Source organism: Rhinatrema bivittatum, chromosome 5 (genome assembly GCF_901001135.1).
Source record: "Rhinatrema bivittatum chromosome 5, aRhiBiv1.1, whole genome shotgun sequence".
In the NCBI taxonomy this organism is placed as follows: Eukaryota; Metazoa; Chordata; class Amphibia; order Gymnophiona; family Rhinatrematidae; genus Rhinatrema; species Rhinatrema bivittatum.
In genome coordinates, this window is record NC_042619.1 from 55139664 (window position 1) to 55283842 (window position 144179).

Consider the following 144179-nt stretch of genomic DNA (forward strand, 5'->3'; position numbering starts at 1 on the left):
TGTGAGAACACTTAGTCCAATGAGGCCTAGCTTCTGAATATATCCTAAAACAAGTTTGTCAGACTTAGGCCAAGCAATCCCATTACATCACCTCAAATGATGGGGGATCTTTGTAGTGTACTGCCCACTATTGGGCACAGATGAAGCTCTGAGTGATTTCTTAGCAGTAATATCGGAAGCAAAACTGGAGCACCCTAGGACACTAATCTTGTGCGACTCAACAGTCTTCTAGATGAACTGGACTCGGTCTCCGCATGTGACTTTCTTTTCTCACTAGAAATTCTAAGCGTAGTCCAATTAGTCAACCAGCCATTGCATGTTACAAACAACATACTTGACCTGGTACTTGCATCACATCATCTGCTAAAGACAGACAGACCACCCTGTTCTCCTGTTCAGACCATCATATGATGCTGCTTGATTTACAGTCTCTCCCATTCTGAAAAGTCAGGAATGCAATAACAAAGCTGGTTGGACTAACTACTCATTTAATCTCAGAAGCCTTTTCACACACTCTTTGGAAAATGAACATCTCATCCTCCACCTTAGCTACCTTAGTGGTTGACACTTGGAACATGGATTTTACAAAAGCTTTTATATATACTATTGCCCCAGTGAAAATCACCTACATTAAAAACACCAAGTCTGCTCCCTGGTTTATGCCAGAATTGAAAGATTTAAAGTAAACTGATAGAAGACTAGAATGTAAATGTCTGATAGAACGATTGCAGATGAGAATACATATAACACAAGGCCACCACTGAAGCCAAAGGCCTACTTCTCAAAAATAATTGACCAAACTAACCCCCCCCCCCCCCAAAATAAAAACAACAAAAACCCTTACCCAGAGATCTATAGCAAAGAAAACCCCTCACAGTCACAACAGACTATAACCTCCCAAACTCTCACTTCTTTTCACCCATTGCTCCTCCCAGATAATCAACCAAGACAAATCCAAACTACTCTATCATCTTCATTCCATCATCGATAATTCATTTGCAAAGGACCATCTACCAAATGGCTTTAAAAAAAAAAAAAAGTAGTTATGAGACTTACTTTGAAGAAATCAAACCTGGACTCTAACAAATTAAACTATCGCCGAGTCTCTAACTTTCCATTCTTAGGCAAGATTATTGAGAAGGCCATGCTATTACAGTTATCTTACCTTTAACAGACCACAGACAGCCTAGACTCATTACAATCTAGCTTCAGACCCCACCACAGCACAGAAACTGCGTTAGTAAGCCTAGTTGATAAATTAGAAATCTGGCTCATGGCTAAGCAGCCATACTGGGCTCCCGCACAAACTAAACCGGTGTCTGCAACTTATACAAAATGCTGCAGTGCAAATGATATTAAATGTAATTACATTTGAAAGAATCACATGAATCCTAAAAAAAAAACATGGGAGGTAATTTTCAATGTAAATATAACAAACTATCATAGTAATTTTCAAAAGCCCACTTATTTATTTATTTATTTATTAACTTTTATTTACCGACATTCGTGAAACACATCATGCCGGTTTACATAGAACTCAATTGGGAGATACAGTATAACAATATATGCGTAAAGCACATTTACATGTGCAAAACCCAGTTTTAAGCATGTAAATCCTTTTGAAAATTACCCCATTACATTAGTTCCCAACGCTCTACCATGTCAATTTTAAAGTCCTAGTCTTCAAGACCCTCGCGGGCACCACCCTATAAATCAGTAGCTCTCTCACTCCATACACATTTTCCTGTCCACTATGCTCACTATCTCAAGCTTAGGTGTACCACCTCCCAAGGAATTACAACTTGCCAGCACTACAAAGAACTTTTGCAGGATCTGTCCCAGTCCACTGAAACTCCCTACCTCCCAACATCAGGCTTACTCCAGACCTAACTTTCAGGAAGTGACCCTAAACTGACCAAATACCACCTAACATATAACTGGCTGCCCTTCAACATACGCTACTCACAGTACTTTTAGCTCATGTTTATATTTCTGGTATAATCATTTAAAATAATGAAACCCTCTGCATTTAGCACTACTGACGTCACTTCTTCATTGTATCTATTTATGGCCTTTTTCTTCTATAGTTCAACCCCAATCTGTTTTAACAATAAATTTGCTATACTGTGCATTCCTATACTGTACTTGGCTGTTTCGATTCTATTTTCTGCACTTTGTATTCTGTTGCCCACTCCTATTTTATTGTATTTTTATAATTGCTGTAGACACAAACCTGTTGTAATACGCTTTGAACTCTATAGCTGGAAAAGTATGATATAAATAATGATTATGAAGAATAAAATTAGGGAAGAACATCTTTAATATGCAATTTTTTGTACTTTTTTTTTTTTAACTTGAAATTAAATCTGGCTGTTAAAATATAAAACTGATATCTCACACTTATCACCAAAACTAAAATTAACAATCTGTTTAATACTATCAAATCTTTTATTTGAATGTAGCTACAACAAAAGTGTTACAATGAAGAAAAGAAATATAGGGGCAATAAAGAGTGTGATTTAGAGCTTGTTCCCTTCCTTTTTAGTTTAAAAATCAAATGTACTTTTCTCCAATTCAGATAAAACAGTTTTCACCTTTGAGTGAGATACCAAACAGATGCACCTCATCACCCTAGGGAATTCCTCTCCCATCCTCATGATGAAAGCTATTCCTTTTGTGTAAGGCAGGATATGATTGAAAGGTTTGTACTGTGTGACAGTGTGCTTCAATAATTTCAAGTCCAGGGTATAAATGTGAATAAGTTCCGTTTTCTCTTTATTCTGTAATATCTGCTACTTTACAAAGAGTAGTGGATGCCTGGAACAGGTCTTGGTAGAGAAGGCGGTAAGTAAAGGAGTGACCAAATTCAAGCAGATAGAGTAGAAGTACAGCTAAGGGAAGGAGATGACCAGAGATCGAAGAGGGCCCGTGCTGTCAAATTAAGCAGAGGCAGCTGGACAAGTCACAACCAATTTACCAATAACCACTATGTTTTTCAAGCAGCTAACAGACTGAAGGGTCTGCTCAAAATGAAATGATATGTCTGTGCTTTGGTATAAACATATAGACCAGAAAAATATCCTTGGCGTTGCACATAAGCCACTTTCACCCAAAAGTTATCACTTATGAAAGGCTCACAAATGCAGCTTCTTCTTCCTGAATGCTCTAAATGAGGGCAGTCTTGAAGTTACGGATGCCACAAGCCTCTGCTGATTCTGAGATTCAGAACTAAACTTAAGCTCTCCAAAAACTGTTTCCCATATATCCTTAGTAACTTTCTTTACAATATTTTGAGGTGTTCTGAAGGAAAACAAAAGAATGCCATATGGGCAGGTCATGTCCATCTATCTGTCACCTAATATTGGCACAAAAAACAGTGGATGGATTTTGAAGACATTTGAGATGCCGGAGAGGTAGACTCCAAGAGGAACAGGAAACTGTACTTTCAAGCAGGAGGCCTGGACAACCGAAGAAGTACAGAGGGTGGAGGGATAATTGCTGGAGCTAAAGAACATCTTTGAAAATTCTGTGTAGTCTACAAGTGCAACTTTCCAGTCTTGATTCTTTTTAAGGGCAAACTTTTTCGGCCTTCTCGGATAATTAGCTTTATTCAAAGCATATATTTTATTATCTTCCTTCTCTAATGGAAAGATTATGGGCTTACAGAGTTAATGTTTCTATTTGACAGTGTTTATATAACTTTAACCTCCTAATGTCAACAATATCTAGTAGTCAACACAAGCTGCATATTATTGAATTAACAGGATAAGGCAATGCACTGTAACACAGTAAATATCAAAGTCAAGTCAAATTACAATTTCTAATAAATCTAACTTTTACATATAGGAATCTCAGGCAAGCATCAGGTAAAATTGCTGACAGAGGCGGTGGAAGCAACAAGCTTAGGACTGAATTTTAAAAGCATTGCTTGTGCTAAAGGGCCTATACATGTGCATCTGTGGGCCACGCGTAAGCCACGCAGATTTTAAAAGCCACTAATTATGTGTATATGCACATGCACCAGCTAAAAAAAGAGGGGGCAGAACAGGGGTGGGACATGGGCGTTCTGGGGCGAGACCAACAGTTCCGTGCATAAATCCATATTTTAAAACCGAAGGGCCGCAGGGTATGGCGGCTTAGTAGCCGATTACACTTTCTGCTGCTCCCGATAAGGAGTTAAGTCTGCAGAAATTGCCTTTAGGCCCAACATGACAAGATGAAGAACCAGAGGGGTCCGGATGACCTTGATATTGACTGGGCCAACTAATTAGAAAACTGGGAATGTCCTTCACGTATGTTTGAAAATCTACTTACCTACACGCGAGCACGTTTTAAAATCTGCTTACCTATGCATGTTAAAGCCAAAGTCCCAAGGAAGATACGTGAAGTAGGTCTGCTTGAGAAACCGCATACGAGGAGCACACTTACGCGTGGTAGGTATATTTTAAATCATACACAAGCAAGTGCGTGCATAATTTAAAATTCCAGCATATGGGCGCCTGCGTGCTCGTTTTAAAATTAACCTGCTTAGCCTTCAGTGTCAACTGGTCCTGCATAAAGTACGCGTGCAGTTTTGCACAAAAAGTGGAAACAACAATGGCATTTTACTGCAGGACCAACTAATTACATAGAGTCATCTTCTACCCGTATTTTCCATGTGCACATGGTCAAGGGACTTTATTTTGTGCTAAGCAGATGATGCCTTTTTAAAATTACACAAAACCTATGCATACATACATGTGTATGTCTATTTACAGCACTAAAGCTTATTTTGATATAACTGCTTACTGATTGTTCTTTTCAAAATGTAGTGCAAGAAGGTGTGTGCTATATTTGTTTCAGTTCAATGGGAAATTATCCCACATAAAAAGGTGTCTCCTATGAAAACAGTTACCTCAAACACACAGAAATACAATTCAACATTTTATAATTTATAGGCTGAAGAATGTTACATTCCCTACACGGCTGTGTTTGAAACAGCTATGTCTGGTTCCAGTCAGCCACAAGTATGACTGCTGGTGTAACATTCTAGGGAGAAATACAGTAAATCTTGGAAAGTGTCTAATTTGCTTAACTCGTAGTGCTGCTAACAAAAGAAGACAGAAAAATATTTCGGTGAACATTCTGCTGTTAAGTTCGAGGGTGTTCAAAAGGAAACATTGTCTCTGCAATCTGGTCCCTGAGGGCATTTTGAGGGCGTAGTGTTTACACAATGGTCTGCACTGGCGCCACAGGCTGAGGAGAGCCAGCTCTCTCTGACGAGGCAGAAACAGAGCGGTTCGAAATTTCCCGCTGCAGCTCTTCCACCTTTTTCTGAAGCTCGGCCCGCTTTGCCAGAAGTTCTTTGTAACGACTGTGGACAGGCTCCTAAACAATCAAAAGAAGTTTATTACAAGCTGTTGAAATGTTCTGGCTGAGAAATATATATACAGGCATGATCTTCTTTGAAATTCTACTAACATTTCACCATCTTTATTACAAGTGCCAGAGGGAAGACTAACCTCAAGTGAGAAATACAGTCGCACCAAATTAATGCAACTAAAAGTTACAGAGTTTGCATCAGCGTGGCAGAAATCCTTCTGAAACTTAGTCATGTGGCAGCTACTGATAAAAACTATTGGCCGAATCAGTTATGGTCATCACTTCCCATCCGCTTATTAAAATATGCTGCAAAACTGGATAGAAAGTCAGAATGTGGTGAAATTAAACAAAATGTTTTAGGTATTTTTTTTTTTTAATTATAAGACAGGTGCTCTACTCTGACTTATCTAAAAGCTCCATCTGCTAAAATTCTTGTATATATTTTTGGAGTGTAATTCACCTACAAATAGCATTAAAAAACTAATAAAATGTAGTAAAATCCAATGTACTCTGAAATTGTTAAGTTAAGGTTCAGACACATATATACATACATAAAGGCCAAGAGAAACTATGAACTGCTCTACCACCCTGTTCACTGTCGCATTACACACTTGCATAGGAGGCTCTATAGCTTCGAAACTGCCCATTTCGCATCTCCGCACCATTGGGATTACCCCTTCCTTGGACCTGTCCACTGTTTGGATTACATTTAGCCATTTGCTTTCCTTCAAACTATTTGGAGCTGATCCCAAATTCCTAGTTTGCTGTAGTAGTTGAGGAATTTCCCTGTGTTGGGGATGGCAAACCAAACTGCACAGCCTCTCTCATTATTGTGGATTTTAAATACAGGTTACACATAAGGAAACTGTTCATCTTCTAGAAATTTAAGCTGCATTATGCCAATTACACATTAATCAAACAGTACTATGACCTTGGTACAACATTTACCTGAGGTTTCATTCTGGGATTCCATCTTATGTAATAGCCCACCCACAACTCTAGGTGGCGCATGCTGGCCACAGGATACAAAATGTGGTTGGAATAGCTCACATACAAGGGATTCGTAAAGTCTTCAAGTTGACTGTTTATGTAAGACCATATGGAGACTGTTTCTTTTAAAAGGTTCTGTAAAAGATAAAAGAAAAAAAGAAAAGTAAACCAGTCTATTTTAATAATATTGCAGATGGAGCTATGGAGACGACACCTTCACGTGGGCAGAACTGCTACATGGAAGGCTGAATGCCCAGCTATGAAGAGAAAGGAGCAGTCATGTCGTCTGCAGGCTATAGACAACATTTTCCCCAATTTCAGATGGCTGAATAAGGCACTAAAGAACATTTTGGAGATATTCTATATATTATTTATTTTGCTTTTTTTATATTCTGCTTTTTGGCACTTCAAAGCAGATTACATTCAGGTACTGTGGATAGTTTAACAGTATCTAGCTAAGCTACTGAATTTCCAGAACGGCTTTGTGACTTGTACCAGTAGCAATACATTTGCAAACATTTATCACATAAATCATAGTAAATCTTCTAACAGCTTAGCAATTTTCAAAAGGTGATGGATAGGATCTATGAAAAATAAAACCATATCTATGATGTTCCTCATGACTAAACTGTGAATCTTTATCTAAGCAATAAAATATGTGGGAGTTTGACCTCGCTCCAAAATATACAACATTATGCCTGAGGTAATGCTACTATTACATGACCATTCTTAACAGTTTTGTGAAGGCATAAAGCACTTATTTTGTAGTCTTTGCTACCCAGGAAACACAATAAGCAATCAATAAGCAGGGAAGATTTAAAAATGCTTGATGAATCACTGTATGCAGCTTCACTTAGCTAAACATAGAATAAGTTTGCGTCTCATAAACGGTGCTGTCTGAAGATAGCAGGATGAATTAACCATTAAATATGGGTGCCGTTAATCAGCAGCACCAAAGGAACTCATCTCTCCAAACTAGTAAAGCTTTGAGTTCTACTGAAGAGATGTGGGAATTCCCACACGGGCATTGCCTCGCAAGTCTCTTCATAAGAAGATAAGAAATTGCCATGCTGGGTCAGACCAAGGGTCCATCAAGCCCAGCATCCCGCCTCCAACAGAGGCCAAACCAGGCCACAAGAACCTGGCAATTACCCAAACACCAAGAAAATCCCATGCTACTAATGTAATTAATAGCAGTGGCTATTCCCTAAGTAAACTTGATTAATAGCAGTTAATGGACTTCTCCTCCAAGAACTTATCCAAGCCTTTTTTGAACCCAGCTACACTAACTGAGTTAGTCTGTATTAGATCTGATCTAGCTATGCCAACAATTCTCCATGGCTAATTCATTCTTCTATCTATGGAAAACACTGTTTAAGGTAAGCAAACTTGCTTTTTCCATCAATAAGCAGGTGAATCAGCCATTACGTCGGGAGTTCCACGCTGATGATTACAGCAGAGGGTTTACTTAGTAAGCAACCCATTCCTCAATTGTGGAGAGTGGACTACAGCAAGACCAGATTTTGCAAAACTGCTTGTTCAAACTTGTTGTCAGTCTTTCAGAGGTTATCAAGACAGTAGCGTGACGTAAAGATATAAGTGGAAAACCAAGTTGCAGCTTTGCAGATATCTCCAATATGTACTTCTTGAAGATGAGCAATGGAAGTAGCTGTGGCTCTCACCTGATACCACGGATTGTGTGGAGACCATACATGTGGTTAAAATAATTTGCCGAGTTGATCTGCCAGCATGTTGGAGATGCCCAAAAAGATAGATGGCCTGTGGAGCAGCTCAATTTCTTTCTGCCCATTTCCAGATCTTCAGGGCTTCCTGGCAGAGAGGCCATGATCCCTTTTTCCTCCTTCTTTATGGACGTAAAACATTGTGTAACGTTCCGGCTGATCAGGGATGAACTGCGACTGGCCGTACTTGCCCCCGGCTTTGTGGCATTAATGGACCGCCAATGTGACAGAAACGCCACCCTGCTGAGAATACCCCAGGCCATTTAGATGAGCGCACGCTGCGGCACCTCTTAACGGGTAACACAGTGAAGAGTTAATTATTTCAGAGCAGTATGGGAATGGCCTAGTGTGCAATGGTTTATTACATATGAGTTCCTGTGTTTGTTCTTAACGTGTATATTGTTTAAACTGTATACTTTTTGGGGTAGATTTTACAAAAGTATGCAGGACTTTATAAGATACGCGCGTAGCCGCGAGTATCTTATAAAATCTGGGGTCGGGGGGTGCACATTTGTGCACCTTGCGCGCGCTGCCCGTTCCCTCCGAGGCCGCTCCGAAATCGGAGCGACCTCGGAGGGAACTTTCCATTCACCCCCCCGCACCTTCCCCTCCCTAACCCACCCCCCCGGCCCTATCTAAACCCCCTCCCTACCTTTATCTTAAAAGTTACTACTGCCTCCGGGCAGCAGTAACTTACACACGCCAGCGCGGCAGGCCCCAACACAGGCCGCCGTGTCTGGGCACTCGGCCACGCCCCTGAAACGCCCCCGAGCCAGAAACACACCCCCGGACACGCCCCGAAAACGCCACGTCACTCCCGACACGCCCCCCCAGGCAAGCCGCCGAGCCTATGCAAAATAGGCTCGGCGCGCGCAGGGGTTTTTTAAAAGGGTTACGCGCGTACCTTATGCGCGCAACCCTTTTAAAATCCGGCCCTTTATGTGTAGCAATTGTGGATGTTTTAATTGGAAACCGCCTATAAATGCTGATAGGCGATTAAAATGTTTTTAAAATAAATAAAAGCCCGCGATGGGAAACCCAGAGGCTGGCACTCAGTGATGACATCATGTGGTTGGGTATTTAAACCCCAGCCGTGCAATGAGTCGATGCCTCAGCAACAGGTCCTCCTGTCCTGCAGTGCATATTGCTTTCGCTGTCTTGTGCTTGCCTGGTTGTTGTTCTTGCCCTGTCTTGCTGTCTTTTTGCCTTGCCTGTATGTGCCTTGCCCTGTCTTTCCTTGTTGTCCCTGCCTTGTCTATGTGTCTCTGCTAGAATCCTGGTTTGACTCTGGCCTTGGACCCTGACCGCACTTTTGGACTGCCGCCTGCCTTGACTTCAGCTTGGACCCAGACACTGCCCGATCCGTGCCTGGACCTCGACGCTGCCTGATCTCAGTCTGCCCAACCGTGGCGTGGTCCTTGTCACTGCTTGCTCACTGCCTACCCGGACCTCGGCCCGCTACTCGACTTTGTCGGACCGCTCCTTACAGGATCCTCATCTAAGTCCTGCCAGCCCCTGGAACCCAAGGGCTCAACCGGTGGGTTATAGGGCTGATATAGGTGAAGCCCTAGTCCTAATCATTGTAAGAGAGAGTCCAACTGTTGGGCTCACCTGCTAGGCTGAGACAACCACACCACAGCCTATGGGATCACATCCATGACACACTACAACCTGATTTTCTGTTAGAATCAAGATGTTCTTTTCTTGAAGAATATACATGAGAACATAAGGCTTACCAGACTGGGGCAGACCAAGGATCCATCAAGCCCAGTATCCTGTTTCCAACAGTGGCCAAGCCAGGTCACAAGTACCCAACAGGATCCCAATGGTCAGATAGATTCCAAGCTGCTTATCCCAAGAATAAGCAGTGGATTTCTGCAACTCTTCCTTAATAATTATTAATGGACTTTTCCTCCAGGAATTTGTCCAAACCTTTTTTAAATGCAGCTATATTAATAGCTTTCACCACATCTTCTGGCAATGAATTCCAGAGCTTAATTATGTGTTGAGTAAAAAAAAATATTTTCTCTTATTAGTTTTAAATGTATTACCCAGTAACTTCATTGTGTCGTCGTCCCCCCCCCCCCCCGGTCTTTGTAATTTTTGAAAGAGTAAACAACTGATTAATGTTTACTTGTTCCATTCATTATTTTATACACCTCTGTCATATCTCCCCTCAGCTGGATCTTCTCCAAGCTGAAGAGTCCTAAACTCTTTAGCCTTTCTTCATAGGGAAATTGTTCCATCCTTGTATCATCTTGATCAACCTTCTCTGTATCTTTTCTAATTCTGCTATATCTTTCTTGAGATGTGGGCACCAGAACTGAACACAATACTCAAGATGAAGTTGCAACATGGAGCGATTCAGAGGCATTATGAGATCTGTTTTATTCTCCATTACTTTACTAATAATTCCTAGCATTCTATTTGCTTTCTTGGCTGCACACTGAACAGAAGATTTCAATATATTTTCAACAATGACACCTAGATCATTTTCCTTGAGTGGTGACTCCTAATGTGGAACCTTGCATTTTGTAGTTATAATTTGGGTTTCTTTTCCTTAGGTTCATCACTTTGCACTTGTCTATATTAAATTTCATTTGCCATGGAGCACAGTATTCCATCTCATATTCTGTACCAGCGCTGAGATATTAAAAACTCACAGAGTTAGTACTTTCTCTATGCTGACCTCACGATGCACGAGATCAGCATCAGTGAAGTGCTAGCCTCACGAGTTTTAATACATTAGCGCCGACATAGAGGACAATCAATGGAGCAGATTGACTTCAACTAGCACGTGGTAGCAGTGGCAGCGAAGTGAGAGAGGTTCAATGGCTGCCAATAGAAGAGAGAGAGGGTAGCCTACCTTGGGAGTATGAGAATGATGGGAGCCTGCCTGTTTATGTGTATGTGTATGTGTGAGGGAGGGAGCCAGTGGGAGTGAGTGTGTATGAGGGAACTGGTGAGAGTAAGAGCCTGTGTGTGCACGATGGGGTGGGGGAAAGAGAGGGTCTGAGAGCCTGTGTGTGTAAATAAGAGAGAATGTGGGGTGTGGGTATATATGAGCACGTGTGTGTGTGTGACAGCGTATAAGAGAGAATGAGCATGCGAGTGGGTGTGAGAGAGGATAAAGTTTGTTTGTCCCCCTAGCCCCCTACTCCTCAACAATCTCAGGGCGACTGGAAATCAAGAATTCCCAGTTATGAACAGCTGGGGATTTTTTAAAATCTTTATTTAGTGTTATTTGATTGTGTGCTGTTTTGAAATATTTTATTGGTGCTCGAGAATTTAAAAAAAAAAAAAAAAGTATGACTTTAAATATTGGATGTTATTCTATTCATCAGCAGTTTTAAAATATTTTTATTAGTATGGTTTTATTATTCTAATTTATATTTCTTGATTTTATGGTTTGATGGTTTCATTTTCTCTTATTAGAATTTTTTTCCTTCCTCTAAGTTTCTCCTGAACCTTTTAAAACTCGGTTGTCCTACTCATGCCTCGCCTATGATCCACCCACACATCACCACATCCCCCCCAGGGCGCTTCCAAATTTAGTGTATATGGGCTCCAAAATCGTAAATCCTGGCCTGGAAGCACTGTTGAGAGCCTTGTACAACAAGCTCACTAAAGCTCTGTGAACCAAATTAAGATCCCACTGAGGAACCAAGGCCCTAAAAGGAGGTCAAAGATGTTATACCCCTTGAAGGAAAACAAGAAAAATCTGGATGAAAAACAACCCCCCCCCTGAACCGTACTTCTATAAGCAGAGGGTAGCAGCCACTTAAAACTTCAGAGAATTTTGAGATCAAACTTTAATGCAACCCTCTCTTGAAAAAAAAGCCAAAATATTGGAAGAATCTGATCATCACAGCAAGATGGACTATTTCCTACAGCACTTTTCAAATAGTCACTAGACTCAAACAGAAGCAAGTGAAATGGCATTCTTTCAGGCCTTTAATAGGATAAATGTTACAAAGAGGAAAAATCCCTTACTATGCAATTGTGACCTTTCAAGAACCAGGCCATAAGGTCACATGGAACTTGAACCTCCATGAGAATTGGACCTTGATCCTGTAGGAATCAACCTGTAGTCTCATGATCTGAATGCTAAGGACGTCTTGACCAATCTGAAGCCATCAGGGTGGCTTGTGAAAACTGTTTCATTATATTTCTCAAGGTCCTCCCCTCTCAGAAGCCAGGGAGGAAACACATACAACAGCTCTCCCTCCAACTACAACCTGAAAAACTGTCATCCTAAGGGACATTACCACCAAAGACATGAGAGAACTGTATTTATTTTTTAACTAATAAGCACAAGAGAGTCATTCTCCTCCTCTGATGCCATCTGTCCTTCCTCTAAGGACCGACAACTGTCTACATCTGCCTTCTTGTTTAGGACAGGAAAACAAGGGCATTCTCCTACAGAGTTCCTGCTTCAAACACCATGATGGATAATTAGGCTCTTACTGCTACTTAGCATCTGGCAGCTGAAATGATGAGGGCAGAGCCCTGATCCATGGCAGCCTTCAGGGCCCCTTCCCCCTTCACCAGGTCTCTATAAACACAGATGGCCTGTTGTAAAAAAGCCAAAGAAAAAAACCAAAACATTCTGGGGAGAAATCCCCTAGAGAGAAAGGGCAGGGGCCTGGCATAACTGCAGCACAGGTGTCCCCCACACAGAGAATACTAAGGGTTCCCCTCCCTACCAAGTCACAAGGCCTCAGCACCAGAGGAGAAATGAGTGGAAATGACCTGTGGGATACTTATAAAATGGCTGCCATTCACACTTCCGAGGAAGAAATAAAAACTGACTCCAGAGATGGACTCAACTGCTGCTGCGCCTGGATCCGAGAGCTTGACCACAAGCACGGCTAAACTTATGCTGTCAGAATCAGGGAGCTTACTTAGTAGACCCCCCTCCGAAGAATCACTTCTGCTGATGCAAATGGGCCAGAAGGAGCCGGCACTGCAGCAGAAGCGCCAGCTCATACAAATTCCGACGCTGACCGGGCTCCATTACAAAGTGATCAGAAGCTGCACAGAAATACTGCAGGCTCGCGGGCGAGCAGGAGAGTGCCAGCTGGTACGCGCGCTCCAACACGGCTCAAAGACCCCCTCTGAAGACTCCCCATCCTTCAGTTGCTTGCTTCAGGAGAAGTGGTTGATGAGTTCACTTTTTTCTACTTTTCCTTTGGGTTTTTTTTTATTTTTAAAGCTATAATACGCCAGAGATAGAAAGGAAACACAATTTCAAACAGAAGCTCCTCTTCAGTCAAAAACAAGTTCCCGCCCTCTAAGCTCTTCCAAACCTCCTCTGGGGCTGGGAGACTTTCACAGGGCTCGCTTATAGCCGGGAAGTTCCAGAAACTTGGTCTGCAGTTCACTGTTAAAAGTAGGAAGGGCTCAGAGGATGTCTCAAAAGGAAATAGTACAAGATAAGAGACTAGAAAATATTGAAAACTCCCTGAGGAGTTTAAATATGAGAGTAACGAATTTTCCATTAATTGATCATATTGCACCGTTGGATCTATTTAAAGAATACCTGAATAAGATCTTAAAGATCCCACAGCTCCTCTGATAACCAGAGCATGTTTCCCACCTCAGAGAAATAGAGAACAGCAAGAATTACGGCAACAACAGCAAGTAAATGTGTCAGCGTTACTAGAGTTAAATAGCGATGAAGAAATTACTAAAAGAGGAACACTATTAGTAACATTTGCGTTACAGACAGAGAAAAATAATATTATGAGGCTGTTCTTTCGCAACAGACATGAACTGTTTCGAGGTCAAAAGAGATGGATGTTTCCCGATATCACAAGGCCCACCCAGGAGAGGAGAAAGACATTTTTGGAATTGAGAGAGGAAGCCATGTTAAAGTGCTCAAAGTTTACTTTAAAATACCCCTGCAAGTGTGTTATTAAGTTTCAAAGTTTTACCTATATTTTCTTTGAGCCATCACAGCTCCGTTTTTTCTGTATAGTTCTCATCCCGAACCAACCCTTACAGTTCAGAATGGTAATGAGTAGGGGTTTCATACGGTCGCTATATATACCTAATATTATTGATTTATGAATACATTCGCTTTATAGTTCTTTTTGTATCACACCTGCACTTTAATTTCTTTTTGTAAAAACATTAGTTGTAAAATTGCTAATAATGTTTAATGCCTCGTAATACCACTAATCTTTTGTCACAATGCGTGAATTGTGTAAATTAAAATTCAATTAAAAAAAAAAAAAAAAAAGTAGGAAGGGCTAACAAATGCAAAAAACTGCCTATAAATTCTCCACCAGGCTAGGCAAAGGCCTAAGCCTGGGCATTAAGATCTTGCTGCACCAGACCAGTATGTCTGCTGGAGACAGAATCCTGGCTTATTGACGGAGCTGCACTATGGTGACTCCTAATTATAATATTACAGGAAAAAGGGGTGTCCTCTGCCTCTATCTGCTAGTAAGGGGAGAAAACCCACATATCTGGACTGGTGTAGCAGGGAAAGGAAGTTACAAGTATTTGGCAATAAGGATTATTAAACCTTTCTAATTAAAATCATCAGTAGTACTCAAGTGAGCTTACCTCTTTCACTCTCTGCTGCTCACTGTTATAAAGGAATGTGCCAAACAAGCAGCTGTAAAGGTGATCTAATATTGTAATCAGAAAATATTCATTGAACTCAAAGGCCGTAGGAAACTAAAAATGAAGAACACAAAAATGAAAGGTTAGGACTTGATAGCAGCAGTGCAGTCAGCGCTACAGACCTTTACTCCTTGGGGAATTCTGCACGAAAAGTTTACAAGTTCTGTGCAAAAAGTGTTTAACATTCTGTGAACATTTTCAAACTTTGTTTAGATAAAACAATATAATTACTAACTTTTAGTATCAGTTAATTTATAGTGTAATACAGTAAAGAATTATTACTCAAAATTGCAGAATTTGAAATTTTTTGTGCAGATATTTCCCATTACAAGGCCTGGCCCTTCCAGATTGCTCTCCCCTCTCCCAGGCTCAGTGACCCTCTCCAGTTGTCTTCCCCTTTTGGCTTGAACCTCTTCCCCATGCTTGCTCTCTCTGCCCCCTCTGATCAATCCCTGAGTTCACTTGCTACCTCCCCACCAGGCTCAACAACCCTCCCTTAATCTGTCTCCCTCCCTGCCCCAGGAGGCTTGAATCCCTAACTAGCTCACTCTCTTTCCTCCCTCCCAAGTTCTACCTTACCACCCTAGCAAGACCCTCTGTCTCTCTGTTTGCCCCTGCACCCATTAGTAAGACATCCAGTTTCTCTCAGTCTGCCCCACCCCAAGCTTGACTCCTGAGAGGGGGCAGAGAAAGAGCTCCCCCCTCCATCCAGTAAGACAACCCTATCTTTCTGTCTGCCAGCCTCTCTTTAACAAAACCCCTACCTTCCCCCAAATCTTGCTTTCAACCTTGTTCGTTTAGGCTCCACTGGACCCCCACTGCTCCCTCCTCTGTTTGGAGCATGCAGGCCAAGGCAGGTGTTGCATGGGCCAAACCGACTCTCCCAACTCTTTCAGTCTGCATAGGCCAGTCCGCTGCTGCTAATCCTCTCTCATTTCCAGCTGACTCTGGTGCTATTCTTTCCTCCATTCTTGGCCCATGCCCGCCTCCACTGATACTGCTCCTTTCTGGTCCCCAAGCCTAATTCTGTAGGGAAAATGCAGAATTCTGCATAGAAGGGGAATTCTGAGCAACTGGGCAACACAGAATTTCTCCAGGAGTAACAAAACAACAGAGTATTTTGTTTACATAAGTTTTAATGGCCTTTGTCTAGTCTAGGGGTGAGCACTTCCGTTCCTCCAGAGCCACAAACCTTTCAGGTTTTCAGGACACCCCTAATGAATATGCATGAAATAGATTTGCATAAATTGAGGCAGTGTGCATGCAGATTTCTCATAAACATATTCATTAGGGACATCATGAAAATCCAACCAGTTTGCGGCCCTCAAGGACCAGAGTTGTCCACCCCTGATCTAGATTATAGTTTGCATGTCCTGGCTAATTGTCACTTCAAAGTTATATTACCATTTTTGTAAGAACAAATACTCCTGCCAAAATCTCAACTGCTTTTATAGTTTAAAAAAAAACAAACCCCCCCAAAAAAAACGCTTTTGCAGGAACCAGAGTCTTGATTCTTCCAACTACTGTGCTTATGGATAACATCTGCCATCTGATTTCCCATTTAACTGGACACAGCCTTCATGAGTAGACTCTTCAGGAGTGTTAATCCTGGAAACTCACCTGCCTTGTCATTTGCCAGACAGAGTCAACAAACTGCAGGAAAACGGGGGATCTGTCTGCATCTGCATGGTTCCTATCTCCATGACCAATTCTCTGAGACAGCAAAGAAAATTTAACCATGTTTAAGATTCTTAATATAAACTTTTATTTATTTAGACATTTTATATACCATCGTTCCATGTATAGATCACAATGGTTTACAAAAGTAACATTCATAGCTATAAATTAACAATAAGGAAGGGTACCAGAGGTAGTGTTCATAAACAGTCTACCAAATGTAATGTTCCATTATATTTGACTAAAGATCTGGGACAGGCAAGGAATACAGACAATGAGATAAAATAATATAAAAGATTTCGCTTTTTCATGGGTACGTTGTATTGATTCTTAGATTCTCTCCCTCGTTAAATCTATTCCTCATGATTCAATTAGTGTCTCTTGTCCTTCTTGTTATTGTAGGTCTCACCAACGTAACATCTGAAGTAGAAAGTCCCATAGCTTTGGACCGTTATGGAAAAGGCGCGATCTCTTACTTGCGTCAGATGTGTGCTCCGTATTGTAGGAACAGTCAATAGTCCTTTATTTTGAGATCTCAGTGTTTGCTGAGGTGTGTATGGTTGTAATGTCACGCCTATCATACCGGTGTTACTGGAATGGATGATTTCGAATTTTTAGCATTAACACTTTAAAAAAAATTCAGGCTTGGACTGGTAGCCAATGTAGTGAAATCAGCGAGGGTGTAATGTGATCAAATTTCCTAGTTCCTAACAAGCGTCTTGCTGTAATGGGTTTAAGAGACAAGCAGATAGACTGAGTAATAAGGAGTTACAGTAGTCTATGTTTGAGAAAATTAGAGTTTGCAAAACAGTACGGAAATCCTCAAACGTTAATAAAGGTTTCAATTGATGTAATATATGCAACTTGGCGTAATCTGTGTTAACTTACTGATGTGCTTTTTCATAGTAAGGTTCTCATCTAGCTGGATACCCAGATCTTGCACTTGATATGAAGGAATAATTTGGAAATTACCCAGGTCTAGAGCCGCTGGTTTAACTATTGAAGAGTTTCTACTTAACCAAATGATTCCAGTCTTTTTAGGGTTTAATGTTAGTTTAAGTTGCGATAGTTCCTGTTGTATTGCTTTCATATAGGTTGAAAGTGTTGATACTGTATTTTCAACTATTTTGGAGAATGGGATGTAAAACCGTGTCATCAGCATACAAGAAGAAGGTAATTCCTAATTCTGCCAGTAATTTACGCAATGGGAGCATGTAGATATTGAATAATGTTGCTGAGAGGACACCTGTATCAATTTAGAAAGTATCAGATATGTTATTGCCCAATTTGATTTGAAATGTTTTATTAGATAGAAAGGAGGAGAACCAATCAAGAACACAACCATCAATTCCAATGTTACTCAACTGATGGCACAGCAGGGTATGATCCACAGGGTCAAAGGTGGCTGTTAAATTCGATTAACACTGGAAAATAAGATTCATCAGCATCAAACCCTTGTAAAACAGTGTCCATTATAGTGAGAGAAGTAATCTCAGTTGACCGATGTTTCCTAAATCTGAATAGATTTGGGAAGAGAATATCTTGGCCTTCCAAATGATTTTCTAGTTGGGATAACACTTCTTTTTCAAGTACTTTTGAGAGAAAAGGCAGTTTGGATATTGGACGATAGCTGTCCTAATCGTCGATTCTACCATTTTTATTTTTTTAGAATCAGCTTTATCACAGCTTGTTTTAACCCATGCGGAACAATTACTTCTACGAGAGAATGATTTAAGGATGTGATTGTCAGAGTGATAACACAGTGTATTTGTTTCAAGGAACTGGCTGGGATTGGGTTGTGTGGGTGAATAGCAGGATTTATTTTAGCAATGATTTGATTGATTTCAAGATTAGTTATTCTGTAAAACATTGACCACTTAACCAGGCTATGTGAATCTTCAGGTGCTTTTGTGGGAGAACAGATAGGAAATTGAGTTTTTAGCCTCATGATTTTGTCTACGAAGAATGTTGTATATTCATTGCCAGCAGCCTTTGAGAAGTTGTAGTTTCTCAAGATGGAAGAGGACATATCCTTAATTAAATGTTTAACAACATTAAAAAGAAATTTAGAATAATATATTACCACGTGAATCTTTTTAGCAAAACAATCTTTTTTTGCTTTATTGGTTAGTGTGCAGTATTTTGTTAGGAGAGATTTATATTTTCCTAGGGATTCTGGAGATGGGCATTTCCGCCATTGTTTCTCTAATTTTCTGAGGTTGTTTAGTGTGTCTTAAAATCATCATTGTACCAGGGCTTCTTATTTTTAGAGGTATTTCTTTCTTTGTTAATAGTTTTTCTGGACAAGACAGATTTTTAGTTGTCATTGACAATCTGATCCCAGGAATCAAATGCCGAGGAGGAATTGGTTTGTTTTATTTCAAAGAGCTTATTTTCTATCAATTCCCCTAGTACCTAGGTGTCTTATCTTTTTCCTAAAGGTAAAACTATAATTATTGCCTATAATTTTAAGAGTTGAGTTGAGAAAGGTTATATCCGCCTTTATTAGTTGGTGATCAGACCAAGGCAATATAGTGTGAGAAGTATTCATTAGACCAGTGGTTCTCAACCTTTTTTCTGTCGGGACACACCTGACAGGTGGTTCTCACATGCGTGACACACTGAACATGTGACCATCACCAGGCTAAATGTAAACAAACACTCTGCATTCCACAGGAACCCCCTCGATCCCCAACAGTGGGTGCACAGCAGAACTAAGACATTCCCCGTTCAATTTACCATACAAAAAATGATATTTCTGGTGACATCTCAATAACAGCAACATAAACACTCTCTCCTACCAGGTGCAATAGCCCTCCTTATGAACGAGCAGTAATTTACCACCAATGCATGTTCTATTGAGAAAACACAACAAATAATATTGCTACAAATGCCCACATGCTACTTCACCTCGGTCACACACATAGAATCAACCTTCACCAAGTACAGAAAGACCACAAATTACAAATATGGAAACAGAAACTGGAATGGAAACCCAAAAACGCCACTCTGCATTCTGTGCAAAACAAAAATATAGCACCTATCAGACTTCCAGGATCTGCAATAATGTACACAAACTAATGTGCACAAAGTTACACCTGCATTATGGAACTCAAACAGTAACAACCCTACCTATGAAAAGGCAGCACTGCAAAAATTACACCAGGCCCTAAACACCAATACACCTCCTATTAGGGAAACAGAACAAGCCAAGCTGCTATAGATCCTACCAAGAAACCACAAGCTCGTAGAACACCCTTAGCTGGGTCACACATGCAGAACACAGACAGACCCTCACCAAATACAGAATAAAGTGACCATAAAGCTAATGTTTTTGTTTTTGCGTTGTTTTACTGCATACAGAGTTTGGCTTCTTGCTGTTTCCAGTTCAGTTTTTGTCTCCACATTTCTATTTATTTTATATTTCTCGGGAAATGTATAATCTAAAACCAGAATATAATAAATGTTTCAAAACAACTGATAAATGGAACATCCAATCATTTGGAGAATTTTTAATATTTTTGAAAATTTGTAATACCAATAAAATATTTCTAACAGCAGACACATCAGATAATACCTAATAATTAAAATGGCAGTCAATCAAGAAAGATAAACTTAAAAATCCACCTTTACTTACCCTCTCCAGTAAATCTCCTACTTCTTTCCCTTGCAGGCCAACAGCACATACCAGAAGCAGCAAGGGCTGCTGAAGCTCTGTGCTCATCCTCTTCTTCCTTAGGGCTCATGACTAGTCTATCTCACACCCACCAGTCACATGCCTGACCAATCTCCCTTTCTCTCACACACACACACCAGTCACGTCCCTGACCAATCTCTCTCACATCCACACACACCCACCAGTCACCTGCCTGACCAATCTCCCTTTCTCTCACACACACACACACCAGTCACGTCCCTGACCAATCTCTCTCACATCCACACACACCCACCAGTCACCTGCCTGACCAATCTCCCTTTCTCTCTCACACACACACACACCCCAGTCATGTCCCTGACCAATCTCTCTCTCACACACACCAGTCACCTGCCTGACCATTCTCTCACATACACACACACACCAGACACGTCCCTGACCAATCTCTCTCACACACACACACCAGTCACGTCCCTGACCAATCTCTCTCACATCCACACACACCCACCAGTCACCTGCCTGACCAATCTCCCTTTCTCTCTCACACACACACACACCCCAGTCATGTCCCTGACCAATCTCTCTCTCACACACACCAGTCACCTGCCTGACCATTCTCTCACATACACACACACACCAGGCACGTCCCTGACCAATCTCTCTCACACACACACACCAGTCACGTCCCTGACCAGTCTCTCTCTCACACACACACACCAGTCACGTCCCTGACCAGTCTCTCTCACACACACACAGTCACGTCCCTGACCAATCTCTCTCTCACACACACACACACCAGTCACGTCCCTGACCAATCTCCCTCTCACACACACATACCAGTCATGTCCCTGACCAATCTCTCTCTCACACACACACACCAGTCACCTGCCTGACCATTCTCTCTCACACACACACACACCAGTCATGTCCCTGACCAGTCTATCTCTCACACACACGTCACATCCCTGACCAGTCTCTCTCACACACACACACACACCAGTCACGTCCCTGACCAGTCTCTCTCTCACACACACACCAGTCACGTCCCTGACCAATCTCTCTCACACACACACACACACCAGTCACGTCCCTGACCAATCTCTCTCACACACACACACACACACCAGTCACGTCCCTGACCAATCTCTTTCTCTCTCTCACACACAGTCACGTCCCTGACCAATATCTCTCTCACACATACACACACACACACACCAGTCACGTCCCTGACCAATCTCTCTCTCACACACACACAAGTCACGTCCCTGACCAATCTCTTTCTCTCTCACACACACACCAGTCACGTCCCTGACCAGTCTCTTTCTCTCTCTCTCACACACACACACACCAGTCACGTCCCTGACCAGTCTCTTTCTCTCTCTCTCACACACACACACCAGTCACGTCCCTGACCAATCTCTTTCTCTCTCTCACACACACACACACACACACCAGTCACGTCCCTGACCAATCTCTCTCTCACACACACAAGTCACGTCCCTGACCAATCTCTTTCTCTCTCACACACACCAGTCACGTCCCTGACCAGTCTCTTTCTCTCTCTCACACACACACACACCAGTCACGTCCCTGACCAGTCTCTTTCTCTCTCTCTCACACACACCAGTCACGTCCCTGACCAATCTCTTTCTCTCTCTCACACACACACACACACCAGTCACGTCCCTGACCAATCTCTTTCTCTCTCACACACACACACACACCAGTCACGTCCCTGACCAATCTCTCTCTCTCTCACAAACACACACCAGTTACGTCCCTGACCAATCTCTTTCTCTCTCACACACACGTCACGTCCCTGACCAATCTCTCTCTCACACATACACACACACACACCAGTCACGTCCCTGACCAATCTCTTTCTCACACATACACACACACAGTCACGCCCCTGACCAATCTCTCTCTCACACACACCAGTCACGTCCCTGACCAATCTCTCTCTCTCTCTCACACACACACACCAGTCACATCCGTGACCAATCTCTCTCTCTCACACACACACAGACCAGTCACGTCCTGACCAATCTCTCTCTCTCTCTCACACACACGTCACATCCCTGACAATCTCTCTCACACATACACACACACAGTCACGCCCCTGACCAATCTCTCTCTCACACACACACAATCACGCCCCTGACCAATCTCTCTCTCACACACTGCACACACAGTCACATCCCTGACCAATCTCTTTCTTTCTCTCTCACACACACACACACACACACGTCACGTCCCTGACCAATCTCTTTCTCTCTCTCTCACACACACCATTCACATCCCTGACCAATCTCTCTCTCTCACACACACACACACGTCACATCCCTGACCAATCTCTCTCACACACACCAGTCACGTCCCTGACCAATCTCTTTCTCTCTCTCTCTCACACACACACCAGTCACGTCCCTGACCAGTCTCTTTCTCTCTCTCTCACACACACACACACACACCAGTCACGTCCCTGACCAATCTCTCTCTCTCTCTCTCTCACACACACACACACACCAGTCACATCCCTGACCAGTCTCTTTCTCTCTCTCTCTCACACACACCAGTCACGTCCCTGACCAATCTCTCTCTCTCACACACACCAGTCACGTCTCTGACCAATCTCTCTCTCACACATACACACACACAGTCACGCCCCTGACCAATCTCTCTCTCACACATACACACACACACCAGTCACGTCCCTGACCAATCTCTCTCTCACACATACACACCAGTCACGTCCCTGACCAATCTCTCTCTCACACATACACACACACAGTCACATCCCTGACCAATCTCTCTCTCACACATACACCAGTCACGTACCTGACCAATCTCTCTCACACACACACACACCAGTCACGTCCCTGACCAATCTCTCTCACACACACACCAGTCACGTCCCTGACCAATCTCTCTCTCTCTCACACACACACACACACCCCAGTCACGTCCCTGACCAAATCTCTCTCACACACACACACCAGTCACGTCCCTGACCAAATCTCTCTCACACACACACCAGTCACGTCCCTGACCAAATCTCTCTCACACATACACCAGTCACGTCCCTGACCAAATCTCTGTCATACATACACCAGTCACGGCCCTGGCCAATCTCTCTCACACATACACCAGTCACGTCCTTGACCAATCTATTTCTCACACACCACTAGTGACTTTCCTGAGCAGTCTCTTGCTTTCACATATTTCTCTTAATTACACATATATTCTCTCATTCACTTACACACATGCTGACTCACACTCTGTCTCACTCACCCCACCCACAGCACACATAGCAGCTACAGCACAAGATAGCTGGTATGCTGCTATTAAAAGCAGAGTCCTGACAGGCTGCAAGCTGCAGCAGGAGCGACCTCCCCAGCCCCACAGCGCTAAGAAGGCAGCACTCAGCTGTTTGCTTGTGCTGCGATCGATCACGGCACAGTGCAATCAGCTGAGATTGTAATTTTATTCTTTTCTCCCCACCCCAGCCTTTTTTTTTTTTTTTTGCAGTTTGATTATTATAATTTTATATTTTCTTGCAGGTGTTTTGCTGGTGAGAGAATGGGAGGTTGGAGTCGGGGGGGGGGGGGGGGGGGGCCAGCGGCGCCATGCTCCTTCTGCAGCAGCAGCATGCAGGCATGGCCTTTTCTTCTTCCCTCGTGCCCAGTAGACATCACTTCCTCTGCCGGGCCACAGGGGCGGGAAAAAGAAAAGGTCATTTTCCTGTTGCCGGCTTCCAAAAAACACTGCTGCCTTTCCCCTCGGGACTTGAATGTGCTGATAGCCCGGGCAGGAACGGCAGCAGTGTTCGGCTCACTAAGGTGAAAAGGGTGGGGGAAAGCAGCAGGTGCGCGACACAGCTGCTGATGCTTCGCGACACACTAGTGTGCCGCAACACACCGGTTGAGAACTGCTGGATTAGACAATTAAGGGTATTGGCAAATATTAGGTCTAGAATATGACCAGCTTGATGAGTAGCTTTTGAAACAAATTGGGACCATCCTGAGGCTTTGTCTCTAAAAACATTTCACAGGCTAAGGTTCTCGGTGTTTTATCTACATGGAGGTTAAAGTCGCCTACAATTAAGATAGAATCGGGTGATGGAAATACCTTAACGAATAATTCAATCAGTGGAGAGCAGTCTTTTTGTAATACATCTGGGGACAAAAGACAGTCCTATGTTTAGTTGAGGAGATTTTAGATTTTAACCTGAAGGGAAGGTTAATCTCTACTTTGTAAGGTACTAGCTTAAGTTCTTTTTTTCACTAATTATTAATAAGCCACCATCTTTTCGTTTAGGTCTAGGAAAATGAAATAAATCATAATTAGGATGGGGAATTTGATTTAAGAGTACATTATCTTTGTAATTCAGCCATGTTTCAGAGATGCAAAATATAGTGGAATTGAAGTCCTCTAGCAGGTCATTAACCAGATGAATTTTTTTTTTCTTTTTTACAAAGACTGAACATTTAGTAGAAGGAGAGTGAACATTAAGCAGGAAGATATAGCGGAAGAGTTATGAATAACCATATTCTCTTCATTGGGATGAGGGTGAGGGATTGAAGGCTTTGCAGCAGAGGTAAAAGTGTTTAGCACTTTTAAGAAAATAAAAGTTTTTAAATATAAAAGTCCTGAACGCATTTAAAAACCATCACTGCCTTGGGTACAGTTAACAAAATATTAATTGTAAGTCTTGTTTTGCAACTGCAAAGCATAAAACACATAGATTAGAGATGTACATCTTTAAAAGGTTTGCCAGGCTGGTCAATGGCAGTGCTGTGGACTGCTATGCAGAGGACCTGAATTTGATTCATGGGTCCTGGGGACAGCTGGGGCTGGGGATGATGTGGAGCAAGGAGGGTGTTCTATTTATTGTGCAATATTGACATCCAGTGGCCAGATTTAAAGCCCATGATTGTATGATCCTGGAAGGAGCCCTGGTACATAGACCCCACTGATTCTCTCTCCTATTGCTGCCTGAAGATCTCTGACAGCAGACGACTTGCCCGCATGGCTCTGAGTAATTTTCCTGGTTTTCTTCCCTTCCTCCTCAATGCTCCCTGGCCAAAGACTGTCACTGTGAAGACTGGGTTAGGTGAGTTGAGAGGGAATATAAAATAGAAGAAATTCCCAGGTAGCTGCCAGATCAGAGTTCAAGTTCCAACTGAACTGAAAGACCAAATAAGCATGAGAGAACTTCCAGCCCACCCATCCCCCACCCAAAAAAAAATACTGCGGTAGAGAAAAAAAAAAAAAAAAGCCTGTGAAAAATCCAAAATCTGTTGAAGCTGCATTTGATGCAAAATCATAAGTAGAACTGTGAAAAGTCCACAGTGGATTTGAAGAAGCCTACCATAAAATTTCCTCAGATCTGCAGTTCTTTTTCAGATTCTGTCAAATAATATTTGAATTTCCTAGAAATTTGGAGGAAAAACATTTCTGTAGGAACAGGATCCTCTTAACATTTACCTTTCTTCAATTCTTAAAAAAAAAAAAAAAAAAAAAAAGAGGGAGGTTGGATTAGCACCAGTTTGAAACTTGTGAGAAGCAGCACCAGCCATCAAAGGCTTCAGTCCTGGATACTGTCCATTTATGCATCTTTCATATACTTTCATAATTCAAAAATCTTATGAAAAATATCTAAAGTGGAAAGAGATTGTTTTTCTTAAGATGATAAAATCATAAATGTATATGAAAGATGCATGAATAGTCAGTAGCCAGGACTGAAGCATAGAAGAGTGACTCAACTGCTTGCATGTTTCAAATTTGTGCTAATTCAATCTCTTTTTGTCTCTGTTACCATGTGTCCAAAAAATGCACAGGTGTTTTTTTGTCCTGGCTTAGAAATTCATGATAAGAGTAATCCTATCATCCTGACACAGAAAGTAATTTAATACCGTAAACTATTTTCAAAACTTTTCTCCCATTCTTCATCCCTTTGAATGATCTACTGCCAGGAGAAGTGGCTTTAAATAAAACAAATAAATAAATAAAAATACCTGTGATGCACCTTTACTGAAAAATACGTCTATGTGATGTATCTTATAAATGATTTGAAAACAGCAGCTTAGGCTCAAGTGAGAGAACATGGTGACTTTTTTTTAAGAGGTTCTTTTGTAGATCTAGCCTCAATGTCTAGAAGAAGGGAATGAACCAATTTTGTCTACAGTAGAGGAGCTTTTTATTTTGAGATTCTCAAAACACCATCTTTTAGAGCAATACCTAATTCTAAGTAGATCTTCATACTCGGTGCTCAGGTTGGCCATTCATGAGTTCATCCAACTACTTTTAAAAACACTCACTGTGCACAGGACAACTTCTTTCAGAAGTATATTCCAGTTTTATTATACTACATATGACTCTTTAATGTAATTATGTTATACAAATATGTCTCTTCCCGGTCGTCTTTTTACTAAGAAATTAATTCATTAATCTCTCTTCATAGGACCACTTCTCCAAGATTTTAATTATGTTAGTCGCCTCGCTATATATTTTTTCTAGTTCTTCCAAATTTAGTACTTAGACCTTCTTGCATTATCGTGTTCAGCCTCTACACCATACTGTAAATATTGCCTACCAATGGTAAGCCATGTTCAAGTATAACATACCAGTGCTCATCAAGCCTTAGTGGCTGATCTCTAGCCTTGAATGCCCCGGCCAAGTTTGTTTCCACTATAATTCCAAAGCAGTTTTGCTGGGTGGCAACAAAAAGCAAGGCTTCAATTCCATTAGTATTCTGCCTGTCCATTCTTGTGGCCAAATTGCCCCACCATGCATGTCTGCCAACATTGAATCTCATCTGTCTTCCAACTGTCCATTCCACCAGACAATCCAGATCAGTTTATAAGAGATCTGGATCCTTGAACTGCTCAGTGTCATCATCAACAAAAAATGGTTATATTGCCATTCCCTTTTCCAGACCATTTAAGCAAAAGTTAAATAGGAACAAATAAGGCTGGTTTGCTCTAGGACAGGGGTGGGCAAGTCCGGTCCTCGAGGGCTGCAAACCAGTCGGTTTTTCAGGATACCCCTAATGAATATGCATGAAATAGATTTGCATACAACTGAGGCAGTGTGTATGCAGGTCTTTCTCATGCATATTCATTAAGGATATCCTGAAAACCTGACTGGTTTGCAGCCCTCGAGGACCGGAATTGCCCACCCCTGCTCTAGGAGGTATGCTGATCATTGTTAATTCTGTGCAACCTTCAAAACCCTTGAAACAGAAATAGCTCCCGAGAAATGATCTAACCATCAGAATCCCCATCCCCCGCCAAATAAAGGGGCATTAAATGAGTTTACTTCTTTTAAATACCAGCTGAAACACTGTGCATTTTTAAAATGATTCTGCTAGTTTTCAGTAGTAAAGCAGTCGATAAGTGAAATTTAGAATGCTTTGGACATTGGACTATCAAACTAAAACAAATTATTGAATAATTGCCAACATCAGTTCATTTTTCTGCAGACTGAGGTTTCACTAATCCAACAGGTGGTTTCTTCTTTACAGGACTCCAGTTTAATGAGAGTTTCCTGATTTCCAACAACATAAAGGTGCATATCAGAAACATAAGGTCCCACTCAAACACTTACAAGCAGTGCATGTGCACAGGATGCATTTATACAAAGTGAAGAGCAGAATCTGTCAGCATGACTGTTTTCCCTTTTTTTTTTTTTTCATGTGACAAAGTCTCCTGTACACAGCTGGTACATTCTGGCCTCGAGTGGGAATCAGGCCTAGCAATTTGGACTGAGAGAGACTTTTGTCTATCCAGTCGTCATCTGAGACTGAATATTGCAGAAATCCACTGTTAATTCTGTTTATATGTTATCATTTTCTCTTACATTGTTAGCAGCTTATATTTTGAGAAAGAAACTTGAGAATTGACCTTTCACGGAAACATTGTGCAGTCTGAACAATTCAAAATACTGTGTACTCACAAGCTGAAACCTATGTCCAAAACTAAGCCATTCCTTTTCAACAAGCACTTGAAATCCTCTGATGGTCCGATAGAAGCCGTCCAGCATTAGCATGGCCAGTGAGGTGAGCTGAGAAGTGCGGTCCCAGCCGTCACTACAATGCACGACAACAGATGTCTTTCCCGACTCTACCTTGTCTGCAATCCTGAGAGCTCCAGCGAGGATCAGCTGCACAAGGAAAGAAAACAAAGCAGCACTTCTGCTATCAAAAAGATGCACGACATGTTTGTAATTGGTAAAGAGGAAACTTCCCCAATGCAGTCAGACACAATTATGCAGACACTTACATTTTGATCATGAAAACAAATTTACTTCATAGAATGAGGGTAGTTTTCAGTAGTGTGCATCTCAGCACATACACAAGCTTAAGAAGATGTGCCTACAGTTACACTTGTATTTTATAAATTGCAGAGGAAGCCACACAATTTGAAAAAAAAAAAAAAAAAGTGTATCTCCGTTGCAAAAGTATGCACAAATGTTTCAATATGCATTTTTTAAAAATGCAGGGATACACCTATTTTATAGAAGTTTGTAACTGCAACATGTACATGTAATAACCTTCAGTTTATGCATAGAGGCAGGTATTTTATAAAATGAAGCTATTATTACTGCACTGTGAAATTTCACTAATCAGACTTGTAAAACTATCAAGGCTGCTGACATGCCAAACTATGCTGAAATGATAGGGGCGGATTTTCAGAGCCCTGCTCGCGTAAATCCGCCCAAAACCGGGCGGATTTACGCGAGCAGGGCCCTGCGCGCCGGGAAGCCTATTTTACATAGGCCTACCGGCGCGCGCAGAGCCCCGGGACTCGCGTAAGTCCCGGGGTTTTCGGAGGGGGCGTGTTGGGGGGCGGGCCCGAACCGCGCGGCGTTTTCGGGGCGTGTCGGGAGCGTTCCGGGGGCGTGGCTATGGGCCTGGGCGGCCCGGGGGCGTGGCCGCGCCCTCCGGACCCGCCCCCAGGTCGCGTCCCGGCGCGCAGGAGGCCCGCTGACGCGTGGGGATTTACGCCTCCCTCTGGGAGGCGTAAATCCCCCGACAAAGGTAAGGGGGGGTTTAGACAGGGCCGGGCGGGTGGGTTAGGTAGGGGAAGGGAGGGGAAGGTGAGGGGAGGGCAAAGGAAAGTTCCCTCCGAGGACGCTCCGATTTCGGAGCGGCCTTGGAGGGAACGGGGGTAGACTGCGCGGCTCTGCGCGCGCCGGCTATACGAAATCGATAGCCTTGCGCGCGCCGATCCAGGATTTTAGCGGATACGCGCGGCTCCGCGCGTATCTACTAAAATCCAGCGTACTTTTGTTTGCGCCTGGAGCGCAAACAAAAGTAGGCTATTCGCGCTCGTTTTAAAATCCGCCCCATAGAATGTAGGACAGAAATTAAAAAGTATGTGAAAATTCAGCCTTGTTTCGTTTTTATTTTATTTAAGATTTTTATATAACGGCATTCATGATACAATCACATCATGCTGGTTTACATATAAACAGGGGTGCACAATAAACAACTAAGTAACCTGGTAGTGTAGAAGGAGGCAGTTACAAATAACAAGGAGGATAGAACTGGGAGAAGAGAAATAAAGGAGAGGATAACATTAGATAGAGTTATTTACAAGGAGAAGAGGTTGACCTGGCTGGGGGGGGCTCATAACAAGTTATTGTGTTAATGTCACCCAATTAGAAAAATGTTATGCAAACAAACTAGTTCTTTGGTGTGTAAATTGGAGAGGATAATCTATTTAGTCTATTGTGTAAACAATGCTCTCAGAGACTGCTTCTGAATTGCCTTGCACTCACCTGGATTATTCCAATATTTAATCTAAATAAATAAAGATCTTTCATAAGCTGCTGGTTTTAAGCATTTATTTTTGTAACCTACAATGCTGGCATTACCAGAGCTGGTAAGAAAATGCATTACCAGCCAAAGGAACACAGATGTGCTGTTGCCACCTATAATGTATGCATGTTATCAAGCACAGTAAAACTACTTTTAACAAAGTATTCACTGTGCTAACAGGTAACAACCAGCATATTTAATGCACTTTAGTAAATAGGTCTCACTGATACACACAACTCTTTCCAGTCCCAATCACCTACCTCCCTCAGCCCTAGCATTCTGGCAGGAAAGGAAAGGAAAAGGAAAAAAAACCAACATACTGGGTCAGACCAAGGGTCCATCAAGCCCAGCATCCTGTTTCCAACAGTGGCCAATCCAGGCCATAAGAACCTGGCAAGTACCCAAAAACTAAGTCTATTCCATGTTACCGCTGCTAGTAATAGCAGTGGCTATTTTCTAAGTCAACTTAATTAATAGCAGGTAATGGACTTCTCTTCCAAGAACGTATCCAATCCTTTTTTAAACACAGCTATACTAACTGCACTAACCACATCCTCTGGCAACAAATTCCAGAGTTTAATTGTGCGTTGAGTAAAAAAGAACTTTCTCCGATTAGTTTTAAATGTGCCCCATGCTAACTTCATGGAGTGCCCCCTAGTCTTTCTACTATCCAAAAGAGTAAATAACCGATTCACATCTACCCGTTCTAGACCTCTCATGATTTTAAACACCTCTATCATATCCCCCCCTCAGCTGTCTCTACTCCAAGCTGAAAAGTCCTAACCTCTTTAGTCTTTTCCTCATAGGGAGCTGTTCCATTCCCTTTATCATTTTGGTTGCCCTTCTCTGTACCTTCTCCATCGCAATTATATCTTTTTTGAGATGCGACGTCCAGAATTGAACACAGTATTCAAGGTGCAGTCTCACCATGGAGCGATACAGAGGCATTATGACATTTTCCGTTTTATTCACCATTCCCTTTCTAATAATTCCCAACATTTTGTTTGCTTTTTTGACTGCCGCAGCACACTGAACCGACGATTACCTTACTTTCCTAATTAAAACTACAGTTATTTCTACCAATTTAACCTTTCAAATTTGGAATCACATAAAACAGCAGGGTTCAAACCTGTAAAATTAAATCTAGAATGTTTTTCTGTAGTAAATTCTAGTTGGTTATATATTCAGTTCCCCAAAATTGCCACTGCTATGGTTCAAAATGTAAAATAAAAATAAAAACAAAAAGTTGGGATTACTGGGTCTGAAGCATCTTAAAGCTATGATGGCCACGTCTAGTCCTCAAAGGCTGCAAATCAGTCTAGTTTTCAGGATAGCCACAATGAATATGAATGAGACATATGTGCATACAAAGTGGCAGCAACTATGAAATACTCCAGCAGCAGCCAGTTTTGGTGGAGAAACAGAACATAAATTGCTTAAGCAAAGATCCAGGGTAAACAGATACTTCACTGTGATTCTCTGACAGTAAGTAAGTTCTGCAGCAGTTGTCACAACTAGTAAATGGAGGACCTTGATTACAGTAAAACACATCCTAAGGTATACCTTGATATGTTCTAGCCAATGAGTCGATTCCAAATTGGACAACCAATGTGTTTCTTGAATGTTTGGGTATACAATCTCCTTTAGTTTCCTCAGAGATTCTCTCATAACGTGAATGTTGTGGATGTCCAGGAAAACTAATTCTGCATTCTGATAAGCATCTTCACTTTCATAACCTCCTCCTTTAGCCTTGAAAAAACAGAAAAACACACACATATAGGGGTTAATTTTCATCCTGTGTAAACTCTGTGTACACACATTTTCACTTTGAAAATTACCCTGGCAAAACTAAACACACACAATTCCACCTCTTTGTTGAGCGTAGTTTTGCCGAGAAAACGTACACATGATGAGGTCCATATTCAAGAAGCCGTTTAGTGGACAAGATATCCGGCTAAAGTTAGCTGGATAACTTGTCTGGATATTCACAGGCTGATACAGTAAAGCGCGGCCGCAGTTACCCTGTTTCTAACCCGCTGTGTAGTCACAATTTCGCCGCGTAAGTCTAACCCGCGATTCACTATCTGTTTTTATCGATCCTTACCACTTCTTTAACTCGACGCGTATCCCTTTCCGCCCGCGGCATGTTTATGTATGTAAACGATCCGATTAGCTATTCCCTCCCATACAGTAAAGTGCGCCCCGACTATCGCCTTTTTAACCTGCTATCTTGCCGCGTCTTTAACCTACTAATTTACCGCCTACCCTGACCCTTGCGTTAGTGTGGTTCACTGGTTGCTTAGCATATTCAATTTAAAGCTTTAACCTTGTATTTAAGGCTCAGCATGATCCCATACATTCCATTGCACTGTCTGTATTCACAAGAATGTAATTATCTGATTCTACCACCAAAAGCCGCCCAGTCCCAAACCAACCCACAGAAAAAAAATGCTTCTCGCACTTAGCCGCCCAGTCCCAAACCAAACCAACCCAATCCAATCCCAAGCAGAGAGAGACAAAATTTCACAGTCCCAAACTTTCCCCCAGCCCCCGCTCACCTGCCCTGGCCGCGGCCACGCAAGCCCCCAGCAGCAGCAGTAGAAGTAGAAGGGCGGTGAGAGAGAGCAGCTTCAGCAGCCCCGCCAGCGAAGGCGCATATGCACACGCCATGACCTCCGACGTCCAGCCGGTCACGGCGTATGCGCATGCGCCTTTGCTGCCTTGAGCGCCACTCTCTCTCGACGCCCTTCTACTGTTGCTGCTGGGGGCTTGCGTGGCCGCGGCCAGGGCAGGTGAGCGGGGGCTGGGGGAAAGTTTGGGACTGTGAAATTTCATCTCTCTCTGCTGGGGCTTGGATTGGGTTGGTTTGGGACTGGGCGGCTAAGTGCAAGAAGCATTTTTTTTCTGTGGATTGGGTTGGTTTGGGACTGGGCGGCTAAATTTCGTCTCTCTCTGCTGGGGCTTGGATTGGGTTGGTTTGGGACTGTAGGAGAGCCATCCACTTCTTGGTACCTGTCATTTCAAACGTCATTTGAAATGTCATTTGAAATGACAGGTACCAGCACACCCAGGATACTGTATAGGCGCTGTATAGCGCCTATACAGTAAAATGGATTGCGCTTCATGGACACGGGTTGGACGCGGCTTGCATTTGCATGCCATTTAAATACAGTATCGAGCGGGAGGTGATCCGAACTGTGCGTGCGGCAAACGCGGGTGCGCCGGGCACTAACGCACCTCTTTCTACCGCCCCTTACTGTATCGGCCCGACAGTGAGTTGAAAGTCCCACTGAATATCCCTGATTAAAGATATCCTGCTAACTTTAACCGGATAACTTTAAACATAACCAAATGTTCTTTTGAATATCGACGGTTTTAAAGTTATCTGGCTACGTTTACAAGACTTAAGGAAAAAAAAATAGTTTGTGGGCCTGCTGGGCCAAACACATTCCCCTCTCCCACCCAAGGATTAAATCCTTGGCAGATCCTGCAGTCCCCTCCCCCTCACCGAAGAAAGTAAAATATGTCAGCACCAGTCCAGCCTCTGTCCTTCCTCCCCCACTCTCTGTGAAAATTTGAAAAGATTTTTAAGTACCAGGCCCCCCCACCCCAATACTTACCCTCTCATCCTCCAGGTACCTTTCATTCAATTTTGTCTTCACCCCAGATTTCGATCGAGGCCTCACACTTCTGCTGTCACTAAACAGCTATGGTGAAAGGAAATTCTTCCATTGTTGATGCTTAGCTATGGCAGAAACAGCGGGCTCAGATCACGGCAGGATGCTACTATGATCTGGGCTGAAGACAAACCAGAATGGAAGATACCTGGAGGGTAGGAATGCAAGAGCCGGGGTGCAGAAAGACATGGGGGGCCCTGGAAAGGAAAATTGATTCTTACCTATTAATTTGCATTCCTGTAGTACCACAGATCAGTCCAGACTCCTGGGTTATGCCTCCCTGCCAGCAGATGGAGACAGAGAAAGTTTTACTGACACTGCTACTTAATCATGTGTGCCACCTGCAGTTCCTCAGTATTAATCTGTACCCAAACAAAAACTTTCAAAAACTTGAAAATCTACCTCAACAATACTGTATCCAATGCTATTAAAAACAGAATGAGGGAACGACTTTCCCTCTCAATAGAATGGGCGGGTTCTGGACTGATCTGTGGTACCACAGGAACGAAATTAGCAGGTAAGAACCAATTTTCCTTTCCCTGTACATACCCAGATCAGTCCAGATTCCTGGGATGTACCAAAGCTTCCTCCTTAGGGTAGGACCTGAAGAGTCCCGCTCACAGAACACTTCCGCCAAAGGATGGGGAACCGGTACCTCCCACATCCAGACGATACTCCCTTGCAAAAGTATGCAGCGACATCCAAGTCACTGCTCTTCAAATCTCCTGTGGAGAAACTAGCTGAGCCTCCACCCACGAGGCCGTCTGAGAACGTGTAGAACGAGCACGCAAGCCTTCAGGACTGGACAACCACTAGTAATGCAAGTAGATCCAATAGCCTCCTTAAGCCACCATGCAATAGTAGTCTTAGATGCTTCCAAACCTCTATTTGAACCGCTCCACAGAACAAAGAGGTGATCCAACTTCCTGAAGTCATTAGTTACCTTGAGATACCTCAACAATGAATTACAGAGCTCTCATCAATAATATAGTAAAAGACGGATTCTTCAAATTACAAGTCTTAAAAAGACTTAGACCACTCCTCCATTTTCAGGATTTCCGATTGGTTCTACAAGCAATCATACTCACGAAAATAGATTACTGCAACTCTCTTCTAATAGGCCTCCCCGCAAACGCATTAAAACCATTACAAATGTTGCAAAACGCCTCGGCAAGGATCCTAACCAAGACAAAAAAAAGAGACCACATCTCACCCATCTTAAAAAGCCTACACTGGCTTCCCGTCAATTTCAGAATACTCTTCAAAGTGCTTTCATCAATACACAAAGCAATACACAACCTGGCCCCACTGAAGCTCAAAATCCCTCTCCAACTCCACACCTCTACTAGACCAGTGAGACAAGCCTACAGAAACAATCTCCAGATACCACCAATGAAATCAACGTTAAGCAAAAGAGCATTCTCCACAGCTGGTCCCAAACTCTGGAATATGCTCCCGCCGGAACTCAAATCAGTGCAATGCCACATTATTTTCAAAAAAAGACTTAAGACTTGGCTCTTCCACCAAGCTTTTCCATAACATCAGTCTGCTGAATTATCTCTGCCAAGGTCCCCTTTAGGTCATTTCCAATCGAATTATAAAGAGAACTATTTATAAAGAGATCTATTTAAGATCCTCAGTTATTTTCAATAACCTACAAGAGAACTACACAAGAACCAGACAAGTACAACTCTAAAAAATTCTTTTAACCCTCTATGAATACCCTAAGAACAACACAAAGAATTCTCTTAAGAATTATGCAATTCAACTTCAACTCCTTGGCAGTCCAAAACTCTGCCTACTTAGGCAATGTATATTATATCTCTTTGTTATTAACCCCATATATTTATTTCCAAGTTATTTATACCTGTTCTTTGTAAGACATTTTCTTGTCACTGTTATTGTTCAAAATGTAAACCGAATTGATCAGTAATTCTGTTACTGGAAAGTCGGTATAAAAAAGTTCTAAATAAAAAAAAAACAAAAAACAATGCTCTCCTTACATCTAAAATCTCCTCGCGTGAGGAGTGGACGTGTCCACCTTGGGAAAAACTGGATGCTCCACTCTCTGATTCACATGAAACAGCGATACCACTTTTGGTAAAAAAAGAAGGTACCATCCTCAATGACACGCCCAAGTTCGAAATATGAAGGAATGGATCACAGCAAGACAAAGCCTGCAACTCAGATAATCTCCTAGCCAAACATATGGCCACCAGAAAGAAAACCTTAAGAGTCAAATCCTTAAACATCGCCCATTTAAATGGTTCAAAGGGGGGCCCACACAAACCTCTGAGGACAAGATTAAGATTCCAGGATGGACAAAATCCTTGCGCCGGTGGACGTAAATCCTTCATATCTCTAAGAAATTGAATCACATCTGGATGAGTAGAAATAGTAGAGCCTTCTATTCTGCCACGAAGACAACCCAGAGCTGCCACCTGGGCTTTAAATGAGCTCATTGACAACCCTTTGGCCAGACCTTCTTGAAGAAAAGCCAAAATATCAGGAACTAAAGACTTAAGAGGCCGAACCCCATTAGCTGAACATCAGGACTCAAAAACCTTCCATACCGTATGAAAGATTAATAGACTTCCTCCTGGCCTGCAACAACGTAGCAATGACATCCTAAGGATAACCCTTACATCTCAATTTCTGCCTCTCAAAAGCCAAGCCGCTAGACAAAAGTGAGCAGCCTGGTTTGAAAATATGGGTCCCTGATTAAAAAGGCTCGCTAGGTTATCGAAGCAAATCGGGCCATCCATGGCCAGGTTGATCAGATCCACGAACCACGGATGTCGTGGCCATTCTGGAGCCACCAAGACCACTTTGCCCTGATGCTTTTCTATTCAATGCAACACCTTGCCCACAAGCTGCCAGGGAGGAAAGAGAAAGTAGAACCTTCCAAAGCCAAGGCAGTACTAGCGTATCAACGACCTCTGCCCCGTACTCTCTTCTCTGACTGAAAAATCGAAATGCCTTGGCATTCAGATGAGTCGCCATTAAGTCCATGTGGGGGGAGCCCCAATTCTCATGAACGAACTGCATTGCGAACTCCACTTGCCCAGATCTAACAGTGTGCGACCCAAGTAATCTGCTTGAACGCTTTCGACCCCAGCGATGTGGGACGCCGCTATTTGCTCCAGGTGTTGTTCCACCCAAAGAATCAACTCTTGAGATTTCTGGGCCACTGCTCGACTCTTGGTTCCACCCTGCCAATTGATAGCCACCATTGTCATATTGTCCGAGAGAACCCTCACTGAACAACCTCTCACTAACGGCAGAAATTTCTGTAAGGCTAAGTGGACCACTCTGGCCTCTAACCAACTGATAGACCAAGCAGACTCCCTCACGGACCAGCAACCCTGAGCTGACTGTTGCTGACAAACTGCTCCCCAACCAGAGAGATTGGCATCATTAGTAAGCACTACTCAATCCGGAACTTTGAAGTCTATCCCCCGAAGGAGATTGGGGCCTAGAAGCCACCAGGATAGACTCTCCCAAGCAACTCCCTCGAGGGGCAAAGGAAGATGAAACTCCTCCAAGACCAGGTTCCACTGTGCCAAAAGAGCCCTCTGCAAAGGTCTTGTATGAGCAAATGCCCTCGGCACCAAATCCAGGGTTGAAACCATAGAACCCAGAACCTGCAAATAGTCCCAGACCTTGGGCATCGTCAACCCTAACAAGTGCCAAATCTGCCTTTGCAGCTTCCAAACACACTCGTCTGAAAGGAACACCTTGCCTGACAAGAGTGTCGAATTGAGCTCCCAGATACTCCAGTGACTGTGATGGTTGCAAATGAATCTTCCCCAAATTCACCATCCAGCCAAGCGACTTGAGAATACCGATAAACCTCTGAACTGACTGGTGACAAAGAACCTCCGACTTTTCCCTGATAAACCAGTTGTCCAGATAAGGAAGCACCAGAATCCCTTCCTAACGCAAAGCTGCTGCCACCACCACCACCATCATCACATTTTGGTGAAAGTGCATGGTGCCATGGCCAACCCAAAAGAAAGGGTCTGAAACTAAAAATGTTGTCCCAGAATCATGATGCGCAGAAAATGAATGGGAATGTGTAGGTATGCTTCTGTTAAATCCAGAGACGCCAGAAACTCTCCCTTGCAAACTGCCACAATCACTGACCTTAGGGTTTCCATCTGGAAACGCGCAACGTTGAGTGCCGCGTTTACCTTTTTTAAATTGAGAATCAGCCAGAAAGTGCCTTCTTTCTTTGGGACTATGAAGTAAATGGAATATCTTCCCATGCGAACCTCCTTGCGGGGAACCAAAATCACTTCCCCCAGCCGCAGACGATCCAGTGTCTCCTGAACCACTACCTATTTGTCTAAGGAATTGCAAAGGGAAACTAGAAGCAAGTCGTGAACAGGACGAGCAAATTCTAAAGCATAGCCGTTCTTTACCACACTGAGAACTCCCTGGTCCTGAATAATCCTGGCTAACACCTCATAAAACCGCGACAGGCGACCTCCTATAATAGGAACGACGGAGTGGACCAGCCTCGCATCATTGCAAGGACTTAACTCTGGATGCACCACCCCCTGGAATGGTCTGCGGGCACCGCGAAAGGAATGGTCTGCGGGCACCACGAAAGGACTGACCCCAGGACTGTCACCGAAGAGAAAACTGACTGTGGACCTGGTGCAGCTCTTGCCGGACAAGTCCTATCGATCCAAAAATGGGAATGCACCTGAAAAAATCTCTTGCTCTTAGGCTTATTCTCCGGTAACCTGAGAACCTTATTGTTCCACAGAGACTGCATCAACTGCTTGAGGTCCTCACAAAACAAGAGCCGATCCTTACAAGGTAGTGAGCCTAACTGCGACTTGGAGGAAACGTCCACTGACCAATTACACAGCCATAGCAACCTCCTGACGGAAACTGCTGATCCCATATTCCAAGACAATATATGAACCAATTCATACAGAGCATCCGCACCATAAGCGACTGCTGCCTCAACACGTTTGGCCCTGTATGTCTCCTCGCCCGACTTCGGCAGGTTTTCCTGCATCTGTTGCCCCCAGTGCAGACATGCACGCTACATAAAGCTAGTACAAATAACAGCATGCAAACCAAGAGCTGAGATATCAAAAATCCTTTTGAGGTGCACTTCCAATTTACGATTCTGTACATCTTTCAACGCCGTGGAACCTACCACCAAGATAGTCATTCTTTTTGTAACTGCCAAAACTGCAGCATCGACTTTAGGCAGGGCAAAAAGCTCCAATGTCTGTTTAGGCAAGGGATAAAGCTTTACCATGGCCCTTCCCACCTTTAAACCAGACTCGGGAGTTCCCCACTCTATTTCCACCATCTTCCTAATGGACTTGTGAAATGGGAAGGCCATCGGGGTCCCCGAATCGCGTCCAGGACCAGATCTGCCACCTCCAAATCAGAGTCCTCCTGGGGCATTTTAACCCCAAGTACTTGAAAAGCCTGAGAAAGTAAGGCATCTAGCTCCTCCTCCCTAAAAAGATGGACTACCTTCAGGTCATCGCCCCAGAAAACAATACGGAAGCCGATCCATTGCAGCAGGAATGTGACCAAAACAAAATTAGATCGGTTTCAAGAAATGCTTTAATTATAAACTGTAAAAACCAATGCCCGACTTGGGTCGAGTTTCACCCATACAATGTGGGCTGCTTCATGGGCTATGTATATAAAAGAACAACGTGAAATAGAAGATGATCATTTAAATAATGTTAAAAACAGAAAATCCTCCACAGTAATTAATGGTGCAGCTATAGACATCAGCTTGAGCACAAAGGCTCAGTGCACAGCTTGGGAACTGATTGGAGTTTCAGCAGACCGGAAATCTACTATATTTGTCCACGCTGAAGTCTTATTTAGCTTTACAGTACTGAAGAGCACGAATGCACAAGTCGGCGTTTCAGCCCTTTCTTAGCCCAATCACCACAATGGTCCCCGATTGTATGATCCATGGTAGAAACTACCTAATGAGCTTATTTATTTATAAACATTTGATATTTCTCTTTTTGCCAAGGTCTAACAGAGGATTACAAACAAATTAAGGATTAACAATTAGACTAGTGGTGATACCAGTTAGTCTTTATGTTGCCACGTACTTTAAAATCTGCCACAGTACTTATGTATTCGAATATATATCTCAGAGAATTATAATTTAAATTCCTTCACAGAGCATATATTTCTCTGATGGTGGCCTATAAGGCATGAATTGCACTTTCTGAATATTGTCCAAAATGTTTAAAAGAGAAGGGATCCTTCACCCATGTATTTTGGACTTGTCCAATTATTAAAATATTTTGAACAAAGGATTTTAAATTATTTGGGGAACATTTTGGGCTGTAGGATCCCTCTGGATCTGGAATTAGATTTATTTGGCCTGGGCCTTTCCAATAATGTGCAGAAAGGAGAGAGACTTTTGGTACTGAAGGCCCCGGTATAGGGGAAGTGTTCTATTTTGCTACATTGGAGAGAGAAGGATCCACCATCATTTTGGCAATGGAGAAATGCCTTGCATAATATGATGTTCATGGAATCTATATCTGCACATGCGTCCTTTACCTATAAAAAGAAGTTCCTGACTGTCTGGGATAAATATATTCAGAGTCTTTCTAGTAGAGCTAGGAGCTTAGTTTTGAAACAGTCTATAAACAACATAATTTATGTCCAACAGTCACGTGGTACAGTAGCTCTGACCTGAAAATTCTGGGGGGGGGGGGGGGAGATGAGTGGATAGGACTTCCCATGTTGGAGAGCTTGATGTCAAATTTGCCTGGTTGGGCCACAGTAAGCCATCCAGGTTGAGTTGTGAAGATATCATTATTGTGCATAACGACAGCCACTGGGGTGGGGGTGGGGGGTGGGGGAGGGATTAACTAAGAAAAAATTGAAAACAAAACTATTTGAATGGTAACCTGACAAACATACAGCTGCCATGAAATCTATTGAATGTCTCATTCTTTTTTTCAAATAGGCAGATAGTTACTGACAAGATGATCTTTTGCTTTGTGTTGTTTGTACTCAGATCTTCAATAAACACATACTTAAACATAAAATCTTCCACAGAATCAACATTCTTGAAAGAGTCAACACCTGTTAAGTCAATCTTTTGAAGGAAAGCTGAAGGATGTCTGCCTGCCTTCAGTTTTAGTGCTCTCTCTACTCCTGCCACAGACCCTCCCTTCACAAACAGCCTGCAGGGAACCTTCCTCTGTTTTTCCCCTTCAATCCTCCCTCCTGCACTGAAGTGAAGGGGGAAGGGGAGATGAAGGTGGACTGGACAAAGAAAGCAGTCAGAATGTTTGATCCCTCAAAGATCTCTTAAATCTTTGTCAAAGCAAAGAAGATTGTGATACAATTCCTGGGGGGAGTGATGCCCCTTTAGAAGAATGTCATCTTTATACAAAGGTTCTTGTATCTGCATATGTGGCAAATCATACACCATTTATATAAAGACTTGGATGCATTTTGGAAGTTTGCAACTGCTGGTATCCCGCAGCTGGCAGAGAGGGCATTAATTTCAATTCATAGAAGCCTTGATGACCAACACTACTGCTGTCAAGTTTCAACTTGTGCTAATTCAACCCCACGCCATTTTTTAAGATCGCGCTGGCCGTCCATTGCTCCTACCATGTGACAGGGGCCGACCAATGGCACCGGTAGCCCCTGTTACATAGTAAGGGCAAAGGGGCCACCGGCGCCATTTTGAATACTGGCAACTGATGGCCAAAGAGCAGGAGATCGCTCCCGGGACCCCCGCTGGACCACCAGGGACTTTTGGCAAGTCTTGGGGGGATCAGGAGGGTGGGGGGTTGTAGTTAATTAAATTTGAAGGGTTGGGGGGTTTTTTTTTTCCACGAAAGAGCACAATACGTTTTCTGATCCGGGGAGTGGACCGAAATGGCCCTCCCCAGACCCGAAAATGAAACGGGGACAAAAAAAAAAATAATTTGTATGCACACTCCTAATTTGATCCATAAGGCGCACAGATGCCCAGGAACGGAGCCGGTTTAGCACACCATTTTTTTTTTTTTTTTTAATTTCCCCCCTCTGAACCCTAGGTGCGTCTTATGGTCAGGTGCGTCTTATGGACTAAAAAATAAGGTAGTTTAAATATTTAAAAGCAAACAATATGAATTGTTTTCAATTTAAAAAATGCCTATTTTGCATAGTCAGAGGTGAGAAACTTTATGCAAAATATGCAAATTTGCCACAGAATTTGCCAGCTCTTGCCACAGAATCTTGAAAACTGCAAGAAACCGGGGGCTCTGCACAGGTCACAGACTGGATCCCTTCAGATCCTGATACCAGTGCACCCTAGGAGGTGACAAACAGGTGTTGCCATGGCATTTCAGCTTGTGCTCTACCCCATCTGCAGCGATTCCACTGGACTAGCTTATAATTGATTTCTTACCAATTTCATTATTCTTATTTAGTATTTAACTCTTGTCTTTTCATTGGTAGCTCAAGGTGCGTTACATTCAGGTGAAGTAAGGGAGGGTTGCCTTTTGAGCCTCAAATGTTTGTATTTGCTTTCCATTTGTATTCATTTGCTTTATTTATTCTAGGTCTCTCTCAGTCATCAGTGATGTATTCTGAACAGTTTAATATGCATTGCTAGTTACCTAAAGGATTTTCTTACATGTATGTTAAAAATAATTAAAGATATCATCAACATTAGTAGAATAGGAAATTGCTTATATTGCTGCTTTTTTTTAAATATAAATTTGAAGACATTAGAATCTGGCACACCATGACTGCAACGGTTGACCTTTGCAGTTTTTTTTTTTAGTGTGAACTGAGCTCCTAGCAGTGCAAATTTTCATATTTTTGCTGCTGCACCACATAGAAAGATGAAAACTAAAAAGGTTGCAAAAAGAATCCAATCACTGCCAAAGCTCAGGAGTTACCAATTTAATTTCCCCCACAACCTAAATGTGTGGGCACTTATTCTCAGGGAAAACACAAAATCGTACATCTTTTCTTGAATTACCTGTTTTACTCCCTCCCCCCCCCCCCATTACTATAGCAAAGGCATAGAAACAAATTCCAGCTCATCTTGCTGAGCCGGTTTAAGGGCTGTAGCTGAGACTCTGCCCTTTGTTTGTACAGCTTTGCTCTTATGAACAAGATCGGTCACTTTCGATTTCACTGAGCCTGACTGCATCCCTTTAATAATATGCTGCTTTTAAAACAGCAGTCGCTGCGAATAGGTCATCTCACCTTATTGGCTACGGCATTAACGCTAGGCCTTGCATCCATAATGAAGATTTTGTGGGACTGCGCGTTAGCGTCCATGACAGACTGAAGATACTTTTCATCATCTTTGCTCCTCTTCCCACTTACTCCAACCATGGGCTGACTACAGCGGGTGATGGTGGCTTGACTTTCAGGATGAAGCCAGGACAAAACCTTTATTTAAAAGCAAGCAAAGAAATAAGTGCAAGCAAAAAGGACAGCGAGCATGAGCATACACCAAGAGAAAGAAACGGATCTGAAAACTGGTACCTGCAGTTTTGTAACAGCAGAATCCTCAACAATTCGACACTATTAGCTCTCAGGTTCTTCAGTGCCTGCTGTTGAACTTTGGAATGGTCTTGACGTATTTACCATAAATTTGCATCTATTGAAAGTCTGCTGTGCTTCAAAAGATATCTAGATGAAGAGACTCTAAAAAAAAAAAAACCTGATCTACTCTAAGTACTAATACATCTGTATCGGTCTTGGTGATGACCACATCCAAAGAGAGAACCACCTGATGCACCTACCTCAGTGGTTCCCAAACACATTCTCTTTTCAAGACTCACTCAAAGCTTATGACAAAATGACAGGTTCCACCACAAAAATCAGATTAGACCTAAATGGGTATGCAAATTATTCGCAGCCTGCTATACCTTTTATGGGACCAATACAAGAATTATCCAAAACAGACGTTCTACATGGTCCCTTCTTCAGAGGTCACCTATTGGAAAAGAAGCTTTGTGATTTCAAAACCTCGAGTACATCTTCAAATAACTCTTAATACCGGTCCAAATAAAGATACACAACCTGCAAAGAATTCAGTTTTTACCAGTAGGGCATATATGAACTCTGCATTACTAAACTAACATGTAAATGATTTAACGCACGGACAGTGAAACTGCTTGACATGAGAAACAGTTTATACTATGTCCACATAGCATTCTAGGAATACAGGCACGACAAAGATCTGACGGACAACTCTACACAGTTCCCATTATTACACCACAAAGATCCAAGCGTGAAAAGCTATAAAGAATTCCTAACCTATTCCTCTCTCGCTATAGTTCAGTTTATGTTAACAAGTATAATTAACATTACATTTTGATTTGCCCTAATTAAATTATTTATTAACTAGCTGAGTCATGCAAAGTTCTCTCAGGTACCCTATATATAGTTTGTTGGTCCATTTAGTGAAAAGTAGAAATCTTTGGCACTGACAAAATATATTCAGATGCTGCTGGATTAGGATTTATGGAGTTGCTCATTTTACTACAAAAACAATTGCAGAATAGCCTGCACTCCACAAAGAACCCATATCCACATGATTATGAACTTTTCTGATGATGCCAGCTCTGTTTCTGGGGGCCACTAAGGAAACTCAGAAGGCTGTTGTCAGAACTGAATATCATTCAGTGACGGGAACCCCCCTCCCTCCAAAAAAAGAAAAAAAAGAAGGGTGACTAAAAGAAAAATTAGCAGGGTGCAAAGATTAACTTCCTAGTACGTCCTGTCCAACTGAGAATTTAGCAGAGCTATTCCAGTCCCACTTATTCTCCGAAACAGAGGAAAAATAAGAAATCAAACTATTTTGCATTCAGGAAGAGGATTAAATTACTAGAACAAGTAGGCTAGTAATATACTTCACACTGTCCGGTTGGGTTTCACTTTAGAAAGCATGTCGTAAAAGCAAACTTTCAGTTTGATTTCGATTTGCATTCAAATAAAATGGTGTCGTAATGTGGGCTTTGAAGAGATAAATCCTCTTCAAAAAGATGTTCAGGGGCAGGTGTGACAGTACGACCCAGGAATTGGAATGCAGATGTTGCACCTACGATCATTAGTTCCGATCTAGCTCAAACTTATGAGGACTATATATTACCAATACTACAGCTATGCAGTGGCCTAGGTGAAATGAGCGAGTGAGCTCAATCCAGGTTCCAGTAAAGAGTGTTTCCATCATGAACAAACTAATTGACATTCTCAGCAGATGGACCAAAATGGGTTGGGTGTCGGAAACCTCCTCTCATTCTCAGAGATGATCCATTCAGAATAGGGCTGAGGCACATTAGCAGAGCAGTGCGACAGGACTTGCACTGTAACTGCCCAGGCTTTTCTGTGGACGTAGATTTTAAAATCGTTGCTTGTGCAAAAACAGCCCTATCCACGTGTATGTAAGCCCATGCGCAAGCAACGCAAACGTTAAGAAGCTGCGAAGCATGCGTGTATATATTTATTTATTTGAATGTTTTATATATATTGTCATTCCATGTGAGAATCACTAGATCACAACGGTGAACAGGTTTAACACTCACAAAGGATGAGGTACAAAAGCAGGCATACATACAGGTAAATAAATAATCAAGGCAAACAATCCAAAGACAGACATATCTGTGTGCACATCAAGAATAAGGGGGCGGAAAAGGGGTGGGGCCTGGACACTCCTGGGCGGAGCCAAGAGTTACGCATGTAACTGAATTTTAGAAAAGCGGACCATGGCACGCGATAGTTGAGTTATCTGCGTAACTTTATTTGGACCATGTAACTGCCAGTCCTGATGAGTAGCAAGTCTGGAGATCAAGTTTTAAGGATTTAAACTTGCTCCATCCACATCAGAGAGAAAGTCAAACAAGGAAGAAAAACTATTCTCTCCACACACAGAGGGGGAACCGCAGGTGCAATCCTCATCTGCTGAGTCAGAGGAAATACTGAGGGGACGCAGAGAGTGCACCTACTTATAAGTGGGTGTCCTTTCTGTTTTTGCTCTGACTTCATCTGCTGGAAGGGGGACATAACCCAGGGTCTGGATTGATCCGGGTACGTACAGGGAATAAAGATTTTCAAGACTGCTGAACTACCATATATACTGGGGGGGAGGAGAGAAAGAGAAAGTGCCCTGTAGGAGAGACAGTATGACACTATACATATCTACCACTGTAAGAGGGGCACTTTCAGCTCAGGGTGAGTTTGAATCACAAGAACCTTCTCCAAACCTTTTTTTATACCCAGTTACAGTAACTGCCATAACCACATCCTCTGGTAATGTATTCCAGGGCAAAAAGAATTTTCACCGATTTGTTTTAAATGAGCTACTTGCTAACTTCATGGAGTGCCCCCTAGTCCTTCAATTGTCTGAGAGAGTAAATAACTGATTTACATTTACCTGTTCAAGTCCTTCATTCCCTCCCCCATGGCCAGGGTGCAAGGGTCTGTAGAGCACCAATGTAACACTGCACCCCCCCAAATGCACTCTGAGCTGAAAGCGCTCCTCTTACAGTGGTAGATATATCTAGCGCCATATTGTCTCTCTCCCCTTGCGTGGGCATATGAGTGTAAAAGCCGCTAAAGCCCCGGGAATACACGCGCGGGACATTTACTCAAGCCACCTCTTAAGATCACGCGCACACATACGTGCGGCGGGGTATTTTAAATGATATGCGCAATATGTGTGCACACGATATAAATTTGCAGCGTATCTTTGCCCGTGTGCCGATACGCATGTTTATGGGCGCACACGCACATTCTTTTTTTTAAATTAGCCAGTTACATGTTATTCCATTTTCTAACAGGGGCTGACTGGAATCTGCGTGGGAAAAATAAACTTCTCCAGCGGGATCTAAGGACAGTCCAAAGGTCTATTTTCCCTGCACACTTTCTAACTATGACAAATTTTCATAAAACTACTACCTGGACACAATCAGTGTCTGAAAATTTACCCCATAAATTGTATGCGATCTCCAAGCCAAATTTTAAGTATAAATGTGCTCTGCCCAAAAAAAAGACCTGGAAAAACGCAGGAGAAGGAGAAATTTGTCTGTAGTTTTAGCTGATTCCTTGTCCCAGCTGTTGGTGCAGGAATAGCTGTTTCCGGTCCTGGAGTGCCACAGATAGGTCCGATTTTCAGGATATCCACAATTAATTTGCCTGAGATGTATTTGTATGCACAGCCTCCACCGTAGGCAAATATCTCATGCATATTCACCGTGAATATCCTGAAAATCAGATCTGTTTGTGGCACTCCAGGACTAGAGTCACCTACCCCTGAATATACACATATATTTATATGAAGAGAGTCCAACTGTATTTCCAAATACCGCCAAGGAAGAATTTAGGTTCTCCAAACTATATTCATGTATTTTTCAAATTTGAGTCTGGTTATCATCTATACCGCAGGTCAAGAAAATAAATCAAAAACATGGACTTCCCCATTTCCTGACCTGTGCGGTATTCTGCTTAAGAGCACAAATGGGATAGACTATGGGTGACAGCAGCACCCATAGACCAAAGATAAAAAAACTGGCCTGCAAATAGGTATCCAAAAAACGGGACACAGCACCATTGCCTTTAAACACAGAGTCATTTTCTTAACATAAAACATGTTGAGGTAAAACTGATAACATGCTGAAAATATGTAGCAACTTGCTCTAATTAATGTAAATCAGCGTCTACCGTGTTGCATAATCTGGAAACGTAAACAACTTTAATGACCGTGCTGAGATCACCTTGTAGAAATTGGATGCATCACTTTTCATGGATTCTGTCTGTCTGACATGCATACGGTATACCAGCAAACAAACAAAAAGTGTTCAGCTTGCAAAGGTGCGCACACGTTTACTGCCTACTAGGCCAGGAGTTAAAGAATTAAAAATAGAAAGGAATCCTGGCCCTGCTTTGATTCAAGCTTATGTTTAACCTCCATGGAAGGGGCTGAAGATCGTTTTTCCACTCTCAACAGCCCAAAATCGTTCTGTGTAATCATAACTTACTGGTAAACGATCCCTTGATCGGAAGGATGCCACCTTTTTTAATTCCTCATCTGTGATGTTTGCTGGCACAACCAGAATAGCAGGATAGGTGTCACACAACTCGTAGCACTCATTTATCTTTGTTATTCTCCAGCTTTCGTTGGGAATACCCTTAAAATAATAAAGAGAATAAATACAAGCTCTTGCTCCTGACACACCAATGCTGAGTTTAAAGATTTGCTACAGCTGAATGCAAAAGTCTGGCCCCCCCCCCTAGTCAAATTGTATGCTTCTGTGAACAGAAGCTGACACAACCTCTACATGGCATAAAGTTAAACATCAGTGACCAACGAAGCAGAACACCTCTCTAATATAATCAGAAATTCACAAAAGAGAGGGAAAAGGATCAATGTCCAATATCAATCTCAAACCCACTTAATTGGCAAATGACAATATCATAAACAGTCTTTGCTTTAAAAGTTTTACATCTGCAGCCTCTCGCCTCACAATGGGCCGCAAGCTTCAATCAGCTTGTAAAGCAGAGTGTAATTCCTTTTTAATCATTTATTGTCATATTGCCTATCCCTAATCTGAACTTTATTCAAAAAAATAACTTATCACTAAACTTCATTCAAAACACCCCTAAGAAAGGTATACCAGTATGAAAAACTTTATACTTCTCACTTTTCACTCTGTTTTAACCATAAATCTTCTATAAAAGAATACTTAGCCAAGTCAACGTGAAATGTAGATCAAATTATTCCCGACATGAATCACGTTTCGATTGTAGAACAATCTTCTTCAGGGGATCATTTCACAGTGCTCGTTGCTTGACACAGCCAATATTCTTCAATATCCTTAAAAACAGACAAAAAAGAATTAAAAGTGCATCTAACCTTATTCCTGCCTAAATAACCACAGTTTATCCATTTTATCTATCCAAAAATTATCCACACACCTCTCATACTCAGCAGAAAAACTTACCCGGACAAACAATGTCTCACCGCTCTTGTTCAAAAATGGCGCCACAGCGTCTTCAAACCACTCAGGCGTAACCTGCTTTTAAAGCCTACTTCCGTTGTTCACATCACCGGAAATAGTAATTGCCAAAAAGTATTCAGAAAACTACAAATCCCATACTACCATAGGACAAAGCAATTAATTGTCTCATACAGCTTGTGGATTGAAAATAGTAATTAACAGAACACACGAAGAACTATATATCCCCCACTTCCATAAAGCAATCAATTTGTTGCTTTATCAAATTGTGAAAAGAAACAATGTATTAACATACCACTTCTCACTGTTTGTTCAAAAAACAAACCAATCTATTTCTCTATTCAAACCCTTAGGGGCGACAGTGTCAAAATAATATATCCATTTCTGCTCTCTCCGCAAAAGATAATTGTCAAAATCTCCTCCTCTACTACTGGGTGTCAGCTGTTCAATGACTGCAAATCGCAATACTTCAAAAGAGTGATCACATTGTAGACAATGCTGTACCACAGGCGCCTCCAAACGTTGTCGCATCAAAGCACTCTTATGTTCAATTATGCGAGTCTTTAACACCCTTTTGGTTTTACCAATATACAGTAGCGGACATGGACACCACAAACCATATACTACTCCTTTAGATTGACAGCTCGTGAGAGACTTAAAACGAAACTTGCCATGGCCAAAAAACGGAAGAAATTCTCCAGAAAAGGATTGATGACAAACACTGCATCGATCGCATGGAAAGTGACCTTTAGGCTCAACATCGTGCCTCCAATTAACTGAGATTTCATCAGAAAAATCAGAATGAACCATAAGGTCCCTTAGATTTTTACCCCGCTTAAATGCAAAGCGGGGAAATTCTTGTAGCTCAGTGTGTAAACTAACCACATGCCAATATTTTTTAATAATGTTCTGAACTAAATAAATCTGAGGTGAATATGGCAATACACACGTAGTTTTACCCGACGATGTATGAGTCGAAGATGGTAAAAACAATAGGTCACGATTTACCCATCTAGCACGTTTGTATGCTTTTCTGATGATATTTAATGGATAACCTCTTTGCTGGAAATCCAAAATCAGAATTTTAGCCTTCAACTTGTAATCTAAAAGATCTGAACAAAGCCTCCTTAATCTTAAGAACTGGCCATAAGGCAAGTTTGATCTCAGATGATATGGGTGGCAACTTTCAAATCTAAGCAAGGTATTCTTATCTGTAGGTTTGCCAGCCATGTTAAATTTTGGCGACGGTATATTGACGATATACTATTAGTTTGGGAGGGTGATGAAGATACATTTGTGAAATTTATGACATGGTTAAATGGTTGTGATATCAACATCCAATTCACTTATACATTTGATAAGAAATGTGTCCCTTATCTTGATATTTCTATTTCCCTCCATACTACTGGGTTTAATTTTTCTTTATACCGCAAACCTACAGATAAGAATACCTTGCTTAGATTTGAAAGTTGCCACCCATATCATCTGAGATCAAACTTGCCTTATGGCCAGTTCTTAAGATTAAGGAGGCTTTGTTCAGATCTTTTAGATTACAAGTTGAAGGCTAAAATTCTGATTTTGGATTTCCAGCAAAGAGGTTATCCATTAAATATCATCAGAAAAGCATACAAACGTGCTAGATGGGTAAATCGTGACCTATTGTTTTTACCATCTTCGACTCATACATCGTCGGGTAAAACTACGTGTGTATTGCCATATTCACCTCAGATTTATTTAGTTCAGAACATTATTAAAAAATATTGGCATGTGGTTAGTTTACACACTGAGCTACAAGAATTTCCCCGCTTTGCATTTAAGCGGGGTAAAAATCTAAGGGACCTTATGGTTCATTCTGATTTTTCTGATGAAATCTCAGTTAATTGGAGGCACGATGTTGAGCCTAAAGGTCACTTTCCATGCGATCGATGCAGTGTTTGTCATCAATCCTTTTCTGGAGAATTTCTTCCGTTTTTTGGCCATGGCAAGTTTCGTTTTAAGTCTCTCACGAGCTGTCAATCTAAAGGAGTAGTATATGGTTTGTGGTGTCCATGTCCGCTACTGTATATTGGTAAAACCAAAAGGGTGTTAAAGACTCGCATAATTGAACATAAGAGTGCTTTGATGCGACAACGTTTGGAGGCGCCTGTGGTACAGCATTGTCTACAATGTGATCACTCTTTTGAAGTATTGCGATTTGCAGTCATTGAACAGCTGACACCCAGTAGTAGAGGAGGAGATTTTGACAATTATCTTTTGCGGAGAGAGCAGAAATGGATATATTATTTTGACACTGTCGCCCCTAAGGGTTTGAATAGAGAAATAGATTGGTTTGTTTTTTGAACAAACAGTGAGAAGTGGTATGTTAATACATTGTTTCTTTTCACAATTTGATAAAGCAACAAATTGATTGCTTTATGGAAGTGGGGGATATATAGTTCTTCGTGTGTTCTGTTAATTACTATTTTCAATCCACAAGCTGTATGAGACAATTAATTGCTTTGTCCTATGGTAGTATGGGATTTGTAGTTTTCTGAATACTTTTTGGCAATTACTATTTCCGGTGATGTGAACAACGGAAGTAGGCTTTAAAAGCAGGTTACGCCTGAGTGGTTTGAAGACGCTGTGGCGCCATTTTTGAACAAGAGCGGTGAGACATTGTTTGTCCGGGTAAGTTTTTCTGCTGAGTATGAGAGGTGTGTGGATAATTTTTGGATAGATAAAATGGATAAACTGTGGTTATTTAGGCAGGAATAAGGTTAGATGCACTTTTAATTCTTTTTTGTCTGTTTTTAAGGATATTGAAGAATATTGGCTGTGTCAAGCAACGAGCACTGTGAAATGATCCCCTGAAGAAGATTGTTTTACAATCGAAACGTGATTCATGTCGGGAATAATTTGATCTACATTTCACGTTGACTTGGCTAAGTATTCTTTTATAGAAGATTTATGGTTAAAACAGAGTGAAAAGTGAGAAGTATAAAGTTTTTCATACTGGTATACCTTTCTTAGGGGTGTTTTGAATGAAGTTTAGTGATAAGTTATTTTTTTTGAATAAAGTTCAGATTAGGGATAGGCAATATGACAATAAATGATTAAAAAGGAATTACACTCTGCTTTACAAGCTGATTGAAGCTTGCGGCCCATTGTGAGGCGAGAGGCTGCAGATGTAAAACTTTTAAAGCAAAGACTGTTTATGATATTGTCATTTGCCAATTAAGTGGGTTTGAGATTGATATTGGACATTGATCCTTTTCCCTCTCTTTTGTGAATTTCTGATAAAGTTAAACATGACAGCTTTCTGCAACTTTTTTTTTACATACTGGTTAGAGAACCTCCAATATAGATTATAGCTTTCTTTTAAGATCAAAGAAGAAAAAAAAATCATCTGGCTGCGTATGCTCCTTAACCTCCACACCACTAATTCTGGTCAACTAAGGCTCCGCATATAAACATGAAAGGCCTAGCATTTTCTCTGGAATAAGCCTTGACCAACAGAAATTATTTTAAAAGTTAGTTACTTTAATATCCAGATACACAGTTCCAGGCTTTGAGGGTAACAAATAAATCTGGTTTTACAATATTCATCAGACTTGCATATATTTGTTCCAAGAACATGTTCATTTACATTTTTTTTTTACCTTGAAAATCAGAACTGTTTGCAGCCCTCAAGGACTGAAATGTTTTAAAACCTTACAGTTAGTTTCCATTCATGCTGTCATCTGGATATATGGTGCTGCATACAATCAACTTAGTAATACCCCTGATTTGGCTTTGAATAAAAAGAGTGGTTAAAGGAACATAAGACAACATACCTGCCTCCTGTACTCCAAAATGGGGTCGTACACTTTCCAACCATTTTCTGGAAATATTTCTTTGTATTCGAAAGCAAAGACAGGCTGGAAATGATGATATTAATAAAGATTGTAATAGAGACTGTACTTCCAGTGCTGTATAATCCTAACTAAAACTGAACCTTATAAATTCTCTCAGCCCTCTCTGCTTGCCTTGGATTCTCCACCGTTTTTTTTGCTTTTCTGTGCTGGTGACTCCTCAGCTACACACGTTTTTAGCAGCTGATGGGTTCCTATTCTCCACCTCCAACTAACTCCCCTGCATGGCTGTTCCCAATGGCGGTGAACATCAGAGCTGGTGGAAAGAGGCTAGAATAGGCAAGGGTGGGAAGTTTCAGAATGGCAGGGACAGGGGTGGGGGGGAGGAGAGAGAGTGCTAGATTGGAGGGCATGTGCTAGTGGACGGGGAAATTAAATTGCTATGGCTGGGGACTGGGAGGAATGAGAGCATTGATTTGATAGGGCAATAGACTTGTGTTCTGGACATGTACAGTAGCTGTACCATGAAACATTCAATAAACACTGAGCTTTTGTACCCTCTAAAAAACTCTAATGAGTTGGAAGAACAAACATCTAGATTCACAATGGATAAAGACCTAAAAATAGAAGTCCTATTTATAATACAAGAATCAGACAAAGAATAAAACATTTTCTTGCTCATTTTTTGAACACAAGCCAAGAAGGCTTTAAACTCCTATTGAATCCTACAGTAGAAAAAAAAATGGCACGAGCACCAAGTATGTCTTTTGAGAATCTTGCAGTGCTTACTCATGTTTTTTTCTTTAATCACTAGGGTTAGTCTCTCTTCCCATATGAGCTCCTAAGCTGTACTGCACTATTTTCAACATGCTTCAGGCCTGTGCTGTTGCGACAGCAAGATCTAACATAGAAATACAATAAATGATGGCAGATAAAGACCAAAAGGCCCAGCTAGTCTGCCCAGCAACAATTTTATGTGCATTTACTAATAAATTCCCACATGGAACCCAACCCCTAATCCCACTGTGCCCCCTTTAGAACTGCAACTGCTACTCCGTGCAGGTTTCCCCATGCCATCCAGAAAGCACAATGCAGCCATATTACTGCTGGCCCAGCTGCAACTGGTCACTCAGTAAAGCAAATGTTGCTTACCTGTAACAGGTGTTCTCACAGGACAGCAGGATGACATCACAGAATGGAGCCCAATCACGGAACACTTTTGTCAAAGTTTCCAGAACTTTGACTGGCCCCTACTGGGCATGCCCAGCATGGCACTAACCCTGCAGCCAGCAGGGGTCCCCCTTCAGTCTTGTTTAAAAGTTACAGGCAGTACCGAAAAATAAAATAAGAAAACGTTACGAACCCAACACCGCGGGGTGGCGGGCGGGTTTCGTGAGGACTAACATCCTGCTGCCCTGTGAGAACACCTGTTACAGGTAAGCAATATTTGCTTTCTCACAGGACAAGCAGGATGGTAGTCCTCACATATGGGTGAGTACCGAGCTGAGGATGTCCGAGTATGCACCAAATGTACCCAGGGTGCAAGGCACTAGGACTGGGGTGAAGTTTGGCCGAGGGCATCCTGAACCCCACCGGGCAGGCGGAAGGGTGTTGGTATGTCACGTTGTCAATAGGTTACGCAGGACAGACTGGCCAAAGATGGAATCTTGTCTTCCGGCTTTGTCCAAGCAATAGTGGGCTGCAAAGGTGTGGAGAGAACTCTAGGTGGCAGCCCTGCAAATGTCAGGAAGCAGCACCGAGCGTAGGTGTGCTACTGAAGTCGTGGCCCTCACAGAGTTTGCTTTAACACGGTCTTGAAATGGAATGCCCGTTTGCTGATAGCAAAAGGATATGCAGTCCGCCAACCAGGAGGAAAGAATCTGCTTACCCACAGGCTGCCCTAACTTGTTAGGATGGAAAGAGACAAACAGTTGAGTGCTTTTCCTGTGGGCAGCTGTACGGTCTAGGTAGAACGCTAGAGCCTGTTTACAGTCAAGGGTATGCAGAGCTTGTTCCCCTGGATTGGAATGGGGCCTGGGAAAAAAGGTAGGTAGTAGAATGGACTGATTGAGATGAAAGTCCGAAACTACCTTAGGCAAGAATTTAGGGTGAGTGCGGAGTACTGCCCGGTCCTGCAGAAGTTTAGTGTAAGGCGGATAGGTAACTAGAGCCTGTAATACACTAACTCTGTGAGTCAAAGTGATTGCCAGAAGGAAAACCACTTTCCATGTGAGATAGCGAAGTTCACAGGATTGGAGAGGCTCGAATGGCGACTTCATGAGCCAACCCAAAACCAGATTGAGGCCCCAAGAAGGGGCCGAAGGACGCAGTGGAGGCTTGAGGTGAAGCAAGCCCTTCAGAAAACGTGTTACAAGGGGTTGTACTGATATGGGTACATCCCTGACACCTTTATGGAAGGTGGCTCCCGCACTGACCTGCATTCTGATGGAAGAAGTTTTTAGACCTGACTCTGGTAAGTGCCAGATTTAGTCCAAAAACTTCGAGATAGGACAGGTAAAGGGATCAAGGGACTGAGAAGAGCACCATGACGTAAACCTGTTCCACTTGTAAGAGTAAGATTTTCTCGTGGAAGGCTTCCGTGAAGCAATCAGGACATGGGAAACTGGTTCAGAAAGGTTAAGTGGCTGAAGGATTAACCTTTCAACATCCATGCCGTCAGGGACAAGGCTTGAAGATTGGGGTGGCGGAGGCACCCGTCGCTTTGAGTGATCAGAAGCGGGTCCTTTCCTAAGGGAATGTGCCTGCGAATGGAGAGATCCTGAAGTATTGGGAACCACACTTGGCGTGGCCAGTGAGGTGCTATCAGGATCATGGTTCCTTTGTCCTGACGTAACTTCACGAGAGTCTTCGAAAGAAGAGGAAGTGGAGGGAATGCATAGAGTAGACCGGTTGCCCACGAGAGGGAGAATGCGTCTCTGGGCTGAGAGTGTTGGCTGCGAATGAGATAGCAGAAGTTCTCTACTTTGCGGTTTTTGAGGAGATGCAAAGAGGTCTATCTGAGGATATCCCCATTGTTGGAAGACAGAGTTCGCTACTGAGGGGTTGAGAGACCACTGGTGCGTTTGAAAGATGCGACTTAGCTTGTCTGCCAATACATTGTCCACCCCCAGCAAGTAGGTGGCCCTGAGGTACATCGAATGGGAGAGAGCTTCCACCCATATCTGTGCAGCTTCTTGACACAGAAGGAAGGAGCCCGTACCTCCCTGTTTGTTGATGTACCACATGGCCACCTGGTTGTCCGTCTGTATCAGGATAACTTGATTTGAGAGGTGATCCTGAAATGCCCTGAGAGCATATCTGGTTGCTCGAAGCTCCAGGAAATTTATTTGGTGTTTGGCTTCCTCTGGAGACCAAGTTCCTTGTGACTGCAGATTGGCCACATGGGCTCCCCAACAGAGGTTAGAAGCATTAGTGGTGAGAGTTAATTGAGAGTCTGGAGCTTGAAAGGGCAGGCCTTGGAGAAGATTGATCTGATTTTTCCACCAGGCAAGAGACTGACGGAGTGAGTCGGTTACGTGGACAATTGTCAACAGGGGCTGAATGCTTTGAGTCCATTGAGATCTTAAGAGTCCACTGCATGACTCTCATGGCCAAACGGGCCATTGGTGTGACCTGAACTGAGGACGCCATGTGTCCCAGGAGGATGAGGAAGTGGCGTGCAGTCGCGGAGTGTTGAGACTGCAGCTGGTGCGCAAGAGACACAAGGGTGAGAGCTTACTGTTGAGGCAGAAAAGCCTTTGCCTGCAAGGTGTCCAAGTCTGCCCCAATGAACGACAAGGTTTGAGATGGGACTAAATAGGATTTGTCGTAGTTGACGAGAAATTGTAATGAAATTAGAATGTGTAAGGTTAGATTGAGGGACGCCCGAGCAGCTTGCTGAGTGGGAGCCCTGATTAACCAATCATCTAGATAGGGGTAGACGTGAACACCTTGAGTCCTGAGGAAGGCTGCAACTACTACGAGGCATTTTGTGAAGACTCATGGTGCAGACGCTAGGCCAAATGGAAGCATTCGGTACCGATAGTGCTTGGGGCCTACTAGAAACCTCGGGTATTTGCGATGAGATGGAGTTATCGCAATATGAGTGTATGCGTCCTGGAGGTCCAGAGAGCAGAGGCAGTCTCCTCTTTGTAGAAGAAGAAGAAGCGAGCCTAAGGTTACCATTTTGAATTTCTCTTGCTGGAGGTACTTGTTGAGGGCCCTTAAGTCCAGAATAGGACGAACGCCTCCTGATTTTTTGGGCTTAGAAAGTACTGGGAATAGAATCCTAGGCCGTGCTGAGAGTAGGGTACAGGTTCTATTGCCTTGGACTCGAGAAGGAGGGATACATCCTGATCCAGAAGGATGGAGTGATCGGATGCTCTCCACGTCGATAGAGGTGGGGAATCCGGTGGCACGGAGAGAAAGTTCAGATGGTAACCCTGAGCAATTATCGCCAGTACCCATTGGTCTGAGGTGATTGAGTGCCATATGTTGTTGAAGTGGCACAGTCGACCTCCCACTGGTATGTGAGGCAATGGAAGCTGGCTGCTGCTCTCTAGGTGGAAGTCAAAAACCTGAAGCAGGACCTGGTTGAGGAGCTGCTTGCGGTTTTTGTTTCCGTGTCTGACGAGACTGGGCTTTTTGAAAAGGTCTCGTGGCACGTGATCTGGTTGGTGGTGGTTAGGACTTCTTCAGGCGGGCTGTTTCAAAAACAGCCTTTCGGAAGGGCTGTTTTGAAGAATAGTCAGAAGGCATCAGAGAGAGCTGTCTTAGGGTCTCATGATGGTCCTTAAGTTCCGCCACCGTCCATTGAATCTGTTTTCCAAACAGATTATCTCCTACACAGGGTAGGTCAGATAACCTGTCTTGTACCTCAGGGCGAAGGTCGGAAGACTTGAGCCAGGCCCATCTCTTTGCCGAAATAGCTGCTGCAGATACTCTAGTAGCAGTATCAAAGATATCATAGGATGATCTGATCTCGTGCTTGCCTGCCTCAAACCCTTTGTTTACTAGGGTTTGGAGTTGTTCATGAAATTGCTGAGGCAGTGAGTCTGTTAAATCCTGTATTTGCTTAAAAATGACCCTATTATATTGGGTCATATAGAGCTGATAAGCGGCAATTCAGGAGATGAGCATTGATCCTTGGAAGACACGGCGACCAATGGCATCTAGAAACTTCTGTTCCTTGCCAGGAGGAAAAGAAATGTGAGGTTTAGATCTTTTTGCTCTTTTCTGTGTGGATTCTACCACTACAGATTGATGATCCAATTGAGGTTTTTGAAAACCTGGAGCTGACTGCACCAAATAAGTAGTGTCAGCTTTTCTGTGGACTGGAGGAATGGAGCCAGGATATTCCCAGTTCTTCTTGAGGAGATCCAGAAGAACCTGGTGGATAGGTTATTTCCTTGGGAGCATCCAGGAATTGTAGCACCTCCATCATCTGATGTCTATCATCCTGTTCAGTCTGTAATTGGAAGGGAACCAATTCAGACATTTTCTTCACAAAATTTATAAAGGAAAGGTCCTCTGGAGGAGAATGCTTTCTACTTTCAGTGGGTGAAGGTGGTGACGCAAATCATTGGTATCTGGGGAGGAATCATCAGTCCAGGTATCATAGAGATCAGCACCTGCTCCTCTAGGAACTAGAGGAGGACGAGGTGGTGGGATACCTGAGGGTCCTGGTCGAGGTTCCAAAGGAATAATTGGAGGCACCGATGAAGGCACTGAAGGCATCGGCGCAGGCATCAAGGGCATCGATGGATGGCTCAGTGGCACCGATGGGCGTATCGGCACCGATGGACATATCGACATTGATGGCTGAGGTAGAACACCCGATGGAGGGATGCGAAACGGTGTTTCTCCTCCCGATGACAGAGTAAGCGGGGAGAGCACCGGAGCCATCGGCGACCTGGGGTCCATCGGTGGAAAAGCGGCAATGAGCACTTCCATCCTGGAGAGCAGCGGTGCCAATGCTGCCGAAATCGGGTCGATGGGCGGTTCCGCAATTGGTACTGGTGTCCGTGCCAGAAGAACCTGGAGTCGTTGCATCGCCTTGGCGATGGCCTCCTGAACAATTCAGTCCAGTTCTTCTCGGAGACCTGGAGCAAGCAGCCCCAGCTCCGGCACAGAAGAAGGAGGCAGAGGCATAGCCGGAGGGACCACCGTTAAAGGCGAAGTCGCAGCTCCCGATGCCCTGTCGGGCGAGGTTTGCCTCGGTGACCCGGTTGCCGAAAAGGTTGGTGCCTTTTCTGGATGGGGTTTCTTCGATGGCGGCTCGGATGATGGCGAGGTCGATGATTTCACTCCCTCGATGTTCCGAGACTTTCGATGTCGATGGCGATGTTTGTCTCTACAATCCCCTCGGTCCTGAGGGGGAGTAGAGGGCGTCAAAGGCTGAGATGTCATTGATGCCGGACAGTCACCAGCCAGTGGTTGATGCTGGCGCGAAGTTTACGGAGCCGGTTCCGACGACGTCGATACAATGGACGGAGTCGGGGTTTGAGCACGGAAGAGAAGTTCTATCTTCTCCATTCTGGCCTTGCAACCTTTTGGTGTCATTAGGACACATTTGCTGCAGGTCAAGACATCGTGCTCTCATCCAAGACACATTACACAGACTTTATGGGGGTCTGTGATGGACATGGTGCGATTACAGTCTGGGCACTGACGGAACCCCGATGCCATGGCAAAAATTGAGCCGCGGTACGGTCGACTGCCAGTAGGCCGCAAGGGCCAAACTCGACGGTAATCGACGGAGAATGGGTAAAAAACTTACCGGAGTACCGCGGCTTGAAAAAGTTAAAGGAGGGACCCCTGTGGGGCAAATTAACTTTTAGTAATTCCATGAGGAAAATTCCTGTCGGGAATCTCTGCAGAGCTCTTTAACCAAACCTACTGCTACTGCTGCGTGGAAAAAAGAAGACTGAAGGGGGACCCCTACTGGCTGCAGGGTTAATGCCATGCTGGGCATGCCCAGTAGGGGCCAGTCAAAGTTCTGGAAACTTTGACAAAAGTGTTCCATGATTGGGCTCCATCCTGTGATGTCACCCATATGTGAGGACTACCATCCTGCTTGTCCTGTGAGAAAGACTGTACAGTTCCTTTATCTAGGACACATGGAACTTATTGTTAAGGTATTATGCGATGCAAACCAGTTGAAGCTGGATGGAAAGGCTCCCTCATGGAGAAAGGCTAAACAAATTAGGGCTCTTTAGCTGGGAAAAGAGACAACAGTAGGGACATGATTGTAATTTATTAAATCATGAGTGGGATGGGTAAATAGGGAATGGTTATTTGCCCTTTCAAACACTAAGACTAGGGTATGCTTCATGAAACTAGCAACTAGTAGATTTAAAACAAATCGTAAGAAGTATTTTTTCACTCGGCACACAATCTAGCTATGGAATCTGTTGCCAGAGGACATGTTAAAAGTACCTAACATAGTGGGGTTCGAAAGAGGATTGGACAAGTTCCTGAAGAAAAAGTCTATAAACAGTTATTAGCCAGGTAAACTTGGGAAAGCCAGCGCTTATACCTTGGAATGAAATACTAGAAATGGGTCAACTATTGGGGATCTGCTGGGTACTTGTGACCCAGACTGGCCACCGCTGGGAACAGAATGCTGGGCTTGATGGACCTTGGTCTGACCCAGCCCGGCACTTCTTATGTTCTTAAACTGGCTTAGTCTTACGGTTTTGAAATACCAGGAAGAAATCATGAGCCAAGAGTAAACTTTGGTCATTTTAATAGTACAAACCACACCTACTTGAAGAAATCAAAGTCCTCCCTTTGGGTTGGCAGCCTGCACACAGCACTATAGGTATAGACACACAAGTAGAGGAAAAGGTAGTGCATAACGGACTACGCAATGTTTGGAATGCATGGCATATGGGTATAACATTCATTTCAAGGTGGGCTTCAGAGTTATCCTCCTGCCGAGGAAACCATTCGAGCCAAATAGCTTTCCGGTACTAAATTACTCAGAGCACAGTTTTCAGTGCATCGTACCGCACATGTGATCCGAAGCATACCTCACTGAGCCCTGGCAACAGTGTTATGTGATCAGAGAAAGAGGAATGTCACATCCCACACCTGTACTCTAACATGGAGCTCCTCAGCATCTGCAAAGAGCACCGTAAATGCTACAGAAACATGCTTTGAATAAAACAAAGAAATATCATACCAAATTATGTGATACTGGAAAGGCAAACTTTGTGAGGTTCTCAAAGATAGATCGTCTTGTGCGTCCTTCCTGTTTATGTGCAAATCGCAGATTCCGAATATCCTAAAAGGCATAACATACACCAACACTATACTGCTATTCAAAATGGTCTTAATTTAAACAGAAAGACAAAGTATACAGATATTCTGCTGTCTAAACAGAATTTAAATCCCTGATGCTTCTACAAACTATTTACAAGCCAATTTTCTTCTACTGGCAAAAGCTTTTTCCTAATCTTGGGCTTGATTCCCCCAAAATCATTCTGGTCTCTGGAAAACAATAATAGGAAATAATGCCCCTTAAATAGCAACCAGAGCCAGCAAAACACAAATATAAATGGAGCTATTTATCAGATATTCTATGCAGAAATAAAATAAAAGCCTGTCATAGCCTGAAAAAAAGGTCTTTGAAGTTCACAAGTGTAATTACCATCAAACACACTAACACTACTCTACTCTGCCCACAGACACGTCCACAAATGAATGTACTTTAATCACAGTTTTAATTCCTGGAATTGATCAATCATCAAATCCTAAATACTGGTGAGCACAACAGTTTACCCTTGCTCCATAAGTCAAGCTGATGCAATACAGCGTCCTGTGGCCAGCGCATAGCTCAACGTGCATTTTGGATGCGAGTCCATAACCCCCTATGCAGAACGGGGATTAGCGCGTCCAAAACACGCATCCAATCAAGCGTGTAGCTAATAGCGCTCATCACATGTAAAGTACATGTAGATGAGGCTATTAGCTAATCCCTGTGATGCAAAAAATTTCCCGCATGGCCAACGCGGCAAATTTTACGCCAGCCTGGGACTGGCGTAAAGGTTTGCTGCTCTCAAGGGCTCATCATAAAAGAAATACAAAATTAAAAGTAAATAAATTTCCAACTTTCTGTGATCCCTCCAACTAGTATCGTGATAATATTAATAGGAGGGATTTTTTTTTTTTCATGAATCATGAAAAAAAAAATTTCTGGGCACCCAATATACACGGTCCAGGTTGTGTATATTACGAGTGTATATTGTGTCGGTAGCGGGAGAAAATGCATGCTTATGTTGAATGTCCGTTTCCTAACCCGCACTGACAGTCACCCTCTAGGGCGCCCGAATCGAAGGAGGCGCTAGGAAAGCACAATTTCCCTTAGCGCCTCCTTTTTACTGTGGCAGACAATTTAAATATTAAATGGGGCGCCCGGGAGAGGTGGATCAGTGCATGTTAGGAGAGCGGGCGCTCAATCATGAGTGCCTGTTTTACACGCGCCGACACTATTGGCCTGAGTATGATGTACTTTTGTGGGGTATTTTGTGCTTTTCATTTGTGGGTGTAATGCTATGTGCATCCTTATCCTTTTGTTATTCTTCTCTTCTGAGCTCATTTGGACATTATGTATTTATTTAGAGCTTTTCTATACCGGCATTCATGATATAATCACATCATGCTGGTTTACAGGTAACAGGGGGTGTAATAACCTTGAACATTGAACAAGTGGAGAGAAGCAATGAAGTTACAATAAAACAAGGATGTTAGAACTGGGGGAAGAAGACAAAGCTAGAGTAACTTAACAGTAAGAGGAGTAATTATTTACATTGTGCTGAAAAGTCTCTCAGTAGTTGTTGCTGTGATTCAGTTAGGATCGGGAAAGACTTGTTTAAACAGCCAAGTCTTAAGCCTTTTTCTAAATGTTAAAGCGCATGGTTCCTGTCTAAGATCAGGGGAATGGCATTCCATAGAGATGGTCCCGCTGTAGAGAAAGCTTGGTCTCTGAATGCTAGATGAAGTGTAGATTTGGTTTGGGGGACATGCAGTGATCCTCTATAGGCTTCTCTGATGGGTCTGGATGAGGTATGTAGTCTGAGCGGGATTTGAAGGTTAAGAGGGTTTGGTTGTGGATGTATTTATGGATGATAGTGATGGACTTGTGAAGTATTCTGAAATGTATCGGCAACCAGTGTAAATTTTTGAGAATGGGAGAGATGTGGTCTCTTCTTCTAGTGTTTGTCAGGATTCTGGCTGCCGTGTTTTGGAGCATCTGGAGAGGTTTGATGGAGGAGGAAGGGAGACCTAGCAAGATAGAGTTACAATAGTCTATCTTGGAGAAAATAACAGCTTGGAGGACAGTTCTGAAATCTTGAAAGTGAAGGAGTGGTTTGATTCTTTTTAGTACCTGCAGTTTATAAAAACAGTCCTTGGTTGTGTGGTTGATGAATGTTTTTAGATTCAGGCGGTTGTCAATTAATACTCCTAGGTCTCTTGCTTGGGTGACGAATATATTAGGTGATGCACTTTGTGTGATATTGTTGTTTTCCAGGGAGATGAGGAGGAGTTCAGTTTTAGCTGAATTTAGAATCAGGTTCAAACTCGCTAGGAGGAGGTTAATCTCTCGGAGGCAGTTTTCCCAGTACTCGAGTGTTTTAGTTATGGATTCTTTAATGGGGATTAAGATTTGCACATCGTCGGCGTATAGGAAGTGTTTTAGTTTAAGGTTGGTTAACAGCTGGCATAGTGGGAGAAGGTATATGTTGAAGAGAGTGGGTGAAAGGGAGGAACCTTGAGGAACTCCTAGTGAGGAGTTGCAGCAAGGGGATTCTTTATTGTTGATTCTGACCTTGTAACCTCTGTTACTGAAGAAAGTTTTGAACCATGTAAAAGCAGTTCCTGTTATTCCAATGTCCGAAAGCTGGTTGAGGAGGATGGAATGGTTTACGGTATGAAAAGCCGGCAAGAGGTCAAGGAGAATCAGTAAAAAGGATTGACCTTTGTCCAGGCCTATGATGAGGTGGTCTGTCAGGGATATGAGTAAGGTTTCGGTACTCAATGCTTTGCGGAACCCGTATTTATTTATTTAATTTATTTAACATTTTTTTATATACTGAAGTTCTAGCAACAATGTTGCTAATCACTTCGGTTTACATATAACATTGGATACTATACTCCACCCGTATTGGGTGGAGTATAGTATTTTGTGATCTTCAATGTAATCAGAAAGTTGCGAATTGACCAGTTTTTCCATAATCTTGGCTACAAAAGGAAGATTGGAAATAGGGCGGAAGTTGTTGGGATCTTTTGGATCCAAATTCGGTTTCTTTAGGAGAGGTTTAAGCGAGGCCAGTTTTAGGGCGTCTGGAAAGATTCCCCGAGATAATGAACAGTTTATGATATCAGCCAGGGGTTTAGCAATGGTGTCAGGCACTAGCAGGAGAAGTTTAGTTGGGATTTGGTCGAAGGGATGGAAGGAAGGTTTCATTTTCTTTAGTAGCGATTGGATCTCTACAGCAATGGTGGGTTCAAATCATTCAAAAGTGATTCTTTTGTTTAGGAGATGGTATGATCTAGCAGGAGAGGTGGGGCTAGGGGGCAAGCGAGTTAAGAAGTTGGAGATTTTGTTTTGGAAAAAAGAGCTAGTTCATCAGCTTTGGATTGTGCTTGGTCGTTAGGGATGGCTGGTGCATTGGTTTGTGTTAGTTCGGATACGTAAGAAAATAATGCTTTAGCATCGAAGATAAGGTCATGAATCTTGTGAGCGTAGAAATCCCTTTTTGATCTTAAAGGTGGAGCTCCTGTAGTGGTGGAGAGCGAGTTTGTAGGCGGATAGAATGCTGGGGCAGGGGGCTTTTCATCATTTGCTCTCTTTCTGTCTGAGGCATTGTTTGAGTTTTCGGAGTTCATCGGTGAACCATGGTTGTCTTTTTGGGGAGTTAGGGTTGAGTTTTTTTGTTGATAGCGGACATAATTTATTTGCTACTGTCTCAGTGATGTTTCTCCAGGATAGGAGGGCTGAGTTGGGATCAGAGAGGTCTATGACGATAGTTCTTTAGCCAAGTGGTTGTTGAGGTCATCGGAAGAGCAGGACCTTCTGTAGAGAAACAAGGATTGAATGGGGTGTGTGTTACGGGTTTCTGTCATAGTGAAGGTGGTGGACATTAATGCGTGGTCCGACCAGGGGACCTGTGTACATACGGGAGGGGGGGGGGGATGAGTGCTTGATGCCCGAGTTAGTGAAGATAAGGTCCAGAGTGTGACCAGCTTTGTGGGTAGGCTTATTGATGATCTGCTTGAATCCCATAGCTGACATGGTGGTGAGAAAGGCCTCACAGTTGGTTGTGAGTGTGGTGTTGTCAACGTGTAGATTGAAATCTCCTAGGATTATAGCAGGGGAGTCCAGATTCATGTGTTTTGCAATGAATTCTATGATGGGGAGGAATCTGATTCAAGAAGGTCCGGAGGAGCATAGACGAAGAGAATTTGGAGTTGGTCTGTTTTGAAGAGGCTTACTTCTAGTTTTGAGTCCGATTTTGCTGGGAGTTGGGAGAATCTCAGTTCTTTTTTGGCTGCTAGAAGAATGCCCCCGCCCCTTTTCTTATGTCGGGGGAGGGAGAAGAAGTCGTACAGCTGTGTGGGGAGTTGATTTATTAGTGTTATATCTGTTGGTTTAAGCCAGGTTCCTGTTATGGCGCAGATGTCCGGTTTTGAGTCTAGGAGATAGTCGTTGAGAATCAGTGATTTCTTGGTGAGGGATTGTGCACTGAATAGAGTCATGGAGAATAGAGCGAGGCCTAGGAGTTGAGAAAGAGATGAGATCATGATTGGGATGAGGGTCTTTGTGGTGCGAGATCGAGATTGCATTGTTGCTTTTACTGTGGTGAAGAGACTGTGGTGAAGAATGGGGATTGGGAAGCCCTGAGGCATTGTGTAATTGTTGTTGTTAAGGAGAGGATGGGGATGAATGCTGGTGGAGGCTGGATGAATGCTGGGAGATGAACACGTGGAGTGGTGCTAGGGAGAGGCTGCCGACGGAGGGGGGGTCCCCAGTCCTGGGTCCTAGGGCTCACAAAGGGGCGCACTAGGGGGCAGGCCCCTTTGTTGCGCGCCAGAGGCGCGCTGCTGATCTTTAAATATTGGTCCGGGTCCCACCTTTTGGAATTCCTCCTGGAATTGTAGTGGCAGTTGTTCACTAAACTCCTGGGCCTGCTTCCACAGGTTTCTGGAGTACTGTCCCATGTATAGCTGGTAACAAGCAATGCTGGCCGTCAACACTGCACCCTGAAAAATACGGCAACCCAGGGCATCAAGGGCCCTATGCTCTTGCCAAGGGGGGAGGGCCCCCGAGGCTTGGGTGCAGATCCTCTCTGCCTTCTTCAGAGCGGATTCTTCCACCATCGATTGGTGGGGGAGCTGACGTGATCAAAGCCGGTGGTAGTTTGGACCAGGTAAACAGCGTCCATCCTACAGTTCACAGGAGGTACAGATATGGGGTGCTCCCAAAGGTGGGCCACCAAGTCTGAAAATGTCATCGACCGGTACTGCCATGACCTCTTTTGGAGCATCCAGTAATTGCAGAATCTCGAGCATTTTGTGCCAAGAGTCCTGTTCAGTTAAAAGTTGGAAAGGCACCAATTCTGCCATGGCCTTCACAAACCTCACGAAGGAGAGATCTTCCAGGGGAGATTTTCACTGTTCCTTGGAGGGAAGATCCTCTGATTTCTCAGTGAAGGATATGGATGCCTTCCTTTCCCAGGGGTCGTAAGGGGCCTCTCCCTCACTGCGATACCTCAGGGATGCGGGGGCTGGGAGACCTAGCTGTGTCCAGGGTGTGGGTCTCGTGGGTACCAAGAAAGGCGCCAGAAGCACCAATGGGCCTTGACGTTGCAGGAACACAGACGGATCCGCAGGCATCAGCAGGATCGGTGGCATTGATGGCACTGGTGGAACCAATCCCAATGGCCCTGGGAGATCTGGAAGGTGGCGAAGTACTGTGCGTCTCCAAGCCGCCATCGAATCTGATGGCTTTTCCTCCTCAAAAGAGTTGCTCACCGGTATGGGAGCTGGTGGCGGTGGCAGCAGTGCTCCCTTCGGCCATGAAGGGGCTTGGGGCACCGGAGCCGGCTGTGTTGGTAAGATACTGAGCAGCATATCGAGCCGCTCCAGTAAGGGTGCAAGCACCAGAGGAGTAGGCTCTTGTGGAGGTGGTGGTTCAGGTGGAACCAGAGGCTCGAAGCCCTGCAGGGCCTGGCCGACCACCAATCGCATGCACCTCTCTAACTCCTCCTGAAAAACAGCCGATGACAAGACTGTATGAGGAGGAGGGGGCAGAATCGGGACATCCCCCGGAGAGCTGGGGGGCACTGACTCCTCCCACTGGTGTCAGTGGAGGCCGCCAAGAAGCTTCAGTGGGACCAGCGGGAATAGTTTCCGCTGCCCAGGCCCGCTTCAGAGAAGGCACCATGGTCCGGCTTCGATGACAATGAGCAGTGATGATGTTTCTTCGACCGCTCTCTATGGTCACCATGGTCTCTTCCTGGGACAGAGGGAGACAGAGAGGAACCCAATCAGGAACGGAATAACAGAGACCGCAGTCTGTCTCCTGCTCCCAAATCTGGTCTGGAGAGCAATTGCGGTAGCGATCCCAACGGAGTAGAGATTTGAACCTCCTTACTGAGAGGGTTGGAGGTTCCTGATGCGGATGAGGGATCTGGTGCTTTGGATCAGAATAATTTCTCCATTTTATCAAGATGTGCCCGACCGCCCTTTGGGGTCATCTGGGCATAAAGGTCGCAACTGCAGATGTTGAGGGACACCCCCAAGCAAAGGACACAGACCTGTGGAGGTCTGTGATGCATAGTCCGGGGGCACTGGGCGAACCGGCGGAAGCCGGTTGATACCATTTGAAAAAAGTACTTGGCATGTGGTCGATAGTCGACGGGCACTGGGAAATGAAATTGTCGGTGATCAACCACGAAGTAGTACGAAACTTACCAGGACACAAAGCAAGGAACCGACGAAAAATCAAAGGGACCCTCCGTGACGTGGGAAGCAAAAAATTGAGAAAAAGTTGTGAAAAAAGAACAAGCTCACAAACTGCGAGGCAGCAGCTTCGTGGAAAGGAAGAGACTGAAGAGGGACCCCGCATGGGCACGTGGTTAGCAGTAAGCTGGGCATGCTCAGTGTGCCAGTCAAAGTTTCTAGAAACTTGACAAAAGTTTTCCGTGCCGGGCTCCATCAGATGATGTCACCCATGTGTGAGAAATACCATCCTGCTTGTCCTTGGAGAAATTTAGCTTCAAAAAGCCTTCTTTCACTATTATATAACAACTAAAATAAACATAAATAAAAAAGAGCAACCTTCCCCTATTTTTACAAGATGGCTAGTTTCCTAAGCAAAAGATGCCTTTAAAGGGGCAGTGCTTACCTTTTAAAAACCATTTTGGCTTACCCAAACAACTAGATTCTCATCTGCAACAATCATACCATTTCTCTTATCCCAATGAAAACTTAATTACCTTACAATCATAACTTTACGCCCTCTCTCTCAAACACACATGCAGTAAAAGCCTAATTATCCAGCAAGTATAGGGAACAGTCCATGTCAGTTATCTGAAAGCCCCATGCTTCATGCAGGGAACAGGAGGAACGATACAAGAATGGGCAGAGTACAGCAGAGAAAAGCTACTGCATTTCCTAGTTTAAGCCTTCTTGGCAACAATATATTTAAAAAAAAAACCCATGCTGCTACATGCTGGTTAGTTGAACTTTCTGGTTCGTTGAATGGCTGGATAAATTAGGCTTTTACTGTATTTGCAAGCCTCATGTTTCTACCTGAATACAAACACCTATGATAGCAACATCTCACAAACTGATAAAAACTGTAAGATTTAAGGACATATACATTTCTTAATATATGGACTAATACAAAAAGACATTTACATTTACGGCACTGCAACAGAATATAAATATTCCCCAAACAGTTCTCTTAGACACACATTAGCTCATAAGTAGAACTGTAACATACATACTATGCTCAGCAACAGATTTATTTTCAATTGTACTTCTATTACCTTCAGAAAACAATGCAAAACCGAAAACATCGCTGAAACGCTTTCGGAAGAACTCCTTAAGTTAGACCTCTCTGATGCCAACTCGGCCTGCTCTTCCTGGTATCACATCACTAGCAACGTAGCTAATGAGCTCTGCCCACTACATACTAAAGAAATCAACACAGAGAAGAAAGACAAAAAACCCTGGTACACCCCTGATCTTAGAAAATTGAAACTTGAGCTCTGTAAAATGGAAAAGAAACGGCGTAGAAACCAAACACCAGCGCTACTTCAAAAATTTAGATCACTTCTTCATGAATACCGGAAAACGAAAGACGAAACCAGGAAAAACTACTATACATCGAAGATCCACCAATACCAATTTAACCCACGCGCTCTCTTCCAATATGTCTCTAGCATCATCACTCCCCCAGCTAACTTCAATTCAGATAATGATGACAAAAATAGATGTGAAACACTAGCAACGTACTTTCATGACAAAATTAATGCTATTATGAATCACATCTCTACTTCCCCCCCTTCTAACCTCTCTACAAGCACTACCACACCCTCTATTTCCCCTACCCATAGACCACCCACACACAATCCAAATCTACACATTCTCTGCTCAGCTTCCCTTACAAAATTCGAAACCACAACGACACTAGAAATTGAAGGTATACTCAAAAAAACTAAACCAGCAATGCACCCTTTTGACATCATGCCTACAAAAACACTCCTCGCCTTTCCTTCAAGAATTGCAATACCCATAACCAAAATCCTTAACAAATCTATCACCTCTGGAATTGTACCTGCACAACTCAAGCACACCATAATAAAACCAACACTGAAGAAACAAGATTTGGACCCAACGGAATCAGCAAACCTTCGCCCAGTCTCGAACCTACCTTTCCTATCCAAAATTTTAGAGAAAGTCATCAACAAGCAACTCACTGAATACCTAGATGAAAATCAATTACTCTCCCCATCCCAATATGGATTCCGTAAGTACCATAGTACCGAAACTCTTCTCTTAACACTCTCCGATTCAATTCTAAAAGCATTAGACACTGGTCACTCTTATATACTTGCCCTGCTGGACATTTCCTCGGCATTTGACACAGTCAACCACAATACCCTTTTAACTCGCCTCTCACAAATCGGCATTACTGGCACTGCTCTATGTTGGCTCAAATCTTTTCTGAATGACAGGAAATACAGTGTAAGAATTGGCCAACATGAATCCAAACCCAAAAATCTGCTACAAGGAGTACCCCAAGGATCCTCTCTCTCTTCAACACTTTTCAATGTATACCTCACTCCACTCTGTCGACTGTTGATGAAACTGGGTCTGCCGCACTTCATATATGCAGATGATGTGCAGATCCTAATCCCTATCAATGACTCCCTACCCAACGCTCTCAAAACCTGGAATACTGCACTAGCGGAAATTAAGAATCTACTAACTGAAAACTCATTGGCAATAAATACCAACAAAACAGAGCTTCTCATCATTTCGCCACAAAACACCACCCATTCTAGCCCTAATCTACAATCTTTATCTGACCATCACAATATACAACAAGTCCGCAGACTTGGCGTTATAATTGACAAACATTTCACATTAAAAACATTTATTACTTCCACCATCAAAAATGGTTTCTATAAACTTCATACACTGAAAAGGATCAAACCCCTCCTACACCCACATGACTTCCGGACTGTACTACAAGCTACTATATTGTCTAAATTGGACTACTGCAATTCCATATTACTAGGTCTCCCAAATAACTCACTACAACCACTACAGATGCTACAAAATGCAGCTGCATGCTTGCTTACTAACACGCACCGCCACGAACACATTACTCCAGCTCTACATTCCTCCACTGGCTTCCGATCGCATCTAGGATATTATTCAAAGTTCTTACCCTTATACACAAGTCATTATATAACCAAGATATGCATTGGGTCTCTGATCATTTTACATTCCATACAGACAGACAGACCAATAAGAAAAATGCACCAGGCTAAACTCTCTATTCCTACGCTCAAACATATAAAATATGTTTCAACGAGAGAACGATCATTCACGATAGCTGGAATCAACATATGGAACAAAATGCCCACAGATCTGCGCCAGGAACCCTGCCACAAGAAATTTAAACAGAACTTGAAAACCTGGCTGTTTAAACAAGCCTACAATTTATGAATACTTCCCCTCAGATAATACTATTTATATGCCTCATATACAATATTATCTATCCATACCAATCAGTTACTATTCAATAACGCTAAACACACTCTTTGACCTATATACTTACAATACTCTTACTATTGTAAAGACTATTCTGTTCCTCTAATCTGTCAATTAATTCCTGACTCACAAGTAATCTATATTTCCTGTTTTATATTCCCAGATTGTAAATATTTGTATTGTTATTTTTATCCTCCGGCTAAATGCGCCTCCTATGGATTATTTGATGTTAATTATTTTATAGTTTTAATTTTATCCGTTATGTACCATCCTATAGTTGTTGGATTGTAAAGCTTGTTGCTAATTTAATGTTCATTGTAAACCGAGGTGATGTTTTCTAACGTGCCGCGGTATATAAAAAACCCTTAAATAAATAAATAACTTCTCTATCAGTTATCACAAACACTACCAACCACCATTCTGTTTCAGTTTATGGATAAATGAATGCAGTATCTAAACAGAGCACAGCTGACAAGAATGTATTACAAAATGTTTTATTCATTCCAGAGGTTCTGCAAAGGAAACAGGAGGGTTCCAGCGTCCTCCTGTTTCATGACAGCAAGAGAAAAACTCTTTCCCAACTCCTCAGCGCAAAGATATCCATTCTGTAAGCAAGAAAAGAAAAAGACAGTTAGTACAGAAGAATATTGAATTTTCATGACTCATTTGACTACAATATGACACTAGCTACACTGAATCCTACATTGTAAATCAGAAGAGGGCAGAGCAGGAGATAAAGAAGGGCATGTCACATCATCACTACATTATGAGAAGTTGAAAGCATAGCACAGTAACTGTATATCTCTCTCTTTCTAAACATACTACCAAACCATGATCCACTCTCTTATCTCTGACCTAGATTACTGCAACCTGCTCCTCACAAGTTTACAACTGCATGCTCTCTTTCCATGACAGTCTATTCAAAATTCAGCTGCATGAATTTATCTTCCTCCATTATGACCATTTAATCCTTCTTCTGAAGTCACTACAGTGACTCCCCATCTGCTTCCACATAGGTTCAAACTTCTTGTACTCACTAGTTCATTCACTCTGCAACTCCTCATCTCTCTTCCCAAGCTTCACTCATCAGGCAAGATGCTTTTATCTGAACCTACTCCTCCTTTCCAACTCTCAACTCCGCACTTTCCATTCTACCTCCACCAAGTACCTAGAATAGCCTTCGAGAGCAAGTACACCATTCTTCCTCTCATCCCATATTCAAATACATCTTAAACAACTTTTTAAGGCCGCTTTTAAAACTGAAACCCTGCTTATCCCTGATCATGGCCTCTTCAATTTAATCATTTTTATAGTAAATGAAGTTTCCCTTATGTATCTTGTCTGTATGTCTTGACCAGACTGTAAGTGCCATGGAACAAGAATGGTTTCGTATGTGTCTGAATAGTGTCACAAAAGTGTTATTACTTGTTACTCCCTCTATCCATTGACCTCTAGAACTTGATGTTGAGACCAAAGCATCACCACAGAAGATCTTCTTACTCAATGACTCTTTCCTAAGTTCCTTAACCCATCCCAACTTCTACTACCCTAAATAATCAAATTAATCTCCCCTGTACCTCTAATCTTATATTTACATCCCTCCTTCTTGATCCTTATTAGACTTAATTTTGCACTACTATACTTAAAGGTGAATTTTCAAAAGGTTGCACACTCAGAAATTAGCATATCTGCATGTAAATAGCACAAACCCGCATATATGCTATTTTATAAAGTTCAAATATAAACGCATAAATAGGGTTTGCACATTAATATACACAAGTAAAAATCAAATGGTCTAGGGGCGCTGCAGTTATGTAAGTTGCTATTTTATAAAATACATGCCTGTAGATTGGCAGCTTGCTCATGTATATTTGTACCTGCTTATTATCTGGCATAAGTGATATTAAACGTCTTTATTGTCAACTACTGAATGGGTGGACAGTCTGGAAGACTTGGGGAGAGTTCAGGCTGCAGAACCAGGAGGATCTCGATGAGCTGCACATAGAGTGGGCAAACCGGTGGACTAATTGGTAAAACTAGCAGGCATGTTATAAAATTTATGGTCTTACATGCAAAAAAGCAACTTACTGGGGGGGTGGGGGGGAAGGGGGCAAATAAGTCCTATCTAAAATCCTTGTGTAGATGGAAGCTGGCTGTTTCATATTTGGCCAAAGTACCAACCATGGTTACTCTGCCTTAATTGTAAGCATCAATACCACCATCCCACCTCCCACCCTTGTTTGTTTTGTTTTTTTACTTTGCATATAAAAATTACCTATCAATTCAATTTTACAAACTTGAGGGTCCATAGAAATATCTTGAAAGTACTTTAGTTATCAACTGCTTTTCTTTTACGCAGGCCGTTAAACAAATATTGAAATAGCATTTTGTTCTGTTCATGCCACTTACCTTTGAAATACACAGCTCAAAGCCCAATATTACGGTAGAGATCCATTTGTTGGCTTGTGTAAAAGGAAAGCGAGTTGATAACTAAGGCACTTTCAAGATATTTCTATGGAGATTTATAGAGATCACATATTGGAAATGTTAATAGTTGTTAGGTTAGCTCCAGTACTAGAAGGCAGGGATCTTGCTGAAGCCTTGCACCAACATGAGAATTGAGGCTTCATCAGAGTGTCTACAAGACACTGAAAGAAATAAAATTTAGCAAACCACCACATTTATACCACACTTCATAGTAAGCTATACATAACATACATTATCCCTTTCAAAAGATAGGTCATATCAACTATATGTGAAATATATACCTATGACGACAGAAAAATACCACTTACTAGCATGGATAGGAGTAGGTTCCAGTGGATCCATTCTGGGTCACAGTACTATATCAGATGGACATGGGGAAGGGCTTGCGGCACATGTGCTGACGCATTTCACCACTGTCATTCAGGCAATGGGAAAACCACATGATGTAAACACTTGTATAATCCCATAGCCGACCACAAGCAAAGAATAACTGTGCCTATGACTGCAGTCTTTCAAAATACAGACTAGTTTGTACAGCTGACTGGTCACCAGGCCAAGTATGAAGGAAGAGCTGACAAAATAATAAGGTGAAGGGATAGGACATCCATCCTAACTGGCTTATTTCGGCATAATTAAATGTTCATGCACAATATGTAGTCCTGAATGGCCAGGTTTTTCCCTGTCCTCCTAGCTTTCTCATACGACATTGTTCACTACTGTGTTGTGTAGAACTAATAGCATCTCCTAGGATGGATCCAGCACAGAGGTGTCCAAATAGTGTACCAGATATACTGCAAAGGTTTGCCCCCCTCACTCCTCCTGGGGGGAATGAAGATAGGAGTGGATCACAGCCACCACTGTCAGCAAAGCTTTCCTTTCTCTCTTCCCCCTCCCCATCCCATGCACATGGCCTCCCAACAGGAGTCGTTAGCAAGCAGCACTCCTTACCGGCTGCTGCCTCTTCCTTCCCCCTCTAATGAATTCAGAACCGCACAGAGCCAATGGGTCTTGCGAGACTACTGGGCCCCCTGCGGTTCCAACTTCAATGGGAAACCAGCAGATGAGGAGGCAGCAGCAGGGAAGAAGTGCTGCTCGCCTGAAGAAGCTGATCCCAAGGGAGGAGGGGGAAGATGGTGACACTAAGAAGTGGAGGGAGGAAAAGGAAGGAAAGATGGCGATGGGGAGGAAAGGCATAGTTTGAAGGTGGTGATGCCAAGGAATGGGAGGGAGGGAGAGAACAGAAGGTGACAATGCCAGGGAGGGAAGTGATGGTGTGTCCAAGTGAACCCAGTCTGCTGCAGCATAAAAAGCACTGAGTCAGTAAATAATCAGTAGTGATAGTAGTTAGCGTTGTAATATCAAACACCATGCTCTGAATCAAAGCACTACTACCCACAGTACCTGAATGTAATCCATTTTAAAGTGCCGAAAAGCGGAATATAAATCAAACCAAATAAAACTAAAATAAATAACGGATACCAAACCTTTCTACAAATCACTAGTGCCCAGGAGATGCCCCAGCATTCATGGCTGTGGAATGTCGAAATGGGAATGGTTGTTCTTTCTGGAAGTGCAATGCTGTTCAATAAGGGCAAGAGGGCAAGGTAAAGCGTGCAAAGGTATTTGGAATATATCGTTTTTTTCTTTTTTCATACACGCGACTCTTCCTTACCTTCTGTACAGTATTCTTTTTGATGTCCTAATTATGATAGCGTGATCTCCGGTCAAATAACTTTAATAGCAGGGCATATCAGGGCATTGATATGGCAATTCTAAACAAGTCAAAAACAGCCATATGAATAAGAAAATCAATAACTACCAAATTATTACACCTCACATGAATTAAGTAATTATGAAGGCTTTATGTATGACTGAATTTAAACTGCCAAAGGTGACTTAACACCAGTTATATGTTTTTTAATCATCAGTCTTTTTAAATTCATTTCTTTTTTTATTAATATATTTGTAAGACACCGACGACACTTATCTTAGATAGATTTTCCCAATGTATCTGAAGGTTTCATGCCCAGGGAAACACCCCTGTTGAGATGCCTTGCCCAATACTATTCATGTTTCAAGCAGGACCTCCTTCCTCAGGGGTTTTTAACCTGTCCTGGTTCAAGAGTCCTGTTTCTCATCGCAAGCTAAAGGTGACAGCTACAGCGTTTTCCCTTGTGATCCACTTTTTGTTATACCTATTTATACATTTTGTTTGAATGACAACCGACCAATGAAAAGCCAACAGATTTAAATCGAACCAATAAGCTTCTTTATATGTCAAAATGAAAAATGGAAAAATAGAAAAATAACATCTTTCCAAATTAAAGGAGGCACATCCATTCTATGTTATTATTCATACCTCGAGGTAAGCTGGACACTAGTTGAAAGATCCAGTGCTGTTCCCTGTAATTCAACAAAGTTTCAATATCCCCACCTCGGTCTTAAATAATAACTATATTGTAACTAAGCAAATGTATGTTTACAATATAGGGAGTGTTTAACAATTGATGCATCAAGATTGCTCGTATTCAACCTGCTGCGATGCTCCCATAAACTTATTTTATTAGGTCTCGATGTACGACTCACATATACTTGTGGGCAAGTGCATTGTAAAACATAAACCACATTTTGTGAGTTATAATTGGTGTTAAAATGTTTCATATAACATATTTTAGACAATGGATCTTGCCAGGTATTTCTTTTCAAGGTAGTGGTGCACATATCACACGCTCCGCATGAGATGTGTCCTTCATAGTGGGATGCATTTAGGGGTATATTTTAGAAGGGTTACGCGCATAAGGTATGCGTGTAACCCTTTTAAAACGCCCCTGCGCACGTCCAGCCTATTTTGCATAGGCTCGGCGGGGCGCACAAGCCACGGGACGCGTGTAAGTCCCGGGGCTTCGCTAAGGGGGGCGTGTCGGGGGTGGCGCGACGTTCGGGGCGTTCCAGGGGGTGTGTCGGGAGGCGTGGTACCAGCCCGGGGGCGTTCCGGGGCGCGGCCGAGGCCTCCGGAACAGCCACGGGTAGGGAGATGGCGCGCTATCTTTCTTAGTGAGATTAGGAGCATTCTCTTCTGAAATGAAGTTTTTAATATTTTTTTCTGTGTTTGCTGTGTTGGATCTGTGTTAAGGGGGTGGTAATATTTTGTGTCAGAAAGTTGTCTGAGCAGTTCCGATTCATAATCAATATGGTCCTGGATGACTACACTGCCACCCTTGTCAGCTGGTTTGATGACGATTTGGTCATTTGATGCTAGACTTTTTAAAGCCTGTATTGATTCAGACGTTAAATTAAAGAAGACTTTTGTTGAAGAATTCTCAATTTTCTCAATGTCCTTTATTACCAGATCTTTAAAGGCAGTGATGTAAGGGTCCAATGGTCAAGAAGGAACCCATTTTGATTTTGTGTGGACAACTGATGTTCCATCTTCCGGGATGTCATGTGATGAACAATAAAATTTTAAGTGATAACTTTCTTGTAAAATGATGTAGCGACGCTAACCTATCAAATGGTTCATGTTTGTTCGTCAGATCAAAGAAGAGTCCTTTTAAAACTCACTCTTAGACTGATAATGGGTACTGACAAATTAATCACGGCAGATCTTGGCGCGTTTTTGATATCAGTTGAGGGCTTTCCCAATTGTTGTTTGCTTGCATTATTGGACTCCTGCATGCTGGTCTCTGTGATGGTTGATGCTGCCACCTTCCTTTTTTGCTCTTCCTAAAAAAAGGGTGGTACCCCGCACATATGACTCAGAACAGACGGAGTTGGATTCATCAGATCCACTGGCATCATCTCCATTAGAGAGTCTTCAAAAGTGATCCGTCTCACTGTTTTTTGTGTTTTGATTGTCCTTATTGAGCCATCGATACACATTTGTAACATAATCCTGTTCATCTCTTTTAAGTTTCTTAATCTTTAGTTGTTTCAAAGAAAATCTAAAATCATCAAGCATTTTTTTTTTTATGATCACTGTTCATCCCTTCTAGATGTTCGAAAGAATGTGTGACTTTAACATGAGTTGTGAAATGCTCAATTTTATTATTGGTGTCAATAATACTCAATTTAGTGTGTTCAACAATAAGTAACATTAAATCTAGCGAACATTTATTTAAGATGGAAATCCATTTCGCCATAAACGAGTCATCTTCCTGGAACAATAGAAGTAGCTTGTGTTAAGCGCCATGTTAATTTGTAAGCTTCTGGGAATAATCTGTTGATGCAAATACTGTATTAATGTTGTCGAATGTAATTCTGATCTAATCTATTTTTTTTGCAGGTTAACATATTCGGTCTCTGTGAATGATTCGTTGCTAGAGGGTGTGTCTCCAAGCAGTTCTTGTTCCTGTAAGATGAATACTATGAATAGTAACATAGAATGGATGCTCCTCCTTTAATTTGGAAAGCTGTTATTTTTTTATTTTTCATTTTGACATATAACAAAGCTGAATGGTTCGATTTAAATCTGTTGCCTTTTCATTGGTCGGTTTTCATTAAAACAAAATGTATAAATAGCAGATCACAAAATGTATAAAATGGCGGATCACAAGGGAAAACTCTGTAGCCATCACCTTTAGCTTGCGATGAGAAACAGGACTCTTGAACCAGGACACTAATTTTTACATGCCGGTTAAAGCCCCTGAGGAAGGAGGTCAACTTCGAAACATGCATCGTGTTGGGCAAGGCATCTCAACACGGGTGTTTCCCGGGCATGAAACCTTCATATTCATTGGGAAAAAAATCTATCTAAGATAAGTGTCGTCGGTGTCTTACAAATATATTAACAAAAAAAGAAAAAGAAAAAAATGAATTTAAAAAGACCAATGATTAAAAAAATGTAACTGGTATTAAGTCACCTTTTGCGGATTAAATTCAGTCATAAATAAAACCGCATATAAGTGACCTTCATAAATATCAGAATTCATATGAGGTCTAAATTTGGCAATTATTGATTTTCTTACTCATATGGCTATTTTTGAATTGTACTTTCCAGAGATAAACAGTTGTATTACGCTGCAGCTTTTATATCTAGAATGTGATTATTTTTATTTGCCACAACACAGCAAATATCTTTGGCTGTATATTTTTCTAAGTTCCAAGTTTGGGTAAATCGAGCCCATTAAGGAAAAACAATCCTTAAAACTCTAGCATTTTAATTAGAATATCATGCCTTGTTACAACAAATTCTAGGAACTCGACTAGCTTGCATTTAAAAAAAAAACATTTACTAACGAGGATGGAACTGTCTTTGTAGTATTTCCATAGCTGAACTGCTCTCTGACTAAAAGGACCTCTAAGTAATAGCTTCCTCCTCTTTAAACCCCTAAAGTCAGATTAAATTTGAGGGAAATAAAAGACAGGAAGTGAAAAATCATGCATATGCATGAATTTTCCGGTGCTCGTCAATCTGACCCTGCTAGAAATGAACTCAAGAGCAGCTGGATGAGATCATTTTTCCAAAGGGTAAATTCCAAGCCCATAGTTGGGCTTCATGCCAAATCTGACCCTGACTGAGCCACTCTGAGGAAAGTGATCACACCTCTAGACGGACGGTCTGAATCGCTGCATAAGCTCTTTTCGGCCATGCATAAAAAAAAGGTAACTGCAAAAACCTGAAAGTCAATTTGCGTGCACAGTTTTGAAACAGCACATTTCTTGTCTGCAGATTTCACTTCCAGACGTTTCTGAGAGGATGAAATTCCAGAGAAAAAAGTATTATAAGCAAAAACTTCTTCAGTGAGATCGCTGTGGAACTTCTTCCAGTTTCAAAATTTAGCTCTTTCAGGTAACAATCCCACAGTATTTTCTGCACATCTTTTTTTGCGGAATTTTTTTTGCCTTTTAGACAGACAATGAAATTGCTGGGCACAAGAAATGCCATTTTAAACTTGAGTAAGCAAATTGACAGAAAAAAAAAAAGAAGGTCACATGCAGAGTTTAACAAACCATTTACCTTACACACAGTTTCTAGGCCGTAGGAGTTCTCCCCACGACTGGATGCACCTCCAATTTTTTCCACTCTACTAATCACACCCAGAGGGGCATCCAGAACAAATGGAGGATCCTAGTGAATGTAGGAAACATGAACCAAATTTAAACAAGACTAAAACACGTTATGAACGTCAAACATTCATTTACAATAACAACACAAAATAGACAATTACTGCGTGTACCGAATATTTGGTTTTTGGTGGGGGAAGAAAAAAAGTGAGTAATGGAAAGAAGATTCCTTTAAATCTGTTTTATTTCTGATGCAATAAATGGTATCTAATGCTGCTGCGTTAGGCTTGTCTGCTGTTTTGGCAGACAGTACTAAATCCCACAGCCAGCAGCCCCTTTCTAGCGCTACCAGAAGTGACCAAGACACAATTAACAATGTTGTATATAGATCTGACGTGAGAGAGAAGTCACCTTCTTTTATATAGATCCACATGCATTTTTAATAATAGAACTCTGTAGACAGCATCCAACCCTGATTTGAAAGGACACATGAGATTTGTATTATTTTGCAGAAAGTAGATAGGACTGGTGCTTTGATTAATACAGGAAGAGAAAGCCTTACCCGCTCCAGGCTTCTGAAATATAATCTGTAATTTGTAACAGTCAAGGTTCCATGAAGAGCACCAGTGAATGGGCAGATGTAAGTGACATCTTTGGCTACAAAAAAATTACAATAAAAATACAGCTTAGCACAAGGCATGAAAGGGAATATTAGTTCATAATATGTTGACAAAAGGTTTGTAAGGTTACTTTATACCTTCTTGATGACAGCTTCCGAGATATTATATCTACAAAAGTGTATGAGCTAACTGAAGGTACAAGTCAACCATATTTTATTAGTATTAAGAGGCAGAGGACATTAATTCACTAACAGCAAAAAGACATCATTTTAAAATCAGCTCAGATTTTACAGACATAGGACCTGATTTACTAAACTAGCATAGAGAACAGGAAAAAAAAGCCTTAAGTACATTAAAAACACCAGTAGAAACCTGGCAACACTGAGTAACACTTATGCAAAAGTACACAGCCCTGGTCTTCTGCATAGTCAAGCTATGGGTCAGATTTTAAAAGCCCTACGCGCGTAAATCCAGTTGGGGTTACGCGCACAGAGCCTATTTTGCATAGGTCCGGTGACGCACACAAGCCCCAGGACGCACATATGTCCCGGGGCGGGGGCGTGGCCAGAGGCCTCTAAGCTGGGGGATCGCGCACCGGCACTCGGCCGGCACGCGCATCCTACGCCTGCCCAGAGGCAACTTGCAAAACAAAGGTATGGGGGGATAGGTGGGGGGGGGGGGGGGGGGGGGGGGGGCGGCGGAAGGAAAGTTCCCTCCGAGGCCGCTCCAATTTCGGAGCGGCCTCGGAGGGAACAGGGAAAGCCATCGGGGTTCCCCTAGGGCTCGGCGCGCTCAAGGTGCACAAGTGTGCACCCCTTGCGCTCGCCGATCCCGGATTTTATAACATGCTGGGTTGCGCGCACAAATCTACGCCCGCGCATACCTCTTAAAATCCAGCCCTATGTGAATTAGCCTGGATCCTAGACCAAATACATGCAAATAATTGTAAATACAGGGAAAATGAAGCCGATCAAAGCCCTTCAGGACCACAGCTGTGCACGACTGTTCTAAAGCTTCAGGAGGTACAGGGGAGACATGACACAAACCTTCAGATACCTGAAAGGACTAGGGGTCATAAAATGAAACTCCAGGGAGGAAGACTCAGAACCAACATCAGGAAATATTTCTTCGCAGATGCCTGGAATGCCCTTCCAGAGGAGGTGGTGAAGACAAAAATGGTGAAAGATTTCAAAGGGACATGGGATAAATACTGTGGATCCTTAAAGACTACAGGATGGAAATGAAGAAAAAAGTGCATAGGGGTAACTTGCTGATGTGGCAGTTACTACTCTTAACCATTAAGCCTTCATACTGTGAAACAACTCCAGTATTGCTCTCTGCTCCAATACTGCTTTCTGCTTTAACGGTAGGGGGAAAAGAAAAAAAAGGGGAATTAGATTCAGACAACAACAAACCAGGACACTAAATTTAAAGGCATGGGAAATCAAATAAGCATGGGGTTAACTTGCTAATGTGGCTGTTACTACCTTTAACCAATAAGCCTGATTCTATTGATGAGCTTGCTGGGCAGACTGGATGGTCAGTTTGGTCCTTTTCTGCCATCATTTCTGTTTCTATTACACTCTGAACACTGTGCTCAGATCTTATCTGTGCAATTTTCTCTTTAGAAACCTCTTTCTTCCTTCACAGAAGCTGCTAGTTGAATTCCTGGGAGGTTGGCCAAGCAGCTTGTGATAATAAATAATAAAAGTCTTTGGATCATGAGGAACATTAAGAGGCTTTTAAGTATGGAATTTGTCTGCTAAAATAAAGTATCAATGTCTTTTAGGTAAAAAGTTTTCAATATATTACACTTGTTTTGACACAGTGCAGCCCTAATAGCTGTCTGTATTGGTCTTGGCATAAAACCAGTCTTAGAGGGCTGCAATATCTTTTAAAGGACTAACAAACAAGATGTTGCAGTACAGGAGCTTTCAAGACCACACAAGTCCCTTTATCAGAGCTCTGTGTGGTCTCAAAAGCTCATAAACACTGGGTTGTTGTTTTTTTGTTGCTCTTGATCCTCCATAAAGGTATCGCAGGCTACTAGACTGCTTGTTTTGACACAGAGGTTAAACAGAAGTTCCCCCTTGACACAAAGTCAGGAAACTTTATTGGCATGACAATTTGTACATGCATTACCACAGAGAAGGCAATTTTAAAATCTATTTCTATAGGCAAAAGCGTGCTTTATCAGCGGAAATGGGCTTCTAGATAATTTTCCACTGCGTGTGAATGTTTACTCACAGTGTGCAAAGGCATTCTCAGGGGCAGGGTTTGGCAGTTAGGCACACACTTTTGAATTTTCAAAGGCATGAGGGTATTTTCGCAGAAAAACTACCCACACAAATTACCAACTACAAATGCGTGTGAGAAGTTGTCCTTGGATAATTTTCAAAGTGAAAGTATGCACAGATTTTCACTTTGAAAACTGATGCCAAGTTCATGGGTAAGAAACATCTGTGGATGTTGCTGCAGGTCAACCTCTGGTTTATCCTCAGAAATGAGCTCTTTGGGTATTGCCCACCCTGTACGGGGATAAAAAATACGTGTGGTTTTCAACACTTATCCGCTCACTGCGGTCACAACATTATAATCAACCGAGACCCTCCGGTCAAGCCCATCAGTCTTGTGCACGCCCATGTCAGCAGAGGCAACCCAGGCAGAGCCCGGCAGCTCCACAGAAGCAGCCACCTACTTTTTGAAACTCGCCAAGTCACCGCCACCGCTTTTCATGGGAGGTCATCTCCAAATATTTTTACAACATTTGGGAGTCGATCACCTTGGATTGTTGGATTCTCGAGATCATCCGAGAGGGTTATCGCTTGAACTTCATAGCTTCTCCATCCCTTCCTCATGTAACCCCTCTTCGAAAGGCATCGACCCAGTTACCATCGCTCCAGGCAAAAATATCAAGTCTTCTACTGCAGAAGTCTGTTCAAAGGATTCCACAACAACAACAGGATCAGGGATTCTATTCCCAATACTTTCTCATCCCAAAGAAGTCAGGCAGGCTTCGCCCCATTCTAGACTTACGGAACCTCAAACAAACATATTTAGAAGGAAAAGTTCAAGATGACCTCTCAAGAACATCCTCCCTCTCCTACAACCCAACGACTGGATGTGTTCCATCGATCTGAAGGAGGCAAACTCCCATATACCCATGCACCCCTCCTCCTGGCGCTACCTCTGTTTTCGAAACCAGAACAGACACTATCAGTACAAGGTCCTGCCCTTTGGCCTTTCCTCAGCCCCGAGAGTATTTACGAAATGCCTAGCAGTGGCAGTGGCTCATCTCAGACAGACAACTGTCAATCCAGATCTTTCCCTATCTGGAAGACTGGCTTTTAGTAGCATCAGACCCAAATACTCTGAAGGCACACACAGTACGCACGATCAATTGTCTACAAAACCTGGGCTTCCTAATAAATTATGAGAAATCGCACCTACAGCCTACCCATTCACTGCAGTTCATTGGGGCCCTCATCAGTACGGTAGCGGGAAGAGCCTACCTACCACAAGACAGACTCCTGACTCTGTCCTGCCTAGCACAATGCTTGCTCAGCCAATCTCATTCCTCTGCACGTCGAGTACTTCAGCTGTTGGGTCATATGGCAGCTATTCATGTTGTGCTATTCATGTTGTGCCTCACACGAAACTACACATGTGCTGCTTACAATGGGGGCCTAAAACAACAATGGTCTCAATTCCTCCAACCACCAACGACCAAGGTACAGCTAACCAAACCAATGGTCAAAGACATTCAATGGTGGCTCTCTCTCACCAACCTAACCACAGGAGCTCCCTTTCGAGTTCCTCTTCATCAACTAATACTCACGACAGATGCCTCCAGGAAGGGTTGGGGAGCCCATCTCGCTGATCTCAAGACACAAGGCTTATGGTCTCCCGAGGAATCCAAATACCAGATCAACCTCCTGGAACTACGGGCAATCTGGTGAGCACTACAGACCTTCTCCTCTTAGGTCAAAGGACAACCTCTCATGGTGTACACAGACAACCAAGACATCGTGTTTTACATAAACAAAGAAGGAGGGTCTGGTTCATGGACACTCTGTCGGGAAGCAATTTGGTTGTGTCTGCCCAATGAAGTATCCAAAGTATCACTCCAGGCCACCTACTTGCCAGGTCTGGACAATGTCACGGCGGATCGCCTGAGCAGAGTTTTTCACCCACATGAATGGACTTTAAATCGAGAGGTAGCCCTCACCATATTCCAACAGTAGGGCTTCCCAACAATCGACCTCTTTGCCACGGAAGAGAACTAGCAAACTTGAGTCTTTTGCTCCATTTACCCCAGCAAGATTCATTACGCTCCGGACGCCTTCTTCATTCCATGGATGGAGGGCTTGCTGTATGCCTACCCTCCCATCCCTCTAATATCAAGGACAATTCAAAAATGTATTCAAGACAAAGCAGACATGATTCTCATAGCTCCAGCTTGGCCGAGACAGCCATGGTATGCGTATCTCATTCGGCTTTCCATAGCCCCACCCATTCTTCTGGGTGCCAACCAACAACTCCTCACACAGGAAGGAGGTTCACTCCTCCATCCGATGCATCAATCCCTCCACCTGATGGCGTGGAGGTTGAAAAGCAGATATTAAAGCACCTCGGCCTTCCTTGCCAGGTAGAAGATATACTTATTGCCTCAAGGAAACCTTCAATCAGACGAAACTATGTAGGGAAATGGCATCGCTATTCTGAATGATGCAAACCATGGAATCTTGATCTGTTCTCCTCAACTGCTACAGATCTCCTGGAGTACCTCCACTCTATTTACAAAACTGATCTAGCCACCACATCAGTTCAAGTGCACTTCAGTGCTATTGCAGCCTTTCATCACCCCCACAATGGCCTTCCCATTTCCAATCACCCTCTCGTCTCCAGATTCATGCGAGGTATGCTTCACCTCCGACCACCAGTGACAAAGCCACCTGTACCCTGGGACCTTAACATTATTCTAGAACAGTTAATGATGCCTCCTTTCAAGTCTTTAGAAAATTGCCACGTAAAATACCTCACCTGGAAAACGGTATTCCTAGTGGCGATCACATCAGCTAGAACAGTGAGCGAGTTGCAAGCCTTAGTTTACTACCCTTACTTGGAGTTTTACCACAACAAGGTTACCTTTTGATCTCACCCCACCTTCCTGCCCAAGGTGGTGTCCGCTTTTCATCTCAATCAGACCATCACCTTACCGATCTTAATGCCGAAGCCCCATCACATTGAGCATGACCACCTCCTACCCTCACTAGACTGTAAAAGGGCTCTGGCTTACTATAAACAGAGAACTCAATCTCCTTCCAGACCTTCTCAGCTTTTCCTCTCTTTTTTTTTTTTTTAATTTAATCTTTATTAGTTTTTTAAATCATGACACAATATTGTCATTTACACAATTTGGATGTCTATTTTCATAAATTTAACATACAAAATATTATTTATATTTAAATATCATTTTCATATAAATTCAATTAAGAAAAAGAGAAAAATAAATTTGACAACCTTTTAGACATCCTAACCCATGAAGTAGGAGAAATCAACATCATAACTGAGCAAGTAACAAAGTAATTCAGTCTAATTATATTAACTGGAAATTACAACCCCTTTCTTCATTACTCTATGAATACTGTTTATCAGAAACCACTTCCCCCAATAAATTCTTAGCCTCCAAAAATTTTTTTAGATCAGAAGGTTCATAATAGATATAATTTATATTATTCATTTTTATCATACATTTACTGGGATATCGTATTATCATCTGGGCACCCACTCTGTCTGCTAGTTGTTTTAGAGCCAAGAATTCCTTTCTTTTAGTTTGCGTTTTCTTAGTTACATCTGGAAAAATCCAGATCTGTTGTTCATAATACTTTACTGATCTATTCCTTAGGAACAATTTTAATACCATATCCCTGTCTGATGGAAAAATAAACCTAACAAGCACAGTTCCTCTTTTAAGAACCATCTCTTCATTTGACATTTCAAGCAATTCTGAAACGTTTAGTGGTCCTTGTTGTTGTTGATACTGTTGGTCTCGCTGTTCTGCTAAATCTTTCTCTCTTCTCTCAGGAAGGAAATATATTTTTGCCAGAGGTGGAATTGTTTCATTCGGAATTTTCAATACTGTACCCATGTATAGTTTAAATTGCTCTTGAACTGAAATTCCTGCAACCTGTGGAAAATTAATGACCCTCAGATTCAAGTATCTCAGTTCATTTTCAATTTTCTCGATTTTTATATGATGTATCGAATCTCCTTGTATTAAACTCGTCTGTATTTTCTCTATTTTTGAAACCCTCTGATCCATTTCCTGCATCTGTGTCTTTTGCGTTTCATTTTGTTGTTCAATATTTAGCATTCTTTTATTCACGTCTGTGACCACATTTGTAAGAGTTGTAATAGACTTTTCCAAAGTCATTATGGCTGTCCAGACGTTATCTAATGTTATTCTATGAGGTTTCTCGAATTTTGGGGGTACCATGGGTTCTGACACTGAGGCATAGACACTGCTCACAGCCTTGTGTGTGTCTGTGCCTAGTCCTTCATCCTTATCACAAGGTTCTACATCACCTCCTTCTTGTAGTTCCTTGTCCCCTGTTATAACAGATTTTGACTCAAAACTTTGTGATGCAAAAAGTTCACCAAAGGGGGGTGAAGGCGTATTCGGTCTCCCGGACTTAAAGATGTCAATGAGGCAAGTGATTCCTCTTTGTGCTCAACTAAAGGATTCACAGCGCCTCCTTCTACGGGAGTAACGTCTGGGGCTGCGTTGAAAAATGTTTCGATTTTGGATTGAGAAGGGGTTACTGGGGAGGAAGTAGTTGTTACCTCCCTCAGTTTCCCCTTCCGTTTTGTATGGGGCATTCTTTAACACCCAAGAAGAAAAAAATTCAAGAAGAAATAAAACTTTTCAACCCTTTCCAGTACTTTTTAGTTGATTCCACCGATGGAGGTTTCAGAGATAGAATAACTTTTAAAAAGAAATCGCGTTCTTACTTACTTTTAGTGGAGGAGAAGAACTAATTACTTCAAAAAACGCAGTGGGGCTTCCAGGCAAAGCCGCGCGCCCCTTTGGCGCGCGCGGCTTAGGCAGCGCGCCGGCGTCAGCTGCGCGCCGCAGGGAGATTAGCTTTTATAGTCCTTCTCACCGGCTCCAGGTCGATGACGTCAAACCCGGAAGTCCTCGCATTATCCGTCGGGCAAGGCACTCCTTCCCCCGGTCCAGCAAGTATTTGCGGATGTTCCTTTTCTCCTCCACCTCAGAGTTTGACTTCAGGAGGGTTAGCTTTTATAGTCCTTCTCACCGGCTCCAGGTCGATGACGTCAAACCCGGAAGTCCTCGCATTATCCGTCGGGCAAGGCACTCCTTACCCCGTTTTCCTCTCTTTTAACCCCAACAACCCTGGTCTACCATTCTCTAAAAGAACTATTGCCAGTTGGTTATCGCAATGCATTCAGTTCTGCTCCGAGAAGCGCTCTATTAAACTTGACCAAAGACCTCATGCGCACCAGATACATGCCACAGCAACATTGGTTGCCCATCTAAAGAAAGCACCATTGCTAGACATCTGCAAGGCAGCTACTTGGTCCTCCATTCATACTTTCACGTCACATTACTGTCTGCAGCAACAAGCGGCCTCTGATGCGGCACTGGGCTCAGCAGGCTTGTCAAACCTTCAACACCGATAAGACTGTCTACTCTTTCTACAGGTTAGTGTCCTGAGCTTCTAACACGTACTTTGCATGGACACAACCCAAAAGCTTGGGACTCCCAGACAGCATGGCTAATTCAGCCCTGCTATCGATGGGAAAAAGCAAGTTTGCTTACCATAGTGTTTCCGTAGATAGCAGGATGAATTAGCCATGCGATCCCGCCCGCCTCCCTAAACAGTTCAAGAAAAGCCACTTTAATTCATTAATTCCTGCTTAGCTACAAAGAGACTGAGGGGAGAACTTGGGTTTACGCGGGAAGACAACTGCGCAGCCGCACAGAGTCAAAGCTCTGTGACTCACTGAGAGAATCTCTGCCTACTTCGGTCACGTGCAGGCTCCCAGACAGCATGGCTAATTCATCCTGCTATCTACGGAAACACTGTTTTCGGTAAGCAAACTTGCTTATACACTATAGTTCCTTTAAAAAAAGGAGACTATTTATAAATTTTAAATATATTAACAAAGCACAAATGACTTTGTTGAGAAAGTAAGAAGACAAAAAAAAGAAAAACTGATTTTCCATCTGTCTAAAAATAGAAATACAATACATCCCATAATATACGCATGAGGAGAGTAGAGATAAAAATAGGAGACAAAGAAATTACATAACGAATAGCATTAGCAAGGGGATTCGAAGGCCTTATTAATACTTAATCAAGACTACTGGGAAGCTATGGGAACAGGAGAAGATGCTAACACCCTCCTAGCATCAAGGAAAGATGCAATATTTAACAAATATTTACATGGATACATATAATAAATGTAGTTCCCACATCTAAAGTATCTTTTCTTAAATTCAAAAACCCCTGGCTTTCTTGGGTGACTAAAGATTTCTGGAAAAATTCTTACTTTCCAACCTTAAAACGAAACATTCAAATTTCGGAAATACAGAGACATCACATAACTTAGATCAAAATCAGAAACTAAAGAAACTAAGAGTTGCTCATTCAATAATTTCTGGACCTGTTGTCTCTAAAACTCAAGCAAGTTTAACATGGGAACATTTCCAGTAGCTCTTTGGTCCACCTGAGCTGAGACGGGAGGTGAAGAAGGAAGAAAAGGTATTTTATTAATAGAAGGAGACCTATCAGGGAAAATATAAAGATCATCATAAAAATATTTTTTCAAAGTCGCCAATGGAATCTCCTCCATTATTTTAGGGAAATTCAAATCCCGAAAATTAAGCCTATGTGAAAAGTTTTCCAGAGACTCTATTCAATGAGAAAAAAAAACTACATTGACAAGTTAAATGTAAAACATTGATAAGACAGGCTAAGAGAAAATATGAAAAGTGGCCATAGAGCCCAAAATTCACAATAAAAAATATATCCAAAGCAGAAAGCCTGTGAGGGAGTCGGTTGGACCATTGGATGATCAATATAAATCTAACATTGTTCCTGGTAATTTAACCTTGCCTGGTAGTTACCTCCCCAAATAGTCTGTTCGACTTTTTCAATCACTGTTCAATGTAATTTACTGAATATGTGGTGCTTTCCCATGAGGTGTGCACTACAAGAGCTGTAATAGTTGCCATCTTTAAACGTGGCCAATGTTCAGTCATTTGTGATCTAATTGCTTGGCTAATGTGACCCACATAAACCTTAGGTCGAGGACATATTAGCACATAGATGATATTTTTTGATTCACAGTTGGTGATTGATTTTCTTCTAATCTGATAGCAGACTATTTGGGGAGGTAAATATCAGGCGTAAATTACCGGGAACAATTATGGATTTATATTTTACAAACAGAATCACCAAAATGGTTGAATGAAGAGCTGGATTGGCTTTCATTGGTTTAAATCTAGGTGGTAAGTGACTGGTCGCTTCTGAGTCACATGATAATATATGTAAACAGTGAAGATTTGTTTGAAGTGGGCCACTACCAGACATATAGTGAATTCACTAATACATTTAAAGGATGCTAATTAGACACATTCCTACTCCTATTGCAACCTAAAACTTAACTAGGAACTGAACAAATTTGAGATGAAGGCAGCAGTCCAGCAGCAAGAGGGGGGGGCTTCCCAGTCTTTTGCATTGAATGTTACATGTACGATTTTTTTTACCTACCAGTGAGAAATTGTTCATGTGCATGTGATGCAAAGAGTTCCTGTCTCTCAGAGAATGAGTCCGATCTCTGGAGGCTAGAGTGGCAGACCTGGAGGAGCTGAGGAAGACAGAGAGGTATATAGATGAGACCTTCAGGGACATAGTAGTCAAGTCCCAACTTCAGACTGGCAGCCCTGGTGCTGCCTTGGAGGAAGAAGGTCTCATGATGGGAGAGCACCAACCAGGTGTAGCAGGAAAGGATCCTGTAGCAAGGACCTGCTCTCTAGGTGATGCATTGTCCTTTCGCACTGAGGATATCTCCCCAAGGCCTACTGCCCAGGAGGGAAGGGTTAGGTCGGCCTTCATAGTTGGTGATTCGATTATTAGGAATGTAGATAGCTGGGTGGCTGGTGGGCGTGAGGATTGCCTGGTAACATGCCTACCTGGTGCGAAGGTGGCGGACCTCACGTGTCACCTAGATAGGATTTTAGACAGTGCTGGGGAGGAGCCGGCTGTCGTGGTACATGTGGGCACCAACGACATAGGAAAATGTGGGAGGGAGGTTCTGGAAGCCAAATATATGCTCTTAGGTAGAAAGCTTAAATCCAGAACCTCCAGGGTAGCATTCTCTGAAATACTCCCTGTTTCACATGCAGGTCTCCAGAGGCAGGCAGAGCTCCGGAGTCTCAATGCGTGGATGAGATGATGGTGAAAGGAAGAGGGATTCAGTTTTGTAAGGAACTGGGGAACCTTTTGGGGAAGGGGGGGGGAGTCTCTTCCGAAGGGATGGGCTCCACCTTAACCAGGGTGGAACCAGACTGCTGGCGCTAACCTTTAAAAAGGAGATAGAGCAGCTTTTAAACTAGAACAAAGGGGAAAGCAGACAGTCGCTCAGCAGCGCATGGTTCGGAGAGAGGTATCTTCAAAGGATACTAATGATGCATTAGAATGAGGGCATCCTGACAGTGAGGTTCCAATATGTCAGCAAGCCTTTGGCACAGAAAAGGATGAGAAATAATAGCAACAAGTAACTGGAGCAAGGACTAGCAATCAGGAGTTATTAAATAATGAATTGAATGCATGTATGTTTTATTCCTTTTTTGTAACTTTTTTATTTTAAAATTTTTAAGAGAGTAAGAGTGGAGATATTATCACTGGAGACATTGTCTGTTTGTTTTTTATTTTGATATTTGTAAAACTGTAAACCGGTATGATGGTTATATCCAAATAGTGGTATATACATGTTTTCAAATAAATAAGAAAAGCAGTCCAAGTGCCTGTAACTAAAAACTCACCTGAGCTAAAAAATTCTAACTTATCCCTATTAATTAAAAGCAGAATGAAAATACAAACCGCACCTTGAATACTGCGTAAAATTCTGGTTGCCGCATCTCAAAAAAGATATAATTGCGATGGAGAAGGTACAGAGAAGGGCGACCAAAATGATAAAGGGAATGGAACAGCTCCCTATGAGGAAAAGACTAAAGAGGTTAGGACTTTTCAGCTTGGAGAAGAGACGACTGAGGGGGGATATGATAGAGGTCTTTAAAACCATAAGAGGTCTAGAACGGGTAGATGTGAATCGGTTATTTACTCTTTCGGATAGTAGAAAGACTAGGGGGCACTCCATGAAGTTAGCATGGGGCACATTTAAGACTAATCGGAGAAAGTTCTTTTTTACTCAACGCACAATTAAACTCTGGAATTTATTGCCAGAGGATGTGGTCAGTGCAGTTAGTATAGCTGTGTTTAAAAAAGGATTGGATAATTTCTTGGAGGAGAAGTCCATTACCTGCTATTAAGTTCACTTAGAGAATAGCCACTGCCATTAGCAATGGTTACATGGAATAGACTTAGTTTTTGGGTACTTGCCAGGTTCTTATGGCCTGGATTGGCCACTGTTGGAAACAGGATGCTGGGCTTGATGGACCCTTGGTCTGACCCAGTATGGCATTTTCTTATGTTCTTATGTTCTTAATAAACATTAAAGTCAGCATATATATGAAACCACCACCATTCTCTTTCAAATCATTTTTTGATTTAAAGATGCAGCCGTTTTGTTCCATGAATATGGAACAAAACGGGTATACATTGGTTTACAAGATACTCAAGACCAAGTCACCACATACTGTTGCCATGAGTATCCAGAATTGATACAGTAAGCACATTTCTTGAAGCCTCTGGCAGGCTTCTCTGACACTGTCAAAATGTCAAGAGATGTGAAATCAAATAGCTCAATACTGAAAAAGCCAAAAAGCCTGGCCAGCATAGCTAATGTGCACAGATACTGCTCGGGCAGGTGGCTGTGAAAAAAAGAAAAACCTAACTGCGAGTCCTGGTATGGTTAGGAACAGCGAAAAGATGAAGGCTCAAGGACAACATGATGCAAAACAGCAGGAAAAAAAACAAACAAACCAGCTACTGCACAAAATATTCTGGAGAGAGAGAAAAATCACACCATAGCAGAATTTAAGATCAGCCAATGTGTGCTGGATGTTCCCTCACCATGTATGACTCAGCTGGCTGCTTTATTATGGAACAATATCCTGGAAGCTTTATGGAAGGAGGCCTGTTTTAAAGATGTTTAAGTGGAAATTGAAAACCCATTCTTTTCAGGCCTTTGAGCTAACCTGATGCTTTATTATCGCCAGGGAACAACGGGTTGTAGAATTACAGCTTTTTTATGTACTTTGTTGTTTTAACTGTTATTTATGTTTTGTCAATTTAAATTGTTGATGTTTGGTTGTAAGCCACTTACAAACTTGGATAACACGGCATATAAGTATTTTAATAAATAAACTTCAAAGTGAAATTGCAGGGGGCTCTACATGATGTTGATCAAGTAGGGGCAACATGCTCAGCAGAGGATATGTAAAGTTCTGAACTCTATGATGATATCAGCCATGCATGTGGATTTAATATCTTGCTTGTCCTTAAGAACATAAGAACATGCCATACTGGGTCAGACCAAGGGTCCATCAAGCCCAGCATCCTGTTTCCAACAGTGGCCAATCCAGGCCATAAGAACCTGGCAAGTACCCAAAAACTAAGTCTATTCCATGTTACCGTTGCTAGTAATAGCAGTGGATATTTTCTAAGTCAACTTAATTAATAGCAGGTAATGGACTTCTCCTCCAAGAACTTATCCAATCCTTTTATAAACACAGCTACACTAACTGCACTAACCACATCCTCTGGCAACAAATTCCAGAGTTTAATTGTGCGTTGAGTAAAAAAGAACTTTCTCCGATTAGTTTTAAATGTGCCACATGCTAACTTCATGAAGTGCCCCCTAGTTTTTCTATTATCCGAAAGAGTAAAAAACCGATTCACATCTACCAGTTCTAGATCTCTCATGATTTTAAACACCTCTATCATATCCCCCCTCAGCTGTCTCTTCTCCAAGCTGAAAAGTCCTAACCTCTTTAGTCTTTCCTCATAGGGGAGCTGTTCCATTCCCTATATCATTTTGGTCGCCCTTCTCTGTACCTTCTCCATTGCAACTATATCTTTTTTGAGATGCGGCGACCAGAATTATACACAGTATTCAAGGTGCGGTCTCACCATGGCGCGATACAGAGGCATTATGACATTTTCCGTTTTATTCACCATTCCCTTTCTAATAATTCCCAACATTCTGTTTGCTTTTTTGACTGCCGCAGCACACTGAACCGACGATTTCAATGTGTTATCCACTATGACACCTAGATCTCTTTCTTGGGTGGTAGCTCCTAATATGGAACATAACATTGTGTAACTATAGCATGAGTTATTTTTCCCTTGCACTTATCCACATTAAATTTCATCTGCTATTTGGATGCCCAATTTTCCAGTCTCACAAGGTCTTCCTGCAATTTATCACAATCTGCTTGAGATTTAACCTCTCTGAACAATTTTGTATCTGCAAATTTGATTACCTCACTCGTCGTATTTCTTTCCAGATCATTTATAAATATATTGAACAGTACGGATCCTAATACAGATCCCTGAGGCACTCCACTGCCCACTCCCTTCCACTGAGAAAATTGTCCATTTAATCCTACTCTCTCTTTCCTGTCTTTTAGCCAGTTTGTAATCCACGAAAGGACATCGCCATCTATCCCATGACTTTTGTCTTTTCCTAGAAGCCTCTCATGAGGAACTTTGTCAAACACCATCTGAAAATCCAAATATTTATATTTATTTATTTATTTATTTAAGGTTTTTATATACCGGCAATCATGAGCACATATCTTGCTGGTTTACATGGAACGGGAGTGCATTAAATACAACAACTAGAACTGTGGTGATCAAAGGAGCAGTTACAAATAACAAGGGTAGCAGAACTTGGATAAGAAGGAAGAGATAGGAAAGAATAAACGGTTAAACGGTATACAAATAAATTAAATGCTATGTAAAAATGGCATGATTAATGGCTGAATATTTGAAGTCCTTGGTTTGTATCTATAACGTGATATTAGATTGTGTCTGGGAAAGATACTACATCTACTGGTTCACCTTTATCTACATGTTTAACTCCTTCAAAAAAGTGAAGCAGATTTGTGAGGCAAGACTTGCCTTGGGTAAAGCCATGCTGACTTTGTTCCATTAAACCATGTCTTTCTATATGTTCTGTGATTTTGATATTTAGAACACTTTCCACTATTTTTCCTGGCACAGAAGTCAGGCTAACTGGTCTATAGTTTCCTGGATCGCCCCCGGAGCCCTTTTTAAATATTGGGGTTACATTAGCCACCCTCCAGTTTTCAGGTACAATGGATGATTTTAATGATAGGTTACAAATTTTTACTAATAGGTCTGAAATTTCATTTTTGAGTTCCTTCAGAACCCTGGGGTGTATACCTTCCAATCCAGGTGATTTACTACTCTTCAGTTTGTCAATCAGGCCTACCAGATCTTCTAGGTTCACCGTGATTTGATTCAGTCCATCTGAATCATTACCCATGAAAACCTTCTCTGATATGGGTATCTCCCCAACATCTTCTTCAGTAAACACTGAAGCAAAGAAATCATTTAATCTTTCCGTGATGGCCTTATGTTCTCTGATTGCCCCTTTAACTCCTTGATCATCTAACGGTCCAACTGACTCCCTCACAGGCTTTCTGTTTCGGATATATTTAAAAAGTTTTTGTTGTGAGTTTTTGCCTCTATGGCCAACTTCTTTTCAAATTCTCTTTTAGCCTGTCTTATCAATGTCTTATATTTAACTTGCCAATGCTTATGCATTATCCTGTTTTCTTCTGTTGGATCCTTCATCCAATTTTTGAATGAAGATCTTTTGGCTAAAATAGCTTCTTTCACCTCACCTATTAACCATGCCCGTGATCGTTTTGCTTTCTTTCCACCTTTCTTAATGTGTGGAATACATCTGAACTGTGCTTCTAGGATGGTATTTTTTAACAATGACCACGTCTCTTGCACACTTTTTACCTTTGTAGCTGCTCCTTTCAGTTTTTTTCTAACTATTTTTCTCATTTTATCAAAGTTTCCCTTTTGAAAGTTTAGCATGAGAGCCGTGGATTTGCTTACTGTCCCCCTTCCAGTCATTACATCAAATTTGATCATATTATAAGCACTATTGACAAGCAGCCCCACCACCATTACCTCTCACCAAATCCTGTGTTCCACTGAGTATTAGATCTAAAATTGCTCCCTCACTTGTCGATTCCTGAACCAATTGCTCCATAAAGCTGTCATTTATTCCATCCAGGAACTTTATCTCTCTAGCATGTCCCGATGATACATTTACCCAGTCAATATTGGGGCAATTGAAGTTTCCCATTATTACTGCACTACCAATTTGGTTAGCTTCCCTAATTTCTCTTAGCATTTCACTGTCCGTCTCACCATCTTGACCAGGTGGACAGTCCTTGAATAAAAAATTAAAGGAATCTAATGTTTTGGGTTTTTTTGTTTTTTTTTTTAATCATCCTATCAACTGCAGATTCCAGTGGGCTTTTACTCTCAATTCCTACTGGATCTCCTATCTTACTACTCAAGATAAATACTCCATTTTCCAACTCCCCTTTAAGAAAGTGATGGGTCTGTTTTGGGTGAGGGGGGGAGAAATCATTCCATTCTATAAATGATTTTGTGGAAAAGGCAATAAAAAAAAAACCCAGACAAAGAAAGGTTCTATGTTGGTCGACTAAAATATTTCACTGCCTGCAAGCAATCACATTTTCTCTAGGACCAATACAGACAACTAGCATTCTCTGCTAGAGTACTGGCAGGGAAATATGACAAGTCAGTTCTCAGCTCTGTGGCAGAAAGAATGGTATGGCATCTGATCAGACAGAAACAGCTGCTTTCAGGATTCTTTTCTGTCTCCTCTATTTTATGCCTTCAAAAACTATCAAATCAAACATCAATTGCCAAATCAGGTTTTCCCCCGGATACTAAGTTTTCATTTGCTGCTGTCGTTCTTTCAATGCGGAATGCTGCTAGGTTAAAAGTACTGACGCCACATACATCTGTATTTCTCTTTAGGTTATGTCTATCTCTAGCTATATATACACCAAAAGAAAACAGTTTATAGAAAAAAAAAATAAAAAGAGAATTGTAAAATGGTAAGTCACATACCCACATCTTTAACAGATTCTCCCGGCAACAAGGGTAGTTCTTCCATTTCAGGTCATTTATTGGCCTCCCTCAGACAAAAATTCCCTGAAAAGTTATATTTTTAAATATTAATATGACAGCTTGTGCTCTACACAGACAATTTATCACATTTATCAATGGAGAACAGATGTACCAGGGCTCTCCATTAAACAGAGCATGCATATACCCCAGATCATCAACTCCCGACATTCATGGCACAGGAAGGAGCCCAGGCTGCAGCAGTGATAATTGGACTTCTCACTTCAGAGAAACAAACATCCCCAATTTATCATTTTAAACACATGGGAACCGAAACATCCTGGATATCCTAGATTCAGTGTTCACTGCTGGTTCTCCCACATGATACAGCAAGGGTGGAGCAGAAGAGACGGAAGGACTAAAATACGTACACCCTAGAGGCAATGAGAGGCAGGGAAGATATGACACACACATTTAGAGGATAGTTCCATGGGCAAAACAGTGTTTTACCCTCAGAAGTGGCCTTTTAAAAAATTGTCAGGACATTATGTGGGTAAAGTTAAGCACATATGGACGGTGTGCACGCAAGTTTCCCCACAGTGAGCAGAAGACTTCCTAGAGGTGGGGCTTGCATTTACACACATAATTTTGCATTTTCAAAAAGCATGCATGCAATTTTCCCTGAAAAACAAATCTCTGCACACAAATCAGCAGATGTAACTTGTGTGTGGATAGCTCTGATGGGATAATTTTCAAAAGGTAAAATAAGCGCACACTTTCCCTTTGAAAATTGGTGCAAAGAATGCACATTCTTGCTTCCCATTTGTATAGGCTATGACAAAATTAACTCAACGGGTAATTTCCAAAGCCGATTTCTGTGGATAAAGTGCTTTTTACCTGAGTAAATTGGCTTTCTGAAAACTGTCCACCCGCAATGTGGGTAAACTACACATGCTGTTCTACCTGCGGATTTTCCACCTACCTGTATAGTTTTACAAAATTGCTAAATGCCTCAAGGTAAAAATCATGGACAAAAAGCAATTTGTGAAAGCATGATAGAAGCATACAGAATCTCCAATTGCAAAGAAGTGAAGTCAGAAATCAAGTGGGTTTTATGGCACTGTGCCAGGAATGAAATTGGGCAGACTAGATGTGCCTTATGGTCCTCGCCTGCTGTCATATTCAATGTGCTATCATCTTCATGATGAAAACTAAAAAGCGATCACATGTTTGCCCTGACAGCCCAAGACTATACAAAGCAGCAATGAAACCATCTGTCTTGGGTTTCTAATGGCCTAACTCAAAGTAGGGTAGTGTATGTTGGTGATCTATACTTCACTTTTCTTCAACCCATGAGAGGAGATGTGTCTGCGACTGCTTGACATTTCTCTTTCTCCTTGTTGGCGGGCTTAGCATTTATAGCCAGCAGCTTGAGTACCGAGGGAAAGCATGCTTTTGTCGCCCATATCTCCTCCTCCTCCTTCCACACACACATTTGCTTTCTAAACAATAAATATCTGGTCCTTGCACTAACAAGTGCAGATATTGCTTCTTCCACAGCCTGACTAAAGTAAAACGAGGGAGAAGCATATAGAGCAAGGAAGACCATGAACATGAGGAAAGAACATGGGAGACTTCCGGCGATGACGTCATGGGAGACGGAAGCAATCGGGTAGAGCTCCGTGGCCCCGAAATTGCCTAAAAATATCTGTTCTTTCCGAACAAACCGCGATTGCGCCGACACCGGAGGCCCCCTAAAAGTGCTGGCTGCCAGCTCATGATGTTACCTGCCAGCCGGGTCCCAGCACACGCTGTGCTCCTGCTTCGCGGGTTGCCAGAACACAGTAAGATGGCGGGGGCTCTCCTCCTTTGAGCACCGTGCCGCACGGGTCCAGTGGATGCCTGCAAGATTTGTTCCCTTGTTGCCCTGGCTCCTGCTGCTCTCGGCACCCCTTGAACAGTGGCAGTCTTCTTGTGAAGCGGTGTTAGGCTGGTCCGGTTTGAGCGAAGGCTGCGCTCCTGCTTCGCGGGTCTGCCGGGAGAACAAAGCAAGATGGCAGGGGTTCTTCTCCCTTGAGCATCGTGTCGCATGAGTTCGGAGGCTGCTTAGGGGATTTGCTCCCTCCCTGATCCAGGCTCCCACTGAGCTCGGCACCCCCCAAGCAGAGAGAGGCTCCTTGTGCAGCGGTGCTGGGCATGCGAAATCGCAGCGGACGCTGCGCCAGCGATCGCAGCACATACAGACCACGTGTAGTGCAGAAAAAAATGGCCATGACTTCTGCCTGTGAAAATGTGACTTCCTCCTTTACTGATGAGGCTCTAAACCAGATTTCTCAATGAATCACAGCAGCCTTAGATGGTAGGCTCATTAAACTGCAGACTTCCATAGAAGACATTAAAGCAGTCATGGAAGGCCAATCCAAACGTTTGGACACGGTAGAGGCCACCATTTCCGATCTTGGGGATCGGGTTTCGGAAGCGGAGCTACACGTGGCGGAGCTGCGCACCAAGCAACGTGACCTCCTGAGCCGGATGGAAGAACAAGAAGACCGAGGACGGAGGAACAATCTGAAAATCATTGGCCTGCCAGAGCAAGTCAGGGATGGGGACCTGTGCAACTTTATTGAGAAGTGGCTCCCGGAGCAGGTCGGGCTGGATTTAGCGGAGGAGCGCTTACAGTGTGAACGAATTCACAGGACGGGAGCTCTCCGCGAAGGAAATGGTAGACCTCGGCCTGTGATGGCACGTATCTTACACTGGGAGCATAAAACGAAATTAAAGCGGGCATTTCTTCAGAAGGCAGTGGTGGAGTACCAAAACAACCGCATTCTGCTGTTCAATGATTTCTCTGCGGGCACGGCAGCGCAATGGAAATTGTTATCGCTGGCCTGCACGGAACTACATAAAACGGGGCATTCAATTCGCGTTGCTATATCCCGCAAAGCTACGCATGCATCATGATAATAAAGTATTGTTTTTCACTTCCAAGGAGGCAGCTGACGGCTTCCTTAAAACTTTACCACGGCGAGAAGGAGACTGAGTCATGAAGGCTTTGCATGCAGTTTTAGTTCCACTATTTAGCATGGTTCAGTTGGAAGAATCATGGTGGCCCCAGTGCTGATGCCTGGATGAGAGAGATAGTCGATCTTGGGGGGTCTCGGTCCCTCTACCGCTGGACTCGCCAACCAATGTATGAGAACTTGACCGACCGGCTTCGGACTGCCTCTTATGGGGCGGAGTATGGGGAACCGGGATGCCTCTCACATCCTTGACTATTGGAGCTCACTATCTCATTTCACTTGAGTTGAGAGCTGTTATGTTTTGGGACACCCTTTTCTACTTAGGTTGGAATAATGCGTGCTCCTTTGTTCTTGATGTGTTCCTTGGAGGTTTGAAGGGGAGAGTATTCTCGATTGATCTAGGAGTGGAGCGGGGCTAGAGGGGGATCCAGCCCTGCTGGCTATGTGTGGGATGGGGTGGGCCTAACCTAGGGGTGGTGGTGGCTGAGGATGTTAGTGTTGATTGGTATGAATGTTTGTATGAATGTGGGGGAACTTAGGGGGCAGAGTAGGGGTAAAGGGAGAACCTCATTATGGGTGAAGGATGTCTTACATTTCTGGTTGGGTCAATGTCTGTCTCATTATTTTTCAAGGCCCAGGCTGGGGGGTCTTGGAAGCTTATACATAGATAATAGCACCTTGTTGTGTGCCCTTCTGGGTTCCTGGTATGGCGCAGGTTAAATTTGTTTCATTAAACATGGACAGAGTCCACTCCCCGATCAAAAGAAAGAAATTATTTACAATGATTAAGCGCATGCGGGCCCAGGTAGTGTTCCTGCAAGAAACGCACCTTGGTGATAAGGAACATGCTAAACTGCTCAGAGACTGGGTGGGCCAATACTACTATTCCTCTTTTAATTCACGGCAACGTGGGGTTGCTATTCTTCTTCACAAAAATTTGCCCTTTCAATTGGCACAATCGTACCAGGACCCAGAGGGCCGATATGTGATCGTAGTAGGTACACTATTTGGACAGCGAATGGCATTCTGTAATATTTATGCCCCAAATGTTTATTCTCCCCCTTTCTTTGTGTCCCTGGTGAGTTGATTAGCTGAGTTCTCTGACTGTCGCCTCATGGTTGAGAGTGACTTTAATATAGTTGCGCACCAGCAGTTAGATATTCGCCCCCCCAAACTTGTACACACTTAGACCAGGGTAAGGGAGTTAATCTTCTCTGCGATGCACTACATTTATTGGATGTTTGGCGGGTACTCCATCCCGGAGACTCGGACTTTACATTTTATTCAAACCCCCCATCAGACTTATTCACAGTTAGATTACTTACTGGTGTCAGATTGTTGTTTCCCAAGGGTGGTGGAGGCCAGTATCGGAACCATATCCATCTCTGACCATGCCCCTGTAATGGTGATATTATGCTGTGGCACTGGTGTTCGGCCCCCATTTTCCTGGCGCCTGCACAGATTTATATTTGGATAAAGCTTTTCACACTTACTTGCAAAATAGCTGGACGGAATACTTGCAGCACAATGCTACCCCCGATATGAGCGCGCAAACTGTATGGGAGGCTGGAAAGGCGGTGATGCGAGAGGCCGCCACAGCCTATGTGGCCAAGGCTAATAAAAAATGTAACGCAGAATTTCTGCAGCTCACCGCTATTCTTAAACAAGCCCAACAGCACCATATGACCTTTTTAACGGAGGAGTCCAAGACAACTGCTGATAGGGCTCTTAATAATGGCTTGCTCCATCAAAGGGCATTTACATCGCTCCGTTACTACCGGTACCAGTTATATAAACATGGTAACAGAACCGGCCGACTGATGACTCACCTTATTCGGCCTAAAGATCAGTGAGCATCGGTCACGGGGATTCCGGAGGGGTCCATGTGCATACCCACCAAGACATTGCGTGTAGATTTCGGGAGTACTATACAGCATTATATGGTCCTAAGCCTATGGATGCCCGTACTGCTGAGTCACTCTTTCAGGGGATCTCGTGGCCCTTGTTAAATGCAGAACATCTCGCTATGCTAAATAGTACTATTACAAATGAGGACATTTATGCGGTCATTCAGCAGCCTAAATTGGGTAAAGCAGCGGGACAGGATGGGTTGGGCTCAGAATTTTATAAGATATTGAAATTTTCAGTCCTGTCCCCCCTACAGAAATACTATGCTGACCTTTTGCACATTCCCCATATTACCGAGGTCTCTAACAGGTCCGTTATTGTAGTCCTCCCAAAACCCGGGAAAGACCCCTTGGAAGTGGGCTCGTATAGACCCATTTCCTTGTTAAATGTAGATGTCAAAATTTTGGCGGCTGTCCTTGCGGCCCGGCTAGTGGCATCTTACCCCATCTTATCCATGTCGACCAGACGAGTTTTGTTAAGGGGAGACAAGGGGTCTGTAATATTCGAAGACTGTTAGCGGTCCTTAGCTACCCATCCTTCTGAAGAGGCCTTGATTTTGAGCCTTGACGCAGAAAAGGCGTTTGATTTCCTATCGTGGGAATATATGTTTTGGGCTCTGCGCCATTACGGCTTTTCTGGGGCGTATCTTCAATGGCTGGAAGCTCTCTATAACAATCCTAGCGCCTCTATTTTACTTAATGGAGAGCTCACAGACCCCTTTTCACTGTATTGTGGGGTTCGACAGGATTGCCCCCTCTCTCCACTGTTATTTGTATTGGCTTTAGAACCTCTGGCCATACGGTTGTGGAGTGAATTGGGTTTCACTGGAATTAGTGTTGATGGCCACCCCTTGAAAACTGCTTTATTTGCTGATGACATTCTATTGTTTGTGGGGCGACCTCACACCAGCGTGCCTATTATCATCCAACTTTTTGACCAGTTCCAATTAGTGGCAGGGCTGACAATTAATTATGAAAGTCAGAGGCCTTAGCTTTGAATGCTCACCTACCGGGCTCTTGGGGCAGCCCGTTCCCTTTTCACTGGGCTCCAGAGAAAATGAAATACTTGGGTGTATGGGTTCCTCGACATCTAGACAAGCTCTAATTGAATATTACTCCATGTCTCCTTAAGCTCCGGGCGCAGCTGCAGTTGTAGACTCCCCTACTGCTTTCCCTATTTGGTAGGAGTGCTTGTGTCAAAATGATGTTGGTGCCACGGCTTATTTATTTACTGCATATGATTCCTTGCTGGCTGAAGGCTGGAGAACTTCGCCAATTATGCACCAGTTTACAACAATTTTTGTGGAAGGGGAAGCGGGCCCTGCTGGCATATACGGTTTTGGCACGCCCCAGGGATCAAGGTGGACTTAACTTGCCTGATTTCAGACTCTATAATGTAGCGTGACAATTACGATATGTGGGAGAATGGATCACAGAAACTTTTTGTTATTGCACGCCTGGGATGTTAAATAAGATGTCAGGGCCTAGCTCCCCTTTAAGTCTTATTCAGCTGCGCCCGGGGTTACGGTGTTCCATGGCTTACCCCAAAATACTCCGTGACCCTGTATACGAGCCTGGCGCTGGTTGCGGCGACAATGGGGACTACGGGCATTGTCTCTCTCTTTTTGCCCTTTGTGGAGAATGCAAGTTTTATTCCAGGGCTAGATAGCAAGGCTGTTTTCCAAGAGTGGGCGGATAATGGAGTGGTGTATCTCTTTCTCTCGCTAGACCCGGACTCTCACAGTATCCAAGACTTTGCTGCTTTGGCTCGCACGTTTCGCTTACCCACCAAAACCTTTTATGCATACCTACAAGCCCGCCACTACCTTCAATCTTTCTACTGGACTGTGAAAGAATTGACAAAGGAAATTGTATTTGCTAATACTCTCTTTGATATGGCCTGCTTAACTAACACGATTACTGGTTGGAAAAAACTGGGGCAATCTCATGGCTCGGCAGGCTGCTTGCAGCATCTCACCAACCGCTGGACAAATATGTTGGGAGCCCCGCTTGCTCCGACTTACTTGAAGGGCTGCTTCACGGCCCTCTACCGGTTACTGCCTAATGAGAGCTTGCAAGAGGTCCAATTCAAGGTTTTGCATTTTATCTACTATGATGACATTCGACGTTTTCGCATGAAGATAGTTCCATCTCCTCTCTGTAGCAAGTGTAACGCTACAGAGGGTCATCTCTATCATCGCCTATTCACATGCCCTCGGGTGGCTTTTTTTGGCGGTCAGTTATTGAAGTGATTCATAAATGCACTGGAACTGTTATCCCTAATGAGGGTCACATTTTATTGACTCACCAGCAAAGCAAGCTGGACAGGTCCCAGGAACGCGCTCCAGGGTAATGTTTGAACGTCTAGCGGTTATGATGGCATGCCGCACTATATTAGCTATCTGGACTGACCCTCTGGCCCAACCTTCTATTGATACTTGGTTTGGAAGGATGACCTCACTTCTCCAAATGGAATATATGGATTTTTGTTTCGGCAAGAGAATGCCGGACACGATATATTGTGCTTGTTGGAATGCATGCTATGCGCTATTCCCTTCTGCAATTCAGACCGAGCTCAGTAATAATGGATATAAATCTATATGGTCATAATTGAGGTTCTGGGAGGGGAGGGGTTAGTGGGGTGGGATATATATGTGGTATGTTTGGGAGGTGAATGGGAGTATAATTGAAGTTGGCTGCAGGGAATAAGAGTAAAACCAGGAAGCACGCTCACAGTGCAATTGACTGTTGTATTGTCATTACATGTACATCGCTTTGAATGTATGAGTTTTTATGTATATACGGTTACCAATATCCCTTGTTGGGCTAAGTCTTCCTGTTAATAAAAATTATTTTGAAAAAAAAAAAAAAAGAAGAAGAAGAACATGGGAAGAGTAGGGAGGCAGAAAGGAGATGAAGACGAGGGATCAGGTAGGAAACAAACCTGCAGATGGAGATGGGCAAGAGAGGAACGGGAAGAAAGAAAGGAAGAGGAATGCAGAAGGAAGGAAGAAAGACAATGGTGGTGTTATGAGACCAAATGGAAAGCAGAAATAGTACTAAACATGTGATGGAGGGAAGAGAGGTATAAAAGAGAAATGGAGAGGAAAGATGAATGGAGATATGGATGGAGGGGCTTAAAAGGAATAGGTGAAAGACTAGAGGACCTGCTAGGAAGGAGAGTGCACGCCATTAATGGTAGAGCAGGATTTCTGAAAGGAATTGCTGCAGCAGTAAACAGCAAGTCCAACAGAGAAGTGCATTCTTGGCTCAAGCATCAACATCTAGTATTAGAGAGAGACGGAAAAGAGAAAACCAAGGCACAGGGACAGATTTCCTGAAGGAATGAGTTTTGCTGGTTGAGTGATAGTGCTGGGCACTGCCATGCAGAGGGCCCTGGGTTTATTTCCCAGGTTATGTCTTTTGCTCCCCTGGATAGCCAGATGCTACATTCATAGCCCTTGGGAAGGAGGAGTCGTAGCCACTGGTGACTCCTACTGGTCATAATTTAGGGTCCATGATTGCAAGGTTCCGGACGTAACCTGGTACATGGCCCCCCCAGCCAAGAATTATCTCTGCAATAACTAGACTAAAGCAAATGAAGAGAAGACATAAAATAGGGAGGGAAAAATCTCCAGCTAGTTGCAAATGAAATTCAAGGAGCCAGTTCCAAGCCCTGATTCTCATAAAGCTGGATGTGGAAGAGAAAACTGTCAGGTTAAAAAAAAAATAAGTTTACAACTGGAGACATGATCAGGGTAGTGAGGAGATAAATGTTTGACACCGGAAGGGTAGGCAGGAGGCTATGAGATCAGGACTTGGTATCAATACATGACATTGTGAAGCCGACCTGTTGGCGGTCCTTTGGTGCTAGGAATGAATACCAATATAGTAGAGCATTCCATAACTCCTAGCTCACACTTTTCAGGTGCCCTTGATGCCTCTGACATATAGAATCTCTCTTGCCTATAGCAAAACAAGCCAGTTCAGTTTAGAAGAAATCTCAGGGCGGTTACAGCACATTATGATGTCAATGAGATTTTGACATGCTGCCCTGCCATTGATTGGAAGTCATAACCATATACTATTTTCTGTAGCAAAAGATGAATTCAAGCATTAAGAAATGTTCATACATCTTGTTTGCACTGATTTTTGTCGTTGTGATAAGCATGAATTAATTCCCAGGAAAAATAAAATAAAAAACAGAGGATGAAGTGCCTTGAATATGGAAGATGCTACGCAACACTTACTCGAATGTCCCTGAAGCTTAATTTTCATGGCAACCTTATGATCATTCTCCTCAGAGCGAACTCTGCAAAGTAACAGTTCTTCCCAGTTTCTACCTTATTTACCACATTAGGATACCCACCCTATTCAAGAGTCTCCTGTGTGGATCAGCGTTCAAAAGTCTTACTGAAATCCACGCTGACCACACCCATTACTCTCTTACTAAATTCCCTACTCCTCCAGTAAAATAAATAAATCTGATTTTACTTTTAATACTAAGTCAATGCTGCCTCATGTCCTATCAAATGCAGACAGATATTTCACAGTTTTTTCCTTTGATAGTGATTCATTACTTCCCTTTTCAGAGAGATTAGGATAACTGGCCTATAATTGCCAGTCACACCCTGCTCTTTTTGTGCAGAGGGACTATATCTGTCCTCTACAATAGACTGTCAAGGGAACTCCCAGCAACTCTCTAAAAGGCTTTAATTTCCTACCATGTATGCAATATTTCCTCTTTTTCCCACTCTGAAGTTAAAAAAAAAAATCTTTTAAATTTACATGCATTCTACATGTACTCTAACTCACACTTCTTTCAAAAGGCAAAAAGTCTATATATTTTGTCTAGGCAATAACATCAGTTTGCTTTGTATCAGCTGCATCAACTTAATTTCATTCTTTGAATATTTCCTCCTTAAAAATGTTTTTCTGTTTTTGCTGTGTGTGTTAATTTCTTATTTGGTTCTTTTTTTCTTCCCTCTATTTCAGTTTCGTCTCCCTGTTTTCTATTACATTTCATTATTTTCTCTTACCATCTCTCTCTCCTTTCTTCATCAACCAAACAGGATACATAGAAAGAAAAATGCTATTAAAATATTTCTTTAGAATTATATCGTGGGTTTTTCTCCTGTTTCCTCTATAGCCTAGCCTACCCTCTCCTCTCTGTATTCCTACGAGCCTCGTCCCTTTCCAACTATTCATCCTTCATCTAAACCCTCATCCTATCTCGAGGGAAGCAGCCATAGCAGTGTGAAACGCAAGGATAGTCACCCCTTCACCTTCCTGTCCCATTGTGCTTCCTTCCACTCTAAACAGGATGCATGAAGAGAAAGAAGAATAGCCATATGGCTAGGAAATGCTATTTTTCAACAGCCTATCTAGAAGTGGAGGGGTGCAAAGTTCGATAGCTGCTCAAATCCTGGAGCACCCATATAGTCCATGCTTATGTCTCTCTCAATTTCTTTTGAATTGTAAATTCAACCTAAAATCTTGAAAAAAAAAATTGCTACTGTGCATGTGATTACTAACTGAGTTGAAGACTCTAATACTTTTCCATAGCTCTTTTGAAATAGAAGCTCAAACTCCACCTAGGATTCTGAGTTTATTCCACTATTAGGGAGTGACTCAGAATTCAGCAGGCTAACAATATTGTTGAAGAATGTACAGGCCTATCTTCAAAAGGAAACAAAAAGGTTAATACATGTGCTTTGATTTTTGCCTTCTCAAGCTGATCAGTTCCAATCCATATTTCATTTGATATCTACCCATTGATGTTCAAGCCAGACTCACCATAAAATTAAACTTATAATAAGAACTAAATCCTGAATGTGTGTTGCTTTACAACCTTTGGGATGTAAACTTAAAAGTCATAAGCTTACAATCACTTGTGAGCCATTTTACAGTTCTGCTTTTTAATTACTCTGCCTTATTCAGTGTACCCCACAGCTGATCTATGATACATCATGCTTTCCATGATGCCACTCTGAGAACCTCTTCTCTGAATATGTTATGTAAGTACCTTCCAACCTGTGGAAACTGGAGCTTCATGATCAAAATTCAAAGTGGCTTATTGTCCAGCCACGGAAATATCCAACTAAACGGTTTAAACCCAAGTAGACTGTGCTAGTTTTGATCGTTGCTAAGAGCATCCACTTTGGGATGGCAGCAGAGCATCCAGGAATGATGTCTTAGAGTTTTCATTTCCCAAAATAAAAGGGCTCTTTCTAAAATCAGTTTTTTCTGAGGCTAAAGTAAAAACGGACTTTTTCGCCAGTAATGAAGACCTCTTAAATTCACATTCACTAGAGACTAATATGCGTTTTATTTTATATTCTGCAACTTCTAAAAACAAATAACTTACTAATCAACCAAAGCAATACTTTACTACGCTGCACAAACCAATCACCTTGAATTCTGAGCATTGAGTTCTGCTTCTTTATAACAAAAAGTTTCATACATACTTATATGAATTAAACATAATAAAAATACCCGGCAGGATGCCCCGACATTTTTATTTGGGACGGGGCAGGGATTCACATTCGCCTTCTTCCTTTGGGAAAACAGACTAAAATGACTGCATCCAATGCACAGGCTAGGACAGATGCATTAAATAATAAAGGTAGTTGTGTAAAATATAATTCCCTAGAAGCCCTCTAGTACAAAGGCAGCAAGCGGCAGGCTGCATCAGTGCACCTGCAAGAAAATGTTAATTATTCATTCAGGCTGATCTGAAACAAAACAGTTGAAGCTAACCGTAAAGCAGTCAACCCGATAACATTCCCTAAAATAAATACAAACGAGGGGGAGGAGGGGGGGGGGGGATATTGCTACTTACCCCTGTACATTGGAGGACAGTGTTTGTCCCTTTAAGGGATTTCTTTTAGCAGGCAGCCCGAAGGGAGGAGTGCTGGGGCTGAGGGAAGCCAGAAAATTATCTTTAAATTGCTGATGCGGTAGGGTTTTGTTTTTTTGTGGGTTTTTTTTTTGGGGGGGGGGGGGGGGGGAGACGTGAACAAATCAGGGCAGCGACGGCTGTCGCGATCGGCAGCGCGCCGGTCCCGAATCCAAAGCCGGAAGTGCTGGTGCAGCGCTAAGGAGAGCCCGGCCGAAGAGAGCAACGGCGAGGAGCGCGTATGCCAGCTCCCGTTGCTGCCGCCTGAAGCCGCAGCAGGGAGTTAGTGCGTTTGCATAAAGAGCCCGAGGGGAAACAAAAAGACGGATAGTTTTGATCAATGCACCACGTGGCGCGAAAACGAATGCTGGCGCTGAGGGAGCGTAAAAAGGTGGGCGCAGAAGCCCGCGCGCGCGAAAAGACGTGGTTGGGGAATGGTAACGGAACAGGACTGAGACGGCGGCAGCAGCAGCAGCAAGGATGTCGGGGACCTGTGTGTGTGTGTGAGGGGCCTTTGAGGTGGCAGGTGGCCAGGCATAAGGAGGGGGGCCTGGGAGAGTAGGGAGTGTTGGGACTGCTTCGTCCCCGGGGGTTAGGATTGTGTTCAGAGACATTGGAAAAAAAAGGTTAAAAACCTGGCTCTTCAGGCAAGCGTTCCAATTCCCAGAGTGTAAATAGGCACCTCCTCCTGTCTTTCAGATCCAACCTTTGCAAGGTGTCACTAACACATTGACACTTAATTTCATACACGGACTTGGTTATTCGCAATATCTATTTAACAGTCATCCTTTTCATATTATATTATTTAACCGATTACTTGCAGACTATATACGCTACTAAAGTTCCTTGTAAAATGTGAACACACACACTCAGCTCAAAACACGAATAATGTTAATGTTATAATAATATTATTTATTTGTTAAATACTATTGTTACTTTCACTGTTCCTTGTAATAATGTTCAATGGTTGATTGTTATTGTTCAATGTTCTATGTAAAAAACCCCAGTCTAACCTCCCAGACCAGGGCAACCTTTTCGTTACTTGTAAACCGGATTGATTTGTATTGCATACAGGAATTCCGGTATATAAAAATTAAAAATAAATAAAATAAATTGGATGTGGTACACTAAAGCAGGGCTTCCAAAACCTGTATCCAATGTGCCCCATTTTAGCACTTGAAAATTCACATGATTGTAGTGAACGACCAACACAAATTAGCAGGGGTATGATCCCCTTCCAACAATTTCTCACCTTCACCACACTCCTGCTGATCCCCTCTTAACCTCGATCCTCTCCAGCTAACTTCATCTCTCGATCTCTGCCCCACCAGCTGATCCCTTATCTCTCATATTCACAGCTCATCTCCTTTCTCACAATCCTTCAGCCCTTTTACCATGCCCCAGCGGATTCTGTCCAAGCCCTTCTTAAAACCACCAACTTATCCTATTATCACTTTCCTTTCTTCCCCTCCAACCTTGTACAACCCCCTGAGCTGATGCCCTCTCAGCCCACCCCCCTCAGCTTGTGTTACATCACCCAGTCTATATTCATTCATTTCCCCTCTTTCACCCTCCACAGACAAACTGTCCAACTAATCCAAATCTTGAAAACTCTCCTGCTTCTCATCCCTCCCTTCAAACAGCCCCTTCTCTAAAAGAAATTCTCTTGGTCAGGGTCCTTTGGCCCCTGGGCCAAAAGTGGATGACGACTGGTGAAAAAGGAGGGCAGGCTGATAACAGGAGCGACATTGTTCTTGTGGGTAGGTTGAATAGTGGGTGAGAAGAGAGGAGTCATGACAATCTTTACCAGTCTATGTACACTCAGCCCTATCTACCCCTCCTGTCATGGCTGATCCTAAGCTCAATCGTGGGACCACAGGGCAAATCATGCAGGTGAAGGAAAAAGGTACTGGTATTACTGGGAAGTAGCCCCTGAACAAAGCCCTTCTGTTGTACTCATGGCTTAGTAAACTACATTATTGCTGAACTAAACCCATCCAATTTGGTCTAAAGAGGGCTGCATAATTGTTCTGCTAAATGAAAAACAGAGTTCTTGTGAGATTGCATAAAATATGATATGAGAAAAACTGAAAACAAACTCTTGTGTAACTGGGTTTTATTGTGGAGGTGTTTTGTTTTTTTTTGCAGAGCTTTACATTTAGTACTTTTGTGTTTCCTGAAACTCTGACATATGAAGATTTCACATAACTTTCTCTATTCTACATGTTAAGCTTTGTCACCTGTTTTGATTTCATCAACAGACATTCCCTAATCGTATTGATTTCAAACAATTTCCTGTTTTCTATTCTCTGTAGTCAGTCATCCATTTATATTGTTTTTGTTTTAATTTTTAAAGTGAATCCTCAACTATTCAAAATAGATTGGGAGAACAGGAAGATACCATTCTTGAAAATCATATATCAACAACCTTAGTCAAGTTTGCACTGCAGTTTCTAAAACTGATGTTATTCACCTCATCCTTCCTTGCAATAATCCTTGCCCTGCCTTTCTGCCCTTCCCCCCCCTTCTCCCCTCAACTCAAAGACCAAACTCTCCTGTTTGGAGTAATGGTAGCATTAGGGGCCTATGCACTAAAACTCTTACAAAAATTTTATTTAGCATATAAGCTAAAAGGCATTTAGTGGGTGATGCACAACATTTTTTTAGTGTGCCCACTAAAAGGTAGAGTCGTATAGTGCTGTGCACTACCTCGTGGAAGGTCCCCAATTTGGTTCCTGTGTTGGGTCTTCCTCTTTTCAGGTCAACTGGAACAAGAGACTCTACAGAGACAGCATTCACAGCCTCTGGGGGAAAGGGAATCATTGCCATCACTCCAGGGTGGCTGGATTTCAAAGTACCAAAAGATGCCCTGATGTGTCATCTCCAACCAAAGACTATCATTGCAGTGACTAAATTATATATATTGGGAGGTATATACAATAGGAAAAATCCCTGGGTATTTTCAAATGAAGGCTTATTGCACCAGCATACCAGCCCTGGTTTCAAGCCCAAAGAAGCAGGAGGAAACTGCCAGGTTGAAAAAAAAACTATGTGTAGCATAAATAATATGCACAAACGATTAGTGTGCATGTTAACAAAAGCTATTTTAGACCCAATCCTTAGTGGAATGCATGATTTGGTGCAAGTGTTGAGGCTATTTGACATTAATGATCCTAATACGATCAGTTTTAACTTGATAACTGGAGGGAGGACACTATTGAAATCTACAGTGATAGCTTTTAACTTTCAAAAGGAGACTGATAAAATGAGAAAAATGTTTATAAAAAAATTTAAAGGAACAATTGCAGAGATTAAGGGGCGGATTTTAAGAGCCCTGCTCTCCTAAATCTGCCTAAATCCGGGTGGATTTAGGCGAGCTGGGCCCTGCGCGCCGGTGCGCCTATTTTACATAGGCCTACCGGCGCGCGCAGAACCCAGGGACTCGCGTAAGTCCCGGGGTTTGGCGAGGGGGGCGTGTCGGGGGCAGGCCCGGTTGGCGTGGCGTTTTGGGGGCGGGCCCGGGGGCGTGGTTACAGTCCGGGGGCGTGGCCACGCCCTCCGTACCTGCCCCCAGGTCGCGTCCCGGCGTGCAAGCGGCCCCGCTGACGTGCAGGGATTTACGTCTCCCTCCGGGAGGCGTAAATCCCCCGACAAAGGTAAGGGGGGGTTTAGACAGGGCCGGGCGGGTGTGTTAGGGAGGGGAAGGTGAGGGGAGGGCAAAAGAAAGTTCCCTCCGAGGCCGCTCCGATTTCGGAGCGGCCTCGGAGGGAACGGGGGTAGGCTGCGCGGCTCGGCGTGCGCCAGCTATACGGAATCGATAGCCTTGCGCGCGCCGATCCAGGATTTTAGCGGCTACTCGCGTATCTACTAAAATCCCGCGTACTTTTGCTTGCGCCTGATGCGCCAGCAAAAGTACGCCAATTCGCGCGGTTTGAAAATCTACCCCTAAGAGTTTACATCAGGCATGGACATTATTTTAAAATGCCATCTTGGAAGCCCAAATCAAATGTATTCCACACATGAAAAAAAGATGGAAGGGCAGGTCAACAGCTGCCTGCTTAGTTAAAAGGTGAGGTTAGAGAGGCTATTCTAGCTAAAGCACATTTTTCAGAAAGTGGAAAAAGGATCCAAATGAAGAAAACAGGAAATAACATAAGCACTGGCAAGTTAGATGCAAAGCATAGATGAGGAAGGCAAAAGCAGAATTTGAAAAGACCCTGGAAGCAAAAACTCATAATAACATTTTTCAGGCACATTCAAAGTAAAAAGCCTGTAAGGGAGTCATTTGGATCAATAGATGATCGGGGCAAAAGGGCACTAAGGGTGGACAAGACCATAGCAGAGTGATTAAATGAATTCTTTGCTTCAGTCTTTAATAAGGAAGATATGATACCCATGCCAGAAGTGGTATTTAAAGGTGATAATCCAGAAGAACTGAAACAAATCTCAGTAAATCTGGAAGATGCAAATGAGGAAATTGACAAACTAAAGAGTCTCAAATCACCTGAGCAGATGATGTACATCCCAGAGAACTGAAAAATGAAATTGCAGATCTACTATTAGTAATCTGTAAATTATCATTAAAATCACCTATGGTACCTGAAGATTGGAGGTTGGCCAACATGACCCCAGTTCTTAAAAAGGTTCCGGGGTGGTCCAGGAAACCACAAACCAGTGAGCCTGATGTCAGAGCCGGGAAAAATGGTTGAAACTCTTCTAAAGGACAAAATTACTGAACATATAGATAGTCATAGTTTAATGAGACAAAGCCAACATGGATTTAGCCAAGGAAAGTCTTGGCCTTGTCAATCTGCTACATTATTTTGAAGGTGTGACCATAAGATATGCCATACTGGATCCGACCAAGGTCCATCAAGCCCAGCATCCTGTTTCCAACAGTGGCCAATCCAAGTCACAAGTACCTGGAAAGTACCCAAACATTAGATAGATCACAAACTACTATTGCTTATTAATTACCGTCATAGCAGTTTATGGATTTATCCCCAGGAACGTATCCAAACCTTTTTTAAACCCAGTTACACTAACTGCTGTAATCACATCATCTGGCAATGAATTCCAGAGATTAACTATGCACTGAATGAAAAAGAATTTTCTTCAATTTGTTGTAAATGAGCTACTTGCTAACTTCATGGACTGCACTCTGGTCCTTCTGTTATCTGAGAGAGTAAATAACTGATTTATATTAACATGTTCAAGTTTTTTCATGATTTTGTAGATTCTATCATATCCCCCCTCAGTTGTCTCTTCTCCAAACTGAACAGCCCTAAATTCTTTAGCCTTTCCTCAGAGGGCAGCCGTTCCATGCCCCTTTCCATTTTGGTCACCCTTTTCTGCACGTTCTCCAGTTCAGCTATATCCTTTTTGAGATGCGGTGTCCAGAACTGCACACAGTATTCAAGGTGCAGTCTCACCAAGGAGCGATACAGAGGCATTATGACATCATCCATTTTATTTTTCATTCCTTTCTTAATAATTCCTAACATTCTGTTTGCTTTTTTGATCGCCACTGCACACTGGGCCATAAGAACATGCCATGCTGGGTCAGACCAAGGGGCCATCAAACCCAGCATTCTGTTTCCAACAGAGGCCAAACCAGGCCACAAGAACCTGGAAAGTAGCCAAACACCGAGAAGATACCATGCTACTGATGCCAGTAATAACAGAGGCCATTCCCAAAGTCAACTTGATTAATAGTAGTTAATGGATGTCTCCTCCAAGAACTTATCCAAACCTTTTTTGAACCCAGCTACACTAACTGCACAAACCACATCCTCTGGCAACAAATTCCAGAACTTAATTGTGCGTTGAGTGAGAGAGAATTTTCTCCAATTAATCTTAAATGTGTTACTTGCTAACTTCATGGAATGCCCTCTGGTCCTTCTATTATCTGAAAGTGTAAATAACTGATTCACATCTACTCGTTCAAGACCTCTCGTGATTTTAAAGACGATTATCCACTATGACGCCTAGATCTCTTTCCTAGGTGGAAACTCCTAAGATAGAACTTAACATTGTGTAACTACAGCAAGGCTTATTTTTCCCTATATGCATCACTTTGCACTTATCCATGTTAAATTTCATCTGCCATTTAGAAGCCTAATCTTCCAGTCTCGCAAGATCCTCCTGCCATTCATCACAATCCGCTTAAGATTTAACTGCTCTGCATAATTTTGTGTCATCCGCAAATTTGATCACCTCACTCATTGTACCCCTTTCCAGATCATTTATAAATATATTAAGAAGCACTGGTCCAAATATAGATCCCTGAAGCATTCCACTGTTTATCTTTTTCCACTGTAAAAACTGACCATTTAATTCTACTCTCTGTTCCTGTCTTTTAACTAACTTGCAGTCCACAAAAGGACATCACCTCCTATCCCATGACTTTTTTTGTTTTCTTAGAAGCCTCTCATTAGGGACTTTGTCAAACACCTTCTGAAAATCCAAATAGACCACATCTACCAGTTTACCTTTGTCCATATGTTTATTCACCCCTTCAAAAAAAATGTAGGAGATTTGTGAGGCAAGACTTTCCTTGGGTGTAAATCCATGCTGGCTGTGTCTCATCAAACCATGTCTATCTAAATGTTTTGTGATTTTATTCTTTACAACAGTTTCCACGATTTTTCTTGGCACTGAAGTCAGGCTCACCGGTCTATAATTTCCCAGATCACCCCTGGATCCCTATTTAAATATAGGGGTTACATTGGCCATCTTCCAATCTTCAGGTACATCGGATAATTTTAATGATAGGTTACACATTTTTATTAATAGGTCTGAAATTTTATTTTTTAGTTCTTTCAGAACCCTGGGGTGTATACCATCTGGTCCAGGTGATTTACAACTCTTCAGTTTGTCAATCAGGCCTACCACATCTTCCAGGTTCACCGTGACTTGGTTTAGTTGATCTGAATCATTACCCATGAAAACCTCCAGAATGGGTATCTCTCCAATATCCAGTAAGCACTGAAGCAAAGAAAATGTTTAATCTTTCCACGATGGCTTTATCCTTAATGAGGATAAAGACATGAGTGAGGGGAGGAGTCAACCAAGATGGCGGCAAGCTACTAGCGGCAGCGTGGAGCTGTTTTGATTTCTTCAATGCATCCAAAACGTAAAGGGCTAGATTTTAAAAGCCCTGCACGCGCCAGCGCATCTGTTTTGCATAGGCCGCCGGCACGAGCAAAGCCCCGGGACGCACGTAAGTCCCGGGGCTTCGTAAAAAGGGCGGGAGGGGCGTGTCCGGGGGCATGTCGGCAGTTCAGGGGTGGGCGGGGCCGGTCCTGAGTCCCTCCGCACTGCGGCCTGTGCCGGGGATGCCGAGGCTGCGCGGGCAAGTTACGCCTGCTTCAAGCAGGCATAACTTGCACAACAAAAGGTAGGGGGGGGATTTAGGTAGGGCTGGGGGGTGGGGTAGATAGGGGAAGGGAGGGGAAGGTGGGGGGACGCGGAAGGAAACTTCCCTCCGATGTCGCTATGATTTTGGAGCGGCCTCGGAGGGAATGGAGGCAGACTGCGCGGCTTGGCGCGCGCAGGCTGCCGATTTTGTGCAGCCTTGCGTGCGCCTACCCTGGATTTTATAAGATACGCGCGGCTACGCACGTATCTTATAAAATCCGGCATACTTTTGTTGGTGCCGGTTGCGCCAACAAAAGTACACGCACGCGTACTGTTTTAACATCTACCTCAAAGGCCGAGTAAGGGTATTTCCCTCCTTACCATCAACTCTGCCAGGTCAGCGTACGATCCCGGAGATTGCCGCGGCTTACCAGAAAATGGGGGTAGCTAACCCCGCTGATGGCGTGGCGTTGGGAGCGTCATTCGTATCTGGGGATATCTCTCTTAGCCCCCCTAACCTGCGAAACCCGGAGGGCCTCCAAACTTTTCCGCAGTGATGACGATTCTTGAAGCAGTACCAAAGAATTCTGAACAAGGATCGGAGGGAGTCATGGCATTGAGACGAGGCCCTGAAACACCGGTGGAGCCTAAAAACCCGGAAGCACCAGGAGCAGCAGCGCTGATTCCACTCGACCCCGAGGGGAGTGGTGAGTTACCTCGTCTCGAGGGAGCTGTGGGCCATAACCTGTTGGAAGATCTTCAAGGGCAGCTGGGGGACCTGGTGAGCAAGGATTTTGGAAAACCTGATATGGTAACTCTTGATTCTCTGTGGAAATTGGTTGCCTCTTAATGCTCTATGTTTCAAGGCCTAACGAGGCAGTTAAGCTCGATGTCTGTGAAATTGGACAAGGTGTCCCAAGAACATGATGATTTATTGCAAGAGAACACTAATAAGATTTCTGTTTTACAAGAGGTTAAGTCGACACAGAACATTTGCAATATGTTAGTCCAAGATAAATTGCTGGTGAACAGAAAAGTGGAATTTTTAGAAAATAGATCGAGAAGGCTTAATATAAGAATCTTGAATTTCCGTAAGATTATAGGGGAACAGCCTTTTGTCACACTGAGAAAGTATTTGCTAGAAGTGTTAAAAATTCCAAGTGATAAATTACCATCTGTAAATAAAGCCTACTTTCTGCCATATAATAGACCTGAAGAAAGGAATGTACCACAGTTTGATTTAAACAACTTAACAGAATTCTTGGAATCTTCAGCTGAAATAGTTGAGAGAGCGACTTTACTAGTTTCTTTGGTAATAGAATCAGATGTGAGCTTGGTGATGAAGTTCTATTTTCAACATATGGGAGAAAGTTTTTTGGGACAACACGTCCAAACTTTCCCAGATTAATCGAAAGCAACGCAAGAGAGGAGGAAAGCCTTTCTTTCTATGAGACAGGAATCCAATTTATTAGGGGCTAAGTTTCTTCTCAGATACCCATGCAAATGTGTTATGACCTATAATAAAGATACCTATATATTTAATGCCCCAGAACAACTAAGATATTCCTAGACTCAAGGAAGAGGGTAATACTAACATCCTCCCCTATAGAGGAACAAGTAGAACAGTAGGTTAATACTAAGTGGTGGTAAACTATGTAGCCTGTTAAGCTTAAGTTCAAATTGAAATTTTCTATTGGGACTCCCTTTATTTTCCTTCTCCTCCCCTCCAAGACAAGATTGTGGTCTAATTATTATTTTATTTCTTCCTGTGATATGAATGTAAATTTAGAATATAAAATTGTTTCTGTATTTCTGTTGCAACGTATTCTTTGTAAATTATGTAAAACAGCATAAATAAATAAATAAATAAATGAGGATAAAGATAAGCCAGTTGATGTAGTATATCTGAATTTTTAGAAAGCATTTGACAAAGTACCTTCTGAAAGACTGTTGAGGTAATTAAAAAGTTATGGGGTAGGAGGCAGTGTTCTGTTGTGGATTGAAAACTGGTTAAAAGACAGAAAGCAGAGAGTAAAGCTATATGGAGAAAGATGTATACTGAGACTGCTGCTTTTTAACATATTTATAACTGACCTAGATATGAGAGCAACAAGTGAGGTGATAAAATTTGTATTTCTGTTTATTAAAATATATTAATTGCTTGTACCAAGGCCCTAAGCAATTTATATAGAAACAAACATAACTGATACAATAACAGATTTTAAAATATATTTAAAGCAAACTTACACTGAGATTATGACAATTGCTATTTATTTATTTATTTTTAATTTTTATATACCGACATTCTTACATCCGACGTAAATCATACTGGTTTACATTAAACAGAATAGCAGGAAATAAATTTCCATAGTCTAATACAATGAACATTTCTAATTAAAATTGTTAACAAGCGAAAAGAAAAGGTAAAGAATTGGAATAAAGGTTACATAACAGAAAAATATAAAATATATATTTTATTTTTTTTTTAGAAGTACAAGGGTGGGGCCGGCCAATGGCACGGATACCCTGTCACATGGTAACGGCACCATTTTTTTTAGAACAGGTGATGCCTGGGAACGGGAAATTTCATTTTCATTTCATTTCATTTATTAAAATTTATTAATCGCCTAACACTTAAAAGGCCTAGGCAATATACAAAAATACATACATATTAAAACAAGAGACATACAATACAAACAACAAATATTAGTTTCACAGAAACCAAAACAGCAATACCGGATGTTATTAGTACATATAGTATTATAGACATCTATACAATTCTATCGATGAAATCTCAATATTAATATATCATTTTTACTAAAAAAGCAGAATGATAGTATTCATACTGCTTATTTACCATTAAATGCAAGATGAAGCAGATGTTCCTTCAAGGCTGTTTTGAACTTTTTGATGTCATCGAGAGATCTCAGATCGAATGGAAGGAGATTCCATACGGTGGGTGCCACTATGGAAAAAGATGTTTCCCTGGTGCAGAGTAGCCGAGCCTGACGGACTGGGGGGATCTCTAACATGGCCCCCCGAGGCCTCCCTGGACCACCAGGTAAATTGTAAAAGGTTTTGGGGGGGGGGTCGATTTAAAGGGTCGGGTGGGTTGTTTTTTTTAGCGGCGTGGGTCGGGTGGGTTTTTTTTTTTTTAGCGGCGCGGGCCTCCCTAAAAAAAAAATTAGCGATGTGAATTGGAATCGGAAATGATTCCAATTCACATATCTTAACGATCAGATTCCCCCCCCCCCCCCAGCCGTATCTGATCGTTAAGACGATCTGGCACATGATTCACATCTCTACTATTTTATATTATAGCCGGAGTTGTGTTCATTGACACGATGCCTTAATTATATATATGGGCCCAATATTCATAGATCTCCAATTATCTAAGTTAGCCAGATATAACTTATTCAGCTAATTTAGAAGGGACATTCATCAGTGGCACAGCTATGCTGCTGAATATAACAAGATACGTTCTAGTTATATCCGGATAACTTTAGACTTGCTATTGAGCAGGTCTAACTTATTCGGTTAACTTAACCGAATAAGGTTGAATATAGGCACTTACCTAATTAAAATAACTGGATAAACTGCCCCGCCTCGATCTGCCCATCGCCCACCCCCAAGATATATTAAGGTGATGCGGGCTCGTCCCGCGCCATCGCCTGGAACAAGGGGAAAAGCACGGGGAGCGGACAGCAGAGAGGTAGGGGAAGGGGGGAGAGCGCTAACCGACGGCGATGGCAATGATTTTGAATTGCTGCCTCGCTATTGCTTAGCTTACCTTGGCAGGAGCAGCGGAGCGACTGCGTCCCTCCGTCGGCGCATTAGCAGCGGGAGAAAGGCACAAGCGGCTTTTCCTCCCTCCCTCCCTCCCGTAAGTGTGTTCTGCAATGGTGGAGTCTTTTGCTTATCGGTGGTGTCAATTGTCGCAGTGGTGGTGGAAACCCAAGCCCAAAGTTGTTAAGTGTTAGTATTGTATTGTAAAAGGGCATTGGAGGGGGAGGGGGGAGAATCTTATGTAGTTTGGGGCTGCTACATGAGGTGGCCAATGAGCAGGGGGGGGGGTTGATGCTCATGCCGTGCGCTTACCCTCGCTGGGTCGCGGTGGGGTAAGAGATAGGGGAGAGATGGCTTATCCTTACCATTGGGACATGGTGGTAAGTGACTTTGAACAAGGAGGTGGGGGTATTTTGCATTGATTGTATATTAAGATTGGTGGGCTCGGGTTCTGTTGTGCAATAAACTGCGGCCTTGTTTTATAAGCCATAAAGGTGTACTGTCTTTTGTATGGAAGGAGGGGAAGCTGAAGCGAGCCGCATGTCTTGCTTCCCTATGTTACTGGCTATTGCTTTTCAGAACAGTGTGTTTGTGGGGAGCTAACTAAACTTAAGGTAGATAAGGCGATGGGGCCAGATGGGATACATCCGAGGGTATTAATGGAACTTAGATATGTCCTGGCAGCTCCACTGTCTGACCTTTTCTTTTTTTTTTCAATAATTTACATTTTATTGAAAATTTTCATTATATACCATCCATAATTTCAAATAAACAAAAGAAATCTTGTTAAACATCCAATAAAATTCAAATACCAATTTCTGAAAATCAAACAAATGTTGAACAAGAAATTATAAATGGGGGATCACACTATAATTCATTTAACCATTCAATAAAATCAGAGAGGAGAGAGAATAGCAATAGGTTTTCTTTCTGGCCTCATTGTATGTTGTTACTAAACTCTCTTTGTCTCAGATTTATCTACAAGGAATGTGTCCAAATGTAATGGGTCAGAGAATATAAATTTATTTCCCTGAAAATTAAAATAACACTTAGAAGGAAACTTTAAATAGAAAGTAGCCCCAATCTCTAGGGCTTTACTTTTCAGGGCTAAGAATTGTCTTCGACGGGCCTGTGAAGGCCTCGAGACATCAGGAAATATGTTTACTCTTTGCCCACAAAATGAGCACTCTTTGTTCCTAAAGAACTTCTCAAATACCTGATCCTTCTCTCTCTCAAGAGAGAAGGAAACAAATAAAGTTGTTCTTTTATTTATAATATCCAGTGATTCCTCCAAAAAAGAAGAAATCCCTGGACTTTTCTCCAGATCTCCATCCTGTGAAGATCTAGATTGTAAGGGGAAAGAAAAGATCTTAGATATAGTTGGAATCTTATCAATTTCATATGAAAGATTTTCTATTAGAAATTTCTTAAACATTTCATATGGCGACAGTAGTCTCGTTATCGGAAAATTAACCAAGCGCAGATTTTTAATACGCAACATTTTCCAGCTCTGAATGGAGTGATAAACTATCTACAATATGCATATTTTCAGCATTTTGAATATTTTGAACATTACCATTTATAGATTTCATAGCTGAATCTAATTCTAATAATTTTTTCCCCTGTTCCTCAATCGAACTTTTATTCACATTTACTAGAGAAGTAAGGGATTCATTTACTTGTGAGACATTAGAGTCTAATCTAACCAGCATTTTCCACAAGTCTCTCAACGTAATGTCTGATGGCTCTTTAGGACTCAACAGACTCTTACAAGGAGCTCCTAGTGTGGCTCTATCTACAGTTCTCTGCGATATTCCATCAAAAGGGCTTTCTGGGATGGAGGAAGCTCCCTCTCCCTTACTCACGCTTGCTTGACTGTCCTCAATAGTTCCTTCCACCATTAAAGCTCCTGGAGGTTGCAGAGGTGCAGTTGGACCATTGCCCAGACTCAGGGACACTTCAAGAGTGGCAATTTCACAGTCCGTCTGTGGCACTTTCCTATTGACATGGGCATCCATGTTATTTGGGGCAGGAGAGGAGGTATAGATTCTCACCTTTCGTTTCCTGCCCATATAAATACTCAAAAAAAAGTACCAATTAAGCAGAGTCTCAGAAGAGATCGCTGCCAGTCAAGACAGTCAAAGGCAATCGAAGGCGGTCAAAGCCGCGCGTGCCCCTTTGGTGCGCGCCGGCGTCTGCTGCGCACCGCTCAGCCATGGGTTTTTAAATATCCCATGGTCCTGCGCTGATGACGTCAGCCAGCTCAGCCGCACTCCGTCGCAGATGTTTTCCCTCTCACCGTCTCTCCTGGGACTGGCTCTGCAGGTAAGCGTGCCGGGAGATCCTCTCTCCTCTCTCACGATCCCCGACTGTCTGACCTTTTCAATGTTTCTTTACAGTGGAGAGTGGTTCTGGCAGACTGGAGATGGGTGGATATTTATTTATTTAAAATATTTTTATTCTGCCTACATTGACTTTGCCATGCTAGGTGGATTACAGCAAAAACAAATAAAACAAGATCTGAGGCAGTACAAATAGCAGGTGCAAAGTATACAGGGGGCGGGGGGGGGTAAGGAAATTGAACCCAAACAGTAACCAACAAGAGCATGGGGGTTACTTGCTTGATGTGGTGGTTACTACCCTTCACCAAAAACCTGATACTACACTTCTGATGCAGCTCCAACATTGCACATTGCTCTCTGATTCAACAGCAGGGTGGGGAAGGAAATTGGACTCAAACAGTAACCAACAAGAGCCCTGACCTTGGCGGTCTGAGTAACTGAACTATGAGAGCTTGCTGGAGTGACTGGATGGTCCGTAGGGTCCTTTTCTGCTGTCACCTTCTATGTTTCTATATGGAGTTTGCACTTGTTAACTTTCAAAAGAAACCACACGGATAGTTTGGCTTTGAAAATTTGCAACCAGGTAGGTTGTCTGAAAATTGCCCACTTCTTGATTTATGACATTAAGAACTATGATTTATTTTTACCAATTGCACTGAAGCCTTATATCGATTTCCTAAATGATTCCATCCACATTGCTGTCTTGGCATGATATCACAGGGATTTCAGAAGACTTCACTGGGTGACGTTACCTAAGGGAGGCATTTCTACATTTTCATGTTTCCAAAGGCTGTTGAAATATACCTTTTTCCCTCCCCAATCAGTGGGACTGAACATATCCACACGTGTAGAGTGAAAGATGGTCTGCTTCTGCCCCGTGGAAGGCAACAGCGGCATCAGTGCGCAATTCTTTTCATGTTTCCACATTTGTTGGATCTGTGTACTAAGCGCTTTCCCCACAGACTCAAAATCTCTTTAGTACATCAGACCCAAATTATGTACTCTAATATGGAATCCAGTTAAAAGGTCTTTGATGCCATACTTTATTGGGGCAATTTTCAAACCCACCTGCATAGATGCAAAGCATGCGGGTACCTACAAGCGTTGCACTGATTTTGAAAGGAAAAGTATGAGCATCCTTTCCCTTTGAAGAGTGCCTTGGGAAAATTTTCCTACAAAGATTTGGATACTTTTTCCATTTAAAAATAATGCATGTAGATTAAAAATGAATTCTAGAAGCATTATTTCCCTTCCCTGATCTAAAGGTGCCCCTAGGAATGCCTACTCTTTGCCCAGCTAAAAGTATGCGCATTGTTGATCCCTGCTTGTACTTTTACCTGAGATAAGAAGTGAGTAGTTTCCAGACACCCAATTTACCCTGGTAAGTAGCTTTTGACACCTGCCCTCTCTATGTCTCACTTCATTCTAGGCCTAATTGATTAGCAGGCACTAATGTACATCCTTTTTGGCTACATACCTGATTCATATCGCCAGTGAAAAAGGAAGCAGCAGGGGTAAGAATGCAAAACCCCCCCCCAAAAAACACTGAGGTAGTTATTCAAAGGAAAACGGCTAGGTAAGTTAGCCAGATATTTTCAGCAGCATGACTTCGGTGTTGAATATCCCTGTGGTTACTATTTAGGTGGATAAGCTTTACTCTATGACAGGTCTAACGTATTCAATTAACTTAAACGGATAACTCCGAATATTGGTACTTATCCAGCTGGCTGGATAAGTAGCGCTGCCTGATCTACCCACTAAATATCCGGCTAACTACTTATCCAGATAAGTGGCTTATCTGGCTAAGTGGAAACCGCTGAATATAGCCAGATATTCAGCATCCACCACGTAGCCAGATAAGTTACTAAGTAGCACTGAATATTGGCCTCTGTTATTTCAATAGATCAGATACAGTGTATTTCAATGGTACATGAGTCTAGACAGTAGGTCCTAAAGCTTACAGATCCACATATCATTCCTCACTTGACTCAAAGAAACCTACGTTCAAACAACAAAGACCTTCTAAAAATTCCCCCTGTCCGATCAGTCCAGCTAACAGCAACCTGTGAAAGAGCTTTCTCCATCGCCAGTCCTAAATTATGGAACTCACTTCCGATGGACCTTAGAATGCAACCCAACTTAAAAACATTCAAAAAGGATCTGAAAACTTGGCTGTTCTTCAAAGCTTACAACGACACCCTAACCCTCTCAACTACCCCACAGCAACAGAACTCCCAAACGAATCTGAACATGCTTAACTCCTAATGGCTTCATAACGCCGATTCATCTCCTGTTATAAATGTTACCGTTTTTCCCATAATTTCCATGTACTTTCTACCTTTCTTTGTTGATAATCTTTGTATTACCCATCCTAATATCCCCTTATTGAAATATGTATTTCTAATATCCCCTGTTGAAATATGTAAACCATTGTGATGGCATTACCGAATGACGGTATATAAAACTAAAAAAGAAAGAAAGAAAGAAGGAAAATGAGGGAGATTCCAGAAAGCACATGATATCCATTTCACATGATACTAGAAATGTGCTTCAGGTAAAAATTTTGTGTCGGGCTTCATTTCAGGGCCCACCTGTGGGAATTTCGTTTTTCCCGCAGTTTGGGGGTTTTTTTTTCGGGGGCCCCGATTTTTGGGTTAGTGAGCACTAACGGGAGTTAGTGCACACTAACTCTCGATAGTACGCACTAACCTGGCAGAGTGAGCGCGTGCTAACGGGGAGTTAGCACGCACTAATGGGAGTTCGCGCGCACTAACTCGAAAATGATTTTTTTCCAAAATTTCGGAAAAAATTCAGTCGTTTTTCGGATCTCCCGAACCACTCCGAATTTGGAAGTTTCATTGAAATTGCCTAATTCGGGGAAAAAGATTGCACATCCCTACATGATACATGGAGAGTTGTAAAATCAAATAAATATGATTTAGTGATACCTCCCATTCAGGTCAAAGTGTTATGATGCAAGAACCCAGCAAAACTAGGACCCATGCTATCAATAATGCTGTATCTATCATTTTCTTACCATGTCACACAATTCTTCTCTGTTCCTTTATATTTTAATCAATGAAGCCCAGAGCAGATATTTTGCTAAATGTGCAGCCAAAATCAGACCTCATACTATTTACCATCAAAAGGAAAGAGCTAGATTAATTTATGCTCTAAATCTCTGTAAACTATCTTTGACAAAAAAAAAACCCAAACACTTTTGAAAGGGATATAAACTGTTCTGAAGCATTTTTGTAATGCAGCATAATGTATCCTATAGTACAGACACAAGTCAATAACAGATGTTTTGCGTGCTTGGGTTTGCCTGAAACATTCATGCATTATAGTGTGATTATAATGAGATTTCATTAATGACACTTTTTAATTTAATTCATGTGACATGCCAGAGAATACATTATCCAAATCTGCCAGCCTACAAACTGTACTTACCTTGGCCTTAGAAGTTCCTTTCTTTTCCTGCTGAAAGCATCTAAAGATGTGAACACTGGAAAAGCAGTGAGGTCTTAGGTTTCAGAAGTTAAGCTCCCTCCCCTGCCAGCGACTTTTTTCCTTTTGAGAGATGCAGGTTCTGTTCTTTTCAAGCTAAGCTTTTGACTATTGTCCTTTCCATGGCCTGTTTTTAACAGCTGGAAGAATCCCTGCCTAGTTTCTAATACGAATGGTTATTTGCCTTTTGTGTTCATTGCTGACTTAGAAAGGAACCTTTCCTGTGAGGAAGCGAATGGGTAATAGCAATGACAACATGTGAGGAGAGATCAAGCAGCCAGGAAAATGGAGTCATCACCCAAGTGATTTCTTTAAAAAGGGGAAGTGTGGGTAGGAAAGGGGCATTCATAAGTATCCTGCCTGCAGTCATATACAATGTGTCAGCCACGCCCAAACATTTTCCTTTCAGGTCCCATAAAATGCTGTAGCAAAAGCCCAGAACAGGCCCATCACAAAATATAAGTCATTTCATATTAAGTTTTGAAAGTTATTTTGCAGTTAAATGCTATGTATGTTAGAAAACTGTAGTATCTTTGGTTTCCAGTTCAGATCATAATTAGGGGATGACAATTTGTTGTAAACTGCAAAAAAATAAAAATCACTGAAATCCACAGTCCAACCTTTGCTTTTTACTCTTTGATCTTTCCTACACCTGATTCACTTTCAAATCTTCCCAAACCCACTAGCACAGAAGTGTTCAATTTGGGTCCATGAGATCATGATAATAGGTGTAGGTTAAACTGATCGGATGGATTCTCTACTAGAGAATTTGGCCTAGTGGTTAGGACTGGGGTAGGCAATATTTCTGAAGTGATGCGTCAAGATTTCAATCCAAGATAGGCAACTCCGGTCCTCAAATGCCACAAGTCACTTGGAAGGAGAAGACTGGCATGTGTGAGAAATTATACCACCACACCATGCAGTGAGGGAAATGAGTTGTTAAAGTAAACCTTAGCATTCTGTTTTAATCCCCATAAGAATATTATTTCCCAACAGTGGTATAGTCCATCCTACTCTCTTTCTGGTCTCAACCCCTTCTCCCTGCTCCTTCCCAACAACAAAGAGTGCATAGCAGAACTAGGACATTTCCCCTTACCACCCACCCTATTTATTTAATAAATGTATATACTGCATAAAACAGTGGTGTTCACTTCCAGCTCATGAGGGCTGCCAAGAGTTTTCAGGATATCCCTAATAAAAAAAAACATGAGATAGATTTGCATACAATGGAGGCAGTGTGCACGCAAATCTATCTTACATATAGTCATTTGGGTCACCTCACTTTCAAAGGAGTCTTCACTTACTCCTACACCTCACATTTGAAAACAAAAGTGTCTTCACCTCCAAAATTTCAGAAGATTCAGTTCTGCTCTAACAGACCCTCCAAATCTGCGGAGTTACCTGCGAGAAGCCTTGTTCTGCATACCGGTTCATTTGTAACTTTGGGGCCTAAGCTGCCATCAAAAACCATGCCTGTGATGTCCTTAATTCCTGACCTGGCCTATATCATCTAAGCCTATTCCATAGATATTTAGGACCATTGCCCCTCCTTGACTGAAACACAATTGTCAACAGCTTAAATTTATCACTCTTAACAATGGGCAGCCACTGGAGTTCTGCAAGCAGAGGAGAGGCTCTTTCAGACTTAGGTTTTCCCATAATAATCAATCGTGCTGCCACATATTGTAATAACTGAAGTTTATGGGTTAGCCCAGCCAGCACACCCACATACAGCATGTCGCAGTAGTTCAATGCTGAAATTACAAGGGCATATACTACTAACTTTAAAACTTGGAAATCCAGCAAAGAACACAGCTGTTGCAAGACAGATCTGCCAAACAAGATTTAAAAATATTAACTGCCCTATCCATATTTTCCCCCAATAGGAACTAGAAACTAGATGTTGTCAATACAAATATGACTGATGATACTCAGTTCCTCCGATAGCAAAGCTAATGGTCTCATTAAAATATTAAATAACAGTGGTGAAAGGCAGGAGCCCTGAGGTACCCCTGCCCAGCAAACCACCCCTATAAACTGAACCCTCTGACATCTTTCACAAAGTACCTGATAGTCAACCAAATCAAAAGCACTGGGCAAATTCAGTAACACCAAGAAAGCAGATTGACCAAAATACACAAGATATCATCTGATAAAGCCACCAGGATTAATTCCATATTGTGCCCTGGGCAAAAACAGTCTCCGAAAAATGTGATAACTGCGTAGTCACCACCCTGTCAATAAACTTAAACAAAAGCAGCAAGTTTGATATAGGTCTGTACTTTCACACAATCCAGGGTCTAACTTTGGCTTTTTCAAAATTAGTTTTACCACAGTCAAAGAATAGGGTGTGCGATACTGCTTTGGCTTTTGGCTGCACCTCATGCTCAAATATTCCTCCCTTGCTGCTGGCCGGAGCCTCCAAGCCACCTTCATCTTTTTCCTCAGATAATTGAGGATTGTCTCTCCCTTCCCTTCCCAAATAATCCACGCTGTATCTTGATAGGGGGGCTGTTGTTGCTGGTCCCCCTGCCAGTGCCTAATCTTGCTGCTTCTCTACCAGTGCTCTTGCCCCTCCCTTTTCAATAACATATTTTCTATCAAAAAGGAAATGGCGTGATGCAGTGTGACTTTTTGAACACGTCGGAAGTCAGTGACCAGAAGCAAAAAGTGATTTCTCATAAACTCTGAACAATGAAGCACAGAGCGTCCCACTAAAGGTATGACAGAGTCGAGTCATGGTAACAGTATGAAGACACCTAGCCTGTCTGCTTGTGAGTGAAATAATAATGACTACCGCCAGCACTGCCACTGAGGCCAGTAGGCCACTGGCCACAGAATGGAGCACCCACCCCTACACCCTGCACCTTAGCGGTGGCTTAATCAATTGCTGCAACCACAAATAAAGTAAATTCTCACACTAACGGCAATGCAGACAATGAGACTTAGATGATATGTGCAGAAGCGGCAGTGACTGCCTGCCTGCCTGGAGTGTCCCTCTGCTACTGCCTTGCGAGGTAGAATGCCTATGCCTTAATGCCCACTAATCTTACCTGGCCTAGTGCCTCACAAGACTGACACAAAATCAAATCAATCAACAATTAATGTAATGATTAATTTGAAATCACAATAATTATCTCTCTCAAAAAAACAATGTGCTAATGCTGTCATCTCCTCAATTCCCCCAAAGTAAAGCAGAAGACAGCAAGAGTCCCCTTTATATAACTGTTCTCAAATTAGGGGGGAAAAAAAGCCCACGATTGGTAGATTTAAACAATACTTTTGTCACTTCTCATGTCCATTGTAAAAAAACAAAAAAAGAAACAGAATTGGCAGATTCAAAGTATGCATATTATAAATGTCAGGCCCTTTCCAAAAATACCATAGATTGAAAATTTTAAAATATACACTTGCTTACTTGCCAAGTTACTAAGTGGTATCTTCTCCTACAGTCCACCTTAAAATCTTGGCAACAAAATAAGTTACAGTAGAGAGAGCCAATGGGGATGGAGAAGCAAACAAACTTCATTGTTAAAAAATACCATTCTAGAAGCACAGTCCAGATGTATTCCACACATTAAGAAGGTGGAAAGAAGGCAAAACGATTACCGGCATGGTTAAAAGGGGAGGTGAAAGAAGCTATTTTAGCCAAAAAGATCTTCATTCAAAAATTGGAAGAAGGATCCAACAGAAGAAAATAGGATAAAGCATAAACATTGGCAAGTTAAATGTAAGACATTGATAACACAGGCTAAGAGAGAATTTGAAAAGAAGTTGGCTGTAGAGGCAAAAACTCACAGCAAAAACTTTTTAAAATATATCCAAAGCAGAAAGCCTGTGAGGGAGTCAGTTGGACCGTTAGATGATCGAGGGGTTAAAGGGGCACTTAGAGAAGATAAGGCCATCGCGGAAAGATTAAATGATTTCTTTGCTTCGGTGTTTACTGAAGAGGATGTTGGGGAGGTACCCGTAATGGAGAAGGTTTTCATGGGCAATGATTCAGATGGACTGAATCAAATCACAGTGAACCTAGAAGATGTGGTAGGCCTGATTGACAAACTGAAAAGTAGTAAATCACCTGGACAGGATGGTATACACCCCAGAGTTCTGAAGGAACTAAAAAATGAAATTTCAGACCTATTAGTAAAAATTTGTAACTTATCATTAAAATCATCCATTGTACCTGAAGACTGGAGGATAGCAAATGTAACCCCAATATTTAAAAAGGGCTCCAGGGGCGATCCGGGAAACTACAGACCGGTTAGCCTGACTTCAGTGCCAGGAAAGATAGTGGAAAGTGTTCTAAACATCAAAATCACAGAACATATAGAAAGACATGGTTTAATGGAACAAAGTCAGCATGGCTTTACCCAGGGCAAGTCTTGCCTCACAAATCTGCTTCACTTTTTTGAAGGAGTTAATAAACATGTGGATAAAGGTGAACCGGTAGATATAGTATACTTGGATTTTCAGAAGGCGTTTGACAAAGTTCCTCATGAGAGGCTTCTAGGAAAAGTAAAAAGTCATGGGATAGGTGGCGATGTCCTTTCGTGGATTGCAAACTGGCTAAAAGACAGGAAACAGAGAGTAGGATTAAATGGGCAATTTTCTCAGTGGAAGGGAGTGGACAGTGGAGTGCCTCAGGGATCTGTATTGGGACCCTTACTTTTCAATATATTTATAAATGATCTGGAAAGAAATACGACGAGTGAGATAATCAAATTTGCAGATGACACAAAATTGTTCAGAGTAGTTAAATCACAAGCAGATTGTGATAAATTGCAGGAAGACCTTGTGAGACTGGAAAATTGGGCATCCAAATGGCAGATTAAATTTAATGTGGATAAGTGCAAGGTGATGCATATAGGGAAAAATAACCCATGCTATAATTACACAATGTTGGGTTCCATATTAGGTGCTACAACCCAAGAAAGAGATCTAGGTGTCATAGTGGATAACACATTGAAATTGTCGGTACAGTGTGCTGCGGCAGTCAAAAAAGCAAACAGAATGTTGGGAATTATTAGAAAGGGAATGGTGAATAAAACGGAAAATGTCATAATGCCTCTGTATCGCTCCATGGTGAGACCGCACCTTGAATACTGTGTACAATTCTGGTCGCCGCATCTCAAAAAAAGATATAATTGCGATGGAGAAGGTACAGAGAAGGGCTACCAAAATGATAAGGGGAATGGAACAACTCCCCTATGAGGAAAGACTAAAGAGGTTAGGACTTTTCAGCTTGGAGAAGAGACGACTGAGGGGGGATATGATAGAGGTGTTTAAAATCATGAGAGGTCTAGAACGGGTAGATGTGAATCGGTTATTTACTCTTTCGGATAGTAGAAAGACTAGGGGGCACTCCATGAAGTTAGCATGGGGCACATTTAAAACTAATCGGAGAAAGTTCTTTTTTACTCAACGCACAATTAAATTCTGGAATTTGTTGCCAGAGGATGTGGTTAGTGCAGTTAGTATAGCTGTGTTTAAAAAAGGATTGGATAAGTTCTTGGAGGAGAAGTCCATTACCTGCTATTAAGTTCACTTAGAGAATAGCCACTGCCATTAGCAATGGTAACATGGAATAGACTTAGTTTTTGGGTACTTGCCAGGTTCTTATGGCCTGGATTGGCCACTGTTGGAAACAGGATGCTGGGCTTGATGGACCCTTGTTCTGACCCAGTATGGCATTTTCTTATGTTCTTATACTGTTCCCTCATTGGTTTAGTTTTAAGCTGATGTAACATTTTAGTGCGCACTGTTTCTATTTTAATGCACACTATTCACTATAGTGCACTATAAACAATCAATAGTGCGCACTAAAATGAAAAAAAATTATTAAAATGAAATTTTGTGGAGTTTTATATAATTTCTCTCTCTCACACATACACAAACACACATACACACATATACACACACACACTCTTTTGGTCACTTAGATTCAGGTTATCTGGGCCTCTATCTCTTCTTTGGTCACTGTGGGATGGGATCCATGGCAGTCTGCCAGGCCTCTTCTTCTGCCAGTGGGTCATGGCTGCCAGGCCACCAAAAATCATCTTGCCTGCCACTGGTGGCACATGTGCTGCAGGTTGCCAACCCCTGGGTTAGGACCAAGCAGTTTAGAGCAGAGGAATGTTCCATCTTGCCACAGCAACCCCATGTAGGCAGGTAGTTTTCTGCCTACAAATTAGCAGGTGACTCCTAATTTTGGTGTAACACTTTACTTTGGAATCTGATGAAGGACTGACTTTTGTAAGTTTCCCTAGTCTTTGTCAGTATTAACTCCTTTGCTGAAAAGTATAAAAAAAAATAGATCATTTGTCGGTTTATTTATGGTGGCTACTATATGGCCCACAACTGGTGCCTACTATGACAGTAGTCTCAGTGACTTGTGTGTTTTGAGTGTATGTGATTGGGAGGAAGTCTCTGGACCAATGAGTTTATAATCTAAGTGAGTACCCAAGGCAATGAGAAATAAATAGGGATGTGCTGTCATTTTTAAACAGGGAAATCACAATGACATTTATTGTTTAGTTTTGTGTCATTTCCCATTTAGAATGATACAAAAAACCCCAAATTGTTTAATTTTTTTCAAATTCAAGAAAGCATGAGACAAGCACAGGGGATCTCTGAGGGAGTGCTAGGGATTGTAGAGCTAAGCAGTTGATGTGGATGTGCAGGCAAGATAGACAGGATGGTCTTTTTCTGCTGTCATGTTTGTATACTTCAATGTGCACACAAATGCAGAAATTTAAAAAAATGAAAAAAATCTAGTTATTGAAACAAAAAAAATAAATAAATAAAAGTTCTTCCTATGTATATTCCTAGAGATAAAGTGACTTGACCGAGATCAGAAGGAGTGACAGTGGGGGATGCTGGATTTTATACAATACAATAAGTAAATACAATAAGTAAATATCAGAAATATGATATAACAAGAAAAGAAAAAAGTACAAATACTTTAAACACTTTATACATCAATAAATCTATTAGCCCACATCATGGGGGAATACACAGTATTATCTAGATCTTACATAGACCATTGAGGAGATAATACTATTTATTTAACCCCTTAGTTCTTAACCCTCAGCCTTATCTTTAACAAAGAGGGCGTGGCACAGTGATCTCACAAATTTGTCTGGAGGGATGCTGTGGAAGTCCAGATAGTACCCCCCTCGAATGATGGTTAGGACCCACTTGTCTGACGTTATCTCGACCTATCTTTGGTAGAAGAGGGTAAGTCTGTCCCCTATGACTTCTTCCAGTGGATGGGTCTGTTGATTCTCATTGTGGGGTGCGGCCTGGGCCTGTCCCTGAGCTTGCTACCCTCTTGTTGTGTCTGTTCTGAAAGGACTGAGCCCTGCCTGCGGGGCGAGGTGCTTGGTAGTGTGTGTTCTTGTATGGTCTAAAGCGCTGAGCTCCTCTGCCCTTGGTTCTTCGGGGGGAGGAGCGCTGGTTTCTTTTGGGGCGAATCTCCAGTACCTCCAGGCGAGGTACTGGAGATTCGCCCCATTTGTTGGTTAGCTTCTCCAATTCACTTCCGAACAAGAGAGATCCTTTAAAGGGCATCTTCATGAGGTTCGCTTTGGATGTTGCATCGGCTGACCAGTTTCGGAGCCATACATGTCTTCTGGCTGCCACTGCCGAGGTGCACATTAGGTCTTCTGGCTGCCACGGCAGAAGTGCACACTAGATCTGAGGTCGCATCCGTGAGGAATGATACCGCAGGTTCCATTGTCTCAACAGGCATAGTTGCGTCTCTGGAGAGGAGCAAGCAAGAACATGCCACCATGGCACAGCAGGAAGTGATCTGAAGAGTCATTGCCGCTACATCAAAGGACTGTTTAAGGATGGATTCCAGTCTTCTGTCCTGGGCATCCTTTAGTGCTGTTCCTCCCTCAATGGGAATGGCCGTGCGCTTGGAGGTTGCGCAGACCATGGCGTCCACCTTTGGGAAACACAGGAGTTCCTTAGCTGCGAGTTCCAAGGGATAAAAGGGCTTCTCGTGCCCATCCTTCTTTGAAGCTTGCCTCTGGGGCATTCCATTCCAGGTCAATCAGTTGCTGTACCACTTGGAACATTGGAAAATAGCATGAGGCCTGACGGAGGGAGACCAAGATGGGGTTTAATCTTCCGCTTTGGTGTCCGTGCCTGGAATGTCCTGCATCTTCAGGGTGTAGGACACAAGAGCTGGTAACTCGTCTTTGGAGAAGAATTGCAGCATGGTTCGGTATGGTTCCATCTCGGGGGGGATTTCTCCTTCCTCCGGAGAGTCAGCCTTGTCCTCCGAGGTGTCTGAATCCCTGGTAGGGAGGCTCTTGCTTAGGAAGGACATGTCTCGATGGGCCCAAGAGGTGCTTGGAATGTCTTGCGTTACTTGTGGCGACTGGGACTGGGTCGCAGTCGGTACAGTGTGCGCTTGGACAAAGGTTTGTAGCCCTTTGAAGAATTCCACCCAGGAAAAAGTCCCTGGGTCCATGTTGATTCCAGGGGGCATTATAGTGGAGGCCCTGGAGGTGTCTTCCTGTGTAGTAGCCGAGTTGGAGATACAGAGGTCTGGGGTACTATCATTAGTGGATCCGGATCCCTCTACTGGCTGTGAGGGACATTGTTTTGGTTCCCCTGAGCCTCTTTGCACTGCTGGCATAGGGAGGAGGCCACTTCTGGTTGCACAGCTCTCAGGTGGCAGGCTGGGCAGAGGGCTTGTCCCTTGGCCTTCTTGGCAGGCAATGCCATGGTTTGTGCTCGTGGTGAGCTTCCAAACTCGTCTGTGCATGTAGGAATGCGCGCCTGGAGGCTTGGTTGAGCACTCCGGGTGCGCCGAAGATGTGTGTGCGGAATGCCTAAAGATGTGCGCGCAGGTCACTAGTTGTGCGCCTGGCTGAGATGTGCGCTCCGCTGTGTGCACAGCAATATCTGTGCACTCAGGCCATTTATGCGTGCCGCTATGCGTCTAGCACTGTTATGTGTGTCACAGTGCGCACGGCACAGGTGTGCGTGCTGCTGTGCGCACAAGTCGGTTGTGCACATGGCTCAGTTGAGCGGGCAATACGGCGGTCAAGGGGGGGAAACGGCGCCGATGATCATGCGGACAAGATGGCAACCCCCCCCCCCCCGGAGGGTCTCCACGTGTGTGGACCCTCGCACCGGATCGGGGTCTAGCCCAGACGGGGTTGCTCAACCCGATGTAACAGACGCCAGAAGGGATGATCTGTGCGGTAGGGGTGTGCATTCATTTTCGATGTATTGGCAATCCGCAACGTATATGTCCCTATTTGTTGCATTCATGGGGTCACGAAACGTATGGCAAACCCCCACGAATACAACGTCTCTAACGAATAAACCCCCCCACGCTCCTGACCCCCCCAAGACTTACCAAAACTCCCTGGTGGTCCAGCGGGGGTCCTGGAGCGATCTCCTGCACTCGGGCTGTTGGCTGCCGGTATTCAAAATGGTGCCGACAGCCCGTGATAGATCCAATAAGGAAAGTCCCTGGCTTTGATCTTCTGCATCACTTTTGGGCATCTTTAAATTGTATCTGTACAAACCATGGACAAATGGAAAACTAGAGACTTTTTAGTGTGCAGTTGTGGCCACCCAGAACAGTTCTTCAGGGCTGGCTTGAGGGCTATACAGTAGTGCTGCTATACACTGCACTGTCATTTCATGAGGGCATTGCTGTGATGTGTTCTTGTGGTCCCCTACCCTGCTATTGACATCTTTGGGGGAGAGAGGCCAGATACAGTAGGACCCCAGCTGCACAAAGTGCCGTTCCCTCTACCCGAGCAGGGCATCTCCAGGGCTAATGCCAGCCCTGCTCTCCTTGGAGCATTCTAGGATCATGAACAGTAGGGTTGCCAACCGGCTCCATTGTTTTCAGACAGGTTGATCCAATCACAGTTTATACCCCATTTTCTTGCATGGACTTGCAGTTCTGATTTTTCTTCAGAAAAGCGGGATTATAAATTTGTGTATGCCATAAGGTAAATGTTCTGACTTGAGAGGTGGACCCTTGGTCCGGCGAGAAATGAAGTCCTCTCGTCGGTGGGCGAGGCCAGTCACGAAGGACACCGGAGGTACTTGAAGAAGATCTGGATGCAGGTGCCTCCTGCAGGTCGTTTTAGTCCAGATAGCTGGCGCCTCCAGCAGGTCAAGAGAACAGGGGTTAGCACCTCCGGCGGGTCATGGAAACAGAAGAAGTAACAGAAGTCAGTCCAGAGAACAAGAGCCGGCACACTCCGCAGCCAGTCCAAGGATCAAGAGCCAGTATACCCGGCAGCCAGTCCGAGGGTCGAGAGCCAGAAGAATCCGCAGCCAGTCCAGGGGTCGAGAATCAGAGAGAGTCCACAGCCAATCCAAGAGTCAGAAGCCAAACAGGAACGACAGCCAGTCCAGGGAATCAAACGAAGAAGCAAACCAGGAACCAGAGCAAACACCACTAGAGCCACGAAGCCAAGGCAAGGTCTGAAGGCTCAGACCTTGCCTTAAATAGTGGACCAAAGATGGAATCAAACAGGAAGGGAACCCCCTACATCCTGTAGGGGTTCCTTTAAGGCCAGAAACAATCCGCCCGCGCGGCCCTAGCAGAAATCAGGGGGCGTGGCTAATAGTGCCGGAGAGACACTGCGGCCATCTTGTGGCAGCAGCACAGCCGCTGAGGTGGCTGCCGACGCCGGCCCCAAGCGTTGGAGTCGGCCCTGCCGCGCGGGTGAGTGACCGACCCCCGGTTGCGGTCTGCTGCGGCCGGCGGTCATAACAGTAAAACAAGGACCAGATCAGCCTATCTTAAAAACATGGAATCACATGGCAACCCTAATGAACATCAAAGCCAATTTGGTGCCTATGGTTAAGTGAAAAAAGTGTGCCCTCATCCGGTGCACAACACAACACCTCGAGCTGGAAGACTCTTAAATTGTTTTTATTTAAAGCATGATACTATTACTGTTATAATCTATAAGTAAACACAAGTGTGCCCTTGGTCCCAAAAGTGTGATCTTCAGAGGTCTGTAAGGATGTGATCCTTATCCTTTACAAGCACTGACCCTTAATTCTTGCTACATGAAATATAAATAAATGCAACATTAGAAAAAAATACAACTGAGAAAATGAGGAATAAATACAAATAAAGTAATAAAAAACACTAACTGCCAGCACTTAACAGTAACAACCTTACTCATGAAAAAACAACATTGCAAATATTACACCAGACCTAAAACACTAATACACCTCCTATTAAGAAAGCAAAAAAAGCCAGGCTGCTATAGATCCCTATACAGAAATAAAACACTAGCAGAATACCTCACCTCAGACATAAATGCATAATGCAGGTAGATCCTCACCAGATAGAGAATAAAGAGAACATTACATATAAATAGAAATGTGTAGACAAAAACGTAATTGGAAACCACAAGAAGCCAGTCTCTGTATGTAATGCAATAATGGAAATACAGAATAATTACTATTCCTCAGAAAACATAAAACAATAAAATCAAGAAATAACAATCATTAATAGTAAATTTCCTGTTCAATGTTTGGCACCATAACTGATTTGTTAATGCACAAGATTTTTGTCATGTATTGACTTGAAATGCAGCTGGTGAGAAGTCTGTTACATAAATAACAATACATTTAAATACTTTTAAAAAGTGCATATTTCAAAACAGCTGACCAATAGAATAATATCCAATAATTAAAAATGAATTTACACAATTTAAAAAAATTTCCAAAACACCAATAAAATATTTCAATACACATCAAAAACCCAATAAGTAAAACTAATAAGGATTTTAAAAAACTGTCTTGCTCTCCATACCTGGGAACTTGTGATTTCCCTGAGATTGCTCTGTGTGTGTGTGTGTGTGTGTGTATGTTGGGGCATGCACAAAATTTCTCCCCTCCCTCACACACATATGCACTCTCCCTCTCTCTCACACACACTTACATGCACTCACTCTTTCTCTGTCTAATACACACAAAGTGCTTGCTCCCTCCTCACAGATACATGCTCGCTCTCTCTTTCTCCCCATGCACACACATGCTATTTCTTTCCCTCCACACATGCTCTCTCTCACACATGTGTATACACACACGTTCTTACATCATCATCCCCTCCTCAACCCACCAATGTCCCCCTTCTCTGTTCCTGCCTGCCCCCAAGAAGTACCAGTATCCCCCTCTGTCTCCCCATTCCCTTCCAAGCCAGCATCAGAATCCCCCCCCACTTATGTTCTTGCCTCCACTTTTCCCTCACACTATCAGGAACTTTTGCCTCTCTCCCCAGGAACATAGGACATCACTAACATCTCTCCCCTCCCTGTCCCCCAGACATTTCTGTCTCGCTGCCCTCTCCCCCTCCCTACAGTATCAACATCCTGGCCTCAAGTCACCCTCCCTCCCTCCACGAGCCTTTGCCTACCGGATTTCTCTGTGCCGGTCTCCTCCCAAGTCGCTGCCGCGGTAGAGCCTCCCCTTTCACTTGCTCCATTTCGGCGCACTCGCTGCTGGATTGGTTGGGCCCCAGGGTTCTTCTTCTTCGAGACCGCAGCCGGCCCGCAGCTAGAGTGCCCGCGTCGTTCCCTGCACCGCCTGCCCTGCCTCTGCACGGCACGTGCTTAGCACTCTGCCCGCGTGGCTGCAGGTGCCTCAGCATGCCGCCCGGGAAGCGCCGTTGCTTGTGGGAGGCAGGGATGCTGTGGCAGGCGTGGCGGCAGCCACGGCATGAAAGTCTTCAGTTTGGCTGGCGGTAGTGGTGCCAACGCAGCGGCGGCTTTCAGGTCTGGCGTCTATGGCCATATTGGCCAGAGGCTTGGCACTGATCAACAGAACTTGGGAGCAGCACTTCTGGCACGCCTAGCTACTCGAAAGTAGTGCAAGACAGAGTATAAGTATCACTCATTAACAGAGAAGTAAACTAATGAAGGGTAATGAAGAGATTGTGAGAAGATTATTTTAGGGAATTAGCTAGATTCTCAGAAGATCATTGTTATGCCAAGGTGGGATTAGTTATGGATCAAAACAGTCCCCAATAATTGATCAATGTGAATCAATATATATGTACATTGTGCAAAACCTAGCATAAGAAAGGCCTTCCTGTCTATGAGATAGCACAGGGATTTAACTAATTGTTTCAGAGAGTCAATGACAGAGGCTATTTGAATTTGCATCTCAGGAGTCCCCTTAACTCTAGTTAAATACTCCCATGACTGAAACACAAACGTCTCCTTAAAAATAAAAATTAACTTGGTTTTATTGTAAAAGCAGTTTGTATATGTTATGTCTCTCGATTTGAGGTTATATGCATTTATTTACAGGAGATTGTGATTGTACCTTTGTACCTTGCCGTGAAAATTGAAGGGTGTGGGAAATAAGTGATTTTAAAAATAAATAAATAGAATGAATATCGGTGGTGGACTGTGAAGCAGGGGTATAAAATTTAGTTTTCGTTTTTAATCCCTTCATATGTAGTATCTGATTATGTGCGTCTGTGGATATCAAACACCTTTTTGGGCTGTAGAACATGAGCTTATGTTTCTAGCAAAGGTTCTGTTCAGGTGTGGATCCATGTCAGCATGCTGATCTGCTGCCCAGAGTGAATATATATAAAATATAAACATTTTGACAGCAAATTCATCCATGATACCACCATTACAATTGATCTCAAGACAGAACAAACCTGCTATCATTGGTCAGTTTATTTTTAAAGAGGTAGGAAGAAGCCTCTTTCAATTTCTGTCTACTTGACAAAATTTGCAACTAGAAAGGACCCTTATAGAGGTAAACTTGCAGGAGCTGCAGCTGTACCCATACAGTTTATACTAGCAAGCATCCTGCTAGCACTTACAACTGACACATGATACTTGCCTGAAGGATGATTCACGTCTGGGATCAGTATTTCAGTAGGAGATATGGAGGTCCAAGAAACAGAATGATATTGTCAAATGTTTCTCCAGTTTCAAGTTAACATCCTGGTACATGTTTTCCTATAGGCAATGATGACTGAACCTTTTTCCGCCAGTGGGCTTAGCCTTTTTTTCTTCTAGCAATGCAGACTTTACTCTCAGTGACTGGACAATGGGCTACAGTGTTACAAGCACTCTTCTTCTATTAGTCATACTGTTGCAAGTTTTATTCAACAAAAGGCATGCGACCCATATGTTTAACAAAAGTCCTATTGTTCAGATATATGCAGGAATCCTAGAACAGAAAGCTAGTAACCCAAAACAAGTTGAAAATGAAGCACAGAGCAGTTAATGAAAATAAGTTTTACAGTAGTGCTGTGACTCAAAAGTCTATGACAACGATTTTCACTTGCTCGTGTTGTGACAAAGTACTGCTGCTATCATTCGGGTCGATACAGTAAACTGTGCGGGAGAGCCGGCGAGCGCCCACTCACCCGACACGCGCCCAGACCACTCTCCTGGGACTGCGATTCACTAAGGATAGGTATGCAAATGAGGGCCCGCGGTAATAAGGAGGCGCTAGGGAAACTAGCGCGTCCCTAGCACCTCCTTATTGACAGAAGCGGCGGCTGTCAGCAGGTTTAATTTTACCGGCGTCGGTTGTCAAACCCGCTGACAGCCACGGGTTTGGAAAATGGACGCCGGCAAAATTGAGTGTCTGTTTTCTAACCCGCAGGCAGATTTTTTATTTTTTTTTTATTTTTGGGGCCTCTGACTTAATATTGCTATGCTTTTCTGTACACTTGCCCGGTGCTGGCCAAAATTAACTCCTGCCTTTGGAGAAAGGAGTTAATTTCTGAGAGTAAAATGTGCGGCACGGGACTAATAGGCTCATCAACATGCATTTGCATGTTGCGGGTGCTATTAGTTTCGGGGGGGGGGGGTCATTCATTTACTAGTGTGGGGGGGGGGGAAGGAATTTCTCCTTCAAGGCCCTGAGAAGCAACGGTGACACGACTATTCTTTTACCCGGAAGAGGTGTAACTTCTGTGAGTGATGTAAATGCTAGGGATGTGCATTTGTACCGGATCAGGGAGGTCGAAACCCAAAGGAATTTTCCCCAAAATTTCAGGAAAAAAATTCATTTCAGCGTTAGTGCGCACTAAACCAAAATTTGGGTCTCCCCAAATTTTAAAGGCCCGAATCGCGGGAAATATGAGATTTCCTGCGGCGGGCCGAAAACGAAACCCGAACCAATAGGTTCGGGCTTTGCACATCCCTAGTAAATGCTAATAAAACTTGGATGGTGTGTCCAAAAACTTAAACATTACTGACAGTGTTTCTGAATAGTAATGGCATAGATCACATCAGTTCTTATACCTCAGGTGGCTCTTACAAGTCTCAGTTTTCCTCTCTCTGTGCAAGGGTCTCTTTCTTCCAGGGTAAGGGAAACACTCACACTCACCCAAGTGGGTAGGGGTATTTTTGTGTGAGCCGAAAATCCCCTCCATGCTGGCCAGGACAAGTTATAACACAGTCTCTACACAGGATCCATTCAGGAACACTCCTCCTCCAGGGCAGGAAGTGGGCAGCAAAACTTCCTCTTTCAACCAAAATGTCTTTTCCCAAAAACGGAGTCAAAAAACATCAGAAGGTCCTTGCAGCAGGTCACCACTATACCTCTGTCCTCACAGGAGGGTGCAAAGGCACAGATCGTCCCTATCCTGGGCCCCCCAGGGAAAGGTTTCCCCATGACCTCTCTCCAGGCAATATCCAGGGATTTCACAAGGCTTCTTACAAGAAGAAAATTGGAAAAATCCTCCATAACCTGGAATGCAAAATAGATAAAAGCTCTTGCACTTCCTCTAACTACAGAACTTAAGACTACACTGCCTCAAGCTCTCAGGGAGTGAGCTGCTTTTATAGCCACAAGGGGATGGCCATCCCAGCTACCTCAAAGGGAGGGACTGTACCAAATGGTGCCTCCCCTTAATTTCTAGCCTGTCTTCCCTAGCTAAAGGAGTTACCAGGGGGTAACCCCTGGGGGTCATTACATATTTTTGAGATATTTCATTCTCTACCATCTGCCTCATGCTCCCCTTCATCTCTCTCTTCCTAGTTATACATATGTAAGTTCTCAAGTCTCATCTCATAGGGTTTTTAGGACACACTTTGCATCATTGTGGTCGCATATCTATAGATCACCTCTATGAAATACAGAAAGATGACAGCAGAAAAAGACACAAGGACCTATCTAGTCTTCCCATACCACAACTGTTTAGTTCTACAATCCTTACCATGAATCCAGACATCCTCTGTCTTGTCCCAGGCTTTCTTGAATTCAGATATTGTTCTTTTCTCCACCATCTTTACTGGGAGGCTGTTCCATGCATCCTTCATTCTTCCTCAGATTACTCATCAGTTGATCCACTTTCATCATCATCCCATAATAACCCTTTGTTTCAGAGTTTCCTTTCTGTTGAAAGTGGCCCACCTCCCCCGTGCATTGATACCTTTGAGATATTTCAATGTCTCTGTCATATCTTCCCTAACTTACCTTTCCTCTAGGGTATGTGTGTTTTAGGGATGTACATTCATTTAAACAAAAATACAACAAATGAGGTCATTTTTTTGTTTGTTCTGAGACTATGAAAATACACACAAATTTTCAGGTATTTTTGTATTCATTGCAATAAAAAATGGGCCTTCCATTGACCTGGAAGCATCCTCCCACTCTGCCAAAGTTGAACCTGAGACCTGGACCTGCCTCGGGCCCCTCCGACTCCCATTCCTAACACTAAAATGAAAATGAGCCTAGGGCCCAGGTCTACCAGGCTGGGCCTTCCTGAGCCCAGCTGGGGTCTCCTCGGACCTCACTTACCCCCTTCCTGTGGTTCTCAGACAAATCATGAAAGGCAGGACTGAAGCTTGCTCACTTCTGCCCTGGCTCAAGGAATTTTAAACATGGCACTGTCCATCTGGAGATACAACATGATGTTGACCCAGGGATGCCGTTCAGCAGTCGGCATCCCAAACCTCAAATTCCTGAGTCCAGCATGGTCTTCCACCTCCTGATCCTCTGATGTATCCTGCAGTTCTATCTAGGGCCCTCATCAGCTCAGTATTTTTATAGGCCCAGTGCACAGGATTTCCTGTGGGCACGCCATGATGACATCATCACCACTCTCCTGTAAAATGAAATTCAGTCCTCGGATCCAATGCCTGAGCTTTTTGGTTCCATGTGTTCCTGTGCATTGTGGTTCTTTTGCTGCCTTTCTCCTGTGATCCGGCTTGATTCCTGCCTTCCCTGACCTTGGTCGGCTTGACCTTGGCCTGCTCAAGATGTTGCACAAACTCTGCCTGCCTCATCCCTGCTGTCTGACTACACTTCTCCCTTCTGATTCTGTTTTGATGCTCGATTCTGACCGTCAGCTGCTGTGAGTCCACCCTCTAGTTTGTGACAGGAAGACAGTGCCGAAATGACATCATTTCAGTACCTGCCTTCGCAGCTGGCACCATTTGTCTGACTTTTCCATTGTCTTATCCACATGTTTGGCCACCTTGAGATCATCAGATATAATCACACCCAGATCCTGCTTTTGTTTCATGCATAGAAGAATTTCAACCCCTAGACTGTATGCTCCCTTGTTTTTTTGCAGCCTAATTGCATGAGTCTGCATTTTTTAGAATTTAATCTTAGCTCTCAGACTATAGACCATTCCTCAAGCTTTGCTAGATCCCTTTTTGTGCTTTCCACATCTTCCTGGGTGTCTTTCCATAGGCAGATATTTGTATCATCCAAAAAAAAAAAAAAAAAAAAAGACAAACCTTTCCTGACAGTCCTTCCACAATATCACTTAAGAAAATGTTGAAAAGAAATGGTCCAAGTACCAAATCCAGCAGCACACTATTAGTAATGCCCCTTTCCTTGGTGTGAGCTCCATTTGCTACTACCCTTTGTCGCCTCCCATTCAATCACTTTCTATCCAAGTCAGTCACTTTAGGACACTCAGTTTACTATGCAGAATTGTGTCAAAGGCCTTACTGAATCCAAGTACACTAACTACATCTAACGCTTTACCTGATCCAACTCTCTGGTCACCCAGTCAAAGAAACTGATCAAATTTGTCTGGCAAGAGCTACCTCTAGTATAGCCATGCCTCTAGTATAGCCTCTAGTATACCTCTAGTATAGCCATGCTGCCTTGGACCTGCTAAGCCATTGGATTCCAAAAAACTGCACTATCCTCTGTATTAGTAGATGTGTATATCATTTTGGAAGTAAGACCTCCTGAACTTGTCATATTAGTCCAGGTCAGATCTTGCTAAAAGATGTGTAGAGAGTAGAGACCTCATTACTTCCTTTTTTCTTGTGGTTATTTCTCTCTCTCTCTATGTACCCTACCCTTTCTATCTGGCTTTGGTCACCGTTTGTTGCTCTGTTTCATTACCTTGAAATTATTTTGACATGATCCCTCCTGGCCTCTCTTCTGTTTGGAACACAATATTATGCCCTCCCCCATTACACACAGCTCCCTTGGATATTTTTCCACCAAATACATGACCCAAACTTTTCTTTTTTTGGCATTGAAACTTAGTTGCCAAGCATTCCACCACTTTTTCAGCTTTTTTGATCACTCTTCATTCTGTCTGCTAACTTAGAGGTGTCTGCTCTGTTGCAGCTTTTTGTGTAATCTGCAAAAAGGTAAAATTTTCCAACTGACTCCTTTGTAATATCACAAATATATTGAACAAAATTAGTCTCAGGACCAGTCTCTAAAGCACCCCACTGATCATCCTTCTTTCCTCAGAGTGAAATCCATTTACCATTACTTTCTGTTGTCTGACACTCAACCAATGTCTAATCCGCTCAACTATCTTGTGACTCATCCCTAGGTTGTTCATTTTTTTCATGAGTTTCATACATGGGAGTGTCAAGAGCTTTGCTGATACTCAAGTATACCAGATCCAGGGCCTGATTCTGATCTATTTCTTTGGAACAATCTCTGGCCGGTAAAATCTTGCTGTCTTAAGATTCTTTAACCAATCTTTAGTTGGTCTCCATTAATTTACCCACCGCCAAAGTCATACTAACTGGTCTGTTTCCTACCTCCTTCCTACTACCACTTTTATATAGCAGGATGACATCTGCCTTTCTTTGGTCCTTTAGAATCACTCCGTCTCTAAAGACTGATTGAACAGATTTGTCAGTGGAGACACCAGAATCTCTCCGAGTCCCCTTAATGCCCTGGGATATACTCCATTGAGCCCCCCCAGCTTTGACTTCTTTCAGCTTTGCTAGTTTCATGCAATCTGTCTC

General features: G+C 42.8%; 1 protein-coding gene across 3 annotated transcripts; it reads right to left on the reverse strand.

Annotated features, from left to right (window-relative positions):
* Positions 1-2265: 2265 nt before the first annotated feature.
* On the reverse strand, positions 2266-108264 carry MTMR2 (myotubularin related protein 2). Of its 3 annotated transcripts, XM_029602377.1 has the most exons (14): positions 107912-108263; positions 96147-96230; positions 79725-79819; positions 79116-79226; positions 60564-60665; positions 52361-52444; positions 47571-47720; positions 42790-42978; positions 31448-31633; positions 28018-28224; positions 16347-16439; positions 14667-14780; positions 6310-6486; positions 2266-5367 (listed from the first exon to the last, which is right to left on the reverse strand). In XM_029602377.1, the coding sequence occupies exons 2-14, from the start codon at positions 96190-96192 to the stop codon at positions 5206-5208; spliced, it is 1716 nt and encodes a 571-aa protein (XP_029458237.1). In that variant the 5' UTR covers positions 96193-96230; positions 107912-108263; the 3' UTR covers positions 2266-5205. The 3 variants fall into 3 exon arrangements, with proteins under 3 accessions (XP_029458237.1, XP_029458240.1, XP_029458238.1); XM_029602380.1 differs by lacking the exon at positions 79116-79226 and having other exon boundaries at positions 107912-108264; XM_029602378.1 differs by lacking the exon at positions 60564-60665 and having other exon boundaries at positions 107912-108264.
* Positions 108265-144179: the final 35915 nt, after the last annotated feature.

Bases quoted from the DNA above. Each gene is read 5' to 3' on its own strand.
- MTMR2 (XM_029602377.1), bottom strand. From the start codon at position 96,192: ATGGAAGAACTACCCTTGTTGCCGGGAGAATCTGTTAAAGATGTGG. The intron at 52,445-60,563 runs GTATGATATTTC...CATCATTTCCAG, and splicing joins TTCCAGTATCACATAATTTG to CCTGTCTTTGCTTTCGAATA. The intron at 42,979-47,570 runs GTAAGTTATGAT...TTTTAAATAAAG, and splicing joins GATCAAGGGATCGTTTACCA to GTTTTGTCCTGGCTTCATCC.